Source organism: Bos grunniens, chromosome 1, assembly GCF_055505025.1.
Source record: "Bos grunniens cultivar Pamir isolate PY7600 chromosome 1, Bosgru_T2T1.0, whole genome shotgun sequence".
Taxonomy (NCBI): Eukaryota; Metazoa; Chordata; class Mammalia; order Artiodactyla; family Bovidae; genus Bos; species Bos grunniens.
The window spans coordinates 34930922-35052817 of NC_141165.1; the positions used below are offsets into that span (position 1 = coordinate 34930922).

At 38.4% G+C, this 121896-nt stretch overlaps 1 long non-coding RNA gene across 2 annotated transcripts; it reads right to left on the reverse strand.

The window, feature by feature from the left end:
* Positions 1 to 57645: 57645 nt before the first annotated feature.
* On the reverse strand, positions 57646 to 121286 carry LOC147379253 (uncharacterized). 2 transcript variants are annotated; one of them, XR_015132558.1, is made up of 3 exons: positions 112271 to 121286; positions 111772 to 111892; positions 57646 to 57778 (listed from the first exon to the last, which is right to left on the reverse strand). It is a non-coding gene; the product is annotated as an uncharacterized LOC147379253 (long non-coding RNA). The 2 variants fall into 2 exon arrangements; XR_015132556.1 differs by having other exon boundaries at positions 57646 to 57781; positions 112271 to 121285.
* Positions 121287 to 121896: the final 610 nt, after the last annotated feature.

A 121896-nucleotide genomic window follows, 5' to 3' on the forward strand; every position in this document is an offset into this window, starting at 1 on the left:
CTGGCTCCATCTTTAACCTTGGATGAATTAACCTCTTTTTGCCTCAGTTTTATCATGTGTAAAATGGAATCAATAATATATCCAACTTATAGACCTGTGTCAGAATTAAGTCACATGGAAAGAAATCCCAGAACAATACCTGTCACAGAGTATAAAAAACTCAGGACATTTTAGTTATTATCATTATTATTTTGTATATAATCAGAGAATGTGTTTTCTCCTGTCATGTACACATGAAATAATCATCTAATTATATCTGATATCATAGTAATCAACTTTCCCCAAATTCAAAAAGTCACTTTTTTCCTTCAAAACTAAGCATGTCATGACCCTCTTTTCATTGCTAGAAAACTTGCTGCAAGCTTCCTTTACCTTTATCATTGATTGAAAACCTCATATATTTTGCTTGAATCAACTCTGACCAGAGATTATCACTGTACACCTATGTTGTTGCCTTCAGGCAGCACCAGAGCAATCCTGCTTACCTTCTGAGTAGATACTGTAGTAATAATTAAGAAAAGTTCCAGGTCTGGTGTAGCACATGGAGTTTAAGTCTCTTTCTACCTGTGTCATTTTATCAGTCACCTCCCACCAGGATCAGAATTCAGGGGAGTGGCCTTAGCAAGACTCCTTCTAGCTTGCAGATAAAGAAGACCTTGCTGGGGATACAACTGTAAGGCTTCCAGCTTTCTGCAGTACACACTCAACGCAACCTTGGTTCTCAGATGATACAGTAACATCCATATCATAACCTTACAAGGGTTTTCGATTTAGTGGTAAACACTGTAACCTATTTTGGTGACTAGACTCTCCTTTTTTCTTCTGCTTTTCTTTTTCTCTATAGATCTCAGTCTAAAGCCTATAGCATTTTATTTAATGAATGACACACTAGTTTCCATACATCTTAACTGTGTGCTACAGTATACTTTGCTTAAGCCATTTATTTTCTTCCTTTGTCTCTATCAAGAAATGCTATTCCATTTCACTGCTGAGAGTACATCTTTTAAAGATGGGCTAAGGATTTTAGAAAGAGAATGTAAATTGATTCTCACATACAGAAATGATTGGTTGGCCTCATTTTGAAACTTGAGAACCATAATCAAAATTCCTACGAGAAAAAGATAGGAATATTTACCAAGGAGCTGATCACATTCTAGAGGTCAACTTTACACTTTTGAACAGAAGTGGATGGATGAACAAAGAAAGTCGTTATAATATTAATATTATACAGAAAGTCGCTCAGTAGTGTCTGACTCTTTGCAACCCCATAGACTATGCTAAGTCACTGCTAAGTCACTTCAGTCGTGTCCAACTCTGTGCAACCCCACAAACAGCAGCCCACCAGGCTCCCCCATCCCTGGGATTCTCCAGGCAAGAATACTGGAGTGGGTTGCCATTTCCTTCTTCAATGCATCAAAGTGAAAAGTCAAAGTGAAGTCGTTCAGTCGTGTCTGACTCTCACCGACCTCATGGACTGCAGCCTACCAGGCTCCTCCATCCATGGGATTTTCCAGGCAAGAGAACTGGAGTTGGGTGCCATTGCCTTCTCCTATACAGTCCATGGAATTCTCCAGGCAAGAATACTGGAGTGGGTAGCCATTCCCTTCTCCAGGGGATCTTCCCAACCTAGGGATCGAACCCAGTCTCCTGCATTGCAGATGGATTCTTTACCAGCTGCGCCACAAGAGAAGCCCAAAGAAAGTCCAGGGTCTTTCTGAAAACAAACAATAGAGCATGATATCAGTAGGGGTCATTTAATAGTCAAATGTATCATACTGTATCTCAAAGTTCATATGGATCTAGTAACTGAGGATTACCTGATGAGGCAACCTCTTTCAAGAAGGTAAGGCCAAAACGGAGGTGAAAGAGACAGGCTGATATCCTGTCAGTTGGAACCCAGTTAGAGGTCTGTCAAAGCAAGAGAGGGGAAAAACTCCCCTTACTGAGAATTCAACCATTTGGCATTGGAAATGTGGCATGCTTCATAAAAACAGTACCAAGGAATACTTGTGAATATTTGTGAAACATATTAAGCATTAAATAGTGACTCTCAATGCATTAACATGTCCTGATAACTTTAAACACTTCATATAACTCCCCAAATTGCTCACATCACACATAATGAGTAACTTGACTAGTTTACACATTTAGACAAGACTCTCTTTTGTTTATATATAAAATGTCATCTCCATTGATGTGTGTGCAGTGGCAGTTCTTAGAATTTTACACTCTAGTGCCTTTTCTTTGGAAGGACATATTTGTATGATATAATCATAGAAAAGTCCTAAAAATCTTAATTTTCTAGTACTCACAGCCAAAATTCCTAATGGAAGGTATCAGACACTAACCACCTTATGCTAAACCATAATATACTGATGGTTATAACTGCATATGTAATAAGACCCAATACTTTTATATTTCAGGACGAGGATGGATATAATGGAGTTTTACACCAGGGAAGAGTTGAGCTGTTACTGCTAAGTCTACTACTTTACAATGCAAGAAACTTACTCTCATGTTAGAGCTGGAAAAAAAAAATCTCAGTAACTCAGTGGTCTTCAAACATTTTGAATGGTGTGAACTTCCACCTTAAAGGAACCACTCAGAACTCAAGTTTCCTAAATTCTACATAAGATAATATCAAACCAGAGCATCGTTGTGAGGTTAAAACAATGTAAGTAGATATATTTTTAAAAAACATATGCAGGTATACAACAGTAACATTTCTTAATATAAATTGCTATCTGATATTTCCATAAATGTTTATTTTTTTCTCTAGCTTCATTAAGGAAAACTTAGAGCCATAATTGTCTGATTATTATAACCACTGTAATATTATATAAAACTATTGTTTATGTAAAGTTTGTCTACCTTACAGATGTCAATTTTCCAGTTTCTTTCTTACATGGTATGCTCAGAAATCAGACATAGATGTTTTTCAGTCCTTCAATTCTTAGCATGAACCAAGATTTCAAAAAAATTTTCTGCTAAAAAAACACGGTTTCCACATGGAAATTTGATCTTAAGGACTAGAACTTTATCATCTTTCAGTATCTTCTTTTGAAGGCCTTATTGCACCAAGTTTGCTGAGGATGGAACTTAATGACAGAGAGCTGGAACTAGTATAGATTCCTCCCATTTCTAATTCAGCTGCTTTCTGAAACTCCTCAGGTTCTTTTGGATCCATACTTCTTTCTTCTTTGGCTTTCAGTGTTTGTCATTCCATTACTTAAGTTTATCAATTAGCCCAACCAAAATTCTTCCTTCATAGCCCAGTAAATGGATAAGTAGACTTTAATTATTAACAAAGTCTAATAAAACAGTGTCAATTTTTCATCAGTGGTTTAAATTATTAAGAAGTCTTTCTCCAGAGATGCATGATGTATGATCCACATTTTCTCATTTCTTGGCATTGTGTTGCTCTCTTTGTGCCAGATAGCCAACAGTGAGCAGCACAATTCTCTTCTGTGCCACTGGCTTTACCTTATGAAAATTAGGTTACTGTCCTCCATGTTCCTCTATGGATACATTGGGGAAGGATTCCCTCAAAACTGTTCTAAAGATATCCAGTTTATAAATCCATTTATCCATTCCAATAGACAAATTTGAGAATTTGCCAATAAAAAGTTTCTCTTCACAAATTTCACTGCTTACTTGTTATAAAAAAAAAATTACAAGTAAAGATTTAACTTTCACTAATTGATTTTAATTTTATTCATTTATTCTATTTGGATGGCAGCTGCCATTAAGTGATTTGATTTTCACCTCTCCTCAGCACTTTATTATTAGTTTGTGAACATCTGTCTGTTCATATTTCCTCATTTTCCCTTCATCTTCCTTTCCAAATATTGCTCCTCTTCCTTCATAAAAACTTACAAATATACATATTTATACCATGCCTTTGGATGACCGAACAGTATTATATCATAGTCATTCCATTTTTCATTGCCTATTACTCTGATGTGCTTGGAGATTTAGGGAGACTTAAAGCTGTGACTACAATACAGCAGATATATCGAATATGCTTGTCTTCCCTGTTAGGGATTGGGCAGCAGCTAATGAAAAACTAAGAGTAGAGAAACTATTCCTTTTTACCAGAGGAAGAAAGAGGAAGGCAAGCATCATCCATCAAGGCTGCTCCAGCTGAAATGGAGATACAGGACACAAAATTTTCCAAGATTAACTATAGTTAATAAACTTATCTGTAATTTGTGTTAATTCTGCCTGGCCTTGACCATCAAGTCTACTCTATCTGGTCAGGCCAAAAAGCTAACATTTAAGAGGACTGAAACCTTATTGACTTTATTCAGTGAAAACATTGTCCTCAAACATCTTCCAATGTGTTTGGTATTCCATGCTTCATGGAATGACCTTGTCTTCTATCAACAGCTGATAAAGCTCTGGCAGGACTCAAAGAACCTCCTGTTATCTCTGATTTGCATTCACCCTTCAGGCCATTGCATTAAGCTGCACCAAGGAAACAACCCAGATGTCTACAATTCAAGCTTAAAGACTATCTCCAGAAATCAATATTTCACTTGTTTGAAATATGTTTGCTTCATTAAAAAGAATAGAAAAATATGGTTCAAATGAACAAAATTGATAGTAATTAGCTGTCAAGACTTGGGAGGTATGAATGGTGAGAAGCCATTCCTCTGACAAAGAAAATCAATGAGTAGTACATTACCATCCAAATATGTGATTAGCCTAATCTAATTGGACTATCACAAATCCTTAAGAGATTTATTATAATACCCCATATTTCATCTTCAGTGTCCACATGAGACAATTTTGATTAATTGTCCTACATTTTCAGTAATCCTTTAAAAATTTCCAAAAATGAACTCATTTCACTGTGGTTTCACCAAGGATTTTTCTTCCCTGAGTTTTTCAGTAATGAGGCTATACCTGAAAATAGACACAGGACTCACGAATACAACGAATATTACATAAAAATAAATTCTATAACATTTAAATAATTTGGGGACACAAAACTTCTCTTGCATAATCTACAGGAAACATCTTAATTACTGAGTCACATATATGGTGATAACCTAGTTCAACACGATCAGACTATCAACTCAGTGTTTTTATTCACCTTTCCTAGAAACTTCAAACCAGAATTTCAGATTTGTAGACTATGATTATACTACAGAATTTATTACTGGATAGATGTTATACTATTTATTACAGTTATTAATTATCAAACTGCAATTATGGTGATGAAACACAATTATGCAAGAAGACATACACATATTTTAAAGTACACATATGGGATATGTGGAAGAAAGAAAGAGAGTAAAAATGTATGAAATCAAAAGGAGAAGATTTTTAAGTAGCTATTGCTATCCATCCACTGTGACTGACTAAAATATCAATATTTTGTGGTTCAGGCAAATAAAATAAAAATTTAGAGCATATCTTATTCTACTCATATCATATACTCATCCTCTTGGTTTTTTCCTATTGGTTTTAAGATGAGGAACTAAGTCTGAGCCTTCACTATTTCACTGCCTGCTTCAATCTGTGCTCTGATCCACACATCTTTTTACCATCCCCTCAGACATGACTGAAGCAACTTAGCAGCAGCAGCAGCAGGTTATAAGGGGGTTATAAATATATATATATAGATAGATAGATAGATAGATATAGATATAGGTATAGATATAGATATATATGCCTTCCCTGGTGGCTCAGTAAAGCATCTGCCTATGATACGGGAAACCCGGGTTCTATCCCTAGGTTTGGAAGATACCCTGGAGAAGGAAATGGCAACCCACTCCAGTTCTCTTGCCTGGAAAATCCCATGGACGGAGGAGCCTGGTAGGCAGCAGTCCATGGGGTCGCAAAGAGTCGGACATGACTGAGCAACTTCACTTCACTTCAGGTTATAAATCATAAATCAGGAAGATGCCTAAGTCTTTAATTTTGTTAATTCTTTAGCGAACTTGTCTACTCTGGGAATGCAAGCTTGTCCGTTCAGATCCATGTCCTCTCACTCCCCAGCACATGCCCTACTCTATGGATACACAGGTTACTTACATTTCTGTGAGCAAGTCATACACTTTTTTTCCTTGAACTTTTACTCAATCTAATTACCTCTGTCTACAAGATCCTTTCCCTCTTCTCTGCCTGACAAAATCTTATCCATCAAAGCTTATTCCAAATGGTACGCCCTCCATCTGACAGTCTTAGAAATTTCCCCACTTCCTCTTCCTACGAATAGAGTTAATCACCTTCTCTTTGCATGCACTTGTCAGTAGATATGTAATTAGGTAGTGTCATTGTCATAAGAATGTGTCAGTAAGTATTTAATCCCTTGTAGCCATATTCTGCCTTCTTCCTAGAGCTGAAGACTATGTAATGCACACTATACTATGCTGTACAGCAAGTCCCCTGCATATGAACAAGTTCCTTTCTGAGAGTGCATTCATAAGTCCAGTTTGTTCACAGGTCCAACAGAGTTAGCCAAGGTACTCAAACTAACACAATCAGCTATATAGTACTGCACCATAATAGGTTTATAATACTTTTCACACAAATAATACATAAAAAGCAAACACAAAAGATAAAAAAAGACATATATATATATATATATATATATATATATACATATTTTTTTTTTTGGTTGCACCACACAGCATGTGGGATCTTAGTTCCCCAACCAGGGATCAAACTCATTCCACCTGCAGCAGAAGCTCAAAATGTTAACCGCTGGGCCACCAGGGAAGTCCCTAAAGAAAACAATTTTAATCTTATGGTACAGTACCTTGAAAAGTTCAGTACAACAACTGGCATGTGGGGGCTGGCATCGAGTGACCAGGCAAGAAGAGTTACTGATTGGAGGAGCCTAGAGGAGGGAGAAGAGGTGGGAGATGGTAGAGCTGAAGGATCATCAGCAATAGGAGATAGAGGGCAAGCTGCATTATCACTCTCTCCTGACATTGAGGGCAAAAGTTCTGGTTTCTTGCTGGATTCAATTCTATCTACTCTCTCAAAAACTGATGCAAGGATGTCTGGGTAGTAGCTCTCATCCTTTTCCAATATCTCCAGTAAAGATACTGTACTACTGTACTCTATACAGTCCTATACAGTGAATACACAAAAGCACAACCACTAATAGAGAATGCACCCATGTGCCAGTGTATACCAGACAAATGAACAAACTTACATGATTCAATAGGCAAATGCATGTTCCCATCTTTGAAAGTTTGCAACTTGAAGGTTCCCTTGCAGGGGATTTACTGTGTAATAAATATAATAAATGCTGAGCTTTGATGGGCTGTGATAAAAGAAAAGACTATGACAATCAAAATCTTTTGTCCTAGTAAGAAAAAGATACAAGTTTCCAAGTGGATAAATTGTGTGCCTTATCAAACATGTTGAGAAAATCTACTCATCACTTTTACCACCAAAGATACAGGAAATATCTAGGGACTACAGCTAACTAGTACAATTATTAATTACCCCTGAATTTTGCTCAAAATATTCATCACAAGGCAACACAGGCCTAGACAGTGCATACTTCAAAATGTCCTAATTCTCTTAAATATGTGAGATTATATTTTGAAACTGTAGGCACTTTATATCCATTATCAAAACTCATGTGCCAAAATCGATGTCAAATTACAAACAGATTAATAAATTTGGATTTGGTTATATTTTCTTGCTTTCTCAAGAACATTGGACACATAGGTTGGACATACAGGTCACAGTTATAGTCGTATGTGAAGTCCGTACTGAAAAAGCCAAACATACTTCCTAATGTCAGAATTTCCCCTATACCTCTGAGAGAACTAATGATGGAAAGTGTTAGCTTCCTTAAATACAAGGGGATCTGAGGGGCAATAGTGAATGACCCTACTGGGGCCTGGGAACTAGCATCCCAGAGAGAGTTTTGTTTACAAGAAGAAAGATGCTGCCTTCTTCCTTCTCCTCTTCCTCCTTCTAAATAAACATATTCAACTCATCACCTTTGCTAAAAGATATCAGCATAGCAACTTATCTAGAAATAGTAATAATGCTGACTATTAGTACTGTTAGGTAGGTAGAATAGGGAAAAGGAGTCCAAAATGGCGGTGGCTAAAAGACAAGGAAGGTCAAAGGAAGGTCCAAGGACCAGAGTGAAGACTTCAGGCAGAACAGAACAAACAGCACTCCTGGGCTAAGCCCAATTTGCACAGGGCAGGCCCAGGTGGAGGAAAAAACATATAAAAGGAGGAGCCAAAGCGCTTTCTCAGGGACTCTCTCTCCCACGTGCGTGCGCTCTCTCTCTCTCTCTCTTTCTCTCTCCCGTGTGTGTGCGTGCTGTCTCTCTCTCTCTGTCTCTCTCTCTCCCTCCTCACACACTCCTCCACTCTCTTCTCTTCGAGTCTTGGATTGTCCTGCTATCTTCTAAATAAAATGGAGCTGTAACACTGATTTGCCTAAGAGCTGTAGCACGGTTTGTCCAAGACCCGAGAGCTGTGACACGCAGAGGGCTTTAATGATCTTTGCTCCAAATCTTGGTTGTGACGAGACGAAGAACCGAGGAACATACACTCGCGTGACAGTACCATGCTTTCCAAAAACTTCAGTCATTCTCTCATTCTGTGTGTGTGTGTGTGTTCACATCGCGCGTGCTTGTGCTCAGTCACTTCAGTTGTGTCCAACTCTTTGTGACACTGTGGACTATAGCCTGCCAGGCTCCTCTGTCCATGGGATTCTCCAGGCAAGAATACTGGAGTGGGTTGCTATGCTTTCCTCCAGGGGGTCTCCCAAACCAGGGACTGAACCTGGATCTCCTGCACTGCAGGCAGATTCTTTACCATTGAGCTGCCAGTACATATTACATAGTATAAAATGCTTTTGATATCTGGTTGGATGACATCATCGCCTCAATGAGCATGAGTCTGAGCAAACTCTGGGAGATAGTGAAGGACAGGGAAGCTAGATGTGCTGTGGCCTATGGGGTCAAAAAGAGTTGGGCACTACTGAGTGACTGAACAACAACAACAATGATCTAGGAAGTTGTACCTATGAAGAGAAAGAGAGCCACTAGGAAAACTGATACCTCTTGTTATCAAAAGACTACAGTTATCAAGACATTAATCCTCTCAACAGTACCTGTAATAGAATAAAGGGCTAGGTTTTAACAAGTTAGAGTCTGGAGAAAAATTGATGATCTTTACCAATGATAGGTTATCTTTACCAATATAGGTGATCTTTACCAATGACAGAGCTGTGACACGAATGAAGATATTTCTACTTAAAAATTCCAGTGGTGGAGTAAGCTAGACAGGACATGAATATCCTTAGGTTCTAACCCTAGATCCACACACTGAGTCAGAAACATTCCTCAAATATAGCCTCTTAGTAAGATAGCATTAGCTATCACTGTTTAACAAAGCACTTGAAACTTGGCTTAAAACAACAACCATCTATTTAGCCAGAATTCCCTACTGCAGCAATTTAGGCTGAGCTTGGCCGGGCAATTCTTGACTTGGCTGGGCTCCATCTCTCATGCATCAGCTATCATCTGGCAGTGTGGCTTTGATATTGTCTAGGCTCTTCAACTTGTTTTGCCTTCTGCTGGGAAAACTGGGCTGATATTACTCTGGCTGTCGCAATCTCTCATCTACAGCATGCTTGCTTGCTCTTGTCTACAGAGCAGAGGCAGGGTCAGGGTCACAAGAAGGAAGTGCAAGCATGTAAAGACTTCTTAAACCTTGATCTCAGATGTGGCACATATTTCTACCAAATTTCAATACCCAATACAAATCATACTGCCCACCTACATGCAAGGAGAGGGGAAATAGACTCCAGCTCTTGATGAAAGATGCTGCAAAATCATATGCAAATAGATAGGAGTTCAGAAAAGAGTGAATGATTGTGGTCATGTTTACAAAATAACATTGTGTATCAGAAAAATGTGCATTGCTTCTTATTCCTGGGAAATCGCTGATATCCTGAAGATATTTTATCTGATGTGTAATATGTTGTTGTTTAGTCACCAAATTATGTCCAACCCTTTTATGACTTCAGCTCACAGAGAGATATTCTGATCCTGTTCATCTGTGAATGGCTTTGTTTAGCTCACAGAGAGATAATCTGACCCTGCCCATCTGTGAATGGATGCAGAAAAGGAGAAATTTACACATTTCCTTCCTAAGGCTGGCCAAACCAGGAGATTGCTGCTAAAATTATGACCTTTTTTCTTTACTTCCTCACCTCCTCCCCCTTTCTGTTCTATAAAAGAACCTGGCTTCCCGACCCCAACAGGATGGTTATATTGAGATATTATTAGTCTGCCATCTTTTCTGTCTGCCAGATTTCCCAATAAAGTTGTTATCCCTTGGCTCAACACCTCATTTCTAACTTACTGGTCTGTTGTGCAATGAGCAGAATGAGCTTGAACTCAATAACAATATGACCCAAATGTATGCATATGCAAAACATATGAAATTTTGAAAATAACAAAATTAAAAAGTAAGATCATCTGTTGTGTAAAGCTGGACCTACAATATGAGGAAGATTCCTAAACGCATATTTTCAGTATGTCTGAAACTGTCAGGGTCTTCAGAAGTTCTGATCCTGAATGTGATGTTCTTACTGAGCTTCATGGGGAAGGACTGTAAGTTGGAATGAATAACTTGGAATGAATCAAGAATGAATAGACACATAGGTCACCTTTCTGAGTTAAAGAACAGAGATTCTATTATAGAATGGTCATCTTCCATTTTCTTAGAGGATTTGAACTTGGAGTGCTTTAAAATATATTGATGCCTGGGTTCCACTCCCAGGGAGTCTGACTTAAAATCATCTGAAGAGAGACATGGACATGCAGAGTTTTAAATTTGCTTAGATGATTCTAATATGGATTGATTCCTCACTTAAATAAGGGAGAGGAATTAGAAAATTCCTGCATGGGTGAAAGCAGAAACTTCTTTGAGAAATACAAATGTTCCTGAGATGTTTGCTTCAGGTTATAAGCTGTCAGCCACCCAGGGAGTAACAGACTTTAAAAGGATCAATACTACTTTCTGGCTTGCAAACCTGTCACAGTTGACTGTTTCTTGAAGTTTCATTCATGCTTATGAAGGATATGCCCCTGTTGGAGCTGCACTCTTTTGTCTGTCATGAATAAACAAAAAAAGAAATAGCCTGAAGATCTCAGGCTTACATTGTTGAGAATAATCATGATAGAAGAGTTTCAGGGCAGGAATGCTATAAAACACTTGAATATTTAATATTTTTGGCCATAATGCAAGAGTGCTTTATTTGTGAGCTTTAATATACACCCAGAAATTTAATAAAGGGAAGGGTTTTGTATTGATTTTTATGTTGCTGGCACTGTATTTGTGGTATTTATGGCATCATGACTTGCCTGTAACAGTCTCTAGTAAGCTCTTTTGAACTGTGTAGCTGAGCATAGTTTGATATGAAAATTAAAGTAGATTTTGGGCTCAGATTCCACATGAGGGGTCCCCAATCTCTGAGATCTAATGCCTGGTAATCTGAGGTGGAGCTGATGAAACAAAAATAGAAATAAAGTGCACAATAAATGTAATGCACTTGAATTATCCTGAAATCATCCCACCAAGCCCAGTCAGTAGAAAAATTGTATTCTACAAAACAGATCTCTGGTGTAAAAAAGATTGGGGACTGCTGTTTTACACGACATTAACAGGATGCAACTATAGGGAAAGAGGAGGACCAAGATCTTTGTACTGCATTCCCACTGTGGTCCTTTAGAGGGGACTTTTGCTAACAAGTCCACATTCTAGGGAAGAAATGTCATCCTATTTCTCACTCCTCCCCAAGGGGAGTGACTAATGATTGGGTGCTGTTAGCTGTTAGTTCTGCAGAAGTAATTCTGACTGGGCTCAGCCCTTCTCTTGCTCATGGCCTACAGGCTCCTAGTGACACTTACTCTCTCAGTCCCCACATGTGGGGCACGCAACATGCAAATTCCCCCAGGAGCCAGCTCCCTCTCGCCTTCTCTGTCTGGACCTCCATGAAGAGCAGGGGCAGCCCACGTGGTGGGCTTGTCATCTCAAAAGAGGAAGGGGCTCTGTTTTGGCTTCAGGTCACCCATTACTCTTTACAATCCAACTTTCCAGCAATAAAACTGATATGCCTTGTTTCACTTTTTGGGTCAATTTTTCTTTCTTTCTTTCCTTTTAATATAAATTTATTTATTTTAATTGGAGGCCAATTACTTTACAATATTGTATTGGTTTTGCCATATATCAATATGAAACGCCATGGGTGTACACATGTTCCCCATTCTGAACCTCCCTCCCCTCTCCCTCCCCATACCATCCCTCTGGGTCATCCCAGTGCACCAGCCCCAAGCATCCAGTATCATGCATCAAACCTGGACTGGCGATTCATTTCATATATGATGTGTACATGTGTCAATGCCATTCGCCCAAATCATCCCACCCTCACCCTCTCTCAGAGTCCAAAAGACTGTTCTATATATCTGTGTTTCTTTTGCTGTCTTGCATACAGGGTTATAGTTACCATCTTTATAAATTCTATATATATGCATTAATATACTGTATTGGTGTTTTTCTCTTTGGCCTACTTCACTCTGTATAATAGGCTCCAGTTTCATCCACCTCATTAGAACTGATTCAAACGTATTATTTTTAATGGATGAGTAACACTCCATTGTGTGTACGTAACACAGCTTTCTTATCCATTCATCTGCTGATGGACATCTAGGTTGCTTCCATGTCCTGGCTATTACAAACAGTGCTGTGATGAACATTGGGATACACGTGTTTCTTTCAATTCTGGTTTCCTCAGTGTGTATGCCCAGCAGTAGGATTGCTGGATTGTATGGCAGTTCTATTTCCAGTTTTTTAAGGAATCTCCACACTGTTCTCCATAGTGGCTGTACTAGTTTGCATTCCCACCGACAGTGTAAGAAGGTTCCCTTTTGTCTACAGTCTCTCCAGGATTTATTGCTTGTAGATTTTTGGATAGCAGCCATTCTGACTGGTGTGAAATGGTACCTCACTGTGGTTTTGATTTGCATTTCTCTGATAATGAGTGATGTTGAGCATCTTTTCATGTGTTTGTTAGCCATCTGTATGTCTTCTTTGGAGAAATGTCTGTTTATATCTTTGGCCCATTTTTTGATTGGGTCATTTATTTTTCTGGAATTGAGCTGCATGAGTTACTTGTATATTTTTCAGATTAATTCTTTGTCAGTTGCTTCATTTGTTATTATTTTCTCCCATTCTGAAGGCTGTCTTTCCACCTTGCTTATAGTTTCCTTTGTTCTGCAGAAGTTTTTAATTTTAATTAGGTCCCATTTGTTTATTTTTGCTTTTATTTCCAATATTCTGGGAGGTGGGTCATAGAGGATCCTGCTGTGATGTATGTCAGAGAGTGTTTTGCCTATGTTCTCTTCTAGGAGTTTTATATTTTCTGGTCTTACATTTATATTTTTAATCCATTTTAAGTTTATTTTTGTGTATGGTGTTAGAAAGTGTTCTAGTTTCATTCTTTTACAAGTGGTCGACCAGTTTTCCCAGCACCACTTGTTAAAGAGATTGTCTTTTCTCCATTGTATATTCTTGCCTCTTTTGTCAAAGATAAGGTGTCCCTAGGTCTGTGGATTTATCTCTGGGCTTTCTATTTTGTTCCATTGATCTATATTTCTGTTTTTGTGCCAGTACCATACTGTCTTGATGACTGTGGCTTTGTAGTAGAGCCTGAAGTCCAGCAGGTTGATTCCTCCAGTTTCATTCTTCTTTCTCAAGATTGCTTTGGCTATTCGAGGTTTTTTGTATTTCCATACAAATTGTGAAATTATTTGTTCTAGCTCTGTGAAAAATACCATTGGTAGCTTGATAGGGATTGCATTGAATCTATAGATTGCTTTGGGTAGTATACTCATTTTCACTATATTGATTCTTCCGATCCATAAACATGGTATATTTCTCCATCTATTAGTGTCCTCTTTGACTTCTTTCACCAGTGTTTTATAGTTTTCTATATATAGGTCTTTTGTTTCTTTAGGTAGATATATCCCTAAGTATTTTATTCTTTCCATTGCAAATGGTGAATGGAATTATTTCCTTAATTTCTCTTTCTATTTTCTCATTATTAGTGTATAGGAATGCAAGGGATTTCTGTGTGTTGATTTTATATCCTGCAACTTTACTATATTCATTGATTAGCTCTAGTAATTTTCTGGTGGAGTCTTTAGGGTTTTCTATGTAGAGGATCATGTCATCTGCAAACAGTGAGAGTTTTACTTCTTCTTTTCCAATTTGTATTCCTTTTATTTCTTTTTCTGCTCTGATTGCTGTGGCCAAAACTTCCAAAACTATGTTGAATAGTAGTGGTGAAAGTGGGCATCCTTGTGTTGTTCCTGACTTTAGGGGAAATGCTTTCAGTTTTTCACCATTGAGGATAATGTTTGCTGTGGGTTTGTCATATATAGCTTTTATTATGTTGAGGTATGTTCCTTCTATTCCTGCTTTCTGGAGAGTTTTTTTTTTTTATCATAAATGGATGTTGATTTTTGTCAAAGGCTTTCTCTGCATCTATTGAGATAATCATATGGTTTTTATTTTTCAATTTGTTAATGTGGTGTATAACATTGATTGATTTGCGGATATTGAAGAATCCTTGCATCCCTGGGATAAAGCCCACTTGGTCATGATATATGATCTTTTTAATGTGTTGCTGGATTCTGATTGCTAGAATTTTGTTAAGGATTTTTGCATCTATGTTTATCAGTGATATTGGCCTGTAGTTTTCTCTTTTTGTTGCATCTTTGTCAGGTTTTGGTATTAGGGTGATGGTGGCCTCATAAAATGAGTTTGGAAGTTTACCTTCCTATGCAATTTTCTTTTTTTATTATTATTATTAATAATAAGATTTTATATTTCTTCCTGGTTCAGTTTTGGAAAGTTGTACTTTTCTAAGAATTTGTCAATTTCTTCCAAGTTGTCCATTTTGTTGATATATAATTGCTGATAGTAGTCTCTTATGATCCTTTGTATTTCTGTGTTGTCTGTTGTGATCTCTCCATTTTCATTTCTAATTTTATTAATTTGATTTTTCTCCCTGTGTTTCTTGATGAGTCTGGCTAATGGTTTGCCAATTTTATTTATCTTCTCAAAGAACCAGCTTTTGGCTTTGTTGATTTTTGCTATGGTCTCTTTTGTTTCTTTTGCATTTATTTCTGCCCTAATTTTTAAGATTTCTTTCCTTCTGCTAACCCTAGGGTTCTTCATTTCTTCCTTTTCTAGTTGCTTTAGGTGTAGAGTTAGGTTATTTATTTGACTTTTTTCTTGTTTCTTGAGGTATGCCTGTATTGCTATGAATTTTCCCCTTAGGACTGCTTTTACAGTATCCCACAGGTTTTGGGTTGTTGTGTTTTCATTTTCATTAATTTCTATGCATATTTTGATTTCTTTATTGATTTCTTCTGTGATTTGTTGGTTATTCAGCAGCATGTTGTTCAGCCTCCATACGTTGGAATTTTAATAGTTTTTCTCCTGTAATTGAGATCTAATCTTACTGCATTGTGGTCAGAAAAGATGCTTGGAATGATTTCAATTTTTTTGAATTTACCAAGGCTAGATTTATGGCCCAGGATGTGATCTATCCTGGAGAAGGTTCCATGTGCACTTGAGAAAAAAGTGAAATTCATTGTTTTGTGGTGAAACGTTCTATAGATATCAATTAGGTCTAACTGGTCTATTGTATCATTTAAAGTTTGTGTTTCCTTGTTAATTTTCAGTTTAGTTGGTCTATCCATAGGTGTGAGTAGGGTATTAAAGTCTCCCACTATTATTATGTTATTGTTAATTTCCCCTTTCATACTTGTTAGCATTTGTCTTACATATTGCGGTGCTCCTATGTTGGGTGCATATATATTTATAATTGTTTTATCTTCTTCTTGGATTGATCCTTTGATCATTATGTAGCATCCTTCTTTGTCTCTTTTCACAGCCTTTGTTTTAAAGTCTATTTTATCTGATATGAGTATTGCTACTCCTGCTTTCTTTTGGTCTCTATTTGCATGGAATGTCTTTTTCCAGCCCTTCAGTTTCAGTCTGTATGTGTCCCTTGTTTTGAGGTGGGTCTCTTATATAGGTAGGTCTCTTATATATAGAGGTACCTTATATATAGAGAGAGGTCTCTTATATATAGGGTCTCTTATATATAGACCTACTTCTTATATAGGTAAGTCTCTTATATAGGTAGGTCTCTTATATATAGACAACATATATAGGGGTCTTGTTTTTGTATCCATTCAGCCAGTCTTTGTCTTTTGGTTGGGACATTCAACCCATTTACGTTTAAGGTAATTATTGATAAGTATGATCCTATTGCCATTTACTTTATTGTTTTGGGTTTGAGTTTATACACCCTTTTTGTGTTTCCTGTCTAGAGAAGATCCTTTAGCATTTGTTGGAGAGCTGGTTTGGTGGTGCTGAATTCTCTCAGCTTTTGCTTGTTTGTAAAGCTTTTGATTTCTCTTTCAAATTTGAATGAGATCCTTGCTGGGTACAGTAATCTGGGCTGTAGGTTATTTTCTTTTATCACTTTAAGTATGTCCTGCCATTCCCTCCTGGCCTGAAGAGATTCCATTGAAAGATCAGCTGTTATCCTTATGGGAATCCCCTTGTGTGTTATTTGTTGTTTTTCCCTTGCTGCTTTTAATATTTGTTTCTTGTGTTTGATCTTTGTTAATTTGATTAATATGTGTCTTGGGGTGTTTTGCCTTGGGTTTATCTTATTTGGGACTCTCTGGGTTTCTTGGACTTGGGTGATTATTTCCTTCCCCATTTTAGGGCAGTTTTCAACTATTATCTCCTTAAGTGTTTTCTCATGGTCTTTCTTTTTGTCTTCTTCCTCTGAGACTCCTATGATTCAAATGTTGGGGTGTTTAACATTGCCCCAGAGGTCTCTGAGATTGTCCTCATTTCTTTTAATTTGCTTTTCTTTTTTCCTCTCTGCTTCATTTATTTCTACCATTCTGTCTTCTACCTCACTAATCCTATCTTCTGCCTCCGTTATTCTACTATTTGTTGCCTCTAGAGTGTTTTTGATCTCATTTATTGCATTATTCATTATATATTGACTCTTTTGTATTTCTTCTAGGTCCTTGTTAAACCTTCCTTGCATCTTCTCGATCCTTGTCTCCAGGCTATTTATCTGTTATTCCATTTTGATTTCAAGATTTGGGATCATTTTCACTATCATTATTCAGAATTTTTATCAGGTAGATTCCCTATCTCTTCCTCTTTTGTTTGGTTTGGTGGGCATTTATCCTGTTCTTTTACCTGCTGGGTTTTTCTCTGTCTCTTTATCTTGTTTATATTGCTGCGTTTGGGGTGGCCTTTCTGTATTCTGGCAGTTTGTGGAGTTCTCTTTATTGTGGAGTTTCCTTACTGTGGGTGGGGTTGTACGGGAGGCTTGTCAAGGTTTCCTGGTTAGGGAAGTTTGTGTCAGTGTTGTGGTGGGTGGATCTGGATTTCTTCTCTCTTGAGTGCAATGAAGTGTCCAGTAATGAGTTATGAGATGTCAGTGGATTTGGAGTGACTTTGGGGAGCCTGTATATTGAAGCTCAGGGCTGTATTCCTGTGTTGCTGGAGAATTTGTGTGGTATGTCTTGCTCTGGAACTTGTTGGCCCTTGGGTGGTGCTTGGTTTCAGTGTAGGTATGGAGGCATTTGATGAGCTCCTGTTGATTAATGTTACCTGAAGTCAGGAGTTCTCTGGTGTTCTCAGGATTGGGACTTAAGCCTCCTGCTTCTGGTTTTCAGTCTTATTTTTACAGTGGCCTCAAGACTTCTCCATCTATACAACACCGTTGACAAAACATCTAGGTTAAAGATGAAAAGTGAGGGACACCACAATGAGGACACCCAGAGAGGTTCACAGTGTTACATGGAGAAGAGAAGTGGGAGGAGGGAGATAGAGGTGGTCAGGATGAGATGAGATGGACTCAAAAGAGAAGAGAGCAAGCTAGCCAGTAATCATTTCCTTATGTGCACTCCACAGTCTGGACCGCTCAGAAATGTTCACAGAGTTATACAGAGAAAAGAAGAGGGAGGAAGGAGACAGAGGTGCCCAGGAGGAGAAAAGGGGGAATCAAAAGGAGAGAGACAGATCCAGCCAGTAATCACTTCCCTAAGTGTTCTCCACCATCTGGAACACACAAAGAGATTCACAGAGTTGGGTAGAGAAGAGAAAGGGGAGGGAGGAGATAGAGGTGACCTGGTGGAGAAAAAGGAGAGTCCAAAGGGCGAGAGAGCAGTCAAGCCAGTAATCTCGCTCCCAAGTAAAAATAGGTACTGAAGAGTGGGTTCTTAAAGGTACAAAATTGATAACAAATACCAAAAAGCAAAGATTAAAAGTCTAGAGTAGAAGTTGGATTTTCAAAAATACAATATTAATGAAAAAAAAAGTCACTAAAATTATAAAATATATGTGTGTGTATATATATATATATATATATATATATATGTTTGCTTTAAAAAATAGGGTCTCTCTCTCTCTCTTTTTTTTTTTTTTGCAAAGTAATAATAGGTTATAAAAATGAAAATTAAAGGAGTAATAGAGGACTTAAACATTTTTTTTTTAATTTTAAATTAAAGAATGATAGTAAAAATATATCTAGGACTTTCTCTGGTGTTGTTGTGGACAGTGTGGGGTCAGTTCATTTTCGGATAGTTCCTTGATCTGGCTTATATTTCTCAAGATCTATAGGCCTCTTCCTATGTAGTTGGCACTAACTACTGCTGCTGCTGCTAAGTCACTTCAGTTGTGTCTGACTCTGTGTGACCCCATAGATGGCAGCCCACCAGGCTCTCCCATCCCTGGGATTCTCCAGGCAAGAACAGTGGAGTTGGTTGCCATTTCCTTTTCCAATGCAGGAACGTGAAAGTGAACTAACTACAGGGTTTTAATCTATTGCACCTTTCACTTCCAAGGCTATTCCCTCTGTTTTAGCTGTTTCTGTTTGCTGGTCTCTTCAGTGTCTAATTTCCACCCTGACACAAGGGGGCGGTGGTGGACACTTTTTTAGATTCACTTGTTCAGTCGTGCTGTGGGGAGGGGGGTACTCAGCAAACAAATAACACTGGGGTGTACTCGCAGTATCTTGGCCACACTGGGTTTACCCCCACTCACGGCATGTGTGCTTTCCATGCCTACACTGCTTAGGCTCTAGGTTGCTCTGCTGGGAACTGTCTGAGGCCGGCCCTGGGTTGTATGCTCTTCCCAGGTCTAAGCCGTTCAGGTTCAGGTACTTGGGTAGTCCTCAGAGGTGCAGACTCGTTTGGGCCTGCATTTTGTGCCCTTTCCAGGTCGGTCGCTGTGACTTATGGACTCCCCCATCTCTGTCGCTTAGTTTTCTGAGTGTACAACTGGCCCAACTTCTCAGGCGGATGTTGACCGTCCAGAATCCCAAGAAGTCTTGGTTAGCAACAAAGCCTGCTTGCAGTTTGGTAGATAATGCCTCTTTAGGGCTGTGATTGCCCCCTTCCAGCTCTGGCTGCCCTCATCTGCCTGTCACTGGAGGGGGATAGGTCGGTCTGCAGCTGGCTATCACTGCTCAGTCCTTTGTTCTGTGAGCGGGCCTGATGGTGTCTTAGGTTAGGGCTTTTCGCATGGTAGCTATCCCACAGTCTGGTTTGCTAGCCCAAGTTAGTTCCCTCAAATTGCCCTCGGAGCATTCAGGTCTGGTCCTTACTCTAAGCAATGCAGCCTGTGCCTCCCTGCCCAGCCCCCACTTGCTAGTGGCGGGTGCAGGCGTCTGCACTGCTTCTCCACTGGGGGAGTTACCATTGGGCACATAATCTGTGGGTTTTAATTATTTATTTATTTTTCCTCCCCATTATGTTGCCCTCTGTTGTTCCAAGGCTCGCCACAGACTTGGCAGCGAGAGTGTTGCCTGGTGTTTGGAAACTTCTCCCTTTTTTAAGACTTCCTTCCTGGGATGGAGCTCCATCCCTACCTCTTTTGTTCTCTTTTTGTCTTTTATATTTTTCCCTACTTCCTTTTGAAGAAAATGGGCTGCTTTTCTGGGTGCCTGATGTCCTCTGCCAGCATTCAGAAGTTGTTTTGTGGAATTTGCTCAGCGTTCAGATGTTCTTTTGATGAATTTTGGGGAGAGAAAGTGGCCTCCCCATCCTATTCCTCTGCCATCTTAGGACCACCTCCCAATTTTTCAATTTGGTGCAACCAAGAAAGATGGGAAGGTGAATAGTTCACATCAGGATCCCTAAAACATTGCTAAAAGTAATTAAAGGAAAGTGAAAATCACTAAGTCGTGTCTTACTGTTTGCAACTCCATGGACTGTAGCCTGCCGGTTCCTCTGTCCATGGAATTCTCCAGGCAAGAATACTGGATTGGGTTGCCATTCACTTCTCCAGGGGATCTTCCCAACCCAGTGATTGATCTCAGGTCTCCCACATGGCAGGCAGATTCTTTACCAGCTGTAGCAAATAATATGATTCCAATGTACATATCCCTAAAATATCTGCAAGTTCAAATGCTAGCACTACTGTGATCTGTTTTGAAAGATCTGTGTGTGTGAGTGTACAGAGAAACAGAAAGACAAACAGAGAAAGAGAGTACCCACAAAGCCGGTCATAAATATATATTTATATATGTAAATATTATACCCACATACATTTACATATAGAAACATATATCATATATAAATATATAATATAAATGTGTGTTTATAATGCATGTTCAGTTCAATTCAGTCACTCAGTCATATCCGACTCTTTGCGACCCCATGAATTGCAGCATGCCAGGCCTCCCTGTCCATCACAAAGTCCCGGAGTTCACCCAAACTCATATCCATCGAGTCAGTAATGCCATCCAGCCATCTCATCCTCTGTCGTCCCCTTCTCCTCCTGCCCCAAATTGCTCCCAGCATCAGAGTCTTTTCCAATGAGTCAACTCTTCACATGGAGTTTCAGCTTTAGCATCATTCCTTCTAAAGAACACCCAAGACTGATTTCCTCTAGAATGGACTGGTTGGATCTCCTTGCAGTCCAAGGGACTCTCAAGAGTCTTCTCCAACACCACAGTTCAAAAGCATCAATTCTTCGGCGCTCAGCTTTCTTCACAGTCCAACTCTCACATCCATACATGACCACTGGAAAAACCATAGCCTTGAGTAGATGGACCTTTGTTGGCAAAGTAATGTCTCTGCTTTTGAATATGCTATCTAGGTTGGTCATACCTTTCCTTTCAAGGAGTAAGTGTCTTTTAATTTCATGGCTGCAATCACCACCTGCAGTGATTTTAGAGCCCAGAAAAATAAAGTCTGACACTGTTTCCACTGTTTCCCCATCTATTTCCCATGAAGTGATGGGGCCAGATGCCACGGTCTTTGTTTTCTGAATGTTGAGCTTTAAGCCAACTTTTTCACTCTCCTCTTTCACTTTCATCAAGAGGCTGTTTAGTTCCTCTTTGCTTTCTGCCATAAGGGTGGTGTCATCTGCATATCTGAGGTTATTGATATTTCTCCCAGCAATCTTGATTCCAGCTTGTGCTTTTTCCACCCCGGAATTTCTCATGATGTACTCTGCATATAAGTTAAATAAGCAGAGTGACAATATACAGCGTTGATGTACTCCTTTTCCTATTTGGAACCAGTCTGTTGTTCCATGTCCAGTTCTAACTGTTGCTTCCTGACCTGCATACAGATTTCTCAAGAGGCAGGTCAGGTGGTCTGGTATTCCCATCTCTTTCAGAATTTTCCACAGTTGATTGTGATCCACACAGTCAAAGGCTTTGGCATAGTCAATAAAGCAGAAATAGATGTTTTTCTGGAACTCTTTTGCTTTTTCCATGATCCAGTGGATGTTGGAAATTTGATCTCTGGTTCCTCTGCCTTTTCTAAAACCAGCTTGAACATCTGGAAGTTCACCGTTCACGTATTGCTGAAGCCTGGCTTAGAGAATTTTGAGCATTACTTTACTAGTGTGTGAGATGAGTGCAATTGTGTGGTAGTTTGAGCATTCTTTGGCATTGCCTTTCTTTGGGATTGGAATGATAACTGACTTTTTCCAATCCTGTGGCCACTGCTGAGTTTTCTAAATTTTCTGGCATATTGAGTGCAGCACTTTCACAGCTTCATGCTTCAGGATTTGAAATAGCTCAATGCGTGTAAGCGTGTATAGATGTGTGTATATGTATATTAAGCCAGGTTATTGATTAAGCTTATTATTTATTTAAATATGAGATTCTTCACTTTGGAAATATCTTTTAGATACCCTAGAAATTCCTAGTAATCTATATTATTTTCAAGAGCATAAGAATTTTAATGAAAAAAGGGAGGAATACCCAGTTCCACAATTTATTCACCATATAATCTGAATCATGTCACTTGAAATATGGTTTCTTTGCCTAATCAGTAAAAACAAATAATATTAACAATTGTTCCATGAAAAATTATAGCAAATCTAAAATGAACTAAAAAGAAATAAATCTTTATATAAAAATTCAACAAACCATGCAGTTGTTATAGTTCTTTAATTAAAGATAAATAAGGGTTTGGATAAAGACCAGACCCTTCTCCCCAGCTGTTCATGATTTTATGAACCACTGATAAATTAGAATTCAATTTAATAAACTATCTAGAAAATTACACAATATTAACAAAAGTTACATGTGTGAGTGTGCTAAGTCACTTCGGTTCTTTGCAACCCTGTAGACAGTAGCCTGCCAGGCTTCTCCGTCCATGGGATTCTCCAGGCAAGAATACTGGAGTGGGTTGCCATGCCCACCTCCAGGGGATCTTCCTGAACCAGAGATCAAACCTACATCTCTATGCCTCCTGCATTGGCAGGCAGGTTCTTTACCACTAGTGCCACTCGGCAAGCCAACAAAGGTTATATTCACACCAAAACTGTGGTAGCATCTGCAAACATTATTAACCCATTACTGAATAAATGTGCTAATACGTGCTCACATTGGCACATGGAGGCCCCATGGAGGTGAGCAGTTCTGAACAAAGGCTCTAGAATGGAGGGCCTGGGTTCAAAGCTCTTCTTAGTTCTTCAGCTTGACTGGTTTCTTTACCCCTTTGTGACTCAATCATCTACAAAATAGCATCTATCTCATAGGGTCATTTGAAGGATTAAATGTGATAAGTGTATATGAATTTAATGTAGAATTTAGCACATAGCACTCAGCTCTTATTATTAATAAAACAGTGCTAACTATTTTTTATTTATGCCACTTTTTACTTATTCCAAAATGTACAAATCTGCTTAAACATGCTAAAAAGTTATGTCTCCATAACTTTGCTGCAGTCGTCTTTGACAATTTCCATCAAATCTAAGCTCAAATCATGATCAGGTAATGAAAAATATATAATAGCTAAAAAAAATGACATAAATGTAAAATTAAAATATAAAACAACCATTGAACTTACCAAAATTCTCTTGCTCTTTATGTCAAAACTAGCATAACTGATATGTTTCACTAAATTGTCATCTTTAAATTTACACAAGTACATTGAATAGCTCTTTTGGCAGCTTAGAGGCAACTCCTTAGACATTGCTGTGAATGGCCAAATCACAAGTCTATATATCAGTCTGCCGGTGTCTTTACTTTAATCACATACATAGATTTATAATCTCTTTGATGCCAAATAAGCATTTCTGAAAATCCTAGATCCAAGCATCTGTCTGCTCTAAAAGTAATCACATTAGCACACTGATGAACAGTAAAAGACTTTAGCCAACTTAGTATCATATGGCAGAGAGACAGATCCTATCAAGCCCCTAAGAATATCAGTTTATCACAACTCATTTGTGTGTATCTAATTCAGGTGCAGATGTCCTCAACACGATTCCACCCAGCGAGATAATGTACATTATTATAACAAAGCCAAGATCTACAGCACTCTTACAAAGTTTCCAAACTTATTCTTAGAAAGCTAGAACTAGCTTCTGGTACTTCATCACCATTTTCAAGGTTCAAAGCTTGGCAGTGGGAAACGGTGGAGGAGTTTATTAACCTTTCACCTTGAGACTCAGGTTCAGTGATAAATGACTAGAGTGCAGCCATGCTTGAAATCCTCTAGACTTTTGGGTTCAACTCAGATCATCTTACTGAATTTTAGAAATAGCTTTAAACTAATAAAAAAAAATTTGAAAACCAAGTCAGATAAATGCAATGCTACAAAGCTGATTATACATATAATATTATGCTAGGGCTGCCATAAGAAAATACCATAGATTGGGCGGCTGAACCAACAGAAATTAATTTCCACACTGTTCTGGAGACTGTAAGTTCAACATCAAAGTGTTAGTAGGTTTGGTTTTGCCCAGGAAAGAAAGGCTGCCTCCTTAATGCATCCTCATCTGGTCTTCTCTTTTATTTATTTATTTGGGCCTTACACTAGGTCTTCATTGTTGCATGACATTTTCTCTAGTTGTGGCGAGCTGGGGCTACTCTCTAGTTGTCATGCACAGGTTCTCATCTTGCTAAGCATGGACTCTATAGCATTCAGTCTCCAGTAGTTGCAACATGTGGGTTTAGTAGTTGTGCCTCACAGGCTTCATTGTGCTGTGGCACGTGGGATCTTCCCGGACCAGGAATCAAACACGTATCTCCTGCATTGATAGGTGCATTCTTTAACAGTGAACCACCAGGGAAGCCCTAGCCTTTTCTTTATGCACAGGCATTACTGGTGTCTCTTCCTCTTCATATAAGGACATCAGTCCTACTAAATTAAGAACCTACCCTTATGACCTAATTTATCCTTAATTATCTCTTTAAAGGCCGTATCCTCAAAAACAGTCACATTGAGGTTTAGGGCTTCAACATGAGTTTTGGGGAGATATAATTCAATCCATAATAGTACCTCTTTTACAAAGAGGTACTATTACAAAGTAAAATGTAAGCAGATTTGTTAACAATAAGCTCATTTTATTGGCTCCCAAGCTGCAAGCTTCAAAATATTAACATTGATTTATACTACCAATAATGAAATGAAAGTCACAAACTCAGGATGTGTTAAGAATAGCAACAGACAGTGAGGAGTAAAGATATCAAACCAGAAAAGAAATTTTGAATTAGTCAACCAATATTTTTATTTGGTTATATAAAAGAAACACAGAGTTAGAATATAACAAGAAAACAACAAAAACACATTTATTACTAAACCAAGTTTCCAGATTATGAACATTTGAATATATAATTATTATTATGGCAGCAGCTATAACAAAGGAAATAAAAAATTGGCATAAACAAAGAGTACTTCACCATAATCTAGGGAATGCTAACTGTGGAGCACTACAGAAGGAAACATTTTAATCCACATGTATAGATTTTAATCTTTTTTACAGATAAAAGTTTTTAATCCCCACCAAAATAAAGTATTGCACATATATGTACAGAGTGTTTTATCAAGTATATGTGCAAATTCTCTTAAAGTTCATAATACCCAATCTCATTTGGACTCATTAGTGAATTCATCTCAAGTTTTCACCTTTGTGATCTTTTTCAAATGATATCCAAAATGCAACTAACAACAAGTGGCAAGTTATGAGCTTTATAGATATGCACAATAAAATAAATAAAGATGTGGAAACACGGTAAACAATAAAATTATTTGGAGTTCAAAAGCAAGATATAGCATCTTGGACTCAGATGCCTAAGGAAAGTGTTTTGGAAATGGTAAGATTTGAGTAGGGTATTGAGGGATAGATGGGAGGATTCATAACAATTTTATAAAAGAGAACACTATATTAGACATGAAGGCAGTGGCATAATGAAAACATTCATCTAATTGATAAGGGGGCTGCTTATAAGACTAGAGTAAGTTGACCAAAGTTTGAAGTAAAATAGATACTCAGCTATAGAAGACAAATTTTATTCTGAAGAATGAATATATTGAAAAGAGTTTAGTAGGAAAATTTTCACAAGAAACACTTTCTTAAATATTATTTATCCATCCTGTCTACACGTCAGTGTTCTTGCCTGGAGAATCCCATGAACAGAGAAGCCTGGCAGGCTACAGTCCACAGGGTTGCACAGAGGTGAACGTGACTGAAGAAAATTAGCACACACGTATGCCTGTATTTTAAAGACCAAGTTTCCTTGGAACAGTACCTTTCCCAGACTCCTAATCCACAGTTCCACTATAAATGTGGCGTTCATCCTCATCCTCCAGGCTCCAGGCATAGGCATTGGCTCCAGGTCTGATGTATTACAACCCCTTGGCCAGAGCTCAAGTCTTAAGACAGGCAAGCCTGGAATGACAGTTCAGGGAAGTTTGCTGGAACAGTTGAAAGGAGAAAGTCTTGCTCTGCTAGGTTTTCTGGGCTGTGAGGATGTAAGCCAAGAGATGCTCGAAGTCACCAATGGAAACTTGGAAGTAAAGATGACACAGAGGACAGCAGAACCAAGAGGTGGGAAGAAATAGTCTGCAGGTTAACAGATTTTTTTTTAGGCATCTTGATATATCTGCCTGAATGCCCCCAAGACATTCAATTATAATAGCTAATAAATTCCCTTTTTGGTTTAAACTGGCTTTCAGAATGTTCCCTGGTTCTTGAGACCAAAAGAGGTCTTATTAATGCACTAATAGAATGAACATATACGGTTGTGTCAAAAAAAAGTCTGTAACTATGGAAAGGGAACACTCTGGGTTACAAAGTAAGCATTTCTCCAGTGATTTACCACTGAGAAAGGAAAACACATCCCCAGTATGGCACTCTTTTCAGAGAGAATAATGGGTGGAGTCGGAAAACCACAGAGTAGGGAATTAGTTTAACAGACAGAATTGGAAAGCAAAATAACTGACCTCATAAAACTGCAGCTAAAGATGGGTCCTGAGCCATGGTTCAGGGAAAGTGGTCAGCCCTAAATTTATGATAGAAACATATAGTTTACTGTTAAGAATATAGCCTTCAAATGTAGCAAATATGAGTAGAGCCTAAAATATCAAATAAATACCTTGAAAAAATTTAAGTACTTGGGAGGCAGTACTGTTTTTTGCACACATGGAAAGAAGCATGAAACATGTAGTTCAGAACATGAGAGGTGTTAAAACAACTTCATAGTAACTGATTAAAGCTGTAAAACTAGTATAAACTGAGTATATAGGAGTCACTATAATTAAACTGTCAAAAGGAAACTTTAAATGAATTAATAATATGACTTGTACTATTATTTCCAAGAGAATTGGGGGGGGGGGGTGGGCGGAGCTAGCACTATCATCCACTTAAATAGATTTTATTTAAGAATTTAATATATAATAGTTTAACAAATTACTTTCCATTGTACTGTGGAAAACTCGCTGTTTTTTCCAACACTAAGAAGGTACTTAAGAATAACCTAGTTTGGCAAAGAAAAAATCTTAATGAGTTACAAGGAAAGAAATTACAAAGGAAAGGCAAAATAATGAAAAGACAAGAATATGAATGCCACCGAGTCCCAAGATAATTTGGCCTATTGTCAAAATCAGACCAAAAATATTTATATATTTTAAACCACTGTCTTAATTTAATTAAGACAGGAAAGAAAGGGAGAGAAGGAGAGAGGAAGGTGGGAGGAAAAGGGAAGAGAGAGAAAGAGAAAAAGAGATAGATGGACAAAGACAGGAAGGCAGAGAAGGAAGGAAGGAAGGAAAGAAGAAAGGGAGGAAAGGAGAAGAGGAAAGGGAGAAAACTACAATCTTTGGTTTAAAAAACTAAAAAAACAAACATGTTTGTTCACTTGGAACATCTGAGTGAAGTGGGTAAGCTAGGTTGAAGGGTCATTGCCTCTGTCAGGACACTACTCTCCCATTAAGCATGGCAGAAAGATAATTGCTAAGTGAAGTTGCTCATTACCTTCCACTGGTGATTTCACTGACTTCATAAAAGTATATAAAGGCATTAACAGAAATGGTCCCTAGAAACATCTTTAAATAAGCATAGCTCCCTTTAGAGCTCAACAAAATCCTAGCTTTATCCCTCAGTGATGACACAGATTAGATGCACATTATCTAATTCATTCCCAAATCCCTATCTTACAAAGAGCATTCATTTTTTAATATTCTTCCTTATTTGATGTTATACAGCCTGAAACTCATATTTTTAATAGGAAGAAATTGAGGTTTGAAGAGAATACATCATTTGACCAACTCACATAGTGACTGACCTGGGTCGTGCCCATGTGACTGTCAACTATATGCATTTTCCATAAACAGACAAATTTCACACTCCAAATATCAGGCCAAATATATAGTTTCTATCAAATGGATGGTGATTACCAATAAAAGAATAAAAGCATAGATGTTGTTCTCCTGTGAAGATAAAGTAAATATATAGGGAAGTCGTCAAGATTCTGTAAATGTTTGAATCTAGATTTGCAGTTTGACCATATCTGTCTGATAAACTGGTGGTTTATAACCTCACTTTCTTGATTCTAAGTGTCTCTTTATGTGAGTTTATATGCACAGAATAATGGGGCTTGTCAAGAGTGAGGTTATCATGGAGGGGGAGCTTTTTTGGTTTTTGTATTTTCTTTCATTTGTTTTTAACATTTGCCTTAGTTTTTGTTTTGCACCAGCCAAATGAGTCAATGAGTCAGGGATGAGAGGAACAAGATAATGACAAGAGAGCCTTCTCTAGACCAGTCCCATGGATTCAATATTGAGCACCAGGATAGATGCCAGTCTTTTAAAAGAAATTGACAAAGCTTGGTCCAATTGAGACAATGAGACAGATTGAGGAGCAAGTGAAACCTACTTTGGACAAAGTCAGTTGCAGATTTAGGTAGAGTGTTCTTTTCAGTTTCGGCAAGGAATATGGCTTTAACAAAGTGATGATAACAAAGGACGTACTTCTTTATGCAGCCTCAAAGTTTTTGTGGTGCAGAAGCTTCAAAACAACTGAAACCTACATAGAGAGGACCATTCTCAGACGGAAAAGAAGTTCCAAGAACCGGGATGGGTCACACGTGCCAGCCAAAATAGTTTCTATTTTCTTTTCTGAAAATATATATTCATTTATTTATTTGGCTAGACCAGGTCTTGTGGCACATGGAATCTTTAATTGTGGCAGGTGGGATCTAGTGCCTCAACCAAGGATTGAACCTGGGCACCCTACATTGGGAGCACAAAGTCCTAGTCCTTGGACCACCAGGGAAGTCTTCAAAATAGTTTCCAAACAGCAAAAAAAAAAAAAAAAAAAAAGGCCCAACTGGAAGCATGAAGAGGATCCTATCTGATCACATTTCACAGTAGAAACTCCCAGTAATAATGCCCCAGGCTTTAAGGAGAGACCCTACAAGAATGTAGGTAGGAAAAGCATAGCAGCAAAATGTGGATATTAGTGAGATTGTCCAAAGCTAGTGAGTCCCAAGCAAATTCAAATTAATTTTTATTAGCCTTTGGTTAACTAATTACAAACAGATGTATATTCACAGCTTCCATAGGAAGAGAAAATTAGTAATAGAATCAGACATTTCACAGAAAGAATTGCACAACTGGGAACCAGTTAGAATGTACTGGAAGACAAGAATTTCTTTTAGTAATAAGTTATATGTAAATACAGGCCTCCCTGGTGACTCAGATGGTAAAGAATCCACCTGCAATGTGGAGACCTGGGTTCAATCCAGAAGATCCTCTGGAGGAGGGCATGGCAACCCACTCCAGTATTCTTGTCTGGAGAAGCCCCATGGATAAATGAGCCTGGAGGGCTGCAGTCCATGGGTTCACAAAGCATTGGACACAACTGAGAGACTAAGCAGCATACACTAATAAGCATAAACAGCTTACTTATCTATTCTTAGTAACTGGAAATTACAGTCTGTGTTTGCTTAACGTATCTTTCATGGATAGAAATTTTACTTTCCTGATAGTATTGCATTTAGCAAAAATTGTGATTTGATTTAAAAATGCTGACGCTCTCTCAAACATTAGACAACTCATCTTCTGAAGTTAGTTACATCACAGACATAAATATACATTCAGGCAAAAAATAAAATACCAACTCAGATATGTCTTGAGGTTTTTAGCATCTTACTCATGTCTTTCAATATGTTCATCCCCAGAGTGTATTTCATTTTCAACCTTCATGGTTAAAGTCAAGTTTCCAAAAATACTGGGCTTGTGAAACAATTGACACTAAATGTGAATCATTTCTTGAGAAACTTGTATTAAATCAGGAAATAACATTCTAGGGTTAAAAAAGAAACTTAAGCCCATGTATTTGATTCTCTCCTTCTCCCAAAGGCAATAGGCAGTCCAAGACTTTTCTTATGTTGTCAAGCCTGGCCAGTAGTGCAGATAAAGACATGAGTCAGTAGCCAGGAGTCCTTTAAGCATCAGAACTATTTTGCATGAATTATAAAACTAATGCATATGACAAGATGGATTAAGTCACTGGGGCAAAGGACTGTGAGATATCCTTATGTCCCTCTAAATTCCCTTTCCTAATTTTAGTCCAGATGTCAAATATATAGGATATCTTATATATAATTGATATGGGCTTTCTATTAAAATTTGAGGCATTTGGGGTTAAAAGCATTCAAACATCTCCTACTAAGCAATAAATAAGAGCTGACATTTTACTTTACTTTCAGCAAGACTATACAGAATAAATGGTAACCAACATTCTCTGTGTGTGTGCTTACTCAGTCGGGTCCAACTCTTTGAGATCCCACAGATAGTAGTCCACCAGGCTCCTCTGTCCATGGGATTTCCCAGCCAAGAATACTGGAGTGCGTTGTCATTTCCTTCTCCAAAGTCTCTTCCTGACCCAGGGATGATGTTTCCTGCACTGCAGGGGGATTCTTTACCACCTGAGCCATCAGGGAAGCCCCAACATGGTCTAAGAACAGAGAAAGAAAGAAGTTATAGAGAAAGAACAAAAATACCCCTTGGAAACCAGACCAGAGTGAGGAAGAGGCTGTAGCTTTTAATGGATTGTATGCCAGAGACATATGGTACCCATGTGTGCATGAGTGCCTGGTTGCTCAGTCCTGTCTGACTCTTTGTGACTGTAGCCCACATGGACGGTAGCCCGCCAGGCCTCTCGGTCCTTGGGATTTCCCAGGCAAGAATACTGTAGTGGGCTGCCATTCCTCTCTCCAGGGGATCTTTCCAACTCAGGGATCAAACCCAAGTCCCTTGAATTGCAAGCAGTTTTTTTTACCATCTGAACCACCAGGGAAGCCCATAGGACCAATATTCCCTCTAAAAATTGTCTTGGGGAAATCGTTCTAACTAAATTGAAAAACAGTCTGAAATTGTTCTACTTTCAGCAAAAGGGCTAGAAATTTTGCAAAACATGCCTGAGAATAAGCAGAAAATAGAGAAAAAAGTATATAGAAACATATATGAGTGTATCAAAGAGTTAGCAACAGAAAGAATAATGATCAAGAGAACAATGCAAACTAGCACAGTGAATCCAGATTTAGGGCTAGTTTTTCCATAATGGCATCTGGCAATTCCAGCAGAGATGGTTGAGAAGCTGAGAAGACCTTACACTTGACAAGGTGAGAAGAGCTTTCAGCAGGTCACAGGGATAGGAAAATGAGAACTGGATGTGTGGACAGGCTCATGTGAGAGAAAGCCAGGTCACACTCAGATTAATTACTAATTAAAATTATATTGAGTCTATAGTATTATGTTATACTTATGTTATTCTTATTGGAAGTGGTCAAACAAGAGACATCAAGAGTGAAGGCCGACATTCTAGGAATCAGCCAACTGAAATGGACTGGAATGGTGAATTTAACTCAGATGACCATTATATGTACTACTGCGGGCAGGAAGCCCTCAGAAGAAATGGAGTGGCCATCATGGTCAACGAAAGAGTCTGAAATGCAGTACTTGGATGCAATCTCAAAAACGACAGAATGATCTCTGTTCGTTTCCAGGGCAAACCATTCAATATCACAGTAATCACAGTACGCCCCAAACAGTAACACTGAAGAAGCTGAAGTTGAACGGTTCTATGAAGACCTACAAGACCTTTTAGAACTAACACCCAAAAAAGATGTCCTTTTCATTATAGGGGACTGGAATGCAAAAGGAGGAAGTCAAGAAACACCTGGAGTAACAGGCAAATTTGGCCTTGGAATACAGAATGAAGCAGGGCAAAGGCTAATAGAGTTTTGCCAAAAAAATGCACTGGTCATAACAAACACCCTCTTCCAACAACACAAGAGAAGACTCTATACATGGACATCACCAGATGGTCAACACAAAATCAGATTGATTATATTCTTTGTAGCCAAAGATGGAGAAGCTCTATACAGTCAGCAAAAACAAGACCAGGAGCTGACTGTGGCTCAGACCATGAACCCCTTATTGCCAAATTCAGACTTAAATTGAAGAAAGTAGGGAAAACCACTAGACCATTCAGGTATGATCTAGATCAAATCCCTTATGATTATACAGTGCAAGTGAGAAATAGATTTAAGGACCTAGATCTGATAGATAGAGTGCCTGATGAGCTATGGAATGAGGTTCGTGACATTGTACAGGAGACAGGGATCAAGACCATCCACATGGAAAAGAAATGCAAAAACGCAAAATGGCTATCTGGGGAGGCCTTACAAATAGCTGTGAAAAGAAGAGAAGCTAAAAGCAAAGGAGAAAAGGAAAGATATAAACATCTGAATGCAGAGTTCCAAAGAATAGCAAGAAGAGATAAGAAAGCCTTCTTCAGCGATCAATGCAAAGAAATAGAGGGAAACAACAGAATGGGAAAGACTAGAGACCTCGTCAAGAAAATCAGATACCAAAGGAACATTTCATGCAAAAATGGGCTCGATAAAGGACAGAAATGGTATGGACCTAACAGAAGCAGAAGATATTAAGAAGAGATGGCAAGAATATACAGAAGAACTGTACAAAAAAGATCTTCATGACCCAGATAATCACGATGGTGTGATCACTGACCTAGAGCCAGACATCCTGGAATGTGAAGTCTAGTGGGCCTTAGAAAGCATCACTACGAACAAAGCTAGTGGAGGTGATAGAATTCCAGTTGAGATATTCCAAATCCTGAAAGATGATGCTGTGAAAGTGCTACACTCAATATGGCAGCAAATTTGGAAAACTCAGCAGTGGCCACAGGACTGGAAAAGATCAGTTTTCATTCCAATCCCAAAGAAACGCAATGTCAAAGAATGCTCAAACGACCGCACAATTGCACTCATCTCACACGTTAGTAAAGTAATGCTTAAAATTCTCCAAGCCAGGCTTCAGCAATATGTGAACGGTGAACTTCCTGATATTCAAGCTGGTTTTAGAAAAGGCAGAGGAACCAGAGATCAAATTGCCAACATCTGCTGGATCATGGAAAAAGCAGGAGAGTTCCAGAAAAACATCTATTTCTGCTTTATTGACTATGCCAAAGCTTTGAACTGTGTGGATCACAATAAACTGTGGAAAATTCTGAAAGAGATGGGAATACCAGACCACCTGATCTGCCTCTTGAGAAATTTGTATGCAGGTCAGGAAGCAAGAGTTAGAACTGGACATGGAACAACAGACTGGTTCCAAATAGGAAAAGGAGTACGTCAAGGCTGTAAATTGTCACCCTGTTTATTTAACTTATATGCAGAGTACATCATGAGAAACGCTGGACTGGAAGAAACACAAGCTGGAATCAAGATTGCTGGGAGAAATATCAATAACCTCAGATATGCAGATGACACCACCCTTATGGCAGAAAGTGAAGAGGAACTAAAAAGCCTCTTGATGAAAGTGAAAGTGGAGAGTGAAAAAGTTGGCTTAAAGCTCAACATTCAGAAAACGAAGATCATGGGATCTGGTCCCATCACTTCATGGGAAATAGATGGGCAAACAGTGAAACAGTGTCAGACTTTATTTTTCTGGGCTCCAAAAACACTGCAGATGGTGATTGCAGCTATGAAATTAAAAGACGCTTACTCCTTGGAAGGAAAGTTATGACCAACCTAGATAGCATATTCAAAAGCAGAGACATTACTTTGCCAATAAAAGTTCGTCTAGTCAAGGCTATGGTTTTTCCTATGGTCATGTATGGATGTGAGAGTTGGACTGTGAAGAAGGCTGAGTGCTGAAGAATTGATGCTTTTGAACTGTGGTGTTGGAGAAGACTCTTGAGAATGCCTTGGACTGCAAGGAGATCTAACCAGTCCATCCTAAAGGAGATCAGCCCTGGGTGTTCATTGGAAGGAATGATGCTAAAGATGAAACTCCAGTACTTTGGCCACCTCATGCAAGGAGTTGACTCATTGGAAAAGACTCTGATGCTGGGAGGGATTGGGGGCAGGAGGAGAAGGGGACAACAGAGGATGAGATGGCTGGATGGCATCACTGACTTGATGGACATAAATCTGTGTTGGTGATGGACAGGGAGGCCTGGCATGCTGGGATTCATGGGGTCGCAAGGAGTTGGACACGACTGAGTGACTGATCTGATCTGATCTGATAGTATTATGTTAATATCTTTGATAACTCCATTATCTGGATATCCAATTCATTTGTTTATAGAGTTTTGTTTTTGTTTTTTTTTTATTTTCTTATTTCAAATATTATAAACAAAATGTATAAAGATAATTCAAGGTATGAGGTAGCAAGACTATTATTAAGCCAAAGATAATAACCACTACAAATCACAAGAATGATAAATGCAATGCAGACAGTTTTTACAGTAAGACCACTGAAAGCTAATGACAATAAAAATTTTAAAGCCAGACAAAAAGAAAATACATAACAGTATTAACTTTGCATGAACCTACTAATATAAGCCCTCATGAAACAAGATTTACAGAGCTGAAATTGCAGGCAATTTTAACACACTTTTCTCACCTTTCACAAAGTCAATAAATATAAAAATCAGTAAAATATAGAAGCTCTAAATAGCATGGTGAAACAATTAGATCTAATGAGTATTATTCTGCATCATAACTCACTGAAAAAGTCCTATTATTTACATTTCTTTTATATAAATGGGGAAAAAAAGAAGTGGCTTAAAGAAGTTAATGCACTAGATTGCTCAGTTATCTATGAGTACTTATCCCATGAATAAGCAGGGAAGCCAATCGGAAGTCTCTCTCTTTATTTATTTATTTTGTTTTTTTTTTGCTGGAGTAATTGCTAAAGGTGCTGTCTTTCTCTGGAATTAGAGGCTACAGATACACTGAAGTTGGCGCTCCCTGTGCCATCTTCCCAGCCAGATGAACAGAGCCTTCCGCAGAAGAAAGAACCAGACCAGGGATTTCCCTTGTGGTCCTGTGATTAAGAATCTGCCTTGAAATGCAGGGGTCACAGGTTTTATCCCTGGTCAGAGAACTAAGATCTCACGTGCCTTGGAGCAACTGCTGAGCCTGCCCGCCCTCCATAGCTAGAGAGTCAGTCTACCACAGCAAAAGATCCCACATGCTGCAACTAAGACCAGACCCAACCGAATAAATACATATTAAACACAAAAATAGAAAGAATCAGACCCGTGAAGAGGAGAAAAGCACGATCTAAAGAAGGTAAGAGAAAGGCCTAAAGTGAAATTTTAGGCCTCTAGATTCAGCCATTGTTTAGAAAGCCCTACCTTGTCTAGTCAAGGCTATGGTTTCTCCAGTGGTCATGTATGGATGTGAGAGTTGGACTATAAAGAAAGCTGAGTGCCGAGAATTGATGCTTTTGAACTGTGGTGTTGGAGAAGACTCTTGAGAGTCCCTTGGACTGCAAGGAGATCCAACCAGTCCATCCTAAAGGAAATCAGTCCTGATTATTCATTGGAAGGACTGATGTTGAAGCTGATATTCTAATACTTTGGCCATCTGGTGCAAAGAGCTAACTCATTGGAAAAGACCCTGATGCTGGGAAAGATTGAGGGCAGGAGGAGAAGGGGACGACAGAGGATGAAATGGTTGGATGGCATCACGGACTCAATGGGCCTGGGTTTGGGTGGACTTCAGGAGTTGGTGATGAACAGGGAGGCCTGGCGTGCTGCAGTTCATGGGGTCGCAAAGAGTTGGACACGGCTGAGCGACTGAACTGAACTGAACCTTGTCTATGTTTGTGACACACTCTTACAAACATGTATTAAGCATATTATTTCTCTAGTATATAGACAAGGTTTGATGTGCTTGCAGATGGTGGCTACTTTGAAAAAAAAATTACCCTCTGGCATTAGAATTCCATGGGGTGGAAATCAAGCTCAGGCAATGGAAAGGATAGGAAGATAATAGAATTATAGAACAAAGATACATAAAATGGTTAGTATTAATTTCCGAGGCCAATACATATTTCAATAAAATAATTATGGTTCTTTTTATTCAAATTCATTATTACTTGACTTCATTTCTTTCCTCTCAATTTTTGTCTAAATGACATCTATATATTGAACATCTGTTGGCATGGAGTAACAAAAGATATTTGGCATCGTTTCCAGTTACTTTATCATGTCAAAAAAAAGGGCTGAATTAGTTGAACTGCATAGACAGACATATTAGTACAAATATTTCCAGTTATGTTTAAAATTAAGAAGCACCTTCACTTTTTTTAAAAAGCTGAAATCCAAAGTAATGTAGTTATAATTCAGGCTTACCTTTTGGCTCAGTGGTAAAGTACACACCTGTCAATGCATGAGACACAGGTTTGATCCCTGGGTCAGGAATATCTCTTGGAGGAGAAAATGGCCACACACTCCAGTATTCTTGTCTGGGATATTCCATGGACAGAGGAGCCTGGAGGGCTACAGTCCATGGGGTCACACGTAGAGTCAGACACAACTTATCAACTAAACGATAATAAGTTATAATTCACACAGGCCCTTGCAAAAATCATCTGTTTGTTAAGGCATTGTTTCTTCTTGCTGTTCTAAGTAAGTGTAACTTTTTTAAAATTCAAAATTAACATTCTGTCAAGTTATTCATTTTTTTTTCTTTTTTTTTTTTTTTAAATGTCCTAACATTTCAGATGTTAGGTGAGTCAAGTTTTCTGATATAAGAAATTAACATAATGATAATACTAAGTAATACTTCAAAGGCTAGTTTGTGTTTCAACTCTAAGGAATGTAAGTTCTCATTTTATATTTGATGTTGCTGCTGCTAAGTCACTTCGGTCGTGTCCGACTCTGTGCAACCCCATAGACAGCATCTGACCTAGTTCCCATCATGAATTGGATGAAATAAAAACTTCATTTTTACATATAATTTTATTCAAATTGTTTGAGCTATGGTTTTCCAGAATTACTGAGAAGCTTAATTAAGACTTGGAAATCTAAAAAGTTTTTCTCTTTACAGACTGGGAAATTGAATGTATTCTTTTTTTTTTTTTTTTAAGCTTAGTTCTAGAGAAACTTTAGCCTTTTAACTGCTTAAGTATAGTATGTGTTACTGTCCAAGCTAAAAGGCAATAAAGATAATATTACTATCACTGGTGATTATTATTATTCATATTGCTTATTATTGCAATAATATTATTGCATATTATTATTATTATTGCTCATTATTATTCATATTTTCAGACTGACAATTTTTGAGAAGTAATTGAAACTTCCTATTATTTTACACTTGGTATCAAATTGGTCATGTGTCACTTTAATATCAGTCTATATTAAGAAATTGCTTTCTTAATTTCTGAATTGCTATTGAACATTATTTCCTCATAGTGACTTTTTTTTTTTTTTTGCTTTCACACATACAATTTTATTTTTTTTTTCTAATGTTTGACATTTCATAGAAGGAGGAATCATAATTTCTATTTACTGCTATTTCATTGAAATGCTTTTCTTTTTTTTTCAAGTAAGCTGTTTTTTTTTTTTTTTTTTTCCATGTGCGCTTGAGAAAAAGGTGAAATTCATTGTTTTGGGATGAAATGTCCTATAGCTATCAATTAGGTCTAACTGGTCTATTGTATCGTTTAAAGTTTGTGTTTCCTTGTTAATTTTCTGTTTAGTTGATCTATCCATAGGTGTGAGTGGGGTATTAAAGTCTCCCACTTTTATTGTGTTATTGTTAATTTCTCCTTTCATACTTATTAGCATTTGTCTTACATACTGCGGTGCTCCCATGTTGGGTGCATATATATTTATAATTGTTATATCTTCTTCTTGGATTGATCCTTTGATCATTATGTAGTGACCTTCTTTGTCTCTTTTCACAGCCTTTGTTTTAAAGTCTAATTTATCTGATATGAGTATTGTGACTCCTGCTTTCTTTTGGTCCCTATTTGCATGGAAAATCTTTTTCCAGCCCTTCACTTTCAGTCTGTATGTGTCCCCTGTTTTGAGGTGGGTCTCTTGTAGACAACATATGTAGGGGTCTTGTTTTTGTATCCATTCAGCCAGTCTTTGTCTTTTGGTTGGGGCATTCACCCCATTTACGTTTAAGGTAATTACTGATAAGTATGATCCCGTTGCCATTTACTTTATTGTTTTGGGTTCGAGTTTATACACCATTTTTGTGTTTCCTGTCTAGAGAATATCCTTTAGTATTTGTTGGAGAGCTGGTTTGGTGGTGCAGAATTCTCTCAGCTTTTGCTTGTCTGAAAAGCTTTTGATTTCTCCTTCATACTTAAATGAGATCCTTGCTGGGTACAATAATCTGGGCTGTAGGTTATTTTCTTTCATCATTTTAAGTATGTCTTGCCATTCCCTCCTGGCTTGAAGAGTTTCTATTGAAAGATCAGCTGTTATCCTTATGGGAATTCCCTTGTGTGTTATTTGTTGTTTTTCCCTTGCTGCTTTTAATATTTGTTCTTTGTGTTTGATCTTTGTTAATTTGATTAATATGTGTCTTGGGGTGTTTCTCCTTGGGTTTATCCTGTTTGGGACTCAAGTTATTCATTTTGAGAATCAAAAGTCATCCTTTGTCAGATGCTTGATTTCTGGGGAAATAATCTTGGGTTTTTTGATGTCACTTTTAATTTTCTAAAGTGCAACTTATAATTCTCTGGATATTATACATATGTGTTTACATGTAGCCATCCTTTATAAAAACAAACTTCCAGAAATAATGTCCTCATGTGAAAACAAACAAAGTATATCACTCTTTCCATAACTGTTAGGCATAAGCACTATGACGAAACTTTCATGACAGGAAATGTGTTTAAATAAAGATTGAGCTTTATTTGTTGCTTTTGTTACGATTAGTTGGAGATTGTTGCTCTAAATAATCAGTTAGGGTGTCAAAGGGGTGATTCTCAGTGTTCTACATTATTTATAAGAAACCCTTGAAGGCAATAGACAAGTTGGCAAAGCATACATAATCAAGTCTCTGAGGGATCTGCTTCTTCAGATACATCATTTGTCACCAAGTGTTGTCACTTTGGACACTATTCACAACATCCCTTTCATTTTTTGCTCCCCATCTGATTCTTCTGTCACCCCTATAGGTGGTTACACTGCTACCTTTCACTGTTGTCACTGCCATTGCATCCTCTTTACTCCCCCAACCTCTCTTCTTGACTTGATCCAGTTATCCTGAATCTTACAGTTGGAGTCTGGACAAGGCAATGGCAACCCACTCCAGTACTGTTGCCTGGAAAATCCCATGGATGGAGGAGCCTGGTGGGCTACAGTCCATGGAGTCACTAAGAGTCGGACACGACTGAGCAACTTCACTTTCACTATTCACTTTCCTGCATTGGAGAAGGAAATGGCAACCCACTCCAGTGTTCTTGCCTGGAGAATCCCAGGGACGAGGGAGCCTGGTGGGCTGCTGTCTATGGGGTTGCACAGAATCGGACACAACTGAAGCGACTTAGCAGCAGCTGCAGCAGCAGCAGTTGGAATCATCTTCCCTAAATACCATATTAATCGAGTCAACTTTTGCCACCACATGCTATATTTTTAAAACTATGAAATATAGCTAATTTACAAAGCCTGACACAATGCTTTCAAAATTCTCCTCTTACCTCCTTAGGTGAAGTCTTCCTTTGAAACATGTCCTTTTGTCATCTCTAAAAGATACTTGTCCTTGTCCAGTGTTTCCTTCTTCCTTAGTCTCTCCTTCTGGCATTCATCTGCTGTCCACATTTTACACATTTACCCATCCTTCAGAGTTTAGAAAAGTACTAATTTTCTGCAGGGTACTTTATTTCGCTTTCCAGCTATTACTAGCCATACCTTTCTAATTACAGACATTTTTATATTTGACAAATATTTGCACAGATATCTCTCATTATAGGATAAGATTTTGATTAACATTATAATTCCCATGGTGCTATCACTTGTGTTTTATAAATATATCAAATTTTTGAAAGAGATAAATAGTCTTTTAGTCCATGTATTTAATTGGTGGGGAAAAGAAATATAAAATTTCCAAGCTAAATGTCACAATTTGAATCCTAGTTATCTTGAATATTCTGCTTTCTATAATTTCAAGAGTACACATGTGGAATTTATCTTTTTAACTAAGACAAATATCTGATGTGTTCTTCATGAAACAACCCACACTACCATACATCCCATAGTTTCTTTAATTGTGCACAGAAAAAAAAAGAGAGAGAGAGAGAATAAGAATAAATAGTCTTTGGAAGATATGCCAGACAAAATACTTTTGATCATCAGAGCCACATGTAATGTTTTGGAATATTTTATTCCATTTATATGTCCCCACTTCAACTCTATAATTCAAAGAATTTGTTTAATCAGCTAGGCATTTTTTTCAGTTACTTTAATTCAGATATAAGTTGTCAGATACTGTATAAGAGCCTGAATAGTATTATCCAAATAATGTAAAATAGGAAATGTGAATTGTGTAGTTAGAAACTACAGTTTAGACCCCAACTCAATTTTAGCTCCACTCACCTCAATTACTTGGAATTTAGTTTTCCATTTTTAGAAACTCCTTTAATTTACCCATCACTGCAGACCTGGCATCTGGCTGCAATAAAGGAACATTGGTTACACTGACAAAAAATGACTTCCAACAGTTAATAATAAAGGCATGGTAGAAAAGATCCTTTTTAAGTCATTATAAAGCTGTCTTAATCCTTTCTGGAACAAGGTAGGATATAAATGAAGTCATCTTTTTTTCTTTCCTTAGAGAAGGAATACATGCAGCTCATTTTCTCACAGTTTGGAAAAGAAATGTCTTCATTAGTTTTTCATGAAGGACTTATATCTTTCTTTGCTTACAAAAACAGTTGGCGGTACAACTTTCTCTGCAGCATCCAAAATTTTAAATCCTTCCTGCTTCCTACAGACAGTAAACTATGCCTTGGTATCACCATAGTACAAAGATAAAAATACAAGCCATTGAGATGTCAGGGAATGTGAAATTGAAATTCCCAGAAAGGTGCTAACAGCCTCCAAGAACCTCAGACCCAAAGGACCAAGCCCTCCTTTCAACTCCACCAACTTTTCCTCCAAAACTGATTATGATGACTCCATGCAGCTGCGACCCCAACAGTACTCACCCCAACCCTCCTCAATGGATCCATGCTAGAATGTAGACGTATCTTTCTTCAATACTTTGCAGAGAAAAATCTGTCTTCCCAATCAGTTTCTCAAACCAGAAGAGGTGGGGAAAGACACGTGCCTTGGGCTGAGGAAAGACTTCTATAGGACCCAGAGAACAACACATATGAAATGAAAACTAAAATAATAATAATAACCTTTTTTTTTCAGTTTTCATTTTAATAAGGAAACAGGCCAATACCCAAAGCTCATCACTATCATTCAATCTTAGTTAAAACATTTAATACCCTAGAATCCAACAGTCTAACAGGAATTTATAACCATTTACTCTTTCAATAAATGTTTATTGAATACCTAATATGCTTCAGGCAATATTCTGTGAGTAAAGCAGATGGTTCCTGCCAATGCAGAGCTGAGTACTTAGTAGGGAACGTACATATTAACACAGAAGCTCCTCCGTTTTCTGAGCCTCCTCCCCTCATCTCAGGTATTGACCCTTCCCCCTGCCACATGCCTGGGACCCATTACATGCTCTCCTTTTGTCTTATTCCTAATTCTCTTACTAATCAACTTTTGCAGATCTGGTGCCTAAAGCTGCTGTCTGTGCAAATAAATGACATTTGGGAAATACTGCCACCCCAAGTGAGATTGGTCCTGCCTGGAACTAAATTTCAAGACTGAATACATAATATATTTTTTAATTATATGTGCACATTTTTACTTGTGTTCTTATCAAGGCAGGGACACTTATAATGAGTTTCTTATAACTTTCAGTATACCTCAGGCCAATAGTTCTGCATTTTTCTTATTTTTTCTCTCTCATTTTAATGAAAGTGTCTCATTTATTTCCTACAAATGCCTCCACATTCTTTCCATTTTCCTCTTATTACCAAAGTCTTCTTTTCTCTGCCTAAGCAGCCAAACCAGGAAAGACAAAGGAAGGAGCGATTTCCAGATGGAAAATGTGATGCATCTTGTTTGGTGCTTGTTGGCCAATCGTGCAGCCTTGGTAACTAAATCTATCCAGTGCTTCTTTCAGTTTTCCTAACAGTTAAAGCTGAAGAAAACAGATCCAACTCTAAAATGAGCTTGAACTTAAAAGCCTACGACCTGCCATTTATCATCCCCATTATTTCAAGAAGAATTATGCAGAAACCCATTACCATTACATAACCCAGTAGACCTTTATCTAAAAATCAACCAAATAGACTTTTGGTCATTTGTTATATCATGATGAAGGAAAAATGCCATGGGAATTGAGTAAGTTATGCTTTGAAGTGGGTAAACTTCTCATTTTCCTTTCGAAGGAAAATAGAAAATGTTATCAGAGGAAGAATCATGATTTCCCTCAGTTGAGACTTGTTTTAATGTATGCAACAACTGATTATGAAATATTAAGAATATAGCCAGGGACTTTCCTAGTAATCCAGTGGTTAAGACTTTACTTTCCAAAGCAGGGGGTGCCAGTTTGATCCCTGGTCAGAGAGCTTGGATCTCACGTGCCTCCTGGCCAAGAAAGCAAAACATAAAACAGAAGCAATATTGTAACAAATTCAATTAAAACTTTAAAAATGGTCCACAACAAAAAGAAATCATTTAAAAAAGAGGATATGGCCAAATCCAAAAATACAATTACTTAAGATAAAAAACAGGAAGGCCTGAAAATATCCAGAGGTATTACAGTTATAATTTTTACAAATTTAGAGGAAATGTAATTCTGGGGAGAAGAATGTTGCTCATGAATTCTAGGCTTTAAGTTCTTATATGTTTATATGCAACAAAACATAAAGAAGAGAAAGCCAAGGATTTCTGTTCATTTCATTTTAGATATCACAAATTTTATCCATTTTTATGTGGTAGGCTTCATAAAGTTTATCTTTTCATAACATTTAAAGCTCTCAATATAACTTTTCCTTGATTCATACAGAGATAATAAAACTATACTTAAAAATATCTCCTCCTCACATTACTCCAGAAAACCATGGTGGTAAAAGAAATGGAAGGTTTTATAAAATTTCCAGGAATTGTGCCTAAAGTTAAAATGAAAGGGGAAAAAAAAAAACAACAACACTATGTGCTGGTCAACATTCTTCCAAAATATCCTAATTAAAGTTTCTTATGCATTGTCATTGATAAATGTGACTAACTGCCCAAACAAATGATTTCTAGGACTTCTGTCACAGTCAGATGTTAGGAAGAAACTTTCCATGTTAATTGAGTCCTGTTCAAATGGCAATAATGATACATACATAGTTTCAAATTGTGACAGATTAAAAGACATTCTTCTAAAATGGTTGGTTGTGTATGGTTAACCGGCTCCATGTCTTACCAGTCTTCCTCTGAGACTAGAAGCTCAGAGTCTATCTAGTTCTACAAAATAGGGCACTTGGTGCAAATAACATAAAACTCAATTCACTGGCTCAAGCAACAAAATTATAAAATCATAATACACATTGAAAGCCTAAAGGTATACATTTCTTTATAAAGTTTAGCAACTTCCCCAAGAACTCAGGCTTTTCTATCCTTCTGCTCCACTATCCTAATGGCTTTGGCTTTTGAACCTGATGGTTCTTCTTACTGTAGAGTTACACTCAACTCTGTAGATAGGTGGGAGAGCCCATGGAGTTGGCACTCATTCTGATATATCTAACCCTAAGGGTGGGGAGGTGTCTGCACTTGCTCTCATAGCCATACCTGCTCACCCCACAGCTAGGATCTGGTCACATTGTCATTGGAACAACCCACCCTGTAGCTGCTTCTCCCTCCTCTGGGAGAGATGGACTTGCCCAACCATCCCCCCAGTGGTTTATTTCTCACTCACATGAAGTCTGCTTAGTCCCAAGACTGTCCAGGGTCTCTTTCCTCTGAACAGATATTCACTATTAGAAGCTGTTTCAAGCTTATGATAACTCTTATAAGCTTATGTTTCTAAGATCATGGTGATGGGGAAAGATGGCATGGAGAAATGAATACCAGAGTTTAAACACTTCTTCCTAGAAATGTTCTAACATTTAGTTTGTCAAAGCAAATCCCATGGCTTTACCAAATTTCAAGGGAATATGTGCCCCAAAGAAGTGGAGAACAGATCTTTATGAACTCTAGCATTATCTAGGACATTTGGTAGAAAATCTCTTAAAATCACATTCTTGGAGTATCTATGACTTTTCTTCCATCTGATGTTATTAAGTTGAACCCATTACATGCCGTATTTGGATGTAGAGCTGTGCACTAATTTAGTTCAGTACACACTTTAAGAGTATTTCCTAAGTGCCAACCTTTAGAGGTCTAAATCTACTTATAGAAAATCATATGTAGTATAGACCTCTGTTTCATTCTCATTTTCCTTAATTCCACTCATCCTTCAAATATTTATTTGAGTCCCACATACTTGAAATAAGTCATAGCACAATAATAAAGAGCACAGAGTCTGACATCAGGAAAGCGTAGATATGAATTATAATACCACTTATTAAGTTATGAACTGAATCACCTTTTAAATACTTAAATTTGATAGACCTTAGAGTCCCCATCTATGCAATGAGTATAATTATAACTACCTCCCAGGATTGTTCTTGGGATCAAACAATATAAAACAAAATTTTTGAGATTATAATTATTCAATGTATATTTTTCTTCCAGATATTACATAAGGGAAATACTATAAGTATCAATGCCTGACAATTATTAGCTGTTATTTTCTCTTTTAAATCTTTTTATACCAATATTTATTAGAGAACTGCTTTACATTGTGTTAGTTTCTGCTGAAGCATGAGGTGAATTAGCTATTTGTATACATATAGCTAGAGTCTCCCTCCCACCCCCTTATCCCATTTCTCTAGGTCATCACAGAGCTGTTATCTTCAATAAGATACTTTTTAATAATTCACATCTTTTCAGCAGGCCTGCTGCTCTTGACTATGAACCATGACCACTTTCTCCTTTACTGTCAATATGCCATAAATCTGAAATCTAAAAAAAAACTGAAGAGGACTTCAAGAGATTTTATTCCTATAAATTGTGTCATTCATAAATGAGAATACTGCATTGAGTTTAAACTAAGGGTTCTAAAGTTTTGTGACATATCCAACATTAACCAGGTAATAAATGTTCACGTGTAAATGTACAATGGGGCCTCATCTGCTCTACAATAGTATCAATATTCCTTTAGACATTTATTCATCAACTATCTTGTGTTGTTTCTAAATTTTCTCTAGTTTGATGACTTTGTGTTTAAAATTCAGATAAAGTTACTAAAAGATGAGGCTTCCCAGGTGGTGCTAGGGGTAAAGAATCTGCCTGCCAATGTAGGAGATGCAAGAGACCTGGGTTCCATCCTTGGGTCAGGAAGAGAAGGGCATGAAAACCCAGTGTAGTATTCTTGCCTAGAGAATCTCATGGACAGAAGAGCTTGGAGGGCTACTGTCTATAGGGTTGCAAAAAGTCAGATACAATTAAAGTGACTTAGTGTGCACACATGCACACAGTAAATGATGGACATTGTTTATTATGTCTTTCAGCATCATAGAGTAGTATACAGATATTTGAAAGGCTATACTCCATGTTCAAGTCAACAGCAGACTTTTCAGGAGTATTCTCTTAAGATGGCCCACCTACAGGCAGGATGTGCTGGCTATACAGGATCCTTAAAATTCATATTTCATTTCTAGATGAGAAGAATATTTCCCACAGTATGCCACTTGCTGGTTCCAGTCAATGCCAGGGCTCAAGAGAAGAGAGTTCTGTGTCCCCAGAAATTTGAATAATGGATGTTATCTCTACCCCACCACAAGCTCAAGGACATGGCTGAACTAACAGGACTGAAAAAATTTTACAGTATTAAAGTTATTTTACTCCATTTAGTGGAAGACAGTAACTTATAACTGAAAGAAATTGGAATGTTTTCTTGTTTATATATACACCAGGAAATGATTAATGTAATTTAGGAAATCTGTACTGTTCTAGTATTAATATACAGGTTACCTAAAGTAGAAGGAACATGTTTCTTAACCATATTAAAAATCATCTCTTTATCAGTTATGGCTCTTTGGACACAAGAAGCAGAAAACAACTCTGGTTCATTAGGCACAGAGAAGTGTTTATCGAGTTTATTGAGTTTTAAGATAATCAATGAGAATCAGAAGAACCAAGGGGAAAGACAATGAAGTTTTGGGGACTAGAAAGCAGGAAATATCTTCTAAAAGTAAAGCAAATCAGGGACTTCCTTGATGGTCCAACAGTTAAAATTCCCTGTTCCCAATCCCACATGGCACAAATAAGACCCAGTGCAGCAAGAAAAAAACAAAAAAGAGTAAAGCAGGTCTCTAGGAAGAAATGGATCTTCAACTACTCAGGCTCTGTTTCTCGGAAATGAAGCAAAAGAATGACCTGACCAATATCACCTGTGCATGCTGTGGTACAGGAAAGAGAAGCCATAGGTTTGTTCCAATTAACAATGATGATGAAGTGATCAACTCAGAGGGAAAGGGAGGGTGCCATTAAAAAGACCAAATAAATGTGAAGCAGCCAAAATCAGACAATGTCTACCCCTGTTTTGATGTTGAATTTCTTCTTGTATAGCTATCAAAATAAAAGCATGAAGAAGAATTTCCATTCTAACATTGTTTGTGCTACTTTTCAAATCATTTTGTCTTGAACTCTCTGGAGCTTCCATTATGGGTAGAATAATTAAACGTTTATTTTAATGTCTCTTGCCCACCTGTGCTAAGTCTGTAAACAGGCTGTTTCCTAATGATATTGTTCAGACAATAAATGCACAGTGCATTATGATGCTATGCCATTTATCTGAATTTGAAATAAACACTTTTCAATAAACTTTCTCCTAAAAGCAGGACTAACTCCTTGATTGTTTAAATATTACAGAGAGGAGGAGAAGAATTTAAAGATGTGAAAGAGAATGTGCAGGTTCATTCAAACAATTCAGGAATATTTTCAAGCATGTTTTAAACCTAATAGATTTCCTATCCAAACTCAAAAAACATTATTTATGACTATTGGGTTGAATTCTAATAATATCATTGCTTCCACAGACAAATCCAATCCAATTTAGGGAAGGAGTGGAGGAGGCCTTAACCAGGAAAAATTTTAAATAGGTCAGTTTTTTTGTAATGATTGGAAAAATACTGAAAGGAATAATCTGCCATTTCCCATTAAACACTGAAGTTAGACATAACCAAAATGTCTTTTATAGAGTACAAAATATTCAGACCATGTATCTCCTTATACTTCTCCAAGAAACTGGCAAATCTTCACTAAAAACAGAAACAGAAGAAAATATCCAAAAGATGGATTATCTGATTTTAACCATCTGCACAAAACCACAGATATTTAACTATTCACACTTAAAGCAGAGTAACCAAAGACATTATTCCATTTTTATTTTACACCAAAGATGAACTGTTTCAGTGTTTCTGTTCGTAAATATTGTTTTTATTAAACATACATGCACAATATTTGAGGAAGGTTAGCTTGTCTAGTAACTAAATGTAGTAAGCCTAAGAGTCAAAATAACTTATTTTACCTATTTTGTAATTTGCTATGTATTTCCCTATCTTTATAATTTAAGTGTATCAAACCTGTTTCACATTTCTTTGATGATATAGGTTATGAATTATGAACAACTGTTATATTGTACTGTCACCTCAAATCATATGGTGTAATCTAGTGCCTCACTTATAAAGAATTTTGATCCATTTTTCTCCAAACACCTGCACAGAGTTTATATAGCTACCTTACAATTCATATAAATCACATTTCAGCCTTCATATAAAATTAGTTGTTGAATCTGTGGCTGTGTTTCAAAGCTGTCTCTCTGGTTCCTGAGATTATTACTCACTCCTTTCTTCCTTCAGCTTCTTCTCCCAGCTCTCTCTTAATCACCGGGACCCTCCCTGTTCTCTCCTCACTCTGTGCAGAATCTGTAATCGTTCTTGTGTTCCCCTCAGAATGATGACTTTTAAGTTAATTGTTCTGATTGCCACGTCTCAGGACAGAACTAGCAAATGTTTCCATTTAGGTATCTCCCAGATACTTCTCCACCCATACATGTGAGACATCTCTTCTGCTTTGCACACCCCTTTCCTATCTGCCAACAGCATCACTATTCAATCAGGAACTCAATTCAACTCAATTTATACCTTCCCTTATTTTCTTTGTGTGTATGTGTTCAGTCAGTCATGTCTGACTCCTTGCGACCCCCTGGACTGTATCCCTTATTTTATTTCCACATTTAATTTGTCTATCCAATACTACCTTATTAATGTCTTTTAATTCCCTATCTTCTCATCTTCTTCCATACAACCCCTCCTTTATTTAAGCATTATAATTTTTCACCTTGAATATTGCTTTTTCCTGCTCAAAACCCTTAAACAGCTCCTTGAACCCTTAAAAAACCATTTGTGTTTTTGCAGTTGGCTCAGAAACATTTCTATACACTAAATATTACTTTCAATTCTGGCTTCAACTCTAGGTAGCCCACCCCACCCAACCCATCAACTTGCTGCTTTCTGAAAATGTCTGTCTTGCCTCTCTGCCTCTGCTCATGCTACCCTGTCTTCATCTGGCTCGCTTATCAAAAAAGAAGGTTTGCTTTAGGTGTCATCCAAATATACATCTATCTTTTCTGACTATAAATTTATGTATTTGCATTTATTTCTTTATCTATAGCTGCTATCACAGAAGCTGGTATATGGTAAACATATATTTTTAATACTAAAAAGTCTACCTAAGTGGGCAAATTATTTCATCTTTCTTCAGACAAATTGAGCAAATTAATCCCTCTTGGCATCAGTTAACTCACTGGCAAAATAAGGATATATAAGAATGTCTACTTTATAGTGCATAGGAGAGGATGAAGTTGCATTAATAAATTTAAAGTATTTATAATCATACTTAGTACTCGAAGTGAAGAAGTGAACATCACTCAGTCGTGTCCAATTCTTTGTGATCCCATGGACTGTACATGGAATTCTCCAGGCCAGAATATTGGAGTGGGTAGCCTTTCCCTTCTCCAGGCTATCTTTCCAACCCAGGGATGGAACCCAGGTCTCCCACATGGATTCTTTACCAGCTGAGCCACAAGGGAAACCCTACTTAGTACATAATAAGTTATAAATATTTATTAGATATTCTTATCATCTAGCTCTTACTAGCATTCTAGTTCTCATTATTTTTCCTTTTCTAGTCCTTTTCAGCCACATTTTCTGGAATTGTTCACTGAATATTTCAAGCATTGTTTTCCTGCAGCACCTCCAACACACTCACCTATGCGGCTTTCCTCTTTATTGTTGTTGTTTACTCGCTAAGTCATGTCAGGCTCTTTGCAATCCTATGGACTGTAGCCCACCAGGCTCCTCCATCCATGGGGTCTCCAGGCAAGAATACTGAAATGGGTTGTCATTCCCTTCTCCAGGAGATCTTCCCAACCCAGAGACTGAACCCATGTCTCCCTCCTTGAAGGCAGATTCTTTATTATTGTGCTGGCAGTATGAATCTTCCACTTTATAGCAACACTAAACACCATTTGCTTTCAGCAGTGTTTGGAACATCACCCTTTCCAGAATCCATTACCATTTTCAACTTCCTTTTCACTGTCAACACATCACTCATTTGAATAAACACTCTGGCACTATAGCATAGAGTTTGGAAAACAGCTTCCACAGCCAGACGTCTTGGGTTTGAATCCTGATCATCTGGCAACAAGCCATCTTCACGGGCAACTAGTACTCTGTGTACTCCCTCATTTACAATGGGCTGCTGCGGGGAAAGGTGTTTGGGCTTCCCAGGTTGCTCAGCAGGAAAGAATCTGCCTACAATGATGGAGATGCAGGTTCCATCTCTGGGTTGGGAAGATCCCTTGGAGGATGGCATGGCATGACAATCCACTCCAGTATTCTTGCCTAGGGAGTCCCATGGACAGAAGAGGCTGGCAGGCTACAGTCCATAGAGTCACAAAGAGTCAGACATGACTGAAGTGACTGAGCAGGCACACACACGCATGCCTTGGTTTCATTATTCAAATAGGGTTGAGAATAGTAGCAACCTCATAAGATCATTTTTTAAAATTTTATTTTGTTTTTAAACTTTACATAATTGTATTAGTTTTGCCAAATATCAAAATGAATCCGCCACAGGTATACATGTGTTCCACATCCTGAACCCTCCTCCCTCCTCCCTCCCCATACCATCCCTCTGGGTCGTCCCAGTGCACCAGCCCCAAGCATCCAGTATTGTGCATCGAACCTGGATTGGCGACTCATTTCATACATGATATTTTACATGTTTCAATGCCATTCTCCCACATCTTCCCACCCTCTCCCTCTCCCACAGAGTCCATAAGACTGTTCTATACATCAGTGTCTCTTTTGCTGTCTCGTACAAAGGGTTATTGTTACCTTGTTTCTAAATTCCATATATAGGCGTTATTATACTGTATTGGTGTTTTTCCTTCTGGCTTACTTCACTCTGTATAATAGGCTCCAGTTTCATCCACCTCATTAGAACTGATTCAAATGTTTCTTTTTAATGGCTGAGTAATACTCCATTGTGTATATGTACCACTGCTTTCTTATCCATTCATCTGCTGATGGACATACAGGTTGCTTCCATGTCCTGGCTATTATAAACAGTGCTGCAATGAACATTGGGGTACACGTGTCTCTTTCCCTTCTGGTTTCCTCAGTGTGTATGCCCAGCAGTGGGATTGCTGGATCATAAGGCAGTTCTATTTCCAGTTTTTTAAGGAATCTCCACACTGTTCTCCATAGTGGCTGTACTAGTTTGCATTCCCACCAACAGTGTAAGAGGGTTCCCTTTTCCCCACACCCTCTCCAGCATTTATTATTTGTAGACTTTTGGATCGCAGCCATTCTGACTGGTGTGAAATGGTACCTCATAGTGGTTTTGATTTGCATTTCTCTGATAATGAGTGATGTTGAGCATCTTTTCATGTGTTTGTTAGCCATCTGTATGTCTTCTTTGGAGAAATGTCTGTTTAGTTCTTTGGCCCATTTTTTGATTGGGTCATTTATTTTTCTGGAGTTGAGCTGTAGGAGTTGCTTGTATATTTTTGAGATTAAATGAATTAGTAGTTTTAGCTACTTAGAATATCAGATGAGAATAGCATATACTTAATAAATGACAGCAAGAAAATATCCATTCAATGGATATTGAATGGCACAGGCCATTCTATTAGGAAACATCAATGCCTAAAGTATGTCTAGAATATGGTCATCTATATCAAGCTGGGCTTCACCACCACAAACAAAAACAGAGTATATATTTTTTGTCAGTACTCAAGATCTGAAGAGGACTATAAAAGTAGTACTTCCAAAACCCTTGTTTGACAAATGAATAAATAAAGACCTATACATATTGGGTGGTTTGTCTTCTTCAACTAGACTGGTTGGGAAGCTTCTACGCCAATCCCTGATATCCAGTATCTATCTCCTGCTGGAAACAAAACACGCTACTGCACATGGAGAAAGCAAAGACCATCATTATACTCAGGAAAACGTCCCAACTATTAGAACACACAGGTAAATGCCGCCCTTCCACTGCATCAAACCAACAGCACACAGAGAGAAAAACAATAGAAGGTAGTAGTTAAAATCATAGAACCTGAAGCTGATTACTTGGGCTCAAATCCATATTCTGCTTTTTAGTAGCCATTTGACCATGGGCAAAGCAACTAAGTACTCAGTGCCCCTATTTCTTCATATATCAAATACAGGATGTTAGACGTGCTAAACCAATAGTTTACTCAAAGTTAAGATGAAGTAATATATACATGCACAAAACTTAGGACAGCATTCTGCATGTGGTTTAGTTCAGTTCAGTCACTCAGCTGTGTCCGACTCTTTGCGACCCCATGAATCGCAGCACGCCAAGCCTCCCTGTCCATCACCAACTCCTGGAGTTCACTCAAACTCATGTCCATCGAGTCGGTGATGCCATCCAGCCATCTCATCCTCTGTCACCCCCTTCTCTTCCTGCCCCCAATCCCTCCCAGCATCAGGGTCTTTTCCAATGAGTCACCTCTTCGCATGAGTTGGCCAATGTATTGGAGCTGGCAATACATAAATTTTACCGGTCATCATTTGTTGTCCAGTCATCAGTCATGTCCAACTCTTTGTGACCCCATGGAATGTAGCATACCAGGCTTCCCTGTCCTTCACAATCTCCTGGAATTTGCTCAAACACATGTCCATTGAGTCGGTGATGCCTTCCAACCACCTCACCCTCTCTCACCCTCTTCTCCTCCTGCCCTCAATCTTTCCCAGCATCAGGGTCCTCACTGCAAACAGTTACAAGAACATTGCTATTACTTCAAAGTCACCACTAAGTATTTCGTCCTAAACTTCAACACATTTCCTATCTTTTTCCCAAGTATTGTAGGCTACTGGGAACTAAAATCTTTTTCTTTAAAATTTTAAATAAATCTTATATTCATGGTTTATTAAAATAAAGCTTATAAAAGAGTGAATATATGCATATGTATAACAGATTCATTTTGCTGTACACCTGAAACTAGCACAAGACTGTAAATCAACTATGCCCCAATAAAAATTTCTTTTAAAGCTTATTTTTACCTAAGTATTTAAGAGTTCACTTAGCTTAAGATTCTGTAAGGTGGTAAGTCATTTTTCCTTGTGGTAGGATTAGAAGTAGAATCACCACCAAGTCAGTGAAGATTCCAGTTCAGAGCCCCTCAGTGACACAGGCTTCTCCAAGGCTGAGAGAGGGTCTAAGAATGTGTTCACCAAGTAAATATTTTAATTTTCAAAAGTTCTATATATTTATGTAATTTTTAAAAAAGAATAAGCCCCCAAATATATAACTTTCATATTGACCCAAGTCTCAAGGGCTTCCCAGATGACTAAGTGGCAAAGGATTCACCTGCAATGTAGGAGACTCAAGAGGCATGGGTTCAATCCCAGAATCAGAAAGATCCCCTGGAGGAGGAAATGACAATCCACACCAGTATTCTTGCCTGGGAAATTCCATGGACAGAGGAGCCTGGTGGGCTACAGTCCATGGGATTGCAAAGAGTTAGATACAACTGAGCAACTGAGCATGCATGCCCCACGTCTGGATTCATCCCTGGCTAGTATTGACATTACTGGCATACCTGTATGTAAGTCGGACAAAAAAACAAAGAGAAAAAAAAAAAAAAACTATCATGTGGCATTGGGTCCTTCTACACTCAGCACCTGGAAAGCTTTCCATGCTTTCATTTGAAGCCACAGCACTATTTGCTGGAAATTCTTGTCTCAAGGCCTCAGATCAAGACCTATCTCCCCTGACATGGCCACAGCTTTGTGTTTTCTTTTCCTGAAACCCGCTGATTTGGTGTATCAATTGGATATGCGCTTTATGTCAAATGCAGTGCAATTCTTCTATCCACCCTGCCACCAATAGCCTATAATAGATGCTGTTTGATTACCTTCTTTTTTCAGAGTGACTGTGGAACCCTCAGGTGTGTCCCTGTTCCTGGTAGGATTTTCACAAAGCAGTTCTGACACTGAGACCAAGAATTACATTATCCACAGCATGTACAAGCCTACTCAGACATATACAGAGAATTCACTGAGTTTTCCATCACCTTCCTTTGAATTCTTTGTACTTCATAGAAAAATATTCATCTACCCAAGATATTTCTATCACTGCTTCTGACACTGACACCACAATCTCTGAGCTGTAAAATTAAAGACACCCACCACAAAACAGTCTCTGTATTTGCAATGGAAAATAGGGGAATTCTTAGTCCACAAGCTGCTATGTATTAAATTGGAGCTACACCTGTTTTTCTCTTGCTTACACCAGGCTTTGGGGAACTGAGAAGCAGATGGAGGCTGCCACTGCATTGTGAAGTATGATTCTCTTCAGGTTATTATTACTCAGATACTGTAGATCACACCGTTGAAACAATCTTGCATCTGCAAAATGTGCTCTAGGGGAACATTGGCAATCCCATTACTGTGAAAGGTACTGGAGGATTGTGTGTGGTTAGCTGCTGGCTTCTGTTCAGCTGGTTATGAACTCCTTCTACAGGCCTCACAGAAAGTTTTTACTGCTGAATAAAAAACAAAGAATTGTGTCATAACATAGAAAACAGAAGTAAGTTCTTTGAATGACCATTCCTATCCTGTCATCTCTTTCATGCTAGCCCTATTGGCAATGATATGATACAGAATCGAGCCCTGAAGCTTTTGTCCTTATAGAGCATTTCTTGATTATCGACCTGAGAGCTCTCTATGGTTTCTCCAAATAGCCACAAGCTAGACGATGCATTATCTTCAAAGTGCCAAGAATTGTCTGTAAGCCAATCATTTCTTTGGGTCTGCTTAATATAAGGAACTGGTCAAGAAACATTTTAAGTTTTCTCTTATATTAATACCCATAATTATCAGAATTTACTAATTCTTCGTAACAAAGGAAACCTCTCAACTTACAATGAGACTAATGTGACAGATTGGTATAACTGACTTTTCCTAACCTCCTTAAGCATCGGCTTATTTATGTGTAAAGAGGAAATGATATGTTTATTTTGTACATTTGACATGAGTATATGTTACAATGCCCAGGAGATGATTAATATTCTGGCTTCCCCAAGATAGCTTACATTCATTAAGAACACTCTGCTTCTGCGCTCCTGCTGCATCACTTCAGTCGTGTCCTACTCTGTGCAACCCCATAGATGGCAGCCTCCCAGGCTCCGCCATCCCTGGGATTCTCCAGGCAAGAACACTGGAGTGGGTTGCCATTTCCTTCTTCAATGTGTGAAAGTGAAAAGTGAAAGAGAAGTCGCTCAGTTGTGTCCGACTCTTAGCAACCCCATGGACTGCAGCCTACCAGGCTCCTCTGCCCATGGGATTTTCCAGGCAAGAATCCTGGAGTGCTGTGACATTGCCTGAACACTCTAGATTACTATTATTCTATTACTTTGTATTATTTTTTATTATCTGTCTTAAACTGCCCCCTAGATTAGGAACTCCTCAAGCATTATACTTTTGTTTTCTCCTTGCAGAACTTCTTTTTGTTGTTGCTTGGAGATTTTTATTTTTGTCTTTTTGTTTGTTTGATTTTATTGAAGTATAATTGATTGACAATATTGCATATACTTGAAACTACCATGATATTTGTAAATCAGTTATACTTCAATAAAGAAAGAGCCATAACTGATCTTATCTAGTCCTTCCTGTGATTGTCTCAGATTTTCTCTTCCAGGTCCAAGCATTGGAGCCTCATTGCTACTATATGTGTGTTCCATCATGAACCCCTAGGCATTGCTAGGAATGAATCTTTGCAAATACATAAACATACCAATATGGAACCATCAGGACACACTTAAGTTCTAAGTTATTTCTGAATCACAGTGGCTAAGAGGTCATGGATGCCATTAACATGTTAAAACACATAAAATAGTTAACTGTCTTAAACATGTACTGAGTTTTGTTCTTTTCTCCTTCTCATTTGAAGAAAATTTTCAGGATAAAAAACAGCAATGCCCAGGCTTTACCCAAATCAGTTAGAGAATGGAGGTGAGGGGTAGAGGAAAGGATTGATAATAACACTGTGCAGCTAGGCTGAAAACATTTACCGACATTTGTGGCCTATCTGTAACCTAAGAAGGCTACTAGTTTCTTTGCCCAGTATGATTTAATGAGATTAGTACACATTTTTTGTCCCCCAACAAAATCCCTGTTAGGGTGTTCAAAGAGCCACACTTTGAATTTTACATGTTTATTATATAGTAATTAAGCATCAGTTTCATGGTTGTGTTTATATTGATAGAAAAATAGGGTAAAATTAAAATGTATATTGATTCTAACACAAGTTAAATATACATGTGTAAGTAAATTCTACAGGTCATCAAGGTTACTGCTTATTTCCCTAAACTTAATGTCTGTTAATGTTCTTAAATTAGCCTTACCATTTGCTGTTTAGTTGCTAAGTTGTGTCTGACTCTTTTGTGATCTCATGAACAATAGCCCACCAGGCTCCCCTACCCAGGCAAGAACACTGAAGTGGGTTGCCATGCTCTCCTCCAGGGAATCTTCTTGACCCAGAGATTGAACCCATATCTCCTGCATTGGCAGGTGGATTCTTTACCACTGAGCCATCAGCGAAGCCCAGCCCTACCATAATTCCTCTAAATAATTTGGCCTTGTGGCTTCAACGTTTCCTTCAAACCATGTCACCATGACCTCAAATATGGAAAAGCTCATGTCAATCTCTCTGTCAAAAAAGGAAAAGTTCTTACTACTTTGTAAATGCTTAATTATAGAAACACTAAGCTGGTCCAAGAAGGTTGGTTTTACATATCAAACAGAGTCCCCCTCCCTCTGTCCTTTCATTTAGAAAGTAAAGATGCATTAGGACATGCAAATACAGAGAGATATGCAAGTCATATTTTCTTTTCTTTACCTCTGTCATGATGAATTAAAAATTAATTTTATTAAACGCTAAGAGTAAGTGTGCTTTCATTTACTTTAGGCTTTATTCTGCTAGAAGTGTGACCTTATCACAAGCTATTTAACGATAATATTATTTATTTTCATCTGGGGTTTTTATACTAAAGAGGGGTTTTTGGTGGTTAACTATTCACACAACAGCCTTCGGAAGAGACCACTAATATATTCTTGAATAGGTAAACTCGCATTTTTGATAACAACTGATTGGATGAGGGAGGGGAGACTGAACACAAGTGTGCCCAAGAGAGATGAAACATATTAATACTAGATAGAAAAAAGGCATCCAATCAGAATGAGATGCTTTTAGTAAATTCACTTGATCTCTTTCACTGCATTTCTCACTCACTGAGCCATCTTCTAATAGGTTGGCCTCCTATTATTTTCCACGTGAAATCATTTTTTTTTTTTTTTTGCAAGGCTTGCAGCCCTATGGACTATAGCCAGCCAGGTTCTTCTGTCCATGGGATTTTCTAGGCAAGAATACTGGAGTGAGTTGCCATACCCTCCTCCAGAGAATCTACTTGATTTTCTAATCCAGGGATCAAACCCCCATCTCCTGTGTTTCCTGAGTTGCAGGTGGATTCTTTACTGCTAGCACCACCTGGGAAGCCCTTATTTTCCAAACTACAAAGAAATTTGTTTACCCTGATGTCCTAATCTGCCTCTGTGTTCTTTTGTATTTTTCATTGCAAATTAATAAATGGTCATGCAAGTAGGTAAGCTAGCCTACCTTCTGAGAGATTGATCAAAACTAAAAGAAAGTCAGGTTGCAGAGAATAAAATGCTTAACACCCATGGACCTCTAGAGCAGTACTTTATTAAAGTGTACACAGAAACCACCAGATGTTGCTGCTGTTTCTCCTCCGTAAGTCATGCGAGACTGCAGAGACCCTTGCCATTCAAAGTGTCGTCTTCAGTCCAGTAGCATCATGTAGGAACCTGCTAGAAAAGCGGAATCTTAGGTTTTGCTTCACACTGATGGACCAGAATCTTTACTTTGACTGTAGTGATCTTGTGTGCAGTAATAATCGAGAAGCAATTAATAAAGCTGGTAGTTGTCAAAAGACTAGCAGCATTGGCATCATGTGGGAACTTATTGAGCTTCCCAGGTGGCGCTACTGGTAAAGAACCCACCTGCCAAAGCAAGAGACATAAGAGATACAGGTTCCATCCCTGGGTCAGGAAGATTCCCTGTAGGAAGGCCTGGCAACCCCTTCCAGTATTCTTGTCTGGAGAATCCCATGGGCAGAAGAGCCTAGTGGGCTACAGTCCATAGGGTCACAGAGTTGGACATGACTGAAGCGACTTAGCATGCTAGTGGGAACTTCTGAAAAATGCAGATCCTCACATTCCAACCAGATCTATTGAATCAAAATCTCTGACACTGGGACCCAGCAATATGTGTTTTAGCAAGCCTTTCAAATTATTCGGATGCAGGAGAAACTTGGTAAATCACTGCTTTTCAACTACTGGCTCCCAAACTGCCACAATTAGAATTGCCGGGAGAACTTTACAAATTCCTGATACCCACATCATATCTTGCAAATTAAACCAGAATGCCTGGGGATGAAAGACAGATGTCAGTACTTTATAAAGATCACAGAGTAATTCTGATGAATAGTAAAGTTTCAGAGCCAGATGCTTATACTGTAATAAATTCACCAAGAGAAATTGCAACTCTAGTAAAGGTTTTCTATTTTAGATCCATACTGAAATCATCTGGCCAATGATAAGATCCCATTCCAAGAGATGCTGATTTAGTTGTCTGGAAGTGGAGATTTTTTTTTTCTTTTAATTTTTCAATTTTAATTTACAAAGAGAAAACCTCACTACTTGAGGTATACTCTTCTATGGGTATTCACAAATGCATCAAGTCACATTTCCATCTTCAGAGTCAGTGATACAGAATAGTTTCACAATCCACAAAAGTTCCTCCTACTGTCTTTTTCTAGTCAAACTTTCCCCAGTCTCCAGCCCCTGCAAGGAGTGATTTTTGCGTGTTTCAGTTAGGGCAGTTTGTGTTAGCCTACCTTCACATTAATTGATTCCTTCTTCTCTGTGAAGTCTACTGGTGAGCCAGTCAAAGGCATTCTCCATCTCTGAGGGTCTCATATCTACCATTGCTGTTTCTTTATCATCTCTCTGCTGAAAGTTTATGTGAGAACTTGTTTCCTGTTCAACTCTTTCATTACAGCTTTTAATACAGTACACAATATTATTTTAGATTCTCTGTCAGATAGTTTCATTATCTATGTCTTAAACTTAACAGTTTAAGTTTTTAACATTAATAGTTTTATTTCTTGGCAATGTCTTTTTTTTTTTTCTGGCCCTTTTTATGCATCATAACACTGTGTTAAAAATGGCCAGCTGTGAACGATAATATGGGGTAAGTAGGCTTCTTGCTTGGAAATGAGCACTCCTTCCCTTATATTAGGTTGCCTTTCATCAAGTCAGAGGTTAGTCTGGGTTTCCTGTTTGTTGTAGCTTTGGTTACCCTTAGTGACCCATATTGCTTTAAATTTCTACCTCTGGTATGCCAGAGGGTTTTTCAGAATCTTCACCACCATCAACTGTAAGTCTTCTTTTTACATTACATCTTAGAGTGGTTCTTTCTTCATGTTCTTGCAACACTCCCTGCAGAATTCCAGTCTTACCTGTTGACCTTGTTGCTCTTACGGGGGAAATCATAAGGGGGGGTTCTCTTTTGTTCTAGTTCATTTTATTTTATTTTTACCGTTTTAACCTTTTTTGGCCACACTGAGTGGCATGTGGGATCTTATTTCTCCAGCCAGGGATCGAACTTGCACCCCCTGTGTTGGAAGCTTGGATTCTTAAGCACTGGACCACCAGGGAAGTCCTAATTTTGTTTTATTTTAGACTCAGCTTCTGAAAGCCACTCTGTTCATGGATCTTTGGGGTGTGGACTTTCTAATGCTCCTGCTTCTCTCCCCACTATTTTTTCCCTTCTCCCAGTGATAGCATTTTTTTTTTCCTGTTCTCCCCTATCCACAATGTGATTTCACTGGTAACTTAAAACAAAGTCTCTTTTTCCATAAGAAATATGAGAGAAGAATCCAGTTACAATTTTGTACCATAATACAGAAGCTGTCATGCCTCCTTATTCCCCAGACTTGCACAATCAGAAATACACTATCAGAATTCTCACGTATCTTTTTGAACCTATTGGGATTTGTGGAGAAGAGTATGCAAGACAGTGAGATATTCCCTTATATATGGCTTCATGATGTCTTTTCAGCCCACACTCATCCTCCACCAATTTGTCATCTCTTCTAGAGGAATTCTCCTTATTTATTCTTCATTCTTTCTACATTGGCCCCCAAAGTAAGCAAATGTTCAGGTTCTGTCTATCCCTGCACACATGTTTTGAGCAGTAAGTTGGGTTCAAGAGAAACCACACACTTATAGTTTGTTCATCTCTTTTTTTTTGTGAGGGTGTGCGTGAAACCCATCCCAGCTCCCCACTTTCCAAAGCAGAAGGCAGAAGTCTGGCAACTGAAATTTTAAAAGCATCCCAAGGTTGAGGACTACTACCTTTTAAGAATGATCTTTGATGCCAGCTAGATTCTTCCAGATAGAACATTCTGCCTTGCTCTTTGCTGATCATACTGTACTACTAAAAATGATTACAGTAGATGCTTTTGAAGCAAAAAGCAGGTTAATTAATGGCACTAAGTTAATCTGCTTCTCTATTTTATGATCCAGTGCTCTAAATAAGGCTATTAGCTTGATTTTATAACATCCTACTTGCCAAACTAAATAGGTAGATTTCTAGCTTTAAAAAAAGAAAGAGAAAGAAACCAAAGAAAATGAAAGAGAAGGAAAAGAAAGGGTAATATCTCCACAGATAAACTTACTTATGCATTTTTCAAACCAAAGCATAATCAGGCATGAAAAATCAGTGTATCTAAAGGGAGAAGAGAGATGAAAAGAGACACATAAAAGGAATAATCAGCCTGGCACATGTTGCAACTGAGGAGGGAATATGTGCAAGTGTATGTGACCTTTTCAAGTCAAAATATTTAGGATAGAACTAGAAATGGCCAACTACATAAAATTATACATTGTAACCATACTGAGAGAAATGTTCAAAGCTAGTCAGAATTGTACTATAATATTTGAGGGAAAAAATCAGCTACCCAAAAGAATAAATTATCACCTAAAACATTCTTACAGCTGTTCTACACTGTAACTTTCAGAGAATTTCCAATGTTTATGTTCCTTCTTTCTTTGAAAGTAGAGATCTTTTAATTTTCCATAAAGATACTTTTAGAAAATAACTAAAATCTTCCTTATCTTGCTCCTTTTCAGAATTTATATAACTGTCTTATAAGTACTATTTCCTAGTATATTGATATTTTTCAGTTTCAGGAACATTCCAGCCTATATCTAGGTTAAACTCAGAAAGGACAACACCCACACAAGTCACTAACCCATAATGTAGGAGCGTCTAGTGGTACTAAAGAATTACAAAATAAAGGTCATTGGGCCATTCTGACTTTTTAATTCACTCTGCTTCTACCCCTACTCCTATTAATCTAACACAGAAACACATACACACAGAGTTGTACACACAGCTACACCCACTTAATTAAAGATAACAGATATAGACATATATAGACATAATCTCCTTGGAGACATTCAAAAATGAAATATGACTTCTAATTTTACATCTAGTGTTCTTGCTGACTCTTGGATACTATTCTATTTCACATTCCAGGTATACACCCAATTATACCTATCTTGCATATGTAAAACAGTGAGGAAGTGGTAAATTCTGAAACGTATTTTCTTAGTTCTAATTTCAACAAGCCCATTTTTGCCTGCCCATCTAGTCATTTGTTTGCTATTCTAAAGTGTAGATTTAGTAATTGCTGTAAAATTGAATCTAGATTGGTTCAATACTAGGAATCACTGATACTGTAATAGCTCAATATAGGCTCCCAGACTAAGAAAACATGCTTAAATTACATTTGTTAAAAACAATCCTTTTACATTCATGTTTTATCTAATACCAACAATTGCTAGACAATGTAAGAGTCAATGAACCAAAAAAGGAGAATTACCAATTAGTGCTTTTGCAATCTGTGAGCAATTTAGAAACAGGTATTCAAAATGTAGATAAGAACACTAAAAACATTCAAGAAACTACTAATGAATAAATCCCAAGGTGTGTAGGCTACAGTTGGAGATTTGTCACCATTATCTGATGACTCTAGGTCACCTAATCCATAGAAGATCGACTTTTCAAGTGAAGACACATATATATACTATTTTTGTTGATTAAAATTTCATTAGTTTGCATTAAGGAGGATTTATTAGGTAAGAAAACAATGCAAATACATTTACTCAAAAGATGTGTATACAGACACACACAGTGCTCTTTCCTCTTGCAAGGCCGTCACTTGTAGCTGGCTTACTACATCAAGGACATCAGAGCGCGTCTAGATGTTCTCAGATCTCTATGGAAGTGCAGGTAAAAAGACCAGCTTAATTTCAAGGTAGTAGATTCAGATCAATTCCAAGTTTCCTCAGAAATTCACAGCAGAGAATGAGAGATTATAATAATCTTGGGATCTGAGAAAAAAACAGTCAGGATAGAATAGTGTTCTGTAGCCCACTCACACTGGCGCCAGATAGCAACCATGTTCTTCTTCCCAACTCTGCACTGAAATCAGCTATGATAGGAATATTTAGAACATGCAAATTGACGAATGCTACAACTCATATTTGTTGTCAGATTTTCCTCCCAGAGATCTAGTTTACCAGTACAGTTCGAGAATAGAAGTTTGCAGTCAAAATGACATTAATGTCAATAAAAAATGTATAGGGGGTGCTGTGCAATTATGTTAAAATTATAGAGGCACTAATATGTGAAAGATTTGCTCCCTTTTGTAAGAAAGATATCCATTAGTTCTATTTAATTTGATATCCAGAGATTAATGTTTATTCTTATTTGCCTAATATAACACAGTTCTTACGGATGAAAGTGTTTAATCGAGCATTCGTGTTTCCTAATTAACAGGTATGTAACAACAGTGGTCTGAATATTTGTGTCTCCCTAAAATTCATCTGTTGAAATTCTAACCTCCAAAGATGATAGTATTAGGAGATGGGGATTTTGGGAGAGACTTCAACCATAAGGGTGGAACATTTGTGTATGGGATTAGTGGTCTTATAAAAGAGACCGACCCGCAGAGTTCCCAGCCCCCCACCTTGTGAGGACTCAGTAAGAAGGCGCTGGCTACAAACCAAGAAGAGAACCTGGTACAGAATGTGGTCACTCTAGTGCTGTGATCTAGGATTTACAGCCTTCAGAATTGGAAGAAATAAATTCTACTGTTTATAAGCTACCAGGTCTGTGGCATTTAGTTACAGCAGTCTGAATGAACTGACAGGAATAACTTGGAACGAGAAACACAAAAGTACCTAAAATGGTAATAGAACTCAGTCCGTTTTAGTTGTTCTCTCTTTTTTTTTCTACATAATGAAGCACATTTTCCCCTTTCAAAATAAATATACTGTTCTTTGGCTGGAAGTACTAAACTATAAACCAGAAAGTCAAAAAGTTTGTGGTTCAGATGAGAAAGGCTGGAAAAGCGGCCTCAGTTAGCACTGTGTATTTTTCTTGCATGTGATGATAGAAACTTCATGTTTATCCTCAGATTTTCACTTTCTGGGCCAATAAAATCTTGCAACTTCTATTTTTCTTGATTCCTATCCCGAGTTGACCTCAAGGTGACTAAAGAAGTCTTGGTAGTGGAAGTTATACATAAGGTTGCAAGTGGGGAAATATTGTAGTGGCATTTGTAAGAGTTAACCTGTGTCCAATTTTTCCAGGAATGCACCAGATATAACACAGAGAACGAATCCAGACATTACAAAAACCTGCTAGAAAAATTCAAACTTAATCTTAGAGAAGTTCACAGGTGCTTTAACTAATCAGCAGTAAAAATTAAAGTGTACTGAAAATAAGGCATATCAGAGTTTCTTTTCAAGGACTCCAGAAAAGTTGCAGATTGTTCACATTTTTAATGCTGCAATTCAGTTCAGTTTAGTTCAGTCGCTCAGTCGTGTCCGACTCTTTGGGACCCCATGAATAGCAGCACACCAGGTCTCCCTGTCCATCACCAACTCCTGGAGTTTACCCAAATTCATGTCCATCGAGTCGGTGATGCCATCCAGCCATCTCATCTCTGTTGTTCCCTTCTCCTCCTGCCCCCAATCTCTCCCAGCATCAGAGTCTTTTCCAATGAGTCAACTCTTCCAATGAGGTGGCCAAAGAATTGGCGTTTCAGCTTCAACATCAGTCCTTCCAATGAACACCCAGGACTGATCTCCTTTAGGATAGACTGATTGGATCTCCTTGCAGTCCAAGGGACTCTCAAGAGTCTTCTCCAACACCACAGTTCAAAAGCAGCAATTCTTCAGCGCTCAGCTTTCTTCAAACTCTCACATCCATACATGACCACTGGAAAAACCATAGCCTTGACTAGACGGACCTTTGTTGGCAAAGTAATGTCTCTGCTTTTTAATATGCTATCTAGGTTGGTAATAACTTTCCTTCCAAGGAGTAAGCATCTTTTAATTTCATGGCTGCATTCACCATCTGCGGTGATTAATTAAGATTAAATTGGATGATTTCAATTTATTAAGGCTGTATGAAAAACATCAAAATTATTGCTAAAATCAAAGAATGCTTTTGAAAGTTCAGATTTTGCCCTTAAAATGTAATTAGGAACATTATTTATTAAATATTGTGACACAGTAATTTTTCAAGCCAAATCATTTGGAATATTATTTTACTACCACACCTGAACATATGGTATGAAAACAACAATCCTTAACATTTTTGCATATTAGGTACATGACATGTTTAGATAAATCATAGGATAATAAAATTCAGTTTTTGCCTTCCACTGTCAAAATAAACAGCTATCTTAGACAAAGTGCTAGAAATGAAGTGAATTTTTAACTCTATAAATGCATATGAAGTTTTGAGATTTCATAATTTTAGAAAAAACCTTACTGTTTCAAATACATTATGAGACCTGAACATGAATATACAACACTTGACTATACTTGAACCTGATTATATAACACTGGAGTAGGGGAAGATAAATAGCTCTGTTTTAACTCAAAATATATAATATGCCCACCTTCTACACTAGAAATTCCTGCTTGTTGATGCCAAAATTTGGAAAGGAGCCCACATAAAGTTGCTGTTACAATTCAGTGGCTATCATTTGTAAGCCAGCATCCCTACTGGATGAATATGGATGCTACACATGCCTGGTGCAAGTGTATATCCTAAGCCCAAAAGTGACACAAGCCGCAAGGATCCTACTATAAGCATGGATGCAGAAGAGACTGCAACGTATATTCTGGGTTCATATTGGGGAACGGAAGATCTACAGGTTTTTGTTGTCCTTGTTGTTGTTTTAAACCACTATTAAGATAGTACTTCCTAGGGCTAGTCTGGATAGTTTTAACCATATAAAGTCCCAGCATCCTCATTTAGTTTTTTTCATATTGACTCCTATGTTAAAAAGAGTAAACATGTTTATTATCATAAAAAAATTTTAGAGAGATGAAATGAGTGAAAATGATGATGTAAGAACTCAGAGAATTCTCTCCTCCATTAAAGCAATAAGCAGCTGGCAAAAATTTGTCATAATTCTGAAAATTAACCAAAGGCTTGCAACAATCTGAGGAATATTTAATCAAGAAATACTGTTGAATATCAGTAAAATAAGTAAGTTTTTTGCATTTGACTTGTCACCATCACACCCTATTCTCTAGTTCTGTAGTAGCCTGAAAAACCAGTTCACAGTCTCATTGAAAACCACCAGTTACACAGCCAACAGACAGGGCAGAATAGGTTGGAACTCTCAAAATCTGACTCAGAGAACTGTGGCTTCACAAAAGACTCCATCTGCAGAGCTGTGTCTAGTTGACCTGCTTCTGAACTCGCCCAATGCAAAGTCTTTTCCCCAAGGGAGTTTGCCAAAAAAAAAAAAAAAAAAAAAATTAGAGGCCACGGTTTAACTTTGTGGCTGTCTGAGGCAATAAACTGTGGAAAATTCCGAAAGAGACGGGAATACCAGACCACCTGACCTGCCTCTTGAGAAACCTATATGCAGGTCAGGAAGCAACAGTTAGAATTGGGCATGGAACAGCAGACTAGTTCCAAATAGGAAAAGGAGTACGTCAAGGCTGTATACTGTCACCCTGCTTATTTAACTTATATGCAGAGTACATCATGAGAAGCGCTGGGCTGGAAGAAGCACAAGCTGGAATCAAGATTGCCAGGAGAAATATTAATAACCTCAGATATGCAGATGACACCAACCTTAGGGCAGAAACTGAAGAGGAACTCAAAAGCCTCTTGATGAAAGTGAAAGAGGAGAGTGAAAAAGTTGGCTTAAAGCTCAACATTCAGAAAACTAAGATCATGGCATCTAGTCCCATCACTTCATGGGAAATAGATGGGGAAACAGTGGAAACAGTGTCAAACTTTTTGCAGCCTTGAAATTAAAAGACGTTTACTCCTTGGAAGGAAAGTTATGACCAACCTAGATAGCATATTGAAAAGCAGAGACATTACTTTGCCAACAAAGGTCCGTCTAGTCAAGGCTATGGTTTTTCCAGTAGTCATGTATGGATGTGAGAGTTGGACTGTGAAGACAGCTGAGTGCCAAAGAATTGCTGCTTTTGAACTGTGGTGTTGGAGAAGACTCTTGAGAGTCCCTTGGACTGCAAGGAGATCCAACCAGTCCATTCTAAAGGAGATCAGTCCTGGGTGTTCTTTGGAAACAATGATGTTAAAGCTGAAACTCCAGTACTTTGGCCACCTCATTGGAAGAGTTGACTCATTGGAAAAGACTCTGATGCTGGGAGAGATTGGGGGCAGGAGGAGAAGGGGACAACAGAGGATGAGGTGGTGGATGGCATCACTGACTCGATGGACGTGAGTTTGAGTGAACTCTGGGTGTTGCTGATGGAGAGGGAGGCCTCAGATCAGAGTTGCTCAGTCATGTCTGATCCTTTGCGACCCCATGAATCCCAGCATGCCAGGCCTCCCTGACGATCACCAAGTCCCGGAGTTCACTGAGACTCACGTCCATCGAGTCAGTGATGCCATCCAGCCATCTTATCCTCTGTCGTCCCCTTTTCCTCTTGCCCCTAATCCCTCCCAGCATCAGAGTCTTTTCCAATGAGTCAACTCTTCACATGAGGTGGCCAAAGTTCTCGAGTTTCAGCTTTAGCATCATTCCTTCCAAAGAAATCCCAGGGCTGATCTCCTTCAGAATGGACTGGTTGGATCTCCTTGCAGTCCAAGGGACTCTCAAGAGTCTTCTCCAACACCACAGTTCAAAAGCATCAATTCTTCAGCACTCAGCCTTCTTCACAGTCCAGCTCTCACATCCATACATGACCACTGGAAAAACCATAGCCTTGACTAGACGAAACTTTGTTGGCAAAGTAATGTCTCTGCTTTTCAATATGCTATCTAGATTAGTCATAACTTTCCTTCCAAGGAGTAAGCGTCTTTTAATTTCATGGCTGCAGTCACCATCTGTAGTGATTTTGGAGCCCAGAAAAATAAAGTCTGAGGCTGTTTCCACTGTTTCCCCATCTATTTCCCATGAAGTATTGGGACCAGATGTCACGATCTTCGTTTTCTGAATGTTGATCTTTAAGCCAACTTTTTCACTCTCCACTTTCACTATCATCAAGAGGCTTTTGAGTTCCTCTTCACTTTCTGCCATAAGGGTGGTGTCATCTGCATATCTGAGGTTATTGATATTTCTCCCGGCAATCTTCCAAGAGGAGCTACCCTGGGTCCGAGGTCAGGGGGGGGCAACCGAGAAGAGATACCCAGCATCCGAGGTCAGGGGTGGTGACAAGAAGAGTTACCCTGCATCCGAGGTCAGGGGTGGCAGCCGGGAGGACCAATCCCACGTCCAAGGAGCCATGGCTTCACGGGCACAGGAGGGCCTAGAGGAGCTATCCCACATTGAAGGTCAGAAAGGGAGGCGGTGAGGAGATTACCCCTCATCCAAGGTAAGGAGCAATGGCTGCGCTTTGCTGGAGCAGTCATGAAGAGATATCCCAAGCCCAAGGTAAGAGAAACCCAAGTAAGATGGTAGGTGTTGCAAGAGGGCATCAGAGGGCAGACACACTGAAACCATACTCACAGAAAACTAGTCAATCTAATCACACTAGGACCACAGCCTTGTCTAACTCAATGAAACTAAGCCATGCCCGTGGGGCAACCCAAGACGGGCGGGTCATGGTGGAGAGATTTGACAGAATGTGGTCCACTGGAGAAGGGAATGGCAAACCACTTCAGTATTCTTGCCTTGAGAACCCCATGAACAGTATGAAAAGGCAAAATGATAGGATACTTAAAGAGGAACTCCCCAGGTCAGTAGGTGCCCAATATGCTACTGGAGATCAGTGGAGAAATAACTCCAGAAAGAATGAAGGGATGGAGCCAAAGCAAAAAGAATACCCAGCTGTGGATGTGTCTGGTGATACAAGCAAGGTCCAATGCTGTAAAGAGCAATATTGCATAGGAACCTGGAATGTCAGGTCCATGAATCAAGGCAAATTGGAAGTGGTCAAACAGGAGATGGCAAGAGTGAATGTCGACATTCTAGGAGTCAGCGAACTGAAATGGACTGGAATGGGTGAATTAACTCAGATGACCATTATATCTACTACTGCAGGAAGGAATCCCTCAGAAGAAATGGAGTAGCCATGATGGTCAACAAAAAGAGGGAGGCCTGGTGTGCTGCAATTCATGGGGTCACAAAGAGTCAGACATGACTGAGCAACTGAACTGAACTGAACTGAGCTGAGGCAGTAAATAAAAGTTGCTACCCAAAAAGCTTAAAAGAAAATTTGGAGAATAAGATATTTATGAGGACTTTGAAAAGTTGTGACATATTCTTGAAAATCTAGAAGCTAATGCCTATGTGCTGGGCTGTATGTATGCTCAGAAAAAACCTGAGAAGGCCCTAAGGGCTCATCTCAGATGGAACTTGAGTTTAGCAAAACCTAAGGCAGAGTTGTCAGTGTCCTGGCTGAGTGCTGAAGGTATTCCCCAAGAACCAAACAGATCTCTTTGGCAAAATTAGAAGACTTATTGATTCCAAGCCTAAAAGAAATCTTTGTCCAATCATTAACTTACAACCATTCTGGCCAATTCTAGGTGGCGCTAGTGGTAAAGACCCTATCTGCAAAGGCAGGAGATGTGAGAGATGAGGGTTCCATCCCCTGAGTCAGGAAGATCCCCTGGAGAAGGGCACAGCAACTCACTCCAGTATTTTTGCCTGGAAGAATCCACATGGACAGAGGAACCTGGCAGGCTGCAGTCCATAAGGTCACAAAGAGTCAGACAGGACTGAAGCAACTTAGCACACAACACACTTGGGCCAATCAGTGAACTTCAAAGATCACAAATGATGATGATAGACCTTATAGAATTAGTTCAGGAGAGTCACTTAAAAACATAGTAACAGCCACAGACTCTGGGGGGAGGGGAGAATCTTTTTTCTAGAGTTGAAACATTATTTTATTGATAATTTTCACCTTTCATAAACATTTTCCAGGCATGCAAGAAAATAAAAAATATGACTCATTCACATGAATTCAATAGAAACTGTCCCTAAAGCATAGGGACAAAAGGAAAAGTAGATAAAGAGTGAAGCAATTCATACAGGAATCTCTGATTTTCAGAATCAATTGGACATTAATAGCCTCAAAAAGGTCTTCATTGATCATTTTTTAGAAATAAAATTATTCAACTCAAGTGTATTGGAGAAAAGAATTCTTCAGAGTGAGTAACAGGATTTTTTTTTAAAGGTGACTTATCATCTTTTAAGAATGTCTCTAAATCATTGATACAAATTATTCACACAATTTTTTCATTGCCAACACAATGGAACTATTGTCTAATGTGCTTTTCTGAAGTACAAACAATAAAATTTTGTCCACCTCTTTTAATTTCTAATTTTACAAACTAAAAGAGATGTTAATTACAGGTAGAGCTTTCTTCACATGGTATTGTATTGTATTGTATTGTATTGTATTGTATTGTATTAAGTGAAACTAGTGTATATTGGAACTCCATGCTTGCTTTGCCCTGTAACTAGTCTCAGATACCACAGAACCAAGTGGATTGAAGACGGAGTTCACACAAAACACATTTCCATTACCATGGTACCATGCAAAATTGAGGACTGACTATAACTGGCTTATTTGGTAGATTCCATGATGATTAAAATTAAACCATAATCAATCACTCGTATGATCTGAGTGAGATATTCAAATATTGCTTTTTCATAAGCTATGTTTGTTACCTGATTTCTGAGATATTTTTACTACACTTGTTGAAGGAAGTTGAAAAACTTAGGACATATTCTAAGATTCACTCCTATTAAAACTTGTACCCACAATCTTAAAAAGCTGTAATTATTTTAAAGTCTACAGTGCTCAGTTATGTCAGACTCTTTGCAACCCTATGGATTGTAGTCTGTCAGGCTCCTCTGTCCATGGGATTCTCCAGGCAACAATACTGAAGTGGATAGCCATTTCCGTCTCCAGAGGATCTTCCTGACCTAGGAGTTGAACCCAGGTCTTCTGCATTGCAGGCAGATTCTTTACCAGCTGAGCCACCAGGGAAGCCCAGGTTTCTATAATAGTGTATAAATATTAAATGATATTATCTTATGATAATTTTTGAGTGATATGCTTTTAATAAATTGATGCCAGGGGTCAGAGATAGCCAACTTCTATTTCTGAGTTCTTATTGTATCAGACACAGACATCAAAACATGTCAATAGCATCAGTTAGGATGTACCAAATGTCTGAGATTTCACTTTTTAAAACATGAATATTCTCCAAAATGAGTTACTAGAATGTCAGCATTCTTACATCTTACAGATTCATGCTATTTAACTCAGTTCTCAGGCATAATTAAACCAAGCCAAATTAACTATAAAAAAAGGTTTATGCATCATTTAAAGATGCAAATTTGAGGTAACAAGGGTAAATAATTGTGCATGAATATTATATGAAATGTAGATTTCCCTAGTGCTCCCACTTTGGTGATAATCCCCCAAGAGCTACCATTATTCTGTCCTTGAACATTGGAGTGAGTTTGCTTGTCTTTGAACTTCATATAAACAGAATCCTATACTACTCATTATCCTTTTAATATTTTTAATTCACGGTTATGTATGTAATATTTATGTGGTTGCAAACAGTAATTTTTCATTGCAGTGTAGAATTCCACTGAATTAATATATCACCATTTATGTAAATATTCTACTATGGATAGACATTAGTACTGTTTCACACTTTCTTATTTTGAATAATACCACCATAAATATGTTTTAATAGAAATAAGCACTCATTTGTTTGGTATGTACTTAGCAATAGCAATGCTGGATCATAGGGGTCAGTACGTTTAGCTCTAGTGGGTATTGCCAGCTTTCTAACATGGTGATACCTCTACATTCTGATCAGCAGTGTGTGAAGATTTCAGTTGCTCCTCATCCTCATCTTGTTTTTAATTAAGTCCAGTTTATCAGCTTGGGGCTTACTTGGTGGCTCAGACAGTAAAGTATCTGCCTGAAATGTAGGAGACCATTTTGTAGGAGACCTGAAATGTAGGAGACCAGGTTTGATTCCTGGGTCGGAAAGATCCTCTGGAGAAGGAAATGGCACCCCACTCCAGTATTCTTGCCTGGAATCCCATGGACAGAGGAGCCTGGTAGGCTGCAGTCCATGGGATCACAAAAAGTCGGACACAACTGAGCAACTTCACTTTTACCTTCTTTTTACTTTAGCAGCTTATCAGTCTTCTCTACTCAGTGCTTATTGGAACACTTCTTAGTAAATCTTTGTCTATCCCTAAAGACATTCTCCTACATTTTATTCTAGAAACTGTATTGTGTTACTGTCACATTCAAGTCTAAAATCAATCTCAAAACAATTTTTATTTATATAGTAGTCAAGATGTGTTTTTCCATGTGGATATCCAGGTAACCCACCATCACATAATGAAAAGACTAATCTTTAATTTTACACTGCCTTGTAATTGTGCTTTAATCATCTTACTGTATATGTGTAAATCTGTTTCTCAGATCTATTTTTTAACACTGATTATCTTTCATGGCACGATTAGAGCATTGTCTTAATTATTGTAGCTTAAGAATATTGATGGCTGGTACTTTAAAAAAATTTCTTTGGATATCTCAGGTCTTTTATATTTCTTTATAAGTTCTGAAGTCCCTCTGCTGACTTCCACCAAAAAAAAAATGCTAAACTTTTGACTAAGATTGCATGGAGTGTGGGCAGAAATGATGTCATAACAAAAATGAATTTTCCATTAAATATAGATGATATTTTACTGTAAATTCAAAGGTGGTGTTTTAATTCCCCAAATGTTATTAGTTTATAAAAATATGATGTATTTTATGTATAAACCAGTGACCTTACTAAACTTTATTATGTTTCTACTAGTTTATAGAATTTTGCACAATTATTTATTATGTCTGCAAATGATGACAGCTTTCTCCTTATTGTAAAGACTATATTTTATTTTTCTTACTTTTTGAACTAGCTAAAACTTCAATACAATATTAAATAGAAGAGCTAATAGTGGACAGCTTCATGTTGTTTCCAATTACAGGAGGAAACTGTTCTGTATTTTACCATTATGTTGGGTGATAGAGGTAGGTTGATATTGTTCTATGATTAAGGAAGATCCCTTCTATACCTAGTTGTTGTTCAGTCACTAAGTCATATCTGACTCTCTTGTAACCCCATGGACTCTAGCCCACCACACTCCTCTGTCTATGGGATTTCTCAGGCAAGAATACTGCAGTGGGTTGTCATTTCCTTTTCCAGGTGATCTTCCGAACCAGGGATTGAACCCATGTTGCCTCTACTGTTAGGCTGATTCTTTAGCACTGAGCCATCTTATGGCAGAAAGTGAAGAAAAACTAAAGAGCCTCTTGATGAAAGTAAAAGAGGAGAGTGGAAAAAGTTGGCTTAAAGTTCAACATTCAGAAAACTAAGATCATGGCATCTGGTCCCATCATTCCATGGCAAATAGATGGGGAAACAGTGGAAACAGTGGCAGACTTTATTTGGGGGGGCTCCAAAATCACTGCAGATGGTGACTGCAGCCATGAAATTAAAAGATGCTTACTCCTTGGAAGGAAAGTTATGACCAACCTAGATAGCATATTGAAAAGCAGAGACATTACTTTGCCAACAAAGGTTCGTCTAGTCAAGGCTATGGTTTTTCCAGTGGTCATGTATGGATGTGAGAGTTGGACTATAAAGAAAGCTGAGAATCAAAGAAATGATGCTTTTGAACTGTGGTGTTGGATAAAACTCTTGGGAGTCCCTTGGACTGCAAGGAGATCAAACCAATCCATCCTAAAGGAGATCAGTCCTGGGTGTTCATTGGAAGGACTGATGTTAAAGCTGAAACTCCAATACTTTGGCCACCTCATGCGGAAAGTTGACTCATTTGAAAAGACCTTGAGGTGGGAAAGATTGAGGGCAGGAGGAGAAGGGGGACAACAGAGGATGAGATGGTTGGATGGCATCACTGACTCGATGGACATGGGTTTGGGTGGAGTCCAGGAGTTGGTGATGGCCAGGGAGGCCTGGCGTGCTGCAGTTCATGGAGTTGCAAAGAGTCAGAACTGAGCAACTGAACTGAACTGAATTGAGCCATCAGGGAAACCCCTATTCCTGGTTACCTGCATGTTTTTGTAGTAAATGGATATTGGATTTTATCAAATGCGTTTCCTGCACTTATGGAGTTAATCATAAATTTTTTATCATTAATTTGTTAAGGGTGGTGAAGTATATTGATTTATGTCCCTTTGTTCAACCAATCTTATATTACTGGAATAAACCTCATTTGTATTATCTTGTTTAGAATTTTTGCAGCTGTGTTCATGAAATAATTTGGCCTTGCTTTTCTTTTCTTACATAATTGTTGTATGATTTTGAAATCAGGATTATCCTGGTCTCAGAACACAAGCTGAAATTTTTTTCCTTCCCTATCTACTTTCTGTAATAGCTCATATAAGACAGATATTATGCAGATTATTTTACTCTAAAATATTTGCTATTTACTGGTGAAACTACTTAGGCTTGAAGTTTTTGTGTGTGTCTTGGAAATCTTTAATTGTGAATTCAGTTGCTTATCTAATACACACTATTTCAATTTTGTATTTATCCTTATGCAAGTTATGTTTTTCAAGAATTTATCTTTCTTTTAAATGTTCAAACATGTTAGCATTAAGGCATTCATAATATATTATTTTGTAATTGAGATACAATTCACATACCATAAATTCACCATTTTAAAATGTAAAGTCAGTGGGTTTTAATATGCTTATAAGTTTGTACAATCATCACCAGTGCATTACAGAACATTTTCTCCAGCTTCAAAAGAAAACTCATACCTGTTAACTGTCACTTTCTATTCCTTCTCCTCCTAGCCCGTGGCAACCAGCTAATCTACTTTATGTCTCTGTAGATTTGCCATTATGGACATTTTATATAAATGAAATTAGACACTCTATGAGCTTTTGCGTCTGACTTTTACACTTAGTGTAATGTTTTCAAGGGTGATTTATGTTGTAGCATGTATCAACATTTTATTCCTTATTATGGCTCATTAATATTCCATTGTACTGATACACAACATTTTGTTTACTTGTCAGTTTATGAACATTTAAATTGTTTCCACTTTCTGGTTATGAATGTTGTTAGGAACTCTTGTGTAGAAGTTTTGTGTGAAAGTCACTCAGTCATGTCCGACTCTTTGTGAAGTCCATGGACTATAGTGGAGTGGGTAGCCGTTCCCTTCTCCAGTGGATCTTCCCAACCCAGGGATCAAACCCAGGTCTCCCACATTATAGCAGATTCTTTACCAGCTGAACTACTATATATCTTTTGAATTTTCTTGTGTTTATACCAAGGAGTAGAATTGATGGGTCACTTGGTAACATTCTAAGTTTGACATTTGGGAGGACTGTCAAACTATTTTTAAAGCAGCTGCACCACCAACGTATGAGGTTTCCAATTTCTTTATAGTCTCACCAGCACCTGTTTATTTTTCTTTATGGTTTTTAAATAAATAAATCATTGTAGTGATTGTAGAGTGATATTTCATTATGGCCTTTGTTCACTGGCCAATAATTCTGAGCATCATAATATCTTCTTATTGTATTTTTAATGACATAGTGAGGGTGCCCTTTTCACATCTCAGTTGAGAACTTTGTGCTTTCCCTTTAACTTGCCCATTATCAATTTTGCTAGGGTTACTAGTTTTTAAATATCTTTTCAAAGAATATATATTTAACTTTGTCAATTTCCTCTGTTGCATTCTCTTCCATTATTTCCTGCATTCCTGCTCATTTCTCTGGGTTCTATTTTCAATGTATTTTTAAATTGGAAGTGTAAATCATTTATTTTCAACCTTTCTGATATTCTAACGTATGCATTAAAGCTCTAATTTGCTTCCAAAGAAAAGAAGCTTTAGCTGCATTCCCCCCAACATTCAAACATTGGATTTTCATTATCACTTAATCAAAATATTTTCTAAATTTTATTCCGATTTCTTTTTTGACCCATTGGGTATTTGGAAGTTTGTTGTTTAATCCAAATGGTTATAGTTGTCTTTTTATTGTTCTGTTGTTGATTTCAAGTTTATTTTAATTTATCAGACAATATATCCTATATTATTCAGTCTTTGGAAATTTAAGCCTTAAAATAAATGTAAAATATAAAGAAGTCTCAAAAATACCTAGAAATTAATGGTCAAAATCTGCTATTTCAACAGTCAGATCTAAATAGAAGTCTATTTTTTTTTCTTTACCTCTTTAACATGGACATAAATTATAAAAATTTAAAACATTGCTTGGAACTTTAACCATAATGAAAACTGTCCACACATTCTGTGTGTGTGTGTGTGTGTGTGTGTATGGTTTTATATATAAAGGCATTCAATAACAGGCTCTACAAGCTATATTGCTCCTATCACTTGGGCAAATCAGAATTTGCCAGCTAAATCTTGCCATCTGCACCTATAAGGATAAGTCACCAGCCATCATAGTCACTAAACTTCAGCACAGTCTGAAAGGAGTTCAGATCTCTAAACGGTGGAGATCAGGAATGAGGTCCTCTGTGAGAAAAGCTCATACATTTTCTCATATCTAAAAAAGCACTAAAATCATTAACGGAAACATCTGCTCCTTGTGACTAGCAGTAACCTTCATGAGACTAGCAGCAATATTCTGCCAAAAATGTGCGCATGACTGCACGTACTCCGCCAAAATGATGTAAATATATGCTGACCTTCCCACCACCTCTTTGGACCAGTTCCTCGGAGAGACAGATCTGAGATGCTGTCTTTCAGGCTATAGTCCTCATTTTGCCCCAAACAAAACTTAACTCACAACTCTCACATTATGTTTTTATTTTTCGGTCAACAAATTATTGAAAAGATGACTGCAGATTATTCCCATTCAGCAATGTAACAAGTACACCTGACCTTTGGAAAGTGACTGAAAAGTCTTCCTATATGATCCATCAGTACTGCAGACTGTCTCTGAGCTTCTCAAAGTCAAACACCGATAGCACCTTGGGACATAGATTCCTCATTTGCATTTCAAAATACCATTTTATTTATAGCTTTATTTCCTGGTATACATTGGCTCACAAAGTATGTCCTCCGGCCATTGAAGTTCTGTCTTCCCAATTTTGTCAACAGCTATTCTGTTTTTAGAATTAGAAGTCACATATTATTTTACATTTTTGTTTTTACGTCTACACAGTATTAAAGGCCAAAACAATAACTTCTAATTCTGTCACTGACAATATAACCCGACTTCAAATAGCACAGAGCAATGAAAATAGTACAAGTGAAAGAGAAAGGACACCCACACTCACCAGTTTTTACAAGCTTGAACAAGTTAATCAACACTCTAACCCACAGTTTCTTCACTTAAATGACTAGAAAATACTGAAATCTATTTCAAGGTAACAGTGGTGGCTCAGTGGTAAAGAATCTGCCTGCCAATGCAGGAGATGTAGGAGATGCAGGTTTGATCCCTAGGTCAGGAAGATCCCCTGGAGAAGAGAATGGCAATCCATTCTAGTATTCTTACCTGGAAATTCCATGGACAGAGGAGGCTGGTGGACTACAGTCCATGAGGTTGCAAAGAGTTAGACACAACTGAGCCACATGAGAGAATAGAGTCTTCAAAGGAATAACTTGTGTAAGGTACTTAATAGACTGTCTTTCACATGAATAGTACTAACAAAATATAAATTACTTCCTTCCAATATCTTCTGACCTCTCTTCCACATTATTCCAAATTCATAGATAGTGAAAATGGACCTCAATGTGTCAAGAAATATTTAGAATCACATTTCACATTTCAGGTTAGGTTAGGTTATGCTATTGTAACAAATGACACAAAAATCCCAAAGTTAAAAATAATGATTATTTCTATATCTTATCACATATTCAGCACAGGTCTGCAGATGACTTTTTGTTTACTGTGAACATCTAATATTGATACAAGTATAATCTTATCATGTGTTCAGAAGAAAGGGAGGTCTTAAATATCTGCAGCAGCCCTAATGACTACTACAGGATCCCTCATGACCTATATTTCAGCTTTGTTGAAAGTGAAGGAGCTCAGAATGAATCTCCCAAAGTGTATGGTTTAGGTATGTAGATTATTTTAAGCTGAAGACAATCAATGCCCAGAGACACAGGAAGAACTTTTTATCTCCCCCTTTACTAACTAAGGGGCTTCCCATGTGGTGCAGTGATCAAGAATCCACTTGGCAATGCAGAATATGCAAGAGGCACAGGTTCCATCCCTGGGTTGGGAAGATCCCCTGGATTAGGAAATGGCAACCCACTCCAGTATTCTTGCTTGAAAAATCCCATGGAAAGAAGATCCTGGTAGGCTACAGTCCACAGGAATTCCCTGGTGACTCAGATGGTGAAAAATCCACCTGCAATGCAGGAGACCCAGGTTGGATTCCTGGGTCTGGAACATTGCCTAGAGGATCGCATGGCAACTCTCCAGTATTCTTGCTTGGAGAACCCATGGACAGAGGAGCCTGGTGGGCTACAGTCCATGGGGTTGCAGAGAGCTGGATATGACTGAGCAACTAACAAACACACTTATTACCTAAAAGAATTAAGAGAGGGAACCTGGCTCAGAGAAAGAGAGCTATTATCAGAAACAAATTTTATCAGAATGACCTGTCTGTATGGCAAGGAAAACATCTAATTAATATTGTTTCATTGTCCTGAGACTTCCCCACCCCCTCTTTGATAACCACTCCCATTCTGTAACTCAGGATGGCCTAGAAGCCTCAACTGTTCAAATTGCCCTTTAGTCTCAGATCTCTGGGGCTCCCATACATCCAACATTAAATTTGGCTTTTTCATGTTAATCTTTTTTATGTCAATTTAATTATTAGATCAGCCAATGGACCCGAAAGGTAAAGGAAACAACCTTTCCACCCCTGAAAAAGCATTCAGAAGCATACCATTACATAGCCACTGCTGCTGCTGCTGCTAAGTCACTTCAGTCGTGTCCGACTCTGTGAGACCCCATAGACAGCAGCTCACCAGGCTCCCCCATTCCTGGGATTCTCCAGGCAAGAACACTGGATCCACAAGTATGCTCAAAATGGAAGAGACCAAACAACACTACCAAATGTTGGAGAGAGTTTGAAACAACCAGAATTCTCATACTTTGTGCTGGAGAGAGCAGATAAATGGCACAACCAGTATGGAAAGTTGTTTGGCAATTGATTAAAAAGCTGAATACACACCTACCTGCAATTCCAATCCAAGAGAATTGAAAGCATATGTCTACAAACAACCTTTTACAAAAATGTCCAATCAAATTTATTCATAATAACCAAAATCAGCCAGATATCCATCAACAGGGGAATGGATAAACAACTGTGGTAGATTCATACAGTGAATGCTACTCACAATAAAAAGGAACAAACCTCTGATACATCCAGCAACATGGATGGATATCAGAATATTGTGCTGAGTGGATAAAGTCAGAAACAAAAAATATTCTGTGGGTTCCATGTGTGTACAATCCTAGAATTGGCAAAGCTAACTTATAACAGTGTTGATACAAATCAAATCAGTACATACCTCCAGCTTCAAGGGTGGGAGAAACTGACCAGGAAAGAGTACAAAGGAATTTTTTTGGTTGATGGAAATGTTCTGTGTCTTGCATAAATGTGTATACATTTGTCAAAACAAATTGAACCATTCACTTAATACTTGAATACTTTATAATAGCTTGACTTTTTGAAAATTCAAAAGTGTTCAGAGGACAGTTCAGTCATAGAATTTTAAATGAAACTTTATTTGAAAAATCTAATACTATTCATTAGCTATTTTAGGGTGTTCAATTTAACTCAGATTTTTAAATTTTTTTTTTAGTTTAAATTTTAAAAAATTTTTACTATGCTGTGTTGGTTTCTTCCATACAGCAACACAAAGAAGCCATAATTATACATACATACTGTCCCTCTCTAGTCTTCCTTCCCTCCTCCCCATCCCATCCCCCCAGGTCACCACAAAGTGCCAGACCGAGCTTCCTGTGCTACACAGCCGCCTCTCACCAGCAACCATCCTCCACCTGGTAGTGGTACTGCTACTTTCTCCATTCATCCTACTCTCTCCCTCCCTCACTGTGCCCCACGAGTCCATTCTCTATATGTGCCTCTCCTTTCCTTCCCTGAAAATAGGTTCATCAAAATCATTTTTCTAGATTCCATATATAGGTATTAATAGACTATATTTGTTTTTCTCTTTCTGACTTACTTCACTATGTATAATCTACATAGGGATGAAATGATACTTTAATGAGCTGTTAGTAAATTAGTAAAAACATTACTCAGATAATATTCCAAGGTAGTAAAATTCAACACATTTTTGACTACTTTGGATGTCTGTTCAATTTTTTTTTTTTTTTAAATAAGGAAACTGTATTAAAAGAAAAGCAATAAATCACCTCGATGCTAACATCTAGCGGAGCATTTCCATCCTTTATTTCACCAGTTAAACAGTTAACTATTTACTAGCATCACTTAGGATAACACTGGAGCTTTGGAGAAAGACAGACATACCATCTAACTAGCCATTGAGAAGATACCTAACAATTCTCAGCTTTTTTCTTACTTGCTCAACAATGTAAAAAGCATCTAAATTAACACCAGGCACATGATATCAACCTAATAAATGTCAATTTTACTCTTGCATCTAAAGTACCATCACAAATGTATTTTCATTCTCCTCCTCCTCCTTTTCCTTATTCTCTTTTGCTCAACCTTTTCTTTTTCCTTTTCCCCATTTTCTTTCCCTTCTCATTTTCTTGCTTCTTCTTCCTCCTTCTTTTGCCTGACCCTTTTATAATATATGCTCCTGACCAGCAGGAAGACAATGAGAGAAATGCTTATGTTTGAGATATTTTAAATCTGTCTTTTCTGGTTGTCTTCAGATCTATTACCCAATGAACTTTAGGATTAAAAAATAAAAAATGTGAAAATAAAAAACAAAAAACAACTCTTTCTGTTGCATAAATCAGTTCAAAATAATTTTTAAGCTTATAAATTTAAGTCTAGAAGATTTTTAGTCGGATAGAGTTTGAGTCTTTTCTGTAAATATGCATGAATTCCAGATATTAAATTGACTAGGAGAAGACCAAGTAAAGAATCTCTGGGAAGCTGTAAACACTGCTATTGGGAAATCTTGGCCACCTCAACTCCTCAAATCTAATCTGACAAATGCATGTTTTCATTTCTCCAGAGAAAATGGGAAATTGAGTCCTTAAGACCCTGCCATGACTTTTTTTTTTCTTTTTTCAGTGTTTTTTTTTTTTTTTTTTTCAAATTCTTCAATCTGAAGAATATTATAACTGAGACCTAATCAATTCTATATGTATCAATACATACCTCAGTTTGAGTTGAATTTTTGTTTTTCTGATGTTGCCTCATGATGGAAGCCAGATTAGATTTTGGGGAGAAATTTGCCAGAAGAGATATTCTCTTTTTATGATTCTATTAATCTTGTACATGATTTTGAATGTTTTTATTATTAGAGCTGCTAACTAATTTCTTAACTAAGAGGGATCTTGCCAGGTTTTTTGTTGTTGTTCTCACCACATGATGGCTGGTTTACCCTTTGTCACCAACAAACATTTTGTGAGGAACTACTTTAAGATATAAATATTCTGTTCCTCATCAAACTTTCACCCATAGTTTAAGTATCCATTAATAGTTCTTGGCTGAATTAATTATGATTCACACTGCTGTTTAATTGTGAGTTTTTCTACTTCTATTTTTACCTATATCCATTAGTTGACATTCTATGAAGGAAAAAATTTCCCTTCTTCTTTATTTATATATATAGAGTATGAAGGCATGGATTCATACTTTTTTCCATTGGTTATAATCCATTATTACCAATCTTGTCTGCAAATTGTCCTAAATGTAATGAATAATGTTTGATAAAACCAACATCTGGGTGATAGCTATGCCCATTATTATTAAGGAGTTATCCCCAGACAGAGCTGGGGAGCATGTATTATTTACATGCATACATTTATAAAAATATTCACTTACACATTGAAAACCATCATATCTACCATTTGTTCCCCAACCCATAGGTCTTATACAATGTTCTCATTTTCCATATCTGTAACTTCCAATTCTGACATGGTTCTCATTATCCTCTATTTTTGGCTCAATTCCCCTCATACACAACAAATGTCCTGGTGCTACTACTGCCCTTCAACCCCAGTGCCTCTTCTCCTTCCCTCAGATTCTAAAGCCTCATTCTGAGCCCCCACAACAACTGCTGCCCTCTTCTGCCAATTCTCTTCTCACCCTGCCCTGACTCCTACATCCTGCCACCACCGAGGCCACCAGCACCCACAGAGCACCATCCTCCCACTGCTCAGGCTCCACCACCATGCTCTGATAAGGTGACACACTCTTTCAAAAGCTGAATCTAAGGGAATCCAAAAGACTTATGTTAGTCCTGGTTCTCCAAGAAGCAGATGCCAAGACTGGATTAATGTAAAAGGATTTTGTCCAAGGAAATGTCTGTATGAAAGAAAATAGGGAGGTAGCCAGACAAGTGTGGAGGAGCCCTCAGTTACAAACAAGTCTGACTCCAAAGAAAAAGAAAAAGATGAAAACGGTTGGATGGAAGTGTCTAGGGAAATTCTGGTTAATCCATCAAGGGGTCCTCCACCCAGAGCAGACTATCAGAACAGTTTTGTGACTCCCAGAAACCTTTGTGCTTCAGCATCCATCTCTGCCATGCTCCATCATTGGTGCAAAGAGCCCATGTGAAGTATGTTGTTGTTTAGCTGTTCAGTCTTGCCTGACTCTTTGCAACCCCATAGACTGTAATCTGCCAGACTCCTCTGTCCATGGGATTTCCTGGGCAAGAATACTAGAATGGGTTTCCATTTCCTTCTCCAGGGGATCTTCCCAACCCAGGGATTGAACCCACATCTCCTATGTTTCTCCTGCGTCTCCTGAATTGGCAGGCGGATTCTTTACTGCTGAGCCACCAGGGTAGCAGTGTGGGAAGTGTGGGATGAGCACAAAGGCAAGGATGGGTTTCTGAGGCCAGAAACTGGGGGCACTCACCAACCACAACCCCTGTGGTTAGAGAAGTATGATCTACATTCTCATGTAGAATACTTAGATCATTTTTCCCTTTAAAACACAAGTCAGATCCACAAAAAAACAAACTCTTCTCTACTGAGTGTATCCATGAGAAGACATGATTTACCAAACCACTGGGCCTTTATTTTTTCTACACAACTCAGAAACAAAGACAGTACCACATAAGTTAAACTCTTTTTAATATAAAGATGTTTTTGTAAATGTGTCCTTTAGGAACTTTCTGAAGAAGAGTTGGTGTTGCATAAGTAGTCTTCAGTTACCAAATCACTAGACCTCATGGCTGGTATTATAAGACAATGCTTAACTTACTAAATGAATACTTTTTTGGCAAATATATTCCTTAATAGTAGCCTGCTGCTGCTGCTAAGTCACTTCAGTTGTGTCCGACTCTGTGCGACCCCATAGAATAGTAGCCTAGGAAGCTGGCAAAGGTGATGAGGAATGTGGGAAGTCCATAGGTTGGAGGGATGGAAAGGGTGGAAAGGATTGAGTGGAGGGATGCTCTGGAGTAAGGAAAAAATAGTATTTCAGAACTTTAATGTTGTGTTTTTTGTTTTTTTTTTTTTAATGTTGTGTCAAAGTTTCTCAAACAAAGACTAAGCAGACAGTTTACATCTTGGAATATGCAAACTAAAAAGGAGGGTGTCATGGCAATAAAGAACAGCTTCATATTACACAGTTTTAATGAACATAAACCTGAGCCTTTGAGCTATAATTCAGCATTTCCTACTTAACTAAAAATTATTTTTGCATTTAATCCTTATGCTTTAACATCAGTTTGGGTGGAGATCATATGTTCAACTTTTACACTCAGCTTAAATTTGACATAATTCTGAAAAGCCCTGTTGCCCCCAAACACACAAAAATGTTACACAAAAAAGATAGCAAGAAATTGTATATTAAGATGTAAAACTAGACAGCCACAGCAAACAGATAAAGATATTTAAAAAATAAATACTTGTAATAATTTTTCTAATGAAAGTTTTGAAATCTAATTTTCACAAACATCCCTGAAATGTAGAATATGCCTTAAAAAGTAGTAGAAATTCACAGGGAGACAGAATTTGACAAGAAAACCAAGACCTAAATACAGTTGTATGATAAAGAAGGAAAACTATTTTTAAAAATATTTATGGTTTGCAATCATTCAACATTTGACACAGGCTTGTGGAATGCCTACTATGTGGCAGATATTGTCTTGACATACTCAAGATGTTGGTCAAATTGAAATTCTCCAGCCGCGTATATTTATTGAGCACTTAAAACTGGGCTAGTTCAAACTGAGGCTGTGTTATACGTGTAAAATACACACCAGACTTCTAAGACTTTGGATGAAAAAAAAAAGAAGCAAAACATCTCATTAGTAATTTTACACTGATTCTAGTGAAAATGACACTACTTTGAATATGTTGAATTAAATGAAATATTTTATTAATATTAATTTAACTTAATTTTTTCTTACTTTTCTAAAGTGAATACTAGATAATTTTAATTACATGTGTAAATCCCATTATACTTCTTTTGGAAAAAATGTGATACCCAATACTATAGTAGATATTCACCCTGTTTGCTAAATAAATCTATCTTTCCATCCTTTGTGATGCCTGGTAGGAAGGCACTACCTCATACACCCTTTGAAGTTGAGTGGCCAAGAGAGGCTTTCTCTGTCTGAAGAATTATGAGGAGAAGAAAGTGTCACTTCCCAGAAGAGCCTTTAAGAGCCAGTGTGTATTTTACTTTCCAGCTGCCGTTACCACAGAAACAGATGTTGTAAAGCATCCTCTGTCTTCCTGGCTGCCCCACTTTGGGCATGTAGCTTGAGTCAGATACAAATGTTTAATGCTTTAAGCCATTAAATTTTCGGGTTGTAACATAACTTGGAGTCCAGTATTCCCCAGTTTGCAACATACATCTGAATCACCTAGAGAATTTGGTAAGACACAGACCACATGTCTGACAAGTTCCCAGATGATACTGAAGCTGCTGGTCTGGAACCACATTTTTGAAAATCACTGGCCCTGACTGGTAGGTGCTATGAATAGAAAATAAAAAAAAAAGAAAAGAAAACAGTGCTATGAAACTTGGGGTTGACTAACAATAAAGAACCCCTATAGAATTATTTTCTAGAACTAACACCCAAAAAAGATATCCTTTTCATTATAGGGGACTAGAATGCAAAAGTAGAAAGTCAAGAAACACCTGGAATAACAGGCAAATTTGGCCTTGGAATACAGAATGAAGCAGGGCAAAGACTAATAGAGTTTTGCCAAGAAAATGCACTGGTCATAACAAACACCCTCTTCCAACAACACAAGAGAAGACTCTATACATGGACATCACCAGATGGTCAACACCGAAATCAGACTGACTATATTCTTTGTAGCCAAAGATGGAGAAGCTCTATAGAGTCAGCAAAAACAAGACTGGGAGCTGACTGTGGCTCAGACCATGAACTCCTTATTGCCAAATTCAGACTTAAATTGAAGAAAGTAGGGAAAACCACTAGACCATTCAGGTATGACCTAAATCAAATCCCTTATGATTATACAGTGGAAGTGAGAAATAGATTTAAGGGCCTATATCTGATAGATAGAGTGCCTGATGAACTATGGAATGAGGTTCGTGACATTGTCCAGGAGACAGGGATCAAGACCATCCCCATGGAAAAGAAATGCAAAAAAGAAAATGGCTGTCTGGGGAGGACTTACACATAGCTGTGAAAAAAAGAGAAGTGAAAAGCAAGGAGAAAAGGAAAGATATAAACATCTGAATGCAGAGTTTCAAAGAATAGCAAGAACAGATAAGAAAGCCTTCTTCAGCGATCAATGCAAAGAAATAGAGGAAAACAACAGAATGGGAAAGACTGGGGATCTCTTCAAGAAAATCAGAGATACCAAGGGAACATTTCATGCAAAGATGAGCTCGATAAAGGACAGAAATGGTATGGACCTAACAGAAGCAGAAGATATTAAGAAGAAATGGCAAGAATACAGAGAAAAACTGTACAAAAAAGATCTTCACGACCCAGATAATCACGATGGTGTGATCACTCACCTAGAGCCAGACATCCTGGAATGTGAAGTCAAGTGGGCCTTAGAAAGCATCACTATGAACAAAGTTAGTGGAGGTGATGGAATTCCAGTTGAGCTATTCAAAATGCTGAAAGATGGTGCTGTTAAAGTGCTGCATCTAATATGCCAGCAAATTTGGAAAACTCAGCAGTGGCCACAGGACTGGAAAAGGTCAGTTTTCATTCCAATCCCAAAGAAAGGCAATGCCAAAGAATGCTCAAACTACCGCACAATTGCACTCATCTCACACGCTAGTAAAGTAATGCTCAGAATTCTCCAAGCCAGGCTTCAGCAATATGTGAACCGTGAACTTCCAGATGTTCAAACTGGTTTTAGAAAAAGCAGAGGAAATAGAGATCAAATTGCCAACATCCACTGGATCATGGAAAAAGCAGGAAAGTTCCAGAAAAACATCTATTTCTGCTTTATTGACTATGCCAAAGCCTTTGACTGTGTGGATCAAAATAAACTGTGGAAAATTCTTCAAGAGATGGGACCACCTGATCTGCCTCTTGAGAAATTTGTATGCAGGTCAGGAAGCAACAGTTAGAACTGGACATGGAACAACAAACTGGTTCCAAATAGGAAAAGGAGTATGTCAAGGCTGCATATTGTCACCCTGTTTGTTTAACTTATAGGCAGAGTACATCATGAGAAATGCTGGACTGGAAGTAACACAAGCTGGAATCAAGATTGCCCAAAGAAATATCAATAACCTCAGATATGCAGATGACACCACCCTTATGGCAGAAAGTGAAGAGGAACTCAAAAGCCTCTTGATGAAAGTGAAAGTGGAGAGTGAAAAAGTTGGCTTAAAGCTCAACATTTAGAAAACAAAGACCATGGCATCCGGTCTCACCACTTCATGGGAAATAGATGGGGAAACAGTGGAAACAGTTTCAGCCTTTATTTTTTGGGCTCCAAAATCACTACAGATGGTGACTGCAGCCATGAAATCAAAAGATGCTTACTCCTTGGAAGGAAAGTTATGACCAACCTAGATAGCATATTGAAAAGCAGAGACATTACTTTGCCAACAAAGGTTCATCTAGTCAAGGCTATGGTTTTTCCTGTGGTCATGTATGGATGTGAGAGTCGGACTGTGAAGAAGGCTAAGCGCCGAAGAATTGATGCTTTTGAACTGTGGTGTTGGAGAAGACTCTTGAGAGTCCCTTGGACTGCAAGGAGATCCAACCAGTCCATTCCGAAGGAGATCGGCCCTGGGATTTCTTTGGAAGGAATGATGCTAAAGCTGAAACTCCAGTACTTTGGCCACCTCATGCGAAGAGTTGACTCATTGGAAAAGACTCTGATGCTGGGAGGGTTTAGGGGCAGGAGGAGAAGGGGACGACAGAGGATGAGATGGCTGGATGCCATCACTGACTTGATAGACATGAGTCTCAGTGAACTCCAGGAGTTGGTGATGGACAGGGAGGCCTGGCATGCTGCAATTCATGGAGTCTCAAAGAGTCAGACACGACTAAGTGACTGATCTGATCTGATAGAATTATTGATAATGATTCCAATATTATTGCTTATCCAAATATACTAATGTTCCGTTAGTATCTCTAATTTTCTTGAAGAGATCTCTGGTCTTTCCCATTTTATTGTTTTTCTCTATTTCTTTGCACTGATCACTGAGGAAGGCTTTCTTATCTCCTTGCTCTTCTTTGGAACTCTTCATTGAAATACGTATATCTCTCCTTTTCTCCTTTGCATTTTGCTTCTCTTCTTTTTACAGCCATTTGTAAGGCCTCCTCAGACAGCCATTTTGATTTTTTGCATTTCTTTTTCTAGGGGATGGTCTTGATCCCTGTCTCCTGTACAATATCATGAACCTCTGTCTATAGTTCATCAGGCACTCTATCAGCTCTAGTCCCTTAAATCTATTTCTCACTTCCACTGTATAATCATAAAGGATTTGATTTAGGTCATACCTGAATAGTCTAGTGGTTTTCCCTACTTTCTTCAATTTCAGTCTGAATTTATCAATAAGAAGTTCATGATCCAAACCACAGTCAGCTCCCGGTCTTGTTTTAGCAGACTGGATAGACCTTCTCCATCTTTGGCTGCAAAGAATATACTCAATCTGATTTCAGTGTTGACCATCTGGTGATGTCCATGTGTAGAGTCTTCTCTTGTGTTGTTGGAAGAGGGTGTTTGCTATGACCAGTGCATTCTCTTGGCAAAACTCTATGAGCCTTTGCCCTGCTTCAAGCTGTACCCCAAGGCCAAATTTGCCTGTTATTCCAGGTGTTTCTTGACTTCCTACTTTTGCATTCCAGTCCCCTATAATGAAAAGGACATCTTTTTGGGGTGTTAGTTCTAGAAGGTCTTGTAGGTCTTCATAGAACCATTCAACTTCAACTTCTTCAGCATTACTGATCAGGGCATAGACTTGGATTACTGATATATTGAATGGTTTGCCTTGGAAAGGAACAGAGATCATTCCGTCGTTTTTGAGACTGCATCCAAGTACTGCATTTCAGACTCTTTTGTTGACCATGATGGCTATTCCATTTCTTCGAAGGGATTCTTGCCCACAATAGTAGATATAATGGTCATCTGAGCTAAATTCACCCATTCCAGTCCATTTTAGTTCGTTGATTCCTAGAATGTCGATGTTCACTCTTGCCATCTCCTGTTTGACCACATCCAATTTGCCTTGATTCATGGACCTAACATTCCAGGTTCCTATGCAACAGTGCTCCTTACAGCATCGGACCTTGCCTCTATCACTAGTCACATCCACAACTGGGTGCTGTTTTTGCTTTGGCTCCATCCCTTCATTCTTTCTAGAGTTGTTTCTCCACTGATCTCCAGTAGCATATTGGCATCAACCAACCTGGGGCATTCATCTTTCAGTGTCCTATCTTTTTGCCTTCTCATACTGTTCATGGGGTTTTCAAAGAAAGAATACTGAAGTTGTTTGCCATTCCCTTCTCCAGTGGACCACATTTTGTCAGAACTCTCCACCAAGACCCGTCCATCTTGGGTGGCCCTACATGGCATAGCTCATAGTTTCACTGAGTTAAACAAGGCTGTGGTCCATGTGATTAGACTGGTTCGGTTCAGTTCAGTCACTCAGTCATGTCCGACTCTTTGTGACCCCATGAATCACAGCACGCCAGGCCTCCTTGGAAGCAACAGTTAGAACTGGACATGGAACAACAGACTGTTTCCAAATAGGAGAAGGAGTATGTCAAGGCTGCATATTGTCACCCTGCTTGTTTAACTTATATGCAGAGTACATCATGAGAAACGCTGTGCTGGAATAAGCACAAGCTGGAATCAAGATTGCTGGGAGAAATATCAATAACCTCAGATATGCAGATTAGACTGGTTAGTTTTCTGTGATTGTGGTTTTCAGGCTGTCTTCCCTCTGCCAGAGAGGGATAAGAGCCTATGGAAGCTTCCTGATGGGATAGACTGACTGAGAGGGAAACTGGGTCTTGTTCTGATGGGTGGGGCCATGTTCAGGTAAATCTTTAATCCAATTTTCTTTGATGGATGTAGCTGTGTTCCCTCTCTGCTATTTACCTGGGGCCAAACTATGGTGGAGGAAATGAAGATAATGGTGACATCCCTCAAAAGACCCCATGCAGGTATTGCTACACTCAGTGCCCCCAACCCTGCAGCAGGCCACCACCAACCCACACCTCCACCAGAGACTCCCAGACACCCACAGGCAAGTCTGGGACAGTCTCTTATGGGATTACTGCTCCTTTCTCCTGGGTCCTGGTGCACAAGGTTCTGTTGTGCCCTCCAAGAGTCTGTTTTGCCAGTCCTATGTAAGTTCTGGTGGCTCTGTGGTGGGGTTAATGGAGACCTCCTCCAGGAGGGCTTATGCCATATCCAAGTCTGCTGCACCCAGAGGCCCTGTCCCTGTGGCAGTCCACCATCAAACTGTACCTCCACAGGAGATGCTCAAACACAGTTTTGTCTTAATCTCTGTGGGATCCCTGGGTCCTGGTGTGCACAAAGTTTCTTTGAGCCCTCTGAGCATCTATGATGGGAATGGGGTTTGATTCCAAACATGAATTCGCCCCTTCTACCATCTTGCTGGGGCTTCTCCTTTGCCCTGGGATGTGGGGTATCTCCTCACAGCCATTCCAGCGCCTATTGTCTTACTGGGGTTTCTCTGACCTTGGAGGTGGGGTATCCCCTCTTGGACACTTGCCACTCCAGCACAGCGCTAGAGATCTCTTCAAAAAAGTTAGAGGTAACCGGGGAACATTTCATGCAAAGATGGGCTAAAAAGGACAGAAATGGTTTGGACCTAACAGAAGCAGAAGATATTAAGAAGAGATGGGAAGAATACACAGAAGAAATGGACAAAAAATATCTTCATGACCAAAATAACCATGATGGTGTGATCACTGACCTAGAGCCAGACATCCTGGAATGGGAAGTCAGGTGAGCCTTAGGAAGCATCACTATGAACAAAGCTAGTGGAGGGGATGGAATTCCAGTTGAGCTATTTCAAATCCTAAAGGATGATGCTGCAAAAGTGCTGCACTCAATATACCAGCAAATTTGGAAAACTCAGAAGTGGCCACAGGATTGGAAAAGGTCAGTTTTCATTCCAATCCCAAAGAAAGCCTATGCCAAAGAATGCTCAAACTACCATACAATTGCACTCATCTAACATGCTAGTAAAGCAATGCTCAAAATTCTCTAAGCCAGGCTTCAGCAATACATGAACCATGAACTTCCAGATGCTCAAGCTGGATTTAGAAAAGGCAGAGGAACCAGAGATCAAATTTCCAACATCTGCTGGATCATGGAAAAAGCAAGAGAGTTCCAGAAAAAACATCTATTTCTGCCTTATTGACTATGCCAAAGCCTTTGACTGTGTAGATCACAGTAAACTGTGGAAAATTCTGAAAGAGATGGGAATACCAGACCACCTGACCTGCCTTTTGAGAAATCTGTATGCAGGTCAGGAAGCAACAGTTAGAACTGGACATGGAACAACAGACTGGTTCCAAATAGGAAAAGGAGTATGTCAAGGCTGTATATTGTCACCCTGCTTATTTAATTTATATGCAGAGTACATCATGAGAAACATTGGGCTGGAGGAAACACAAGCTAGAATCAAGATTGCCGGGAGAAATAGCAGTAACCTCAGATATGCAGATGACACCACTCTTATGGCAGAAAGTGAAGAGGAACTAAAAAGCCTCTTGATGAAAGTGAAAGTGGAGAATGAAAAAGTTGGTTTAAAGCTCAGCATTCAGGAAACTAAGATCATAGCATCCAGTCCCATCACTTCAGGGCAAATAGATGGGGAAACAGTGGAAACAATGGCAGACTTTAGTTTTTTAGGCTCCAAAATCACTACAGATGGTGACTGCAGCCATGAAATTAAAAAACGCTTGCTCCTTGGAAGAAAAGCTTTGACCAACCTAGAGAGCATATTGAAAAGCAGAGACATCACTTTGCCAATAAATGTTTGTCTAGTTAAGGCTATGGTTTTTCTGGTAGTCATATATGGATGTGAGAATTGGACTATAAAAAAAGCTGAGCTCCAAAGAATTGATGGTTTTGAAGTGTGATGTTGGAGAAGACTCTTGAGAGTCTCTTGGACTGCAAGGAGATCCGACAAGTCCATTCTAAAGGAAACCAGTCCTGAATATTCGTTGGAAGGACTGATGTCGATGCTGAAACTCCAATACTTTGGCCACCTGATGCAAAGAGCTGACTCATTTGAAAAGACCCTAATGCTGGAAAAGACTGAAAGAGAAGGGATGACAGAGGATGAGATGGTTGGATGGCATCAGGGACTCAATGGACATGAGTTTGAGTAAGCTCCAGGAGTTGGTGATAGACAGGGAGGCCTGGCGTCCTGCAGTCCATGGGTTTGCAAAGAGTTGGACACGATTGAGTGACTGAACTGAAATATACTAATGAGATGAATGTCAGTACAGCACATCCATGTTATGAGAAATTAAAATTATGAATTTTAAAAGTTACAATGTATTTTCACGTACTCTATTGTACTCAAGTACTGTCTACACAATGACAGATGGTCAAAGTTGGAACAAATGGAGCAATAATAATAACAAATAACATAATATTGCATCATAGCTCAAAGTATAAAATATTAATAAATATCCATGAGTCCATATGAAATAAATGGTTGAATACATAAAATCTCCCCTACAGAAAAATTTCTAATTATGTAGATATGTAACCCTCCAGGAGGTAAAGTTCTATTCCTCACCCTTTAATTGTTCGCAATGCTTAGTGATTTGTTTTTAAATAGATAGTTTGGGAATTAAAGTGGGGGCAACATGTTATTTCATAGTGGAGAAGCCTGTTTTTTTCCTCAGATGATCAAGGTCAACATCACTGATAACAGTTCATGTGGATAGAATATACTCTTAATAGATAATGTTGAGAGTGACACTTCACCTCTGCAGTCTTCCTCCCCCAAAACCATAACCCACCTAACCTGAAAAAACCATCAGACAAACCCAAATATCAGACATTCTACAAAACACCTGACCAGTACCCCTCAAAACTGTCAAGGTCATAAAATGCAAGGAAAGTCTGAGAAATCTGCCACAACCCAGAGGAACCTAAAGAAACATGCGGACAAATGGAATTTGCTCTTCTGGGAATGGACAAAGAACATTAGAGAAAAACTAATAAAATTTAAATAAAGTAGGGAATTTAGTTTTTAATAATATACCATTATTGGCTCATCTGCAATAGTAATATATTAACAATAGGGAAAACTGGATATGGTGTATGTGGGAACTCTCTACACCATCTTTGAAACTTTCTAGGAAATTAAAATCTATTTTAAAATAAACATTAGTTTATATATAAAAGAATATTATAGCCATTTAAAAATATCCCTATCTTTTAATTATGACATATCTGAGTCAATATTCAGTCTTTCATTTTCTAAGTTTCCTCCTAGAAACTTTTCCTGACTAGCTATCTCAGAGGACAGCTATGTTAACCAGAAAGATTCCCTTCTGAAGAAGGTATATGAGCTTCACTCTGGTGAAATTTTCTGGTGTTCACAATGATACCAGTATCTGTTTTAATTAGCCTTGAAAAGTCACTGAATTTCTGAGTTATTAAAAATTAGACTAAAATTAGTAAAATTACAACAGATAAAATTATGTTTTATTACTCTCACTCCTTCCATAGAGCTGATCTATTCAGCTTTGAGTCGTTCTGGATTCAATTACATCTGAACAAGAAATGTACTGATTTCTTCCTAGAGGAATGAGCTTCAGTCGATACCTCTGGGAATAAATTACATGATGGAACTGATTCCACTCAAAGTCATTATTAATTGATTGGTATAAACATCTATGCAGTGTAGAGGCCAGAAGTGGAGATTATTTTATGTTATGTAGTGAAGATTTTACACATATCTCTTCATCTCTAGTTGTCCTCGTGTAACCAAATTCAAATTTCAACCTAATAACCTTAAAATGAAGTTCCCATCATCTTTCGTTTTTCTTTTGTCTTTTCTCTCTCTCTGCTTCTCCTGAATTTTGATCCATTTCCCCCATATTTCTCCATTCCTTAGAAAGGAATCTGAGGATGGGCGGTTTCTAAGGAAGTCTGTGTGCCCACTGCTGGGTGGGATGGGATGGGAGAGGAAAACTAACCTTTCAGCCCAATGAGTGCAGGACCAGTTCAGTGACAGCACTGCCTCCCCCGTGTGTTCACATAGCTGCAGGGTCATTGAAATGACCTATGGGCTCTATTGCGGCACATATTCAATTAAAACTCTTTATTAATGGAGTGAAGATGAACAGGAAATGGAGAAATGACTGAGCAAATTGCTACAATCCATCCCATTCTCCTTCCCTTTTCCTTAACTGATTAGTCTCAGATTTTTTTCTTTCTTTTCTCATCTTATTCTGTAAAATCTATATCCTTTACTTTGTGTTTTAATCTGCATTTTTTTTGGTTTTCATTATCATGCATGCATGTACACACACACACACACACACACACACTCCCATAGGGGTGCACCAATGTTGCCCCTCCCTGAAGGGTTTCTTTACCATGAGAAACTACTCCTTGCAATTGCTTGAAATTCAATACTAGCTTTCATATAGAGTTCTAAATGTCATAGAATGGATAAATATATGCCCTATTTAGGGCAAGCATTCAGTGTTTGACTAGAATTTCATTAGAATTACTGTATATTGTGCTCCTTACTTCTAGATAAGAACTGTTAAATTAAAAAATCAAATAGATCTCTCTGCATATATGCTGATGAGAATCATTTAGAAACTTGCATGGGGTTCAAATTTTTATATTATCTTAAATGGGAAGTCAGAGACCTTTCTTAAAGTAAATAACTACTGATAAGGTTGAAGTGAATTATCCAGACAGTAGTTCAGACCCAAACTATTCTTCCTCAGTGTAAATAAACAGAATAAATCCCCCAAAGATATTACTCAGATTTAAACTATGGATCAAAGATGTGTGCCAGTGGTTTCTGCATTTGACTTTATACATACCTGCCTTTTAGCCCTGAGTAATTATTCTTTTGGTCATCCATTATCTATTTTTCCAAATGCATCATTTTCACATATCAGTGCTATTGGATCAGATATAACAAAAGACACAGAAAATTATCAAGGTGCAATTTCCACCCTCTGGGAAATTATAATCCATTTATCATATTATTAAAATATTTTTTTTAAAAAAGCCTGTCATCATGAATGTTAAGTTATGCAGGTAGATTGAAAAAGTCAGTCTTACAATGATGTTCCTCTCTGGCACTCTTACCCACCTGCATCCACCCACACCTACCCGGAGGCACCATATTAAAAAAAAAAGATACTGAGGAAATATTTTAAATATTGCCTAACATTCACATATTTTCCCTTTACTCTGAAACACCACATGCATTACTGCTTCTAATCTTTGACCCACCCTGAGGTTTTTCAAATTAGTTAATTTATTTTCGGCTACATCGGGTCTTGGTCCTCTGGGCATGTGGTCTCCAGAGCACGAGGGCTCTGTAACTGTGGCACTCATGCGCTCTAATTTTGGTATGTGGGGTTCGCATGGGGGATCTTAGTTCCCCCTCCAGGGATCAAACCACATTCTCTGCATTGGAAGGAGGATTCTTTACCTCGGAACCATCAAAGAAGATCCCATCCATTCTGCTTTTGACCTTGAAGTAGTGATGAGTAGCAAGTCCCCTGAAGTGTACCTGGCTCTGTCTCTTGGGAAGCCCTGTGAACTTGAACACCTATAATGTGCTCAGTCTATAGCTCAGTTTCCTTATCCAGTAAATGATGCTAACAATAGAACTTATAGCATTGTTATGAGTGGTAAATAAATTAATGACAGTATTTGGATAACAGTCTTTGGCATACAGTAAGCTTTTCTAAAATGTTGGTTTTTATTGTTACTGATCCAGTAGTTTGCTACTTCCTTGGACTCAGGAACTAAGCCACAGACAAGATGCACCATGCTTCTGCACGGACACGGAGAGGTAGGTTATCAACAATCAGACTCTTATCACGATGCCCTGGTAAATGGGACATACAGACACTTAGAGGAGATAGAAGTTGCTTTTTCAATCAATTTTTGAAGTCTGATAAGCCTTCAAAACAACACAAAATTTGTCACTTTCTCACAAAAAATTCCCTTGTGGCTCAGCTGGTAAAGAATCCTCCTGCAAAAGGGGAAACCTGGGTTCGATCCCTGGGTTGGGAAGATCCCCTGGAGAAGAGAAAGGCTACCCACTCCAGTATTCTGGCCTGGAGAATTCCATGGGCTGTATAGCCCATGGGGTCACAAACAGTCTGATATGACTGACTTTCACTTTCACTTTTCACACAAAAACATAATTACGCTTAAATTCTACATACAATAATTGCTTTAAAAATTCAAAATAGACTTGCCTTTATACAGGTTGAAATGATAGTGTGCTATATTGACTTATGGCTCTATTTTTAGGAAAATAATTCTGATATATGACCAAATTTTATAACTTAAAAAATTTAATTTCCTTGCAATGTAATAACATTACATTTGGTTAATTGTTTGTTCTGAGAACTTTATGCTGGCATTTAAAGGGAACCTCAAATTCTGACCCAAAGAAAGATGTCAAAGCAGTTTATAAATTTGATCAGGAGACCAGGAGACCATGTATAAAAATAGTTTTTTAAAAAAACATTCTGTTTGCAAATAATTTAAGCATCTCCAATATCTAAAATAAAGAAAAGCTACACAAGGAGAACACAACCTTCTCCAAAGGGACAGCCATGGTTTGGCTTTGAGTGACAAGAATAATTTACATCAATTTACAAATTAAATATCAGTATGACGAACATGAAACCAGTCAGTATTCAATGTGGAAATATTATTAAATAAATATCATCTTGTAGTATGTTTAAAGTAATTTGTTTCAATTCATTAATTTTTAAATTAATCCGTTCTATATGTTCTTTTGCAAAAGAAAATTGCAAGGATTTTCCTGTAGCTCAACATTGCCCTCCTATGGACTAAAAGCCATAATATAGTATTTCAAATGTGTATAAAAGAAATAAGAAAGTTATACTCCTATGGGACAAGTTTTAAAATAAGCAGTGAACTCTCAGAATTCTGAATAGCAGCACACACAAGTCTCCCTAGCATGACCTTATCCTATTGGAACTTCTCCTCCCATGGATCAATGCTGTCTTGAAGAGAGTTCCTAGATTTAGACCACTCTGCGGTCTTGTAGGTGGGCAACTAGTCCAGACAAATGAACAACATTGTGACAAGTCAGTTACTTATTTTACTGAGCCTGGCTAATACTTATAAAAGCCTTTTTGTAAAAAAAAAAAAATGGAAAATTTTGAAAAAATTTGCAAACCTTTGTGGGTTTCTGGGAGGTATAGAGAGCTTAAAAATAAAGGAAACTTTCCATTAGGTAAGAGAAAGATAAAAAGTGCTTGTGAATTTTACAGTTGAAGCTGCCAGATACAAATAAGCCTGATTCTGCTAGGAATTCAGCTGGATTCTGTACTGAGCTTGTGTAAGTAAAAGTCAAACAGTTGGGCAGGATAGAAATAACTGTTGAGTCATAGGATGGGATCAAGCTGGATCAGGCAAAAAGAAAATGGGATGAGGTTGGGAAGATTATTCTTTTTAAAAATAAAAGCCATTGAGAATTTCACTGTTCTTTTTTGAAATGACAATATTAAAATTATCTGTGTGTATACACAGATGATGGTAAAAAATCATCTGTGATTTTTGCCTGGAGAACCCAGGCTCAGTAGCAGTCACTTTCATACAACAAGCATGCAAATAATATTTTTTAACCCTTGTGAAATAATTATGAGTAAGTTGGGGGTAGATTGTTTTAACTACTATAAGCCTCAATTTCTTCATTTGTAAAATAGTGCTGTTGTTCCTATTTTTCAAGTTCAAGAATATAGATAAGAAATACACTGGCTATATATATTCTCTATATATAATATATATAGAATAATATATATATAGAATATAATATATATAGAATATATAAAGAATATATAGAACCATGCAAAACTCAGTAGGACAAAGGAACTAGGGGAAAAAACAGGAGTATTAGTAGGTCTGGACGTGCCCTTGGTGGGTCGGGGAACTGAAACAGGGGTCTGATGCACACACTGGGGCAACTGTCTGGGTCAGAGGAGAAACATTCAAAGCTGAGTGAAGCAGCTGATCTGTGACAGCCTAAATGGAATGAGAATCAGACAGTCCTTGCCATAGCCACGGACAGGGGCACAGGTCCCCTAGAAGGCAAAGCAGCTGGGAGCTGGAGTGTAGGGACTGTGGAGCAATCCCAGGATGAGGGCTGCTATTGACTGCTGGGAGACGGACCAAGGAGACGTGAGGGAGGAGACTCTGGAGGGAAATTCCTGTGGAGGAAAGCCAGGCAGCCATGGAAGCAAGGCGATACCACTGAGTTTTGCATAGGGGGTGGAGCCATCACTGTAGCTCTCTCTTCACACATGTCAGCACAGGCAGCTGAGAGAGCCTGGCCCATTAAGCACCTGATGAGCAGAACAACAGAGTAGTACCCTACCCAGGGTGCCCCTTTAAGTGCCTGACAAGTGGAACAACGGAGTAGGACCCCAGCCAGGGGGGCCAATTTATGTGCCTAATGCACCAAACAACAGAGAAGGACCTCAGAAGGGAGCCCTCTAAGTGACTGAACAGGTGGGGCAATGGAGAAAGACTAGCCAAAGAGGCCTTCTGATCACCAGCTGCCAGAGGCTAGAAAAAAAAGACTCTGATAGGGCCATAACTTCCGTGGCTGAGACAGTCCATGTCCCTGCACACTTGGTGCCAACAGGGTCCCTGCAATTCAAGCAGCTGCTCCACCTTCATGCTCAACACTCACTGAGGCAGAGCTGCCACAGGCATAAAAAATCTTGAGTCTATGCCAGGGGCTCGCTTCACTTGTGTCCAACTCTTTGCAGCCCTGTGGACTGTGACCTGCCAGGCCTCTCTGTCAGGGGGTTCTCCAGGCATGAATGCTGGAGCGGGTTGCCATACCCTTTCAGAGCACTATATTTCCTGCGGCCCTAATGTCCAGCTCCCCTGAGTACCTGGTGCTGCTAGGGCCCCTGCGACTCAAGCAGCTGCACCATCTCCACACCTCTCTCACAGGGGCAAACCCAAGTCCTTCAGAGCAGTCTCAGGAACAAACCCCAGTGGACCACTCACATGCAGAGGTGGAAATAAAACCACAGTTGAAACCCAGGGACAGTGTGGCTAAGGAAGAAGACCCTAAATCTTCCCATTGGCTGTACAAGCTGCAGATTAAATCCACACGATCAACTAGGCAGACTCTGTGTCTATGGACTGAGAAGGCAATGGCAACCCATTCCAGTACTCTTGCCTGGTAAATCCCATAGACGGAGGAGCCTGGTAGGCTGCAGTCCATGGGGTTGCACAGAGTTGGACAGGACTGAAGCAACTTAGCAGCAGCAGCAGTGTCTGTGGAATAGACAAAAGGACGTTGAGAGCCCCCACAAAAGAAAACACACTAGTTCTGACAGCTGTGAACATTGGAGGCAAGAAAACACAAGAAGAGGAACAGATTAGAGTCTGAGCTGCCCTCACAGCAGGTCCACAGACCAGCACAGTGTTGGAGGGCATCCTAGGGAGGCAAGGTGGACTGTGACTCCCTTTGAGGGAAAGGATGCTGACAGCAGAGACTCAAGAAAAACATTTATTATTCTTATATTTTGATTTGCTCTATAATTTCTTTTGGACTTTTTTCCCTCTCCCCCGTTGTGGTTGTCAATTTTATTAACACGATAAAATCTATTTCAACTTTTGAGGTTTTTTTCAATCACACTTTTTATTTATGTTATAAACTTCTGCCTCTATGTTGGCCTTTTGTAGTTCTGTAGGGTTTTCCTTTTTGTCTCTTTCTTTAATTTAAATTAAAAAAATTTTAAACTTATTATTGTTTTCTACATTTTTCCTTTGTTTTCTTTTTCCTACTATTCTTCTCCCCTTGCAATTAATCTTTAATATATATAAATCTTCTTTATTTACCGCTATTTAACTTTGCATTTCTATTCTTTCTTTTCTTTCATTTTCTCACAATAATTGTTAGTTGTGTCTTCATTGCTTTAGTTTTGTCTTTTAGTTTGTGCTTTGGTTAGTTTTGTTCTTAACAGGTGGATATCATTTTTGGTTTCCTTTGTTGGCCACGTCAATCTATTGGACTTAATTTTTGTTGGACCATTTTGATTTTGCTTATGGGTGTACATGTATGTGTGTATATTCCATAATTTTAATTATTATTTGCCTGATTTTGTAATTGCCATTTATCTGGGGTTAGTCTTTGGTTTCTTGTTTTGGGGTATTTTTTTTAATCCCATTTAATGCCATAACAAACCACGTGTGGAATCTCTGTTCCTGGCTGGAGATCAAGCCCTGAGCCTTTGGAGTGGGAGCACTGACTCCAAGACCTTAGACTACTAGAGAAGTCCTAACCCTAGGCAGTATCAAATAGTGAGAACTCCCACAAAAGCAACCACTTGAATACAAGACCCAGCATCACACAACTACCAGTAGTACCCTGTGCAGGAAGCCTCACCCAAACAACAAACAAGACAGAAATACAAACCCAATCATCAGCAGACAGGATTACTGCCTCACTCAGCCCTGTCCATCAGAGGGAAAAAAAACTCACCTCCTCCCACCAGAATGTAAGTAAAGGTTACATACTACACAAAGCTTATGTAAACCACTGGACCAAACTTACAAAGGAACAAATAAAAGAAAGAAAGAATTCAACCTTGAAGGCTGGGAAAGGATAACTTAAACACAGTAAGTTAAAAAAAAAAATGAAATGGCAGGGAAATACTGCACAAATGAAGGAACAAACTAGAAACACACAAGTCCAAGTAAATGAAGAGGAAATAGGCACATTACCTGAAAAAGAATTCAGAATAATGAGTTTAAGGATGATTGAAAACCTTGAAAATAAAACGGAGAAAATGTAAGAATCAATTAACAAAGATCTAGAAGAATTAAAGAATAAACATACAGAGACAAACAGCACAATTACTGAGATTAAAATACTCTAGGAGGAATCAATAGCAGAATATCTGAAGCAGAAGAATGGATAAGTGAGCTGGAAGATAAAATGGTGGAAATAACTGCTCAAGAGCAGAATAAAGTAAAAAGAATGAAAAGAACTGAGGATAGGCTCTGAGACCTCTGGGACAACACTAAATGCACCAATATTTGAATTATAGGGGTCCCAGAAGAAGAGGAGAGAAAGAAAGGATATGAGAAAAATTTTTAAGAGATTACAGTTGAAAATTTCCCCAACATGGGAAAGGAAATAGTCAACCAAGTCCAAGAGGTACAATGAGTCCCATACAGGATAAACCAAAGGAGAAACATGCTGAGATACATATTAATCAAACTAATAAAGAATAAATACAAAGAATATTAAAAGTAACAAGTAACATACAAGGGAAACCCCAAACGTTTAACAGCTAATCTTTCAGTAGAAATTCTGCAGGCCAGAAGGGAATGGCAGGATATGTTTAAAGAACTGAAATGGAAAAATCTACAACCAAGATTACTATAACTAGCAAAGATCTCATTCAAAATTGATGGAGAAATAAAAAGCTTTTCAGACAAGCAAAAGTTAAGAGAATTCAGTACCACCAAGCCAGCTTTACAACAAATGTTAAAGGGACTTATATAGTCAAGAAATACAAGAAAAATATCTACAAAAACAAACCTCAAACAATTAAGAAAATAGCAATGTGAACATATATATCAATAATTACTTTAAATGTAAATGGATTAAATGCTCCAACAAAAAGACACAGACTGGCTGATGTTTTTGTCACAGACTGACAAAAATAAGACCCATATATATGCCAGCAAATTTGGAAAACTCACCAGTGGCCACAGGACTAAAAAAGGTCAGTTTTCATTCCAATCCCAAAGAAAGGCAATGCCAAAGAATGCTCAAACTACTGCACAATTGCACTCATCTCACATGTTAGTAAAGTGATGCTCAAAATTCTCCAAGCCAGGCTTCAGCAATACACGAACTGTGAACGTCCAAATGTTCAAGCTGGTTTTAGAAAAGGCAGAGGAACCAGAGAACAAATTGCCAACATCCGCTGGATCATGGAAAAAGCAAGAGAGTTCCAGAAAAACATCTATTTCTGCTTCATTGACTATGCCAAAGCCTTTGACTGTGTGGATCATAATAAACTGTGGAAAATTCTGAAAGAGATGGGAATACCAGACCACCTGACCTGTCTCTTGAGAAACCTGTATGCAGGTCAGGAAGCAACAGTTAGAACTGGACATCGAACAACAGACTGGTTCCAAATAGGAAAAGGAGTACTCGATGACAGGCAGAGCACTCGATGACATATATCAAAGCAAGATCCTCTATGACCCACCTCCTAGAGTAATGAAATAAAAACAAAAGTAAACAAGTGGGATCTCATTAAACTTAAAAGCCTTTGCACACTAAAGAAAACTATAAGCAAGGTGAAAAGACAATGTTCAGAATGGGAGAAAATAATAGCAAATGAAACAACTGACAAAGGATTAATTTCCAAAATATACAAGGAGCTCATATAACTCAATACCAGAAAAACAAAGCACCCAATCAAAAAGTGGGGAAAAGGCCTAAAGAGACGTTTCTCCAAAGAAGACATACAGATGGCTAACAAACACATAAAAAGACGCTCAACGTTGCTCATTATCAGAGAAATGCAAAGCAAAATTACAATGAGCTATCACCTCACACTGGTCAGAATGGCTATCATCAAAAAGTCTACAAACAATAAATTCTGCAGAGGGCATGGAGAAAAGGGAACCCTCTTGCACTGTTGGTAGGAATATAAATTGGTACAGTCACTATGGAAGATGGTATGGAGATTCCTTAAAAAACTAGGAATAAAACCACATATGACCCAGCAATCCCACTCCTAGGCATATACCCTTAGAAAACCAAAATTGAAAAAAGATATATGAACCCCAATGTTCATTGCAGCACTATTTACAATAGCTAGAATATGGAGTGAAAGTCACTCTCGTGTCTGACTCTTTGCAAACCCATGGACTATATAGTCCATGGAATTTTCCAGGCCAGAATACTGGAGTGGGTAGCCTTTCCCTTCTCCAGGGGATCTTCCCAACCCAGGGATCAAACCCAGGTCTCCTGCATTGCAGGCATATTCTTTACCAGTTGAGCCGCCAGGGAAGCCCGTCTGTCCATGAACAGATGAATGGATAAAGAAGTTGTGGTATATATACACAATGGAATATTACTCAGCCATAAAAAGGAACACATTTGAGTCAGTGCTAATGAGGTGAATGAACCTAGAGCCTATTATACAGAGTAAAGTAAGTCAAAAAGAGAAAGATAAATATTATATACTAATGTGTATATATGGAATCTAGAAAGATAGTACTGACAAATTTATTTGAAAGGCATCAATGGAGAAAAAGACATATGGACTTATGGACAAACAGACGTACGGACACGAGGAGAGGGGAGGAGAGGGTGAGCTGTTTGGAGAGAGTAACATGGAAACTTACATTGAGTTCAGTTCATTTCAGTCGCTCAGTCATGTCCAACTCTTTGCGACCCCATGAATCACAGTACGCCAGGCCTCCCTGTCCATCACCAACTCCTGGAGTTCACTCAGACTCACATCCATCAAGCCAGTGATGCCATCCAGCCATCTCATCCTCTGTCGTCCCCTTCTCCTCCTGCCCCCAATCCCTCCCAGCATCAGAGTCTTTTCCAATGAGTCAATTCTTCGTATGAGGTGGCCAAAGTATTGGAGTTTCAGCTTCAGCATCGATCCTTCCAATGAACACCCAGGACTGATCTCCTTTAGGATGGACTGGTTGGATCTCCTTGCAGTCCAAGGGACTCTCAAGAGTCTTCTCCAACACCACAGTTCAAAACCATCAATTCTTCGGCGCTCAGCTTTCTTCACAGTCCAACTCTTACATCCATACATGACCATTGGAAAAACCATAGCCTTGACTAGATGGACCTTTGTTGGCAAGGTAATATCTCTGCTTTTCAATATACTATCTAGGTTGGTCATAACTTTCCTTCCAAGGAGGAGGCGTCTTTTAATTTCATGGTTGCAATCACCATCTGCAGTGATTTTGGAGCCCAAAAAAATAAAGTCTGAAACTCTTTCCACTGTTTTCCCATCTATTTCCCATGAAGTGATGGGACCAGATGCCATGATCTTAGTTTCCTGAATGTTGAGCTTTAAGCCAACTTTTTCATTCTCCTCTTTCACTTTCATCAAGAGGCTTTTTAGTTCCTCTTCACTTTCTGCCATAAAGGTGGTATCATCTGCATATCTGAAGTTATTGATATTTCTCCAGGCAATCTTGATTCCAGCTTGTGGTTCTTCCAGCCCAGCGTTTCTCATGATGTACTCTGCATAGAAGTTAAATAAGCAGGGTGACAATATACAGTACCGTATGTAAAATAGCCAATGGCATTTGCTGTATGTGCTAGAGAACTCAAACAGGGGCCTTGTATCAATCTAGAGGGTTAGGATGGGGAGGGAGATGGGAGGGAGTTTCAAGAGGGAGGGGACATATGTACACCTATGGCTGATTCATGTTGATGTTTGACATAAAACAACAAAATTCTGTAAAGCAATTATCCTTCACTTTAAAAATAAATAAATTTAAAATAAAAAAGAATCTGCCTGCTATTGCAAGAGACATAGGTTCAATCTGGTCTGGCAAGATCCCACATGCTATGGGGCAACTAAGCCCATGGGCCACAGCCACTGAAACTAGCACACCCTACAGCCCATGCTCTTCCACATGAAAAGCCACAGCAATAAGAAGCCAGTGAACTACAACTAAAGAGTAGTCCCTGCTCACCACAAGTAGAGAAAGCCTGTGCACAGCAACAAAGGCCCAGCACAGTCAAAAATAAATTAATATTAATAAATAATATTTTTTTCAAAAAGAATGAGAGGGTCTTTTCAAAAGGAAAGAAATAGAGCTGTGGAAAATAACTCTAATCTTGCCATTTTGATGTCATCTAATGTCTTCCCCCTCAGAGGACACCAGTTTTGATAGTCATAGGTGAGAGTCCCTTTGTAGAAGCCCAGGAGTACAGCACAGAAGTCTGAGCACACTACTGGGGCAAGCAAGAGATGAGATGCACTGAAGAGGCTGTGAGGAACTGTCTCACTAGAACCACCGTCCCCTGCCCCAGGTAGCACAACTTAATGCCCAGTGTGGTATAGTCTCTCAGTCCTGTCTGACTCTTGTGACCCCATGGACTGCAGCCAGCCAGGTTCCTCTGAACACGAGAATACTGGAGTGGGCTGCCATTTCCTCAGAACATGGTGTATCCCATGGGGCAAAGTGCGAGTGTGTGCCCAGCTCCCCTAGTTGTGTAGGAGGCTGCCTAAGAGAGCCAATTCTTTCTCCTCCCACCCAGAATACGAGGAGTGCTTAACAACTGGGGGTTCAGGCTGGGATAATAGCAGTCAGGGCTCTCTGAGAATATCAAATCAGACCCTACTATACTACTGCTTTCCAGACTCCAGAAAAGAAAGGCTTTTTTTCCAAACTCCAGAAGAAAGGTTTCCAACTGATTCATGTTGTTGTACAGCAGAAATACACAACATTGTAAAACAATTATCCTTCAATTACAAAAATTATTTTTGCATTTTAAAAAAGAAATCCTTCCATCTATGAGCCACTGGGATTGCCTTGCAGGAAGAACCCCTCAACTAGCCTGTGGATACCTTCAATATTCTGTGTACCTCACCCATAACAACTCCATACCACAGATAAACTCAAAATATTAGTGAGTAATATTAATATCGAAGAAGGCAATGGCACCCCACTCCAGTGCTTTTGCCTAGAAAATCCCATGGACGGAGGAGCCTGCTAGGCTGAAGTCCATGGGGTCGCTAGGAGTCAGACACGACTGAGCGACTTCAATTTTACTTTTCACTTTCATGCACTGGAGAAGGAAATGGCAACCCACTCCAGTATTCTTGCCTGGAGAATCCCAGGGACGGAGGAGCCTGGTGGGCTACAGTCCATGGGGTCGCAAAGAGTCAGACACGACTGAGCGAGTCCACTTCACTTCAGTATTAATATTAACCATCTAAAAGGACACTACCCAAGAAAACAGAAAGGGAGCTAAGCCAAACCATGAAGAAATTTGAAATAATGACTTTGTTTTAAATTAATTCTAAGGCACTGTTCTAAGTCCTTTCACATGAATTGACACATTTAATCATTGTAGCAAGCCTTGTTTACTCATATTTTACAAATTAGGAACCTGAGACTCACAATGTTCTTATTCAAGATTATACATGCAGTGAGTGTACTCACACTAAAACTACAGATGAAGCCAATATTCAAATCAAAAGTGTCTGGTTCCAGAATTTAAGCTCCTACCACTACATGATATTGGCTTTAAGGTACTATTATTATTTGTGCATATTTTTTCTCTAAAATACACCACAAATCAAAGATGGATTTGTACTAGATTTATTAAACATATCTCCCTCTACAAAGTGGGCTTCCCCTGGAGAAGGGAATGGCCATCCACTCCAGTATTCTGGCCTGGAGAACTCCATGGACAGTATAAGTATAGCCCACAGGGTCACAAAGAGTTCGACACGACTGAACCACTTTCATTTTCACTTTCCCTCTACAAGGTAAAGCTATGAGTTAGTATAATTAGACTTGTACCTTATTAAGAAATGAGGCAATGAAAAATCATGTCTTCTTCTGCAAGGGGAGAGTAGCTGGTGAAAAGCTGCTTTTCTTTTGATAAGTAGAGTTTTTGTGAGAGCAACATGGGAGGACTGATCGTGAGTGACCACACAGGGGTTGCTTTTTCCTATGGATGGCATTCATAGTCCCTGATTAGATACTGTTCAGAGACCCAAATCTACCCTGCTATCTCTTTGAGACATGAAAAGTAACCCGTGTCCCTGAGTCATGGTCAGGAAGGGGGAACCCCTATCAGCAGCTACAGAAATCAATACTTGTCCGAAGCAAAGAATGCTTGCACTCTAAAATTAACCTATGCTACAATAAATTTACGAAAATGAGAAAATCATAGTTAACGACACTTTCTCCTTTGTTTATAATGTCCAAGTAAGTAAAGGAACTCTTTTCCTTTAGTAAGTCCTTGATATAAAAGCAATTTATTTAGTTGGTCCATTTGTTTGAATCAATTTATATAAGCTGCTGGAAAACTGGTCTGGAAAGAGTGCTGGAACAGCCCCTTAAAGAGAATCTCCCTAATGAAATACTAGAGAACTTAAGCAGAGTGAGACATGTCAGAAGTCTGACTAGTTATGGGCTTCCCAAGTGGTGCTGTTGCTACTGCTACTGCTAAGTCACTTCAGTCGTGTCCAACTCTGTGTGACCCCATAGACGGCAGCCCACCAGGCTCCCCCGTCCCTTGGATTCTCTAGGCAAGAACACTGGAGTGGGTTGCCATTTCCTTCTCCAATGCATGAAAGTGAAAAGTGAAAGGGAAGTTGCTCAATAGTGTCTGACTCCTAGCGACCCCACGGACTGCAGCCTACCAGGCTCCTCCGTCCATGGGATTTGCCAGGCAAGAGTAATGGAGTGGGTTGCCATAGTGGTAAATAACCTGCAGGATACATAAGAGACACCAGTTAGATCCCTGGGTCAGGAAGATCCTCTGGAGGAGGGAATGGCAATGCACTCCAGTATTCTTTCCTGGAAAATCCCATGGATAGAAGAGCCTGGCAAGCTACAGTCCATAGGCTCACAACGAGTCAGAAACAACTGAAGCAATTTAGTACACATGCAGAACACTAGTTAATTTTAGAACTGAATTTTCACAAGGAAAAAAAAGCAAGTCAGTTAGAGCATACAGAATTGAGAATTAAATGAGAATCAACTTGGTCACCCCCAGAATCAGTAAGCATTAGAAAACAGAAAAGACTTGGAAGATATGTAGTTCCTTTCATGAAGGAACTCCAAACTCTATCAGAAAATTAATAAATGTTAATGTAAAGTTGTTATTTAAGACAATTATTGATGTCAGAACAATAATGAGGATTTATCAACAGTAATCAAGAATTTTATTCAGGAAGAATGCACATTGGCAGGGATGGAAATAAGGGAGAAAATTAGAAATAAGAGCAAAATTCAGGTCCTGTTAGCTCTGAAGAAGACACATCTATTTCAAACATCAGCAAAGGACTGAATGCTAAACGGGAGGAAGAATTGTTGGCAGCTGGATATCACAAGGTAAGAACTGCACATTATAAAGAGAAACACTGAAAGAAGGCACTTATCTCAGACGGATAAATGGATTTTTTTTTTTTTTTACAGTGCTTCAAAGTATTACTATTCAGGACTTCCCTGGTAGTCCAGTTGTTTAGAATCGCCTACCAATGCAGGGGACACCAGTTCAGTTCCTGCTCTGGGAAGATGTCACATGTTGTGGGGCAACTAAGCCTGTGCTGCAGAACTGCTGAGTTCACATGTTCCAGAGCCTCTGCTTCACAAGTTACCACACTGCAACTAGAGAGTGGTCCCCACTCACCGCAACTAGAGAAAGCCTGTGTGCAGCAAAGACCAAAAATAAATAAATACAGCCAAAAATAAATAAATTAAATGCTAAATTATGATTCAGAAGCAAGCAAGAAAAAATAAAAAAGTCAAAGAGGATTTGAGCCTCAGACACATTTACTGAACTAGACAATCCGACTATATTCATGGCCCTAAATGCTAATTTGCATCCATAGACAAATACATCATGGCCATATAGATTCCTTCTATAAGGTGTATTTGAAAAATGTTAACAAAAACTTCCCATCTTCAAAAATTGGTGGAAATGGAGATAAGAATAAAGGGGAAAAAATACTGACTTAAAAAAAAAAAAAAATTTCCCAAAAGGATAAGATAATTTTTGGAGTTAAGCTGCAGTTGGTTAACCACTCAAGCCGTGGCACTGAGAGTTTTAAAGTTGCGCACTTTAGAGTTCAGAAATGACTCCATTCTAAAGGAGGGAAAGAGGCTGATTTTCTTTTAAGCACATCATCTGGTTATGAGGATATGATGTTTAAAGGGAAAGTCACTGTCTTCAAAGGAAGATGTGGAAACATGCATGGTACAAAGAGTATGCCACCCACAAGGAAAACCTGGAGAAGAAAGCATGTGTGGTTATGTTAATTGGGTCTGGTCTTGTACTAAGGTTTTCCAGCTTATTTGCCAGGTTGCTGAAATGGCAATACGAAGATATAATTATTGGTTAGCTCAGTGAGAATTATAGACATCTTGAGATGAAAGGAAAGCATCACAGAGATCACAAGCCTAGATGCCTTAGGTCACAAACCAAAGTCCTTGCTGAGGTCAGGGACATGAGTGGATAAAGAGGGCCCAGTGGGGACTGTGGCCATCAGGTATGTGTGCACCTCTTGTGAAACGGCAGGACACCACTTAGTTCTAGTTGCTTCTTCCACGTGCAGACCTAGTCTCTGCATTGCCAGGTCTTCTAATTTCTGAGAGATGGGACATAACAGAGTTACATGTAAAAAAACCTAGTTCTAATTTCTAAGAAACAGGAAAGACAGAGTCATATGTAAAATAATCTAGTTTGGTTTGGTTTGATAATTTTATTTATTTATTTATTGCACTCATCTCACATGCTAGTAAAGAAATGCTCAAAATTCTCCAAGCCAGGCTTCAGCAATACGTGAACCGTGAACTTCCAGTTGTTCAAGCTGGTTTTAGAAAAGGCAGAGAAACCAGAGATCAAATTGCCAACATCTGCTGGATCAAGGAAAAAGCAAGAGAGTTCCAGAAAAACATCTGTTTTATTGACATTAAAAACATTCTGTTTTATTGACTTTATGCCAAAGCCTTTGACTGTGTGGATCACAATAAATTGTGGAAAATTCTGAAAGAGATGGGAATACCAGACCACCTGACCTGCCTCTTGAGAAATCTATATGTAAGTCAGGAAGCAAACAGTTAGAACTGGACATGGAACAACAGAATGGTTCCAAATAGGAAAAGGAGTCTGTCAAGGCTGTATATTGTCACCCTGATTATTCAACTTATATGCAGAGTACATCATGAGAAACACCTGACTGGAGCAAGCACAAGCTGGAATCAAGAATGCTGGGAGAAATAGCAATAACCTCAGATATGCAGATGACATCACCCTTATGGCAAAAAGCAAAGAACTAAAGAGCCTCTTGACGAAAGTGAAAGAGGAGAGTGAAAAAGTTGGCTTAAAGCTCAACATTCAGAAAACTAAGATAATGGCATCAGGTCCCACCACTTCATGGCAAATAGATGGGGAAACAGTGGAAACAATGGCAGACTTTATTTTTCTGGGCTCCAAAATCACTGCAGATGGTGACTGCAGCCATGAAATTAAAAGACGCTTACTCCTTAGAAGGAAAGTTATGACCAACATAGATAACATATTCAAAAGCAGAGACATTACTTTGCCAAAAAAGGTCCGTCTAATCAAGGCTATGGTTTTTCCAGTGGTCATGTATGGATGTGAGAGTTGGACTGTGAAGAAAGCTGAGCACTGAATAATTGATGCCTTTGAACTGTGGTGTTGGAGAAGACTCTTGAGAGTCCCTTGGACTGCAAGGAGATCCAACCAGTCCATTCTAAAGGAGATCAGTCTTGAGTGTTCATTGGAAGGACTAATGCTGAAGCTGAAATTTCAATATTTGGCCACCTGATGTGAACAGCTGACTCATTTGAAAAGACCCTGATGCTGGGAAACAATGAGGGCAGAAGGAGAAGGGGACGACAGGATGAGACGGTTGGATGGCATCACCAACTCAATGGACATGAGTTTGGGTAAACTCCAGGAGTTGGTGATGGACAGGGAGGCCTGGTGTGCTGCGGTCCATGGGGTCACAAAGAGTCAGACACGACTGAGTGATTGAACTGAACTGAAGAGACAAATTTTAGAGCAATTTCAGGTTCATAGAAAAACTGAACAGAAGATACTGAGATGTCCCATAAACCTTGCCGCTACACATATATAGACTCAAAGGTCTGATTCCTTAGGTCATCTTATAACCAGTGTGTCAAGTGGCTTCTCAATTCCAAATGCCCCTCAACACTTTTTTTTAATGCATAAACTTTAGTTTTTTTAGAGTAATTTTAGATTCACAGCAAGACTGAGCAGAAAATAGAGTTTACATTCTGTCTCCACACACACACACAGCCTCCTCTTGATCAACATCGCCCACTGGAATGATACACCTGTTATCACTGATAAACCTACATTAACCCATCATTATTCCATCATTTACATTAACATTCACTCTTAGTGTTGTACATTCTATGCGTTTGGACAAATGTATGACATACCATTTTAAGCACAGAGTCTTTTCTTTTCTTTTGACATAGAGTATTTTCACTTCCCTAAAAGTCCTCTGTGCTTCACCTATTCAGCCATCCCTACCCACAACCCCTGGAAACCACCAATATTTTTACTATCTCCATACATAGTTTTACTTTTCCAGAAGGTAATATAGTTAGAAGCATACAGCACATAGCCTTTGCAGATTGACTTCTTTCACTAGTAATATGCCTTTAAGTTTCCTCTGTGTCTTTTCACAGTTTGACAGCTCATTTATTCTTTACCATTGAATAACATTCCTTTGTCTGGATGGATCACAGTTTATTTATCAGTTCACCCACTAATGGACATCTTGGTAGCTTCCAAGTTTTGACAATTATGAATAATGCTCTGGTAAACATCTATGTGTAGGTTTTTGTGTAAACATAAGCATTCAACTTATTTGAGTAAATACCAAAGAATATGATTGATGGGTTATATGGTAAGAGTGTGTTTAGTTTCGTAAGAAACCACCAAACTGTTTCCAAAGTGGCTGTCCCATTTTGCATTCCCATCAGCAATGAATGAGTGTCCCTATTGTTCTGGCTCCTCGTGAGCATTTGGTGTTGTCAGTATTCCAGATTTTGGCCATTCTAGTAGCTGTGCAGAGATATCTTGTTGTTAAAAGGAGTTTTAAAATGCCCAAGGCTCTTTGGTTAAAAGATAAAAAATGTTTATATTGCTTAAACCACTGGAATAATTTAATTAAGACAAGAAGGGATAAAATAAAGGAAGGAGGGAAGGAAAGAAGGAAGGGAGGGAGAGAGGAAGGAAGGAAAGGAGGGGAAGAGGGAAGGGAGGGAGGGAGAAGGGAAAGAGAAGAGGAAGGAGGGGAGGGAGGGATAGATGTAAGGATGGAGAGAAAATAGGAAGGAGAAAAGGAAAAAGGAAGAAGGAGGGTGAGAGCTATGTGAATCAAATAAACCACATCTATGGGCTACCAGAATTCTAATTTTTCTCAACATGTCAGAGATAAGGAGCTTGGCCAGGAAAAGGGAAGAGCCGGTGAAGATCATGTAGTTAAGTTACTGATAGAGCAGTGATCATGTTATGATGCAGGCTTCCTTTTTCCCACCTCAGTGTTGCCTGGCTTGTGCAGTCAGACATTTTCAGTAAATCACATTGAAATTCTTACTTTGGCAGAACACATGCTTTTGTGCTTTGCTCTCCTTAGCAGCTTGGTTGAAAAGTCTCCAGATAAACTCCAGCTCCACAGCCAACATTGCTCTGGTCCATCAAGTAAATCTTCTCTCAATCTGAGAGGCAAGTTGGAAAAGAAGGTTAAACACGGATGCTTTATGGAGGTTCCAAGAGTTGGAGAAATCTTCAGCTGAAACCTTCACTCCATGCTGGGTCTAATGTTTTGGAATCTATGTCTTTTCTTTTTGTTAAATATTTCCAAAGTGTTGGTGCTGAGCTGACTATAAAAACTGCTCCAGGAAAAAGATTTAACAAAGATCCTAGGTTTTTCAAAGTACTCTGACAAGTACAGGAAACTTAGAGTCAGATATTCTCTGAAAGAAGCAAAATTTCAAGGAATCAGAGGCATAAAGATGCTGTATCAAATGAAAATTATAAAAAGTCAAAGGGGCAGAAGGATGATAAAATAAATGAGAGGGGAAAAAGTCATATACCTGAAAGCTTGTTGTTGAATCACGCGAATACACCGGGATTCTTGGCCCCCGGAGGAGAAGAATTCAATCCGGGGCCAGAGATGAGGCTTGATCGCTCAGAGCTTTTGTGTAATAAAGTTTTATTAAAGTATAAAGGAGATAGAGAAAGCTTCTGACATAGGCATCAGAAGGGGGCAGAAAGAGTACCCGCTTGCTAGTGTTAACAATGAAGTTATATAATCCAAAGAATATCTGGAGGTTGTACAGACCTCATCAGACCTACCCCCATAATTTACATTTTAAGATAACACTGTCCTCAGGCAAGATACATCCTTGTAAAGACCAGGTCTACTCGCATAATTAACATTTTAAGATAACAGAAGGTTGAAACCAAAGACTGTCCTTAGGCAGGATACATTATTGTTATATAATCCTAAGGAATGTGGAGAAAGAAAAAAAGTTTGTCCTTTCTTCCTCCTTGAGAATTCCAGACCCCTCTGTCCTTGGGGACCCCTAGACTCCCTATCAACCTGCCTAGGAAATGACTCTCTCATACCCAGTATAAATAGGAATTTAACACTATTAAAGAGAGATACTATTGCACTAAATTATAAACAGTTCAAAAGGTTGTTTTTATTTTTAAGGAAACAGATCCCTCAATACAACTTCAATGATCAGATCAGATCAGATCAGTCACTCAGTCGTGTCCAACTCTTTGCGATCCCATGAACCACAGCACGCCAGGCCTCCCTGTCCATCATACACAGAAAAAATAAGTTTTAAAGCAGTATTTGAAAAGTCATTACACAGAAATAATTGGGAAAAAAGGTCTACAACTTGTGGTCTCTTCAAGCCATATTTACCCAGTGCCATGTGTCTAATTTTTACTCTAAAATTGGCTTCTACTTGGCTTGATGGATTTCTAAAGATTTTCAAACAATCATGATTATTTTTAAAAATCATGAGTACCATATAAATACTTCTATTGTGTCTGCTTTTATTTTATACAGCTGTTAACTATTTTAATACAAGAGAGAGTTGGGGAGGGCTCCATTTTATAATACTGGAAGAGACGTGGTGACCCCTGGAAGCCCTGGGCACTATTTTCCACTTGGGAGCTGATGTGGTTTTTGTCATTAGCCATCTCCTTCAAAAACTGGAGATTCTGATAAAAGCAAATTCAGAGCTATGCATAAATGAAAAATCTTTCATGTGCTTTCAACCAACAGAACTTAATTAAACACGGTTCATATGCTTTGTATTTTTTTAAACCAAATCTTCAGCATTGTCTGTTGTAATTGACAGCTGTAGTCAACAAGATCAATGTTTTGGGTTGGGGAAGACATATGTGTAGCATTTACTGTCAAAATTGAGGAAGAGAGAAAGATAAAGGTTAAAGTAATTTGAGTTTGAATTATTTTCAATTAAGACTGTAATTATAAAAAAAAAATAAGTCTGTGCTTATATGTTTCAGTGTAAGTACAGACACAAGTTTCCAATAATCAAATTCATTTTTGAAATGTCATTACTACAGAAGAGAAAATAAGTGAATTTATTTCAGACTTCAGGATACCTTTCATCACATTTCTCTAGCAAGGTCATTTTCTTTTCTTTCTTTCCTATCAAGGTAGCCCAAGGTCAACCTGTGTGGAAAGGATGGAACTTCCTAAGATAATTTCCAATGATGAAACTTCAATGGTCCATCATTGAAAAATTTGCCTCCTGACCATCCCACAATTTCTTAGCTTCTGTCATTAGCTCTGAACCCATGGAGACTGCTTTATTGTATGTTCTAATAATCTTCCTTGGAAGTTGGGTGGTAGTGAGGCATGTCTCATCTAACCCCCAGGATGGTGGTTGTTGTCTAGTCACTCAGTCATATCTGATGCTTTGTGACCCCATGGACTGCAGCACACCTGTTCTTCAGCATCTACTAGGGTGGTAAATATCACTTTTATACTGAGGATTCCCACATTCACCTTTTTCAGGGAAAGCCCTTCTCCAGAAAGGCACCTCAAATTCAATATATCCAAATGAGCTCATTACCTTCCCCTGAATACAAACATGCTTTTGTTTTTTGATAATACTACTGAGAACAACTGTCCACTGATTTGCTTAAGACATAAATCTGGTTACAAGGACTGGCTCTAATCTCTCTTTTTCCCCTTCTATCCAATCGATTCTGCATTTATGTTTTATTCAGCATCCCTAGGTGATATCATTTCTCAAATTTTCTCCATTCTCACACTGAAAGACACCATGATATATTTCTAGGATCATTGCCATATCCTCTTACTTGGATCTGCTACTCCATTTTTAAAAACCCCCTACAAATAATTCATTTCTATAAGCAGATTGACCTTTAAATCATGCAATACTGACCATGTTCATTTGCTAAAACATGTCAGTAGTTCCCCATGTTCTTAGGTAAACTCCAAAACCTACATGGCTTACATGGTCAATATGACTGCCCCTATCATCTAGCTCAAGGATACAAGGCCATGTTGTTTAAAGAAAACAAGAAATGTTTAAAGAAAACAATGCAGTAGCTTTTTCACTTATAATCACTGCCTCAATTACAAATTTATTTCAACTAATAAACTTTGGTGAATTTTGATTAAACTATTATATTGTTTTAATGAGATTTTACTGTGTACATCTTAGCTGTTCTCTGACAGGTCCAGGGATTACTGCAACTGTACGTGGCTTCACAAAGACCACAGCACAATTCCTCTTTCAGCAACAGAGGTCCCCAAAGGAGAAAGTGATAGCACATGCTATTACTAAACATGAGAAGTTTAGTATTCAAGTATACTTTAATATACTGTTTCCATTAGTATGCTGCTTCCATTAGTATTTTTCTATTAGATACTTCCATTAGCATCTTTTTTAATTGATTCATTTATGGCTGTGCTGGGTTTTTGCTGCTGCAGAGGCTTTTCTCTAGTTGTGGTGAGCAGGGGCTACTCTGTAGATGCAGTGCACAGGCTTCTCTCTCATTGTGGTGGCTTCTCTTGTTGCAGAGCACAGGTTCTAGGCTGCACAGACTTCTGTAGTTTCGGCTCCCAGGCTCTAGAACACAGGCTCAATAGTTGTGGTGCATGGACTTAGCTGCACACCCACATGTGGGATCTTCCCGGATTAGGGATCAAATCCATGTCTCCTGCATTGGCAGGCAGATTCTTATCCACTGAGCCACTAGGGAAGCCCCCATTAGTGTTTCTAATCTTTACCTTATCTCATACTCTTCTGTTCTTCAGAAGTTGACAAAAGATAATTAGGACCACTCAGTTGCCTTCTATGTAAAAGAAAAAAAAAAAACCTCACATACATACACAAAGTAATCCCCCTCTGTGTCTTAGTCCATTTGGCTGTTATAAAAACACCATTGACTGAGTGGCTTATAAACAACAAAAAATTTATTTCTCACAGTTTTGGAGGCTGGAAAGTCCAAGATTGGAGTACCAACAGATTTGGCTTGCTTTCTAATGCAAGCACTTTCTAAAACAGCTTGTGTCTCTGATCACAGATGATTAGCTTCTGAAAAATAGTTCCAAATTAAAACTGAGATTTTTAAAATAGATATAAAGAGGTTTTACAGGAAAAAATGCCATATTGACTATCCAAAGAAAATACTACCTTTTCTTGCGTACTTTAATCCTGAGAGTCTAAAACCTCATGTATTTTGTCCCATAATGCATGGAGACACAACTTTATCGGAATCCAAGACATCTCCACAATCTTTAAAAATTCCTTTTTTTTCCCCCAAAACAAAGATTATTTTTATCCAGGGGCCAGTAGTCTAGGGGTGATGTGGTGATCCACCCAGGGAAGTTTGAGAAATTGAATATTTCCATTCTCTACCCTTGATAGTGGATAGAGACGAGAAATTTTCATGGCTTTTGGGCAGCCAAAGTTCACTTCTGCCCATAAATTGACATTCTAAATGACTTGACGATGAAACAAATAAGGCACCCAGACTTACTATCTAAAAATGAAATTCTTCTGCACAAATATGGAGTGTGTTAGCCTTTTGTACTGCAGCTTTTCACGAGTTTTAACCCCTCCTTTTAAAAAAAAAAGAAGCAGATGAACTATGTAAATTGCTTAAATAAAAGTAAACCAGTGTTTACACTTAGAGTGCTTTAAGTTAGTGTCCATAAGATGTTTTCCTTTAGAGAGTACAGTTGATCTCTCAACAACACAAGCCAGATGGTGGTCAGATGCCAGATATATCCAGACTTGACCCTAAATGTAACTCTGTTGTTTCTGTGGCTAAACTCGAATTACTGCTTTCTATGCTTTATTTAACCTAGGCTTTAAGCTTGTAAGTAATGGTAATCTGTGCTCTCAAACTGCATGAATGGGAGTCCCCAGGACCGTCTGCGTGGCACAGACTATAAGCACATGGGGCTGATAAGTTCCCAGTGGAGAAACAGTGGTGAACTAGGGCCTTTAATTGGAATTGTATTATAATGTGATAAAACATATAATGACTTATTTCAAAAAATTGATTCTTGATCAAAGTTCGGGACATCTGTGAATATAAATCCCTCTACTTAAATGATCTTTTAGGAAATGGCAACCCACTTCAGTATTCTGTCTGGCGAATTCCATGGACAGAGGATCCTGGCAGGCTACAACCCATGGGGGTCTCAGAGTTGGACACAGCTGGGCTACTAACACTTTCACTTTCAAAGTCCATATGCAGGTAGATTGACAATTCAATGACCCACTCTAGAATTATTTTTCTCAGTAGTGAATTTGAGATCCTAAACTGATTTATAAATCAACATCCAAAAAAAAAAGGAAAGTTAACATCCATATGTTACCTTCAAGATGTCAAATTCCTCATTGTCTAAAGTTATATTGTCTTCCTTTTCTTTTTAATGAATATAGCTTCTCCTTGAACTTTTTTATATACACTTATTTACAGAAAAATATAAAATAGAAATAGAAAATTTTGCAAAATAAAATGTAAAATAGAAAAATGTAAAATTTTGAATTATGTCCATTTTGACCATTACAGATAGGAAACAATTAGTAGTTGTCCAACAAAGACAATGAGGTTACATACATAGAGCTTGTTATTGTGTTATATCCCTAAATTCTAAAAATTATTGTTAACTGAGAGAGGCAGGAGATGCAAAAACATCATTATAATTCAGTAATACTCTTCTAAAGAACCGGGTTTTATCTCAGTACAAGTACACAAATATACAATTATAAGAAATAGTACAAGTACACAGCCTGGATTTTCATCCTAATACCAGATTCTAAGACTATCTTCAAACTGCTCTCACACTAATAGGCTACAGTTTGAAAAATGAAGCCATAGAATACTATTACTTGAATGAAATTTCAGAAAAATATCCAAATATACAATATTTTGTTTTACATCTGTGTGTTTCTTTAAAGCTTCATATTTTCCCCTCAAAATCTCTCTCAACCAGATGTCTATTTGTGAGCAAGGCTCTCAGCTTAACAGGTGATTTATTGTTGTTCAATCATTAAGTGATTTATTGTTGTTCAGTCACTAAGTCATATCAGACTTTTTGCAACCTCATGGACTGCAGAATGCCAGGCTGCCCTGTCCTTCACTCTCTCCCAGAGTATTCTCAAACTCATGTCCATTTAGTTAGTGATGCCATCAAACTATCTCATCCTCTTTTGCCCCCTTCTCCTGCCACACTCAATCTTCCCCAATATCAGAGTCTTTTCCAATAGGTCGGCTCTTCGCATCAGTTGGTCAAAGTATTGGAGCTTCACTTTCAGCATCAGTCCTTCCAATGAATATTCAGGGTTCATTTCCTTTAGAATTGACTGGTTTGATCTCCTTGCTGTCCAATGGACTCTCAAGAGTCTCCTCCAGCACCACAATTCAAAAGCATCTCGGCCTTCTTTGTAATCCAACCCTCACATCAGTACATGACTACTGGAAAAACCATAGCTTTGACTAGACCGACCTTTTTCCAGAGAGTGATGTCTCTGCTTTTTAATATGCTATCTAGTTTTCTCACAGCCTTTCTTCCAAAGTGCAAGTGTCTTAATTTCATGGCTGCGGTCACCATCTGCAGTGATTTTGAAGCCAAAGAAAATAAAATCTGTCACGACTTCTACTTTTTCCCCATCTACTTGCCATGAAGTGATGGGACCAGATGCCATGATCTTAGTTTTTTGAATCTTGGGCTTTAAGCCAGCTTTTTCACTCTCCTCTTTCACTTTCATCAAGAGGTTCTTTAGTTCCTCCTAGCTTTCTGCCATTAGAGTGGTATCATCTGCATAGCTGAGGTTGCTAATATTCCTCCGAGTAATCTCGATTCCAGATTGTGAATCATCCAGCCTAGCATTTCACATGGTGTACTCTACATATAAGTTAAATAAGCAGGGTGACAATATACAGTCTTGACGTCTTCCTTTCCCAATTTGGAATCAGTCTGTTGTTCCATGTCCAGTTCTTATTGCTGCTTCTTGACCTGCGTACAGGTTTCTGAGGAGGCAGGTAAGGTGGTCTGGTATTCCTATCTCCTTAAGAATTTTCCACAGTTTGTTGTGATCCACACAGTCAAAGGCTTTCATGTAGTCAATGAAGCAGAAGTTTTTCTCAAATTCCCTTGGTTTCTCTATGAACCAACAGATTTTCACAATATGATCTCTGGTTCCTGTTTTTTGTAAATCCAGCTTATACATCTGGAAGTTCTCACTTCATATACTATTGCATACTAGCTTGAAGGATTTTGAGCATTACCTTGCTAGCATGTGAAATGAATGCAATTGTACAGTAGTTTGAATATTCTTTGCATTGCCCTTCTTTGGGACTGAAATGAAAAGTGACCTTTTCCAATTCTGCAGTCACTGCTGAGTTTTTCAAATTTGCTGACATAGTGAGTGCAGCACTTCAACAGCATCATCTTTTAGGATTTCAGATAGTCAGCTGGAGTTTCATCACCTCCACTAGCTTTGTTTGCTGTAATGCTTCGTTAAGGCCCATGTGACTTCACACTCTAGTATCTCTAGCTCTAGGTGAGTGATCACACCATCGTGGTTATCCAGGTCATTAAGACCTTTTTTGTAGAGTTCTTCTGTGTAATCTTGCCACCTCTTCTCATTCTCCAGGCAAGAATACTGGAGTGGGTTGCCATTCCGTTCTCCAAGGGATCTTCCTGACTTAGGGGTTGAACCTGGGTCTCCCTCATTGCAGTAAAATTCTTTACAGTCTGAACCACCAGGGATGCCCATAACAGGTGATTAAAAGGGGGAATAAAGGCTTTGCTAAAGTTTAAAACACTCATTCATTTTAAAGATGCCAGAGAAGTGTTTTCTAGAATATGCTTACAATATATTGTTCTGCATTTCTTTATATTTAAGAGACCCTTTAGCAAAGAAAGGGATTCCCTGGTGGCTCAGCTGGTAAAGAATCCACCTGCAATGTGGGAGACCTGGGTTTGATGCCTGGGTATTCTGTATTGTGGCCTAGAGAATTCCATGGACTGTATAGTCCATGGAGTCACAAAGAGTCAGACACTACTGAATAACTTTCACTTCACTTCACAAAGAAAACAGCTCACAAAGGAGTACCTAAATCTATTCCTTTATCTCTTGAGAGTTCAAAATGTACATTAACCTCTCAGAGGCTTTGAGAAGTCCTGCCGTGGGGAAACTGGTTTGGCTTTAACATGGGAGTCTCATATTTTCAAACACCAATGTGTTTGAAATTGTGGCACTGTATATTGGGGGAATTGCCAGGAACAATAAAGTTGAGGTGGGAAAAATTGTTTTCAAACTATGTAGAAATATTCAAAGCTCAATATATCACCATGATCACAATCATAAGGTACTTTCCAGTTTACAAAGCAATTTCTTTTGCATCATCTCATTTTATTCCTATAAATATCTTAGGAACTAGAAAAGGCAATTATTAATAACACTCACTTTGAAGATCAAGTAAATAAAGTTTACAAAACTTAAGTGAGGGTTCAAGTTCCTGTGAAGATGAATAAGCAGTTCCACTCTGCCTCTCCAACTGAACGCTACCAAAAGCCCTTGGCAGAATGCGTGGAGTGACCACACAAGAACTCTAAGTAAATGGTAGCAGGTGGCTTGGGAAGAAAAGCAGAACACAACGTACAAACAGTCAGTGGGAAGTTTCCTTGTTCTATTCTTTTTTCATGCATATTTCCTTGTATTTGTGTCAGTAGGAGTCCCAGAATAGTGTACCAAGTATGGAGAACAAGCATTCCAAGAGGAATTCATCTTCTTTTGTTCTTAGGGTTGGGAACTGTAGCCTCTAGAAGACAGAGAAAGTAGGGGAAAGTCCCTATCTCTCTCAGTTTTGCTTCCGGCAAGCCCCACTCCTGAAGCTTCAACCCTGTGGCAGTGGTGGCAGTGGCAGCTAGGTGGGTACCTGAAGAGAGGAGAATCCTGCTCTCCAGTCAGAGAAACCACGTGGTCCAAAGATCATGAAGGAAAATCTCCATTTATTGTCTTTGTTCTCCCACCACTTGCATATAGAAGCAGAAGCAAGCTCGGGACCCACATGCAGGTCAAAAAAGCCAATAGAGGACCAAGAAGGAGGGATTTTGGGAGAGAGACTGTCTGGGGAATCACTATAGAGAAGATGGAGCTCAAGGAAAGGACCTCAAAACATTTTATTTGAATCCTTTGACTTATCCCTGAACTGAGCAATATATATGACCCTAAACAGTAAACCAGCTTTGAGAATGGAAATATGAGGTAGACTACACTCAGGCTTCAGACTGGCCCCCAGGAGGCACACATGCAGTAGAGAAGTGAATAACATTGCAAAGATTTTGAGAAGTATACTAACATTTGAACCAAAGTCCACCTAAGGCATATTAGAAATTGCAGCCAGCACCTAACTAAGCTAATTGCTTGCTAAAACAAAACAGTGACAACAACATAAAAGCATTCTCCATAGAATTTAATCAAGACCCAGATTCTCATAGCCTAATATCAAAATATTCAGCATTCAGTCTCAAATTTTTCAACACATAAAAAAATCAGAAACGTCTGACAAATTACCAAGGGAAAGGAAATCAACAGACATTAACCTAATATGAATAAGATGTTGAATTAGCTGACAAAGACTTTAGAGAAGCTATTATGAAATGTTCAAAGAAGTAACAATAAACATTCTTAAAACAAATGCAAAGGTTAATTTCATCAGAGAAATAGAAGCTATAAAAAAGAGCCAAATGGACATTTTCAAACTGAAAAATACGATCACCAAATAAAAGAAAATTTACTAGATGAGCTCAATAGTAGAATGAAGACAAGAGAAGGAGTTAATGAACTTGGATGTAGATAAGTAAAAATTGTTCAATTTGATAGTTGGAAAATTGAAAGGAATTTAAATAAAAATGAACAGAGTATGAAGAACCTGAAGAAAATATCAGAAAGTCTAACATTTGTGTTTTGTGGTTTCAGAAAGAAAAGAGAAAGATTACTGCACAGAAAACATATATATTTTAAGAAATAATGCCTAAAAACTTTTCAACTTTGCTAAAGATATAAACTTGCAGATTCAAGAAGTTCAGCAAATCCCTAACGGATAAACTCAAAGAATTCTATGTTGATACATATCACGATCAAACTGATGAAAATCAGAGATAAAAATCTTGAAAGTA